The following is a 138,710-nucleotide window of genomic DNA, read 5'->3' on the forward strand; positions in this document are numbered from 1 at the left end:
ATTGTTGCAATTTATGCTGCCTTCTTGGCAAGACCTTTAAAAAACCCTACATTTTTAATGTCAATAAAAACTTTTTCGGTGGATAAATAAAGGATAAATAAAAGCAACTATGGCAAACACTAATTGCAGATTTTACTTTATGACAGGAATTATGTTTCTGTCTCAAAATGACTTGATATGCTCAAAAAGAGATAGGTTTGCCATATGTTTGTATGAGTTTATAGGCCAACAACTTATTCAGAGCTGTTTATATACGGGCAATCGTTTTTTGGAAAATACGGGAAATCACTTTTTTGTTTGTGTCGTTTACCCTACTACACAGAAGTTTCCGCTCACACGTTTCTGATTTATTTCCTGTAAGTGTTTAATAATTTAAAAACTTATAAACCAACAAGTAAGACAATTGGTACAACCCCCTTTTAAAAATTCCGCGTATATTTCCTCGCAGCAATAACGTGACCTTTCTTGTTACTGTTCTCTTCCTTCTAAGAAACCCTCTTTCGCTCAGGGCAATCATAAACACACTGCGCCCTTTAAAGGAGCCCTTCATCACGCCCAGCCGAGCGTGTTTCTACACGCCTTTGGTCGCTTCCGTGAAAAAAGTCGTACTGCTGTCAGCGTCAGACCACTCCCTCTCTGAATGTGAACGGAAGAGCAGTTTAGTCTTCTTTCCCTGTCACAGTGTTTCCCACAGACGTGTCTTCTGAGAAGTATGAGCGCAGTAAATGATGGCGGAGGCCAGCGCGCTTGAAGAGCTACAGTCGGAGCTCACCTGCCCGGTGTGTTTGGAACTCTTCCGTGATCCCGTGATCCTTGAGTGCGGGCACCACTTCTGCCAGGTGTGCATCATCCAGTGCTGGGAAGCTAAGGCGGACGAACTCTCGAGTTGCCCGAAGTGTAGAAAGTCGTGCGCCCGGAAACTGCGACCCAACTCGCTCCTGTGCAACGTGGTGGATAGTGTGCGCAGAGCCCGCGCCATGGACGCGGCCGCGGGGATGTGCGTGTGGGACCACGAAGGTACGCTGGAGATGCCCGATTACCGCGAGCGGGGTTCCAGCATGAGCAGCGTGGCCTCGTCCATCGGGCACTGGCCACGCCTGGGAATGGGTTTGGATATGTGCGAGGAGCACGAGGAGAAGCTGAAGCTCTACTGTGAGGATGACCAGCTTCCCATCTGCCTAGTGTGCGGGATGTCTCGAGACCACAAGAACCACAATGTCATCCCCATTACAGAGGCTTTTGAAAGCTACAGGGTACTGTTTTGTTATTGGCTCGTTTTTAAGGCTCCCGGTCTTCCAAAAACTTAAATCAGGCATACACAGACATGGTATTGAGATTTGACCAACATAATCACCAAATTTGATTTATTTTTCTACTGTATTTTTTTTCCTCTATAGTGTAACAGCTGGAGCTTCTAGATAAAACAAGCAATCAGAGTTTCAAGGAGTGCCATACTTTACAATGCTTATTGGACACTCCTCTTATTGTACTACATTACTGTAAGTTTCACAAGTATTCCTATAAGTCAAGTCAAAACTACTTTTTTACTACAAAACTCAACTGCTCTAATGTAGCAAGCAGGCTTTTCATATATGTAGCAGTTGTGCTTTAAAGAGCACACTCCCTGTCTGCCCCAGGAGCCTTTGGGTATTTTTGTGCATTACAGGAATTCAGCAGGCCTGTGTGAGCTTTACTACCTTTCAAACCTGGCAGCTGACCTTCATCATGTTGTTTGGAGACCCGCTCTGAGAGGCCTCTCTGTGTGTCTTAACATGTTTAAGCAGTGCTAAATTCCAGCTTTGTTAGATTTTTGGGGTCAGGGCGCTCAGTTGAGGATTGGCGGATGTATGACTCCCATTAAAGACGGGACGTTGTTCGGACTGACGCACAAATCAAATTAACTGTTGATTGAAGCGTAATCTGGTTTATATAACCTCTTCTCAACAAACGTTTTTATGTGATTATCTGTTTGTCCTGCAGGGTAAGCTGTCTGTGGTTCTGGAGAGGGTTCAGGTGCAGACACAGGAGGCCACACTCTTCCAAAAACAGACCAATGAAAAGATCCTCCTCATTAAGGTATCACGTCTCTGTGTGTGCTGGCTGTTTCTTTGTGAAGCACTGTGAAAGAAAAACACTCCAGTGTGTTTGTCCTCTAAATATAACCAGAAATTCTAGCGGCCAGGCAACATTCTGACGCATTCCTCCACCTTTACCTGTCAAGACAGAGGGATGACTGGTGGTACTAATGACTGGTGCTGACACACCATGTTCTTACTCATCTTTTATTTAGACGTGATGATTATCAGGAGCTCATCCTGGACTAAAAAGGGAGGTTCATGAACATTCATACACATCATTTTGTGTTTATCTTCGTCATGCGCTCTTCTTTCACAGGCTGTGCATGTGCCCTAACTGCTTCATGTCACACAGCTTGCGAGGGAACTCAGCTGATAGAGTTTCGACAGGCACAGGAAGAAGTTCACTGAAACGCTCGCTGTGTGTGTGTTAAACACACATATGAGGGTAGTGTTAGAGAATGCACTGGAGCATTTCTGCCGTGGCAGATAACTTCGTCTAGCTCTGCTCCAGGTTATCACAGACCGTTTCCTTTCCTATCTGTGTGTTTAAATGTGTCAGTGGGTGTATTTTCCTGTCTATCTGTTTGACCCAGTTTACATGCAGATTCACAGATTTTTTTTTCTTCACTTCTCCCTTTCTCTGTCAGTATGACAGGATGTGGTTGAGCAGAGGAAGTTTGTCAATTTTTCTTCTCTGTGTTAAAAATACAGACATCTAGCTAGCTATCTAGCTATCTAGCTATCTATCTAGCTATCTATCTAGCTATCTATCTATCTATCTATCTAGCTATCTAGCTATCTAGCTATCTATCTAGCTAGCTAGCTAGCTAGCTAGCAAAAACTTTTATATCTCAGTAAGATATAATAATTTGTGCCACATATGACATAAAATGTATCGTCTCCTCATAACAAATACTGATTTTTCCTATTTAATGAACCACTTCTGGTCTGAATGGTCACAGTTTAAAGTTGTTGATTTAATCTGTTGAACATAAGATTGTAGTCATATTTCCAGAGAAGAAAAAAAACCTGTATTTTTATTCAATAATAACAGTAAAATAGGACACTTCCGGTTTTAGTGTCACACCATTGCTGTCAATGAGAATTAAGTGTGTCCTCATTTTCACTGACACGCAACAGTTAAAAAAATAATAATATACTTGTTAAATAATAATAACTCTCTAATAATAAACCCTATTAAAACAACAGTATGTAACAGAAATTTCAATTGTGACAAAATAAAACTGAACCCCACCGTTTGTCACAGCATAGCTCGGTATTTTTCCACCCCAGGAAGAGCTTAAAAAGACTCAGAGATCGTTATCATACAAACTCTAAAGCAGTTAAGCATTTTGAAGACAGACTTGGTTTCTGTCAGCTTTAAGGGGCATTTTTGAGTCGTGCTATTGCTTTAACCTCCTAAGACCCGAACTCTTTCATGGCATGCATTTTTAATTTCTTTTTGCTATTTGGGGGACGCGATTAAAAAACAAAGAGTTATCTTTTTATCTGATTTTGGTCTACAAGGGCCAGAGATCCACATATGGGGACATTTGTTTTAAATTTCGATAAAACAGTGGCAGTATAATGTCCTCGTAAGAGACATCAGGCCCTTGTAGAGCAAAATGTAGTATTGTGGTCTAGACAACCCAAAATTGGATGTCCACATATGTGGACGCCAGGTTAGAGGAGGTTAAAAAAGAAAAAAAGTTGTACAAATCAGCTGTGCTTTACCTACTGACTGGCAAAGTTCTTGCTCTCTGTGACCAAATTCCTCGCTGCATTTCAGGAGCGAGCGGGAGATTTGGAGGAGCTGGTCTCTGCAGAGTTTGGCCGTATGAGGGAGTTCCTCGTTGAGGAGGAGGAGCGCATAAAGGAAAAACTGCAGAAGCAGAAGGAGGAGAAGCTTCAGCAGCTGGAGGAGGCGCTCACTCAGTCCACGGAGCAGATCAGCCAACTGGAGATTACAGCCGATAAACTTCGGCTCAAACTTAGAGAAGAAGAAAATCCTGAGCAACTCAAGGTGAGAGAAGAAGAGACGGGGCAGAGGAGAAGGATTTATGGACGAGCTACATATTTCTCATAATCTTTCAGTATACTTTGCTAATAACTGGAGCACATATAAAAGAATACTGAATAAAGAATGAATGGAAGTCCCATGTTTGTAATCACAGGCCTGTTTTTATCTGTTTCAGGGGATCAAAGATTTTATTGGAGGGTGAGTACTACTGTAATCTTATCCAAGAAGTTCTGTCAGAGCTAATCAAATATCTAGGCCATCTTCTCATTTATCTCATCATGACTTTTGTCCAAAAGTCACAAGGCAATCACGTCCGTTTTGAGTTGTTTTCGAACAGAATGAGAGGTTGTGATTGTTCCAGCTAGAAACACATTTTTTTCAGTTTCAAATTTCATTTCAAATGTGGAGAGTAAAGGTTTCGTTAGTTTCTTCTTAAATGAAGGTTACTTGTACTTACTTAAATACTTCGAATATGCTATAAAATACAAGTTCACAAGCATATAGTTTTGGATGTTTCATAATCTTTAAAACGACTTTCTTTCCCTCTCCCTCTCAGGGCAGAGAGCTTGTTTGAGCGCCCTGCAGAGATGGCTGTGGACCTGCAATCTGGAGACTTTCTGGGACCTCTCCAGTACAGGATTTGGAGGAAAATGAGCTCAATTCTTCAGCCAGGTATAAAGATAACACACATCATGCAAACCAAGGTCAAGAGAACAATAGTGCTCATTAGTCATTAACTGCCTAGTCTGGAAAAAACACTGACGCAGCGCTTGTAGCCTCTAGTATCCTTCAAAAACCAAAACCACAGGCCCCAATACAACAAATCCAACTTCAAAGCCCCCGCAGAGCAACAGAAGGCCTTATACAACTGATTTCACAGACTCACTAATGCTTTTTATGACAAACAGTGGTGTGACATCAAAATTTGTTGGAATACTCCTTTAAAAAGATTTGGCTGCGTCTAGAAAAGACATATTTGTGATTCAACTCATTGTTCAGTCTCGTTTCAGCCTGCTCTGACTGGCAGTGAGTTTCAAGCGTGACTCCATTTGTTCTCTGAATTTAACCTCTTTGTTAGTCGAGCGTACACATGCTTACTTTGGGTCTGTGATGACCTCAAACATCACTGCTGTAAAACCAGGCTGCTCTCCAGAAATTTATTTAATCTCTGGATACATCGGAGCCACATTATTTATATTTAATTTGCGTCCATGTAGCTGATGCTCGTCTTACACTAATTGCGCAGGCTGGCATTCAGTATCTTGCTGAAGGTCACTCCAGAGGAGTTTGGGTGGTGTCAGTTCTTGTAAACATGTTTCACCTTCATTGGTTTGTCTCTGTTTTTCATGTCCTCCCAGCTGTGACACCTGTGACCCTTGACCCAGACACAGCCTACCCTTGTCTGTGGGTTTCCCCGTGTCGCACCAGCGTCCAGGTAGGAAAACTACAAGCGAACCTGCCCAACAACCCCGAGCGCTTCACCCGCTACAACATTGTCCTGGGCTCTGAAGCCTTCTCTTCAGGCAGACACTACTGGGAGGTCGAGGTAGGCTCTAAGACGGCGTGGGGACTGGGTGTGGCCACAGCTTCCGTCAACAGGAAAGATGAGATCAGCCTTTGCCCGGATGATGGTTTCTGGACGCTGGTGCTGAGGGACAGCGGAAACGGCACCAGCGAGTATGAAGCTTGCACTGACATAGAGGAGAACTTATTATATCCCTCCAAACCTCCGAAGAGAGTGGGGATATACCTGGACTACGGTCGTGGCCTAGTGTCGTTTTATGATGCTGGAGACATGAGCCACCTCTTCACATTCAATGATGCAAAATTCAAAGAGCCTGTTTTCCCCTACTTCAATCCCTGGCCGATCATCAACGGACACAACCGGGAGCCGCTCACCATAGTAACGCCACACTGGGGATAGATGGCCTTTTTTTCATCAGAGAACCAACACTGCGCATCAAACGGATTCAGGATCAAACTGCAGACTCTGCTGCTAATCACTTTAAGGGACTTGTCTCATTAGCATTCACACATCTGTCTTATTACAAGGACTTTTTAGGGGTATGACGACGGTCTTGTAAGGCTGTCAAGCTGTGGATGAAACATCAGAAGGACAAGAAAGGCGACACTTCAATCAATCTAGCTGCAAAGAAAGTACATGAAAAGATAATCAATGAACTGTTTAGCTAAAACCTAATCTGTTTGATCCATTATTCCTCTGTGTGCCACCGAGCTCCGTTGCTGTTTGACAAATCACAGTCTTTTATTGTGGTGAGCACACACACTGGTTTTATTCTCAGTCAGTCGAATGCACATCTTCCTTCTGATGGATATATTCAGCAGTGCACCTAATGCATATTAATCTGCACCTAAACTAGTTCCAAACAGATGACTGTGTCTTCTTTTTGAGTAATTTTTGTTGAAACACAGACATTTAAAGAAAACATTTTTGACATTTTGTATTTTAATGTGAGTTTTTATAACTATGATATCAAAACATGGTTTGTTTTGGCTTTTTTAACTGGATTTTCTAGCAAAGTTTTTAATGCTTTTTGTATTTTTTTTTAAAGTACTTTACAGAAAGCATATCTACTGCTATCATTCGGCACATTGTTTGTGTTTCATCTAACAATGCAATACCATTTTTTTAAAGGTATTCAGTTGTTTTATCTCAGTGCCATTGAAAACATAATGGGTGTAGTATGTTATGACAGTATGAGTTCTGCAGTATGATTCGTCCACCACCTTCATATTTGTCTAACACTAATCTGAAATGTAGTTTACTAATCGTCTGTTTGTATCCTCGGAGTTTAATGTTGTAAAGCAAATGTAATGTGAAGTGATAGTCACCAATGTCTAGATCAGGGGTCGGCAACCTGCGGCTCCGGAGCCGCATGCGACTCTTTAGTCCTGCGGCTCCGCGTGGTTTTGGAAAATAAATTAGAAGTATTTAGCTGAAGTGTATTTTATTTATGTTAGTTCTTTTTTTAACTTGTAGTTCTAAATTGGAAGATTATTGTGATATTGAAATATAAAAATAAAATTATATTCTATTATTTTTTTCATCGCTCAAAATAAGCGTCACACTCGTGGAAGCCGGTATACCCGCCGAAACGCCGTGCATCTATCGAGACTTTCAACCCCAGGTAGGTCAATTATGGATCTTCGGATCCACATGATGTCAGCAGCTATTCTCCACCGTGTGCTATGTTAAAAACAAACGCCGCTCACGCCTCACAGATGACAGCTTACAGTCCTGCGTAAAGATGAAAGTGAATTCGTACAGCCCCGATTTGCAGACGCTGTGCGCAGAGGTTCAGGAGCAGAAGTCCAATTGTAAACATATCACGGCAGACCCGACGATGTTTGCATGAACATGCTTTTCAGCATGTCTTTATTGACCACTTTTCACACACGGTTGCTGACACATACAGCAGGCTGTAGCTTTTCAGCTCACAGCCTTACGCATACCAACACAACAGCACAGACGTAAAGGCGGCGAGGCGTGATTGCGGGTCCGCTCAGGTGCGTCCGCCTCCCCTGCAGCGGCGCTGCAGACCACACCCCGCTACACATATTAACCAGGTAAAATACATATTTAGGCAGAATTTTGCAAATATCTATTTTTCATTTTTTAGCAGCATAGTGCTTTTTTTCCAATTATTTTTTAAAAGTCAGGTCAAGGCTCCAAAAGCCCAAAGGCGATATAACAGTTTTTGTTTGCTACATGGATCATTTTAGTTCAGCTGGGTGTCTTTCCTTTTGTTATATTTCTTTAAGAGTTCAAAATGTGTTACTTACATAAATAAAATGTAATTTTCTCTGTAGCACTTCAAGGATTTCATAAGCAACACACCTCAGTTGTTCAAACAAGGCATAAAGGTAAAAAACAATATATACAGTGTTATCTTCATTTTAGATGTCAAAAAGTATTTGACATCTAAAATGTCAAATACCCAGTGTTTTCTTTTGCGTGGAAAACCAGGTCCAAATGGCTCTTTCGGTGTTAAAGGTTGCTGACCCCTGGTCTAGATAGCTGACATGAGAGTTTTAGGGTATAATTAACTTTGATTGCACATGTAGTACCAGCAGAGGGCAGCCAAAGCTAACTTCGAATGAAGCAACTTTAAAGCATTTTTGTGCAACATATGAATGCCACCCTCATGAAAATGCGACCCACTGGAAGCTGTTAGATGAAGATTTTAAAAATGATCAGCTCAGACAAATTAGAAATATGCTGCAAGTGGTAAAACATAAACTTAAATATCAAGAACTATCCACAGACTGTATAGGAAAGATGGTTGTCATCTGAAGGTGCCGGTATGAATGTGAGTCCGTTGCTTTTAAGAAGTGATGTGTTATAATGTGTAACTTTAAACACTGCCACTGAAATACAGTGCTGTGCAAAAGTCTTGAGCCACCCCTTGATTGTTTATATTTTTCTAGGAATTTGGGAATTTAATGAAGAAGAAGGAAAAACCAAGTTTATACAGTTCTAACAAGATTGAAAGTCAACTTATGTCATAAAAATCTTTATTTTCTAACACAGCCTGAACTGTAGTAGGCCAGCCTTGTTGTAATTTCTTAGTATTCAAAGTAGTATTCAGGAATAGTTCTCCAGGCTTCGTGAAGGACATTCAGAGGTCTTCTTCGGATGTTGACTGGATTTTTGTGTTGTTCTCTGTTGGGATGATCCCACACTGCTTCAGTTATATGCAGGTCAAGATGGGACTGCATGGTCGAACAAAATCTGACGTCTTCTGACTTTTCCATGTTTATCGTTCCATCAATTTTCACAAGATCTCTGAAACCTGAAACCCACGACAGAGCCAACGATGTGCTTTATGGGTGGCTGTAAACCAGAACGACAATTAATTTGACCAAGGGGCACCATGAGAAACTGGGACTGTTGTGGAGGGCTGCACCAGTGCAAAAGTACAGTTTCTCATGTGACCCACTTGGTAAAATGTTGCAGAAGTGTTCATGTCTGCTATAGATATTTACTGTTACCCTGCTCTCCTGATCTCCTCCGTACATATTGCTAACAATCATTTGAAGGTCCAGAAGCATCTCTCTGGTCCTGTGTCATCTGCATCTACAGTTCATCTGCTGTAGATGGTTTTTTGGCCCAATTTTCTCAATGTGTTTAAGGACAGTGATTCAAGCTTTTACACAGTGTTACATTCTTCAGTATTACATTATGATAAAAAAAACGAACACTGAAACTTCAAAACATTAAAGCAAGGATGAAAACTCACTGGAGAAGAAAGCTAAATGAAATAAAAGTGAATGAATAAAAAGACAGTCAATAGTTTCTGATATAAAAACCTTTGTGGACTTTATTGTGATTATTTCTTTGTTGCTGATGATGCGTCAGAGAGATTTCATTTAACATGTATCACAATATAACACAACAACCCTCAACCAGTGGAAACAAACGTCATTTTTGACACAAGCTCAACAAAAGCTGAACATTTGAGTCACAACATTGTGTTAATCAGTTGATTACCTGTATCCTACCCGTGGTTGAGTTTGGTGTTTACCTGTCACAGATACGCTCTGTGTTCTTCTTTCACTCTGCAGTTAAGCAAGGTTAATGAGTCCTCTCCTGCCAGTTGAGCAATTCGGTAATCTGTGACTACCATTACGACCAAATAAGTAATGAGAATTAGTCTGACCTGAATAAAACGTACCTGTTCTGCCTGTTTAATCTCTGTGTGTCATCTGCATACATTACTCACAGACTGCGGGACTGACCTGTCAGGGCTACGTACAGCCTTCAGTCGAACCCTTCTCTTCTCTAACTGTTCTGATCTGTAATTAGATATTATTACAGGCTGATCGACACGCAGTAACACAAGCCTTCACGTCTACATTATTGCTCAGCTGGCCCTCCCACTGCCATTCATCACATCTTTGAGTTTCTTTAAGGTCAGATAAGCCTGAGATGAAAGAAAATGAACAAACACACACACACACACACACACACACACACACACACACACACACACACACACACACATTTTTTTCCCTAACCTCTAATTTCTCTTTCCATCTCGTCCATTCATTCTTCATCTTTCCTCGATCAGATGACGGGTCTGTTCCCAAAATATGAGCCGCTATTTTTAACCCTCAGTCGTGTAACTTGGCTTTTCTGTAATGGATCTCTTTTCTGCCTCCACTCAAGAATTTGTCTCTCCATCTTATCAATAATCAATGAGGAGAGGGGCTAAAGAAAGACAGCCGAAAGACAGGGTTAAGATGATTAATGGAAACCTCATTAGGAACTGGAGAGAAGTGAAGCTATACATTATCAGCGCGTCTGGAGAACGCACACTATCGGAGGTTAACTGGAGATGCGAGGGGCAGAGCGGCGATGGAGGGAGCTTTCAGGGGAGGCAGTTAGGAACAAAATGAGGGGGGGGGGGGGGGGGGGGAGTGAGATGCATCATCAGCTCAAAGCTGCTAGTGAAATGGACGGGGTTGATTGATGGGTTTTATTTATAGAAAGATGATGCTTTTAGTGGAATTAGTTGCTTTAGAACACCAAAAGGCTATGGAGTTGTTTCTAGCGAGCTGAAAAGCACAACATTACATGCTTATGAGAACATTCGTGTCTAAAAATAGGGATCAGTGGTTACATGTTCACCTGTGCATGCACGTGTGTGGGCTCAGCCATGCTTGGTGGATGAGATTATGCATGCAGGTTTCCCTGAGGTGATGTGTTATTGCTCACTGAAAGCCTTTCATCATCGTATGGCTGCTGAGGTTGGTTTTTTTTGTTTGTTTTTTTGCAACTCTTCATCTCTTTCTATCTCTCACTGTTTCTAAATGAATAGCTGACCTGGGCACTGCAGAAAAACATCCAATTTGTTTTACAACAAAGGCTTCAAATGTGAGAAGGCGATTGAGGGCAGATAGATTGGGAGAAAGAGACGAGAAGAAGGAGAAGCACATGGAGCGACGAGGATTATTGTCAGGGGGAAATGATGGTGATAAGAAAGAGAAAAAGATGGGGGGAAGAAGGATTCTGGGAAAAAGATTGAGATAAGATGGGAAAAGATGAGTGTAAACGACCGGGAAAACACGAGAGAATAACGAGATTACGGGAATTATAGGGAAGGAAAGGCAGGTTTTTATAAAGCCTGTGTTTGAGGTAGAGAACCCGGCAGAGAGGAGGGAAGTTTACCTGTGATGAAGGGGAAAAGGTGGAAAAAGGGGAGGAAGAGAAGGAGAGAGAGAGGTACAGGTAGAAAACGCGAGGGAGCTAAAGTTCGGGAGGTATAGAGTGTCACCTAAATTATCTGGAGATAGCAAGTGGGGGCAGAGGTGCTGGAACTCAATCCCGGAGCCAAGACAGCAGCTGATGATAAAAACCTCCTCACCTGAGAGAGATGGACAGAAGCTTGATGAAACTCTGAGGAAAAGAACTGGAGGAAATACTTGGAAGGAAAGGAGGAAGCAGGAGAACATTTGAGCCGTAGCATTTTAACTCCTTTTGTGTTTCCCGGGACAAAGAGACAGCTGCAATCACTGCGTGAAGGGGACTGAATTTTTAACACATTTTTCAGAGTTTAAGAAAGGAAATCGGTCCAAGCTGACTTTTTTTTGTGGTGGGAGGGGGAGTTTTATTACACTTAAGACATAAAGAGCTAGAGCAGAGGAGAGCAGGGGAGAGGGAAGCGAGAGGGGGAGGGAGGGGGAGGGCGAGCGACGAAGAGAGAGAGTGTGTGTGTTAGCCCGTGACACCGAGATGTTCATGATCATTCGAGAGCCGGCACCCGGGGGAGCCGCTGGAGCGATGAGCGCGCCACCAGAGAGGAGCGCAAAACAGGTGAGTGGGTGCAGATAGATATATATATAATTGTGTCTGTGTATGTGTGTGTGTGTGTGCATCCTTACATGCTGTGTGCCTATATCACATTTTATATTGTGCATGCTGAAGTTTTGTTTTGCCGAAAGAATGATAAGAGTCATTGATACAAAAGATGAACTGTTGATTTCTTGTGGAAAACACATGTTACCCATATGTGACAACTTATTAAAGTTTTAAAACAAACTGGATTACTGTAAATGGGTTAAAGGATTTCTATGTAATAGGTTAAAAATGATCTTTTTAAAAAGATTTTTATAATGCATGCATTTCATAACATTTCGACTTCTGCAAGTTGTGTATTGTTCTTATTTTGGCATCTTCCTTACAAAGTATGTTCATGTCACATCTTCCTAGAGCAAATGTTATAAACTAAACATCTCACGTTTCAGGCAGTGAGCGCTGTGGCACTGTATTTCATCTACAGTCTCAGTAGTATCGGTCATGCTTTATATTGATATAAGTTTGAGTGCACTGTTCTACTCTCCTCCACCCCTGCCTTCCCACAGGTGCAGGCTGCTATCAAGAAGAAGGTGGAGAAGCAAAAGAAGCGAACCAACGACCAGGGCGGGGGTGGCGGAGACGCTCAAGCTGCTGCTCGCAATCAAAAATCCAAATTACCCCCGATGACGGCAGCAGAGGCGGGTGAGGACAGCGAAGCGCTGGAGGAACAGCTGGAGGAGTTGATGGAGGGACCGCGGAGGAGAGAGAAGGAGAAGGAAGAGGAGCCCGTCGACCTGCTGCCCATAGTGGACTCAGTGTTTGGACAGGTAGGAGTGTGTATGTGTGTGAAGCTCATCTGTTTCATACTCTGCAGTGGACGTGTATGTGTGCGTTCTTGTATGTATGTCTGACACTTTTGTTACCGTGTGTGTGTGTGTGTGTGTGTGTGTGTTAGAGTGTGTGTGAGTGAATAAATGTGTGTGCATGTGCATCAAGTTCTCTGGCTGATTGAATGTCTGGCTTCACAGAAACCCTAAGCCTAAGCCTTCACTTCAAATTTAAAGGGTGGCTGTGGTCCAGCTTTTGTAAAGTAGCGGTCTCTCTCGCAGCCCTGCTCTCTTTGATCTGGCAGTTCAGAAAGACACAAAGCTAAATTCACAACGGCAAGGTGAACATTAACCATTTTGCCTTGTAGTTTAACCCTCGTGGAAAAAGCCAGAGCTGCAAAGCGCAATGAGTAGAAGGATGATAGCGTGAGTTTGAGAGGATTTAAGCTCTACTTTGGGAAACATTACCAAAGTGTAATCCGTAATAGATACCAGTAAAGTCAGCCAGAGATCTGATGGACACCCTATCGCTGCAGCCATTCTATCAGCTCCATATCGCATCACATCCCATCAATCACATGCTAAGAGGTGACACATGACACGGCACGATAGGCCACACCATTACAGCGCTGTAACCCGAGGGCCAGACGCGTGGGCTCGCGGTGTGAGACAGCGGTTTGTGTGTGAAAATAAAATCAGAAGGGATTACACCGAAGTTAAATCCCTACCCGCTTCCTGCTGCTGATTTCAAGCATGGCTTGTGAGTCAGTCAGTATTTTCTTTTTTTCTTGACATGTAGAAAGAGTCATGTCCACCTGATCGCGTCAGCAAACTCTGAGGAGGGTGACGATGAGTGGGGCTGAGGTTAGAAACAGGAAAGCAATGTAAAAAAAAAAAAAAAAAGTGATGTCAGTGGTGATGCAAGTGATCCAAATTAAGAGAGAGCAGCAAGTGAGTGGGAGAAAGCAGCCAGCAAAGTCGGAGAGAAGAGAAGCTTGAGTACTCAAGTGCAACAATATGTAATATAGCCTCAGATCACACTTGCTTACATAAAATAACCTGAAATTTTAACACCAGTGTTGAAGGAGCAGCTTTAAGAGCTGTGAGTGAGTGCACCATCGGGCCCTTGGTCACATGAATGTGATCTTGGTCAGAAACTGAATTTCTAAATGAATTATGTGAACAAACCCCAAGTAAGAGTAATTTCCCCCTCACTAACCGAATAACAACTATCCATCAACACGACGATATGTTCAACATGAATTTGATAACAATACATGAAAGCATCTGCTTATAAAAGCATGCCTAAAATATGCAAATGGTTGCAGAAAGTTGCTCTGCATGCAGCGCAGCACAAATTGAACGTTAACTGACGTTTAACCTGCCGGCGTTCTAGTATGAAGTTTATGTGATGTAATCCAGCCCATGTGAGAACAAAGCAGGTGACAGTCCAATGATTTCATGTGAGCGAGTGAGGACCATGTGCACACGGTGCAGCATCCTCACTTTAAACCAAACATTTCCTGCACTATGAATGCGTCTGAAGCATGAATTGTATATAAAAGATGGTTACACCATAGTAATAGTTAGTGAAGTCACATTTTTGAAACTTTGACTTCATCATTATCATCCTGTCAGCTTTTTTTAAAGCTAGCCGCCACATGGGAAGGGTGAATCACAAACGAAGGGACACGGCATTCTGTGACAACGAGCACACACCGCTTTATTGACATTGATGTTTTGGCTCTAATAAGAAACATCATGCACTTGAACTTTCCAAGTGAGATGATAAACTCATCAGAAAGTTTTCACTGAGGGCACAGACCAAGCGAGCTGCAGGTTTTATCGTCTAAACTTACAATGCTGTTGACTTCATTTTGGAACCAAAGCAGTCTCCCTCTGCTGGCCATTAGAAATGAGGCAGGCTTAATAGACTTCTGCACTGGCCTCTATTTTAGACAGTCTTAAGTCTTAAGGGAGCTCTACAACTATACTTCCTTCCTTCCTTTTTTCATCCCTTCCTTCCTTCTATCCATTCTTCCTTCCCTCCTTTCTTCACTTTCTGTCTGTTCTGTCTCTTCTAGTGTTTCCCGGTGTCTCAACAGCTCTCATTTCTGGAAACCTGCTGATGTACACCTGACACCAGATCACACTCACATCAGAGATCAAGAGTATGTTGAGTCCAAAACAAAAGACAGAGTCACGTTACCTGAGTATGGCACATCTCTATCATACACACAGCACACACGCACATATGCACGGTGTGTTAAGTTAAAAGTGTGTGTGCATTCAAATTAACCACAGACTGCAAGCATGACAGTCGCTGAGCGCTGATGTCCTGAGAAGAGCAACTAAAGAGTATTCAGGACCCAGGAACAGTGTGTGTGTGTGTGTGTGTGTGTGTGTGTGTGTGTGTGTGTGTGTGTGTGTGTGTGTGTGTGTGTGTGTGTGTGTGTGTGTGTGTGTGCGCCCACTTCTCAAGACCATCTCATTTACGTGATTAATTATAACCATCAGTAAGAGAGACCCAACCTGGTAGTTAATCAGATTTAATGGTGTCTTCAGTTGCAATTACTGGTGTTAAGTTTTGTTTCAATGTGCAGCCAATAGAGTGAATCATGCTGGAGCTCACAGAAAGAAGTGATTAATCTGCTAATATTATGTGCTGAAAAGCTGATACTCATATTTATCTATTAAATGAATGTATGTAAGTTTGAAGGTTGAATTGTATATACTCTACTCAAGGTTTGTACTAATTTGTACTAATACTAATAGTCTGTACAAGGTTGGTACTTTCGGAAATATGTTTTCCATCTCAGACAGCTAAAAATGTAAAACTTAGAAATGACAGTTAATTATTAATTTATTGCAAATTAATTTTGATTTGTAGGTACAAATCAAAAATACAGAAAGTCTTGCACTGAAAGCTTTGCAAGAAAAATCACAGCACATCTGCACTATAAAGTGATGCTTGGGCTCCAGTTAGAGGAGTTGCAGCAGTGCTTGAAAGTTAGTGAACCCTTTAAAAGTTTGAATATTTCTGCATATTTATTTAATTAAAACTCAGTAGATCTTTGCACAGTTGAATGAGGTAAATGAAGAACATGATATGTGTTTATCAGACTTCTGATACCGACTGTCCACATGTCCTCACAGATGTGTAAAACTGGATCTTTCAATTAAAAAATAAATGACGTCTAATATTTTTGTCACATTTTATTATTTTGACTTATTAAGGAGCCAAATCACAACAACAACCACCTAAAGGTGCATTATATTATAAAGGAAAAGACCCTATAATCGATTAAAAAAAACAACAACAATCAGACGACCTCCTTTAAGCAAACACTTAGCTAAAGTGGGAAGAAAAACTCCCTTTTTTGTTGTTTTTTCCCTGTAGAACCCAGAACAACTGGTGTGTTTTTTTAAGATATATTATATATTATAAGAACCACTGCACAGAAACGTGTATAAAACACGCAACTGTGTTAAACAGTTTTCATGTGACCACCACTTTGATGAAAAGCTTTACATCCCAAACATCTCCTGTAGTGACTCCCTCATGTACCTTTGTAAAATAAAATAATCTGTTTCTATCAAATCACATGAAAGCTCTTTGAGAGAAGTGATCTATCTTCATGCCACAAAAGCGTTCTTAAGCTGCAAACTCGTTAATTCCAGTGTTGGCATTCCGTGTTTATCAATCACAATAAGAGTCTTATTGCAGAAAAAAAAGGAAAACTAGAAATCTAGATTTCCATTTATAATATATGACTGCTTAATCTGCCTAAAGTATCTCCTAAAAAATAAACAAACAAATAAAAAGTTGGTACTCTCCCAGACATCCACTGCTGCAGCTGGCAAGTGATACTGATGTTAGACCGGTCCTAAGGTGGCCTCTAGTGGTCACTGGAGCTTATTGCAATAGACAACGCATGCATGCAGAGTTGCCATTAGTTTTAGCTAATGAGTTTAAGAACTCTCTCTGCACACACTGATTGTGCTCTAGTGTTCTATGTTCATGTTTTCTTGTTGCTGACTGAGAGTAGTATTTCATTCAACTGTACGCTTGTAGATGTATCCACTGCTGTTTCTATAATTTTCTCCACCCCACACTGTATGTATCAATTAGGGCAACTAATAGCTAATAATAAACTGCTAACTGGGTGTATGATTTAGTACGGAAAAGTACAAGAGAGACAAATTTGGAGAATGAACAGCAAGAGCCAAAACTGGATGAGTTAAATCTACCTCCTGCAGTGTTTTACACACACACACACACACACACACACACACACACACACACACACACACACACACACACACACACACACACACACACCCTATGAATCTCTTTTTCCTGATCCTTAGTCGTCACCCTAAAATCTAAAATTAAAAGAGTCCCCACAATGTGACTAAACAGAAAGATGAGTGACACACACAGAAGCACACACACACGAGCCGTATGGATGCACTGTAGTAAGCAGCATGCCAAATCTGCTTTTGGAGAGATTTGCCGGCAGATGCTTTGTAAAAGCTCAGATGACCACTTAGCATTGCTCTCATAACCTCCACTTGAGATTTTAACTTTATGCCATTATAACTGACAGCTCAGCCAAAGTAGTCCATGGATGTAAGAGCTGAAGTTCAAATTGAAGTTCATTGTGCTTTTCAGTTCGACGTGAGCTGACGCACTTGAACGCCACCAGGGTCTCACTGTGAGTTGCATAAGCTGTCATTTTGTGAAGCATTACAGCTCACTTGTTGTATTTTTCCATTGGTTTCTAATTTAATTACCACATAATTGAAAAACACATCTAATACTTGTTGAAAATACTTCACAAATCACAGCTAAGTCAACTTCTTATATTTTTCAAAAACGCAAACACTCAGTTTTTCTTTTGTTACTTTAGCAGGTTTCATTTTTTCACTTTCACGTTTTACATTTGGTACACTTTGTACACTTTGTACCCATTTTTGTGATCTTTGGGGCCCATGAACTGAGTGTCACAGGGACCCTTAATAGCTTGGACATGTTTTAAACATACATGACAAAGCAATGAAAACGTACATGTTATGTTTTGCATTAGCCCTCATGCTACATGTACAAATGACCACTGATAGAAGGGGATCACACTCTAAAACATCATAAATAAATCATAAATATAAAATAATAATAAATAACAACAAATGTAATAAATAAAGATTCTTTTATTGTTGTAAATAAAATGCAGAGGACATGCAGAGGGTTGGTGAGATAGAGGAGGATGCTAGGGACAGAGTGAGATGGAGACAGATGATCCACTGTGGTGATGCCTAAAGGGAGAAGCCAAAAGAAGAACATCATATAGAAGCACCTTTTGCATTTATTGCATGTGTTGAATGCCACATGTTTGACATACATTGTTTTATCCGGTGACTGTGGAGGTCATTTAAGTATAGTGAACTCTGCCACATTCAAGAAATGACGAGTGGGTATTACATCAACAAGGCAATTTGCCCCAGAGCACTGAACTCGCTGGATATTTTCTCTTTGTTGGATCATTCTCTGTAAACTCTAGAAATGGTTGTGTGGGAAAATCCAAAAACCCCAATACGTCAGCACCAACAACCATACCACATTCCAAGTCACTAACATCACCTTTCTTCCTCATTCCAATGCTCAGTTTGAATTTCATCAGGTCGCCTCGACCATCTCTGCATGCCTAAACCTATTGAGTTGATGCCATGTGATTGGCTGATTAAATGTTGTGTTAATGAGAAGCTGAAACCGTGTGCCTAATAAAGAGGCCAGTGAGCGTACACTGTCCAGTTTGTCCCAGCCTGACGTTGATATTAGGTAACAGCTATAGCACTCCTACTGGCAACAAGAGGTCAACCTGATGTGACAAACATCATCATATTTACATTCATTTTACATCATGTGTTCTTTAATACCACATAGTGCACACATGCAGTGATATGTAATCCACAAAAAGTCCAAGCCTTAAGACATCTAAAGTAATAAAACCCTCTGGTGTTCTTCACCTCTGATATTCATCTTTAGCCAAGAATTTGTTTTATATCTTGTTTTTAATATTTATGGTTTCAAATAGTGCATGCTCTATTTCCAGGCCAAGTTAAAATATTTAGATTCTTGTTTATCCACATGAGAAAAGTATGTCTGTTTCCGTTTCTTCCTTTGAATGTCTTTAATGTATTCTCTTCCCTTTTTTCTCTCTCTATCACCCTTTCCTCTTTAATCTGAAAGGGCATGGATTAATCCCGCTCCGTTCGTGTCCTCTTAATTCTCCCTTTAAAACTCTTCACACTGTAGATGAAGTCATTTGAATGCTCGTGCAACATGTTGACATGAGACAGAGAGAGAGAAAGGGGGGAGGGAAGACCGAGTGACAGAGAGGAATGAGGGGGGGATTAAAAGCACCGCGTGAAGAGCCGAGAGTGATGCTGTTTCTGTGGAGTGACACATAAGCGAGCTGTGTTCAGTGCGCTCCACTTCTGCTCAGTCATCCAGTTTGTTTTTGTTTTGGGAAGATCATTTGGTAACGTGTTCAGTTTGGTTTGGGTCAGTGGAGATGACCATGAATGGATGAGGGCCGTTCCTCTTTTTCCATCTCTGTTTTATCCAATATGATGACTATTAACCAGAATGGGAAACTCAGAGGGATTTTTTAGCTTGTGAGCTTGAACTTGACTTTAGAAGTCCACAGAAGAAGAGCGCAGGGAAATAGGAACATAGAAAAGTGACAGGGGAGGTCTGGTAATGGGGAACAAACCATCTCTGAACGATAAAATGAAGAAGGTAAGTGTACTTTATCTCCTCTTTGTTAGATTCGAACTCACTGCAGCTTAATCCTCTTGCTTGCACTCGCTGACTGAAGCTTTTTGCCTCCGTGACAACCGCAGCTTTCTTTGGATGTTGTCTCACTGTATCATTTTAACGATTGCATGTAAATTAAGAAAACAGGAAAAAATATATTGTCGAAATTCTAACGCTTTCCTTTTTTTTTCCACCAGTGAAACTGTTTCCTTTTATGGTAGTTACAGGAAAGCTTAGTATACAGACTGCATCGCTTAAAGTGCTATTTAAGGACACACTGTTTGTGTGCAGAAAATCGAAACGTGCAAATTAAAGAGATCAAAATAATAGATTAAAGTAAGACTAGATTAAAATTTTAAAACATATAAATTAATTTTACAAAAATGTATATTCTTTGTATTTGGATCTGTATTTATTTGTCCTTTTTATTTACTGTCCACACTTGTTTTAGAAAATAAGTTTTTGTTCATTTATTCCTTATTTTTTAATTATCCTCCATTTAATAATTAAAATTAATTTGTCATACTTTTTTCAAGATTATTTATGCATTTTAAAGGATAAATAAATACAAAATCCATATATATATATATATATATATATATATATATATATATATATATATATATATATATATATATATATATATATATATATATATATGATGAGCTTATCAATGCTTGCATTTATTTTAATAGTGATTTTAGATCCATGATTGCCATATTTATTTATTTAGCTTTTTTTTACTGTTACTTGTAATGTTCACTGCTTCCTACTATTGTAGCCGTGTTACTTACTGACGTGTAGTTAAGCTGTCAGTCTTTACACTAGAGAATTAGCAAACTCACATCAGCTAGTTTCAGCAGCTTGAAGCTGCAGCAGCAGGATTGAGACTTATAGATTATTTTCAAATCAAACTGGTTTCTCACAGTGAGGACTGAGGCTGATGAGGGCCTCATGCAATAATGAGCAGCTGTATCTATCCTATAGTTCTGGCTTATTGCCTTTCCAACGTTTGACTGTAGAAAAGCAGGGGTCTTACTTTGCCTCTGAAAAGATATTGACTTGCTTGATCAGTCGCACATTTGGTGTGACGGACAGTAAGTTTGGTGGTTTAACACCCTGATCTGCTTCCAAAGCGGGTGATACACTGGCGCTTCCATCGTAAGGTGAGGGCAATGAGCCAGCAGCTGGAGGGAGATGAGGATTTGGATGTAGAGGATAAACCGTTCAAGGAGTCCCTCGGTGCGCTGGTGAAGAACTGCAACATGCTGCACAACATCGTGGGCCCGGCCTGCATCTTCCTTAAACAGGGCTTTGCTAGGACGCTCGTATGTAACAGGAAGTCACAGAAGTGTGCACACTGTGTCCTACCACAGCCAAAGTGCAACTTTTTCCACTTGTGTCGATTCATTTTCATCCCCACATCGTGGCTGACCCTCCTGCTCTTTACCAGCTGTGTCATCCCCCCCTGCATTAGTGGCTCGGGTCAGACAATTAAAATCCCCAGGCAACGGGCAAGCTTAAAGGGGTCAATCACTGAGAGATCATTGGAAAATCATTGACTGGCCTTGTGGAGCTTGTACGTGCCCTTGGTAAAGAAAGGATGCAGGCCTTTGTGTGAACTGTGAAACAATCACACTGATGACCTGTGGCCTTTGCTTCACTTCATATAGGTGAAGACAAAAATAAAATAAAATAATGGTCTAAACCTTTTTAGTGGATGTTTTTTTAATTGGATTAGGAGAAATAATAGACTGCCCAAACAGGGGCAACTGGAATAGAAAACTTCACATCAAAGTGGAAGTGCAACACTTCTGGGAACGCTTGGGGATTCTTGCTGGAAGGAATGCTAGCCACAACGTTGCTTTGCTCTACTTTTATTGTCAGGATTTCTTTTACTGTGTGAAAATGAGAATTTGATCAAAACAAATGCAATCAAATAATAATTCGGGTTACACACACAAGCTTGAGTAATGTATATATTTAGTGTACGGACACATACATCCGGACAGTGGACATATTCCTAAAACTAAACCTCTGACATGTCCTAGTCTCTAGATGTTTGCAGCCTGGCATCCTCCAAAAAGTAATCTGGGTACTCACTGTAATCTATGGTGCAGGAATCCCTGCATACAATAATCAGATATACGGTTTAATCCATGTAGATGCCCTGGAGCTTTCTATCTAATGCAGCTTAGGGATCATTTTCAGCATTTCATTGATGTGCAACACCCTGGAGTTAAAAGAACATAAATATCATTGTGATTCATAGTTCTCAAAAAATGAATCTTTGTCCAAAAACATTGGCCAGACGTCAAGACGCTAATTATACATAACAAAAAATATTTAACATTTCCTCTCATTATTCATCTTTTCTGTTTTGTTTCACTTGGTGCTTCTGTTTTTCATCTGTGCTCTGTCTAGCATCACGTGTTAAGTGACACAAGCTGTATGTCTGTGTGCTTAGATTGTGCTCCTCAATGCCTGCGTTTACTTTTTATTGTCTTATTGCCAAACAAACATTGTGAATATTTTCAGTATGAATGTTTGCAAGGTGAGGGGAAATCTATAACTGTGTGAAACATGAAGCTAATATGTGAAAACTTTCCCCACGGCAGGACAGAGAGCTGCGGCCAGAGGAGATCGAAGGTGAGGTGATTTATCCGCTTTTTTTAGCTGTACATGCATTTGATATGATACCCGCCTTACCAGTAATAACACATGTTTTGCGTGTGTGTGTGTGTGTGTGTGTGTGTGTGTGTGTGTGTGTGTGTGTGTGTGTGTGTGTGTGTGTGTGTGTGTGTGTGTGTCTTACCAGAGCTCCGTGAGGCATTTGTGGAGTTTGATAAGAATAAAGATGGCTACATCAGTCACAAAGACCTGGGCGAGTGTATGAGGACTATGGGATACATGCCCACAGAGATGGAGCTCATTGAACTGAGCCAGCAGATCTGTGAGTGCAGCAACAGCCTAAAATACACGAGACAGCAGAACAGAGTGGAAATAGATGGCAACCGTGTGTGTGTGTGTGTGTGTGTGTGTGTGTGTGTGTGTGTGTGTGTGTGTGTGTGTGTGTGTGTGTGTGTGTGTTTCAGGTGGCGGTAAAGTGGACTTTGAGGACTTTGTAGAGCTGATGGGACCCAAGATGCTGGCAGAGACAGCTGACATGATCGGAGTCAAAGAATTGCGAGACGCATTCAAAGAGGTCAAGAGACATGCTGTCATTTACAACATAAAGACCTAAACATAAATTTAATTGTAGTGACTTTATTAACAGCAGCATTGGATTGTAGCATGTGACTTTGCTGCTATGAAAATATCAGTTGTGGGGGAGGCCTGTAAATCAGAATCCATTGGGAACGATAAACAAATAAGACTAAGCATAACCCTTCAAATATAAAAGAAGAAATAGAAGCACGCAGGAGTTTCTGGAATGAAACTTGGATAAAAATAATCATTTATTACTGTGCAGTTTGTTTATGGAACAAGTCAAGCTCATTTCTCCTTTGCAGACCTTCATTATGGGTTCAAATAGACAGGCCGATCTTTGTAACCATAAGTGGGAGGTAGGCTTTTTTCACAGCAGATATTGTGACATTTCATAGCAGAAAAATCACAGGTATGCATAGTTTAATGATGGCTGGATTCACTCAGGTTAGACCGTTTCAGGATCCTGGCATTGTGCATGCTCACTCACTGGAATAGCAAACAGAGCCACTTCATTTTTACCTTTGAATAGTATACTGTATGTTAATGTGCATCAATTTACCAGATACATTAGATGTCAGCATGTCAGTTCATAGCAAAAATATTAAACGTCACCTTATGTCCCAGGGCAGGTCACATAAAACATAAAACAATAAGCAAAAACATACAGATACACAACACAAACCAACAAAAACAAACACATCTGTGTTTAATGACACCTTCATTTTTCCTGCTATAGAAGGCCAAACAGGTCCGAAATACTAAAATATATTCATACTGTATCCAGTTTGACTCTAATGGTGATGGCCAGATCAGTTTAACGGAGCTGCGTGAGGCCATGAAGAAGCTGATGGGAGAACAAGTGACTAACAGAGAGATCAACGAGATCCTCAAAGACGCTGACCTGAACGGAGATGGCCTGGTGGACTTTGAAGGTGTGGGAAGGCCTTGATGGGATCAGTTGACTGATCGTGTTTATCCTCCTCTGTTTCTCTCTCACTTCTTTTCTCGTCTCTTTCAGAGTTTGTGCGAATGATGTCCCGCTGACCAGTCCACGTGTCAGACAGACATTACGCAACTGCTGGCTAAGCATCACACTACTCTGTAGTGGACATCCTTCATTTGCTCTTAAGAGCATGCATCTCAAATTATATTTTTGTATTAAAAAGTAATGAAACAAAAAACTGTTGTAGCTAACAAAGACTGCACATGTACGAATTTAAAGGTGTAATATGTACAGTAGATAAATATGTCAAACATATCAGCAGCTTCACATTTACCATTTTCAGTTTTTTAGATGTATTTTTATATGAGTGTTTGTTCTTCGAGTGTAAAAGCTTGTTTGTAAAATCATAGACCTGTTTTTAATTAATAAAACATATATAAAATGGACAAATTGTTCAATTATTATGACCTGATACATAATTAAAGACCCAGACTAGTTTGATGGACAATGAAGTACTAGAAGGACCAACTGCTACACATAAGGAGGATGACATGGATATAATATATTTTTAAACTGATCAACTTTTCTATATTTGTATTCATTAGTAATCTACATAACCAATCTTTAAGGAAATTAAGGTAATAAACAAAGATACACTGAGCTCTAAAATCTGCCGTGCTGTAAAGCATTTGGATTGCGGCTGATGGCAGCTATTACATGTTGTTTATGCCAAATTCTGAACATTCAAATGTTTCAGTAGACTCATCACACAGCTGACAGGTGTGGCACCTGGTGTGGTCTTCTGTTGCTGATGGCTGATTGCCCAGATATGCTCTTTTGTTGTCCTCAGGTCAAAAATGACCCGTAGGCGAATGGCAAACAAGTATATGGGAATCCCGAGGACAACACAAGGGTTAAGCGAGTTACTGTTGTCTTTCCTTCTAACCTGAAGCACTCTGGTCAGCCTCCTCTGACCTCTGGCATCAACAAGAGATTTTTTTTCCCAATGAACTGCTGCTCCCTGGATCTTTCCTGTTCTTTGAAGCATTTTCTGTAAACCCTAGAGACGGTTGTGTGGGAAAATCCCAGCAGATCAGCAGTTTCTGAAACACTCAGATCAGCCCGTCTGGCACCAACAACCAACAACCGTGCCACATTCAAAGTCACTTAAATCAGCTTTCATCCTCATTCTGATGCTCGGTTTAAACTTCAGCACATCGTCCTGACCATGTCTACGGGCATAAATACATTAAGTTGCTGCCATGTGATTGGCTAGTTCAATATTTGAACTAAAAGCAGTTGAACATTATATTTTAATTTCAACATTTAAATTTTTTATTGAATTTTATGCTTGGCGAGGTTAGAATTAACTAAAAACTAAAACTAGATGTAGAAAAAAACATTTTTTTTAATTAAAATATGAATAAATATAAAAATTTGGGGAAAAATTAAAACTAACTAAAACACTTTTGTTAACTTGAAAAGCTAAAATTTAGTTAAAATAGAGAAACGATCCTTAGTTTCAGTATTTCTTAGTCACTGATGGACGCATTTATTGAGACTCCGGAGGGCTACTAAACTGCTTTCAAAAAGTTCTGCATTTTTATTGTAATACCTTTGGTCTTTTTCCTGAATCCTGCCTCTGACATATGCCCTGCAACTAAAAAGACTAAAATTAATGCTGAAAATACTAAATAAACAATTAAAAAAACAATTAAAACTAAGCATTTTCAATAAAAAATAAACCAAAACAAGAAAATCCACTCTAGAAACTGAGTTAAAAACAAAAACTCAAAACAAAATAAAATTAATAACTACGTAGAAAATACAAAACTAGAAAATAAAAAACTGTGATAACTCTGGTAGATTCATCGCTATTAAGATGTTTTGGTTTGGGGGGTTTTACAATATATAAAAGAAGTTTAAAGGAAATGAGTTTGTGTTTTATGTTCAATTCAAAACAGAAATTTCGATGGGACCTCTTGTTATGCAGAGCCTGTGCACAATGGAGCAGTCACATGATCAGAATCACATGTCTGAAACTGCTCTGCTGCCCAACTGACTCTTTTTCTATGCAACACAAAGCATTGTGCCACTGGGAGGTTTTTAAAGCTGAGTATGCAAAGGTTTAACAAACCCAAACCAGAAACAACATCAGTGTTTATTCAATGAATTTTTAACAACCATATGTTGACACTGAAAACTGTGATCGCACAGAAGAAACACTGGCTCGCATTATTAAAATAAAGAAAAAAAAATATTTTTAGTGTCCGGCTGTCCACATTTTTATCCATTTTTTAAATGATGTGTTATTGATTTATATTAATTTAAGTGATTTCTATGTAATAAGTAACAACAACGACGTCTTTGAAATCAAGATTTTCCTTTTTATTGAAAACTTGGCCAGGATTCTGTACAGCAGAGAGGGTGTGCAATGCACAGGGGCAGGAAGACGAGGGAGCAGGGGGCTCTAAGGACTCAGTTTCCCATGGTGCATCATACCCTGAGCTGAGAATCGTGTATGTAAAACAGTAAGAGACACTCCGTTCCCTCTACTGTGTCTCAGAGGTCTGTGGAGGGGAATGAAGCGAGGGACTAAAAATAAAAATAAAAGAAGAAAAGGGAGGAAAGCAAAGCTCAGCCCACAGGGGAGAAAGAGAAAAGTAGAAACAGAGAGGAATGGAGGGTGGTCTGATGGTTTTGTGGTCCAGCTGGCCCTTCCACTGAGGTGTTTTCTCCAGTCAGGGGCAGACATAGATCCTCACCCTTCCCCTCACTGCATTAGATCAAAGACCTTCTTAAGGCACTAAGGTAAAGGCCTCAGACGTCTCTCCCCCTTTCCCGCTTCCTCTGCCCCTCTCCCTCACCTCCGCTTTTTCTCTTTCTCTCCTTCCCTGAGCCTCACTTGCTGGCCATGGTGTAGCAGCCCTGTTGGTGCCACTGCATGTCACGGATACGCCTCACAGACTGGAACTGAGGATGGCGGGCGCCATATTCATTGAAGTGCCTGTATTCGCCCTTCTCCAGCAGGTACTGGCTGCCACGGTATCCAGGGAACTGGTATCCCACAAAGCTGGGAAAAAAAGATGAAACATGTCAATTTATTTGTTTTTATGGCCTTTAAATTTGGTATTTAAGCTCCACTGATGGTTGACACTCACGTTCCACAGCTGACAATGATGCTGCCCACTCTGTCGGTGAAGCCATAGGAGAACAGGCTGGGGACGTCATCGTCCATGATCTCCATCTTGCGGCCCTTGAACTCTCCAACCTCATACAGGCAGATCTTGTGCTTCTCGGGGTCCTGGCACATGGGAAAATAGAGGGAGACAGAGGTTTTATTTAGAGGGGAGTCTAAAGAGGAAAAAAAGTGACGTTTTAAAGAAATAGAAGATTTTTACCATTCTGACGGGCCTGAAGGACAGCAGGTAATCGTTCTTCTGGCAGTTGCTCCAGGAGTCCCAGCGGGGATACTCTCCCTTCTCCAGGATGTACATCTCACCGCAGAAGTTCATCTGCTCGAAGCCCACGAAGCTGCGGACGAGGAAGCGTCATGAAGCAACCAATCTAAATCTTAGATGCACAAACACAAGTGTATTTCATTTGACACTTACGGTCCACATTCAACACGCAGGGAGCGCACGCGGTCCATGCCCATCTCACACACATTCATGCACTCATTGCTGATTTCGATCATGCGACCCTGGAAGTTCTCCTGGTCGAACACGTACATCTGGAGGAAAGTAATACGTCAGAACAACATCAGTAAGGGTCTGTGATGTGAATTTTTTCAGCGTAGCCACTGTTATCTGTATCTGAAACAGGAGAGAACCACCCACCTTGTAGGACATCATTCCCATCTCAGACTTCTTGCTCTGGGCAGCCTTTCCGTCAGTCTGGGAGGAAGTCTTGGATTTATCTCCGCTGGACATGATTACTGAGTGGAAAGAGAAACGGAAGAAATAGGGAGAGATTGTTTATTCGTGTGATAAGTGCAGCCTTTCGTATTGCCACGAGATTGTTGAGGAACTCAAATGAATTAAAGGTAAAGGAAAGCTTAAACCTAATCTATGCCCTTTCCGCTTGCTGCTGGACCTCCTGCTGGCGTGTGAGCGTGTACCTTACCTGTGTGTGCGATGCCTGTGCCGAGCCTCACTCAGAGTGTGTGTGGCTCGGAGTGCGCCCCTCGCTTTTATACGCTGGCGCACATAGGAGAGGGATTATGGGAAGAGAAACAAACTCGCTGAGGTCAGAGACAAGAGACAAAAGAAACCCCGCATCATCAGAGAGGGACGGACCAAGGGTGATGGGGATGGGCAGAGACAGAGGAGGACAGACACCAGCTGGAGCACAGACTGGCCAATTAAAAAGTAGTCAGGTTTAGATTTCAGACAGTTTAGTCTTCTGTCTCCCCTTGAATGCGTGATTTAAAATAAAACCAAGTTCCCCAGACTGTAGGAACAGAATGTATGAAGAGTAAAAATGTGTAAGCTGTTTTATAACCCTGACTGAAAACTATAAAACCATAACCCTTTAAATAAAGTGTCAGATGTGTATTTATGCTTTTTAAAGGTTAATTACTGTATGATGTATACAACCTTTTCATGTCCCACAGACAACAACTGGCAACATAACAACAGGCTGCACAATCTAGCCTGACTTTGAATGAATAGGTGTTTAAACTGGGATGTAACTGGAAGGTACCAGTTACACTGTGTTTTACTTGTCTGTCTGACTGGTAATTTAGGTCAAACTTCCTGATCATTAGGGTTAAGCAGCTTCAATTAGATGCTACTAATTAAACAAGAGAAAACGTAAACCTTCCATTTCTGTACATTCGTTCACATCGACCCAGTTAAAACTTTATGCGTGGCTCTCTGCCGCGCCGTTAATCCCCACATTTTCCGCCCCGATTCCGACCCTTTGTGCGCGGGGCACGCGCTGGACTGCTGACCGGGGTCCGAACATACTGGAGAGGCTTTTGTTTCCGAGCCTCGGCAGCACTTTAGGATCTGCTGAGCTAGACGCTGGAGGGGGACAACAGCGTCCAGAGGCCACACAGCAGCTCCGGCGGCGCGCGCATGGTTACTGTGTCAAAACGGAGAGCTTGCATGGTCCGAAGCGTACGCGCGAACGCGCAGAAGTAGGCGCGCTCCCCGACCGTCGATATAAAACTGAAGCGCCAGGTTCTCTGAAAGCTCTACGCGAGGCAGGCGGTAGGCGCGTACCACTCCCGAGCTCTTCCAATAAAGTGCCATTCTAGGTAAGGCTGCATCTCTGCTTTCAGCTCAGCTCAGGGTCCGACAGACAGGTGGTGCTTTCACACAGAAACTGAAATCCAAAAGCACTTTGTGACACCTGTGAAACACTTCTGTTGCTGTCAGTCAGATTGTAAAAAAAATATATATATTTGCTTTAAAAGTGTGAATTAGCTGTTCATGGCCAGACCACCCTTCAAATGTCGTAGCTGTGCAGCATAAACGATGCAGAAGGTGGAGTTTGAGGTGGAGTTACTGTGAGCGCGAACACCAGCGTGTTTTTGTCCGGTTATTTTATCTAAATTATTATTTTTAATTATTACTATCTCTGACACTGTTTCACCAAAAACTTCCTGTTCTTTACTTTACATCCACACATCCAGGAGTAAAGATGTACAGAACTACAAGGTCCCCAATGATCCAGCCCCTGGTTACCTCAGGAATGGGCATGGCTCCTTTCTTCAAGGTAAACAAATGCTCGTGAGGAGGTGTATATGAAATGTTTTATTATAGCCTTTGGAGCAGCAGTATCTAAACTCCTCCCCACTTTGATCTGTCTCCACAGGTGACCGTGTTTGAGCAGGAGCACTTCCAGGGCAAGTGCCTGGAGTTCACCTCCGAGTGCTGCAACATCCAGGAGTGCGGACTGGACAACATCCGCTCCATCAGGGTGGAGAGCGGAGCGTAAGTCTCAAAACTCTCTTTGTTACTAATAACAAATAGATGAAAACAAAACCCAGTGGACCAGCACAGAGTTAAAGAAATATATATAGACTTAATCCTCTTTTGATCACATCTATTCCAAACACTAAAAAAACACTAAAAATTCTTGTAAAAAGAATACAAAGATGTGGGTTTTTTTTTTTTAATTGTAGCTCACCTGCAGTTGAAAAAAAGGTTGTTTCTTTACTGTAAATCTCACTTTGGAGACGAAAAGAAGAGCCGAGATTTTATCAGCGGTACAAAAACCTACATTACAGACCAACTCTTAAAGGGAGCATCATGTAAACCAGCCTCTCTGTGTCTCTTCTGTGAAGCTGGGTGGGTTTCGAGCACCACGACTTCCAGGGCCAGCAGTTCATCATGGAGAGAGGAGAGTACCCCCACTGGGACGCTTACAGCGGCTCCATCTCCTACCACGTGGAGCGCCTCATGTCTCTGCGCCCCATCTATTGCGCCGTGAGTACACCCCGACTCTCTCAGGGTCCAACCACATCCTCCTTTTGAACCCTGAAATCTCAAACCTAACTCTTGGATTTTTCTGTCCTGTTCAGTCCCACCAGAGCAGTCGCATGCTCATTTTTGAGAAGGAGAACTTCTTGGGTCGCAGCGTGGAGATCTGTGATGACTACCCTTCTCTGCAGGCCATGGGATGGATGATGCCTGAAGTCGGCTCCATGCACGTGCAGTGTGGCGCGTAAGTATCACCCTAAAAACGAAAATGGGGATGGTACCCCTAACCAAATATTCATCGCAGTCCCTATTTTGTGACCATTAAACATCATCTGCCTATAAAACTGTACTCTTAAAATAATTAAAATCCATCATCAGCACATATTATTCCCATTACTAAATCCTAATTCTGACAGCAGCTACTGAAAACTGACTCTGCTGCCCTCTCCATCTGTCCCACAGCTTTGTCTGCTACCAGTACCCTGGCTACAGAGGCCAGCAGTACATCATGGAGTGTGAGAGACACAGTGGAGACTACCAGCACTGGAGGAACTGGGGCTCCCACTGTCAGACCCCCCAGATCCAGTCCATCAGGCGCATCCAGCACTGAGAGGAGGACAGGCTGAGACTGAGGCCACGGCCCACGGACAGCAGCTCCCCTCAACTCCCGCCTCCTTTTACCCATACCCCCCTCCTCTCTATCTTCCTCTCTTCAATCCTTTCCTTCATCTTGACTTGAGCCGCGACAGCTGCCCCAACCCGACATCACCACTACTACTGATTTACAGCCAGAGTGTGATAAGAGACAATATCGCACTGTTAAAAGCACAGGGAAACACACGCTCCACACGAACACACACACCGACATAACTGACACACACACTGTGTCTTTTTACTTTGGTTTAGAGGTCGCTACACACCCGCACACAAGCACACACCTGCGCTGTACTCCCGCCTGAGCTCGGCGATGAGCGTAGGAGTTCAAACCGAGGGGAGACGAAGCTCCAACATGGTGCCATGTCCAGGAAAGTCTCCCACGCTGCAGTCCCTCACTGAGTGCAGCAGACTGTGATATGGTGCAGCTCAGATGTGTTTTGTTGCAGTTGTGTGTAGGAGGTTGGTCCACAGGTTGATAACTAATAAACTCATTTTCACTTCATGTATTCTTTTTTTTTTTCATTATTTCAAATTCTGTATGTGATTTAATTTGAGCCAAAAGAAAAAAATATGTGAATAAAGTGGGCTGCCCACTTCCCTTCCTTCTCTTCTAGTATGAAACACATCACCTGCAGGGCTGAAGTTTCTCTCAGCAGTAATCATGTTCAAATATGACATATACCTTGATAGGACACAAAAACATGCAACAGGAGTTCTTTTTTATGCTAGTCATGCTGCGCTGCATTTATAAGTGTTTCTGCCAGACTAATTAAAGGGACACACAGCAGAGGCAAGTGGAGAGAATGATGAATACCGAGGGTTTTTTAATCTGTGGAAGCTCTCAGTGACTGATAGTTAAACATAGTACATCTTAAGAAAATAAACAAACTAAATGAAAACAAAAAGATTATGTTTTCCAATCTTTTTTTTTTTTAAAGTTGGTAAACTATGTAAAATATAACTAAAACCAGAATGCTATTATTTGGAAATCACATAAACCTATATTTTATTCACAATAGAATATGGAAAACATATATTTTAACAACAACCTGTAAACATCTGGGAACTGAGGAGAGCAGTTGTTGGACTTCTGGGAGAGAAATGTTGTTCTTGTTATTCTAGCAGCTCGACAGTCCTTCGTCTTCTTCATCGTATGCCAAATGTGTTCAGATGGTGACTGCAGGCAGGACAGTTTACCTCCCAGACTCTTCTACTGTGAAGCCATGTTGTTTTAATATATGCAGTATGTGATTTAGCATTGATTTGCTCAAATATGCAGCTCTTTTTTTTTTTTTGGAAGATGTTCAGATGGGAGTATATGTTACTTTAAAACTTTTATATACCCTCCACCACTGATGGTGCCTTTCCAGATGTGCAAAGCTGCCAATTCCATAGGCACTGATGACACAGGCTCTTAAACTGAGTGCTGATAACAAGCTGTATGTTCCTTTTCCCTTTTTTGGATGAGGAATGTTTTAAAAAAATAGTTTTGAGTTGTCCGACCTTAGAACAGCTTTCATTATAAGAGCTTTAACCTCGGAAACATTTTATGTCTGTCAAACTGTGTTTTTTATGGATTAGCAATTTGTGGCATTTTTTTAATGGATTTAACTAAAGAAGTATCCAAAGAAAAACCCTGACCTTCAGAAAGACTGAAGAACTATTGCTCAAGAGCACGTAAAAAAAAATCACAAGAAGGTCTGGCTGATCGGAAGCTAAAAAAAATAGGATTGGACTTTTGAGGCTTTTGTTGTTGTTTGTTGTTTCAGATCCACTTGCGCAGTAATAAGGTCACAAGCATCACAGAAAAATCTTTATTACAGGAAACAGATCCTTGAACCAAAAGTGCCACGGGGAACATTAGCAAACGAAAACAAACATAAAAACAAGGAGTGCTGAAAGTTTTCTGGAAATTTTTGGCAGAACAGAAGCTGACATACATGTATATATATATGACCAATCATATTTACAACTAACTGAGTTACGCTTCAGCGGGAAATCTACGTCGTAACTTACAACGTAACCTGACGTGCAGCTCTGGAATAATGCAACTACAGGTCAGGTCGACTCTGATCGCCGTGGAAGATTAAGTTGTGATGTAGATTTTTAGCTGAAGCATGATTAAGGCGTAATGCACGGTTACTGTCATATGTACAACTAATAAAAACGCTTTCTTTACATACAAAAACCTGATTTTTTAAATGTATTTCCAATACTTCAGTTTAAAAAAAAAACCTTTGCTTAACAGTTACAAATGAGTAATATTAAACTTGTAACACATAAAATTCTTCAATTATGAACAATCCCAGCTGTCTCTATATACTCAGCTGAAGAGCTTAAAACTAAACATCTTCACACAAACACACGTCTTTTGTTCTGATTAAGCTCACAATGTTACGCATTAGGATGCAGGTCTTTCCTCACTGCTTGAAACAAATGACACATATTGCTCCATTTATCCTAAACCCCGGTGGAATAGCAACACAAACATCCTTGGTGTGATTGTCAGCATGTTTGCACGTGGATGTGAGCACAATACAGAGAGAAGACAAACATTCATGAACATCTACGTCGACCATTTGTCACCAGCCCTGAAATAGACGCAGTTAAATGAACCAATGTAAGAAATCACACGAACAGAAAAGAAGGGGGCATTAGAGGTGTTAATGAAAGCGCACCTCAGTCTGAACGTTTCCCTTGACAAGGTCTTTAATCACAGCGGTGAAAATCACTGATGAAGCGCTGTCTTTGTGTTCTCCGACTACATCAACGTCCAGCTCGCCTCCTTCTTCTTCCTCACCTTCTGAAGACTCTGTCCACGTGATGGTCACCGGTTCAGGGATGGGACTGGAGCCTCCAATCACATCGATGACCTCATCTTTGACAACGTCCCAGCTTCCATTTGCAGACTGTGAGGGTGAAACAGAAGGCTGCAGGTCAGCAAACACAGTCGGCGCTCTTCTGCTCTGAGTCTGAATCTCTTCTTTTATCTCAAAGTTTTCGTCGTCTCCATCCACATCGATGATCTCATCAGCGCTGCTCTGTACTTCCTCATCTGTCAGACTTCCCTCAGCTAGTCTGAGTTCACTCCACGGGAGATTTTCTTTTTCTTCTTGTAAACAGGCTCCGGTCGGAGAAACAGTCTCTACATCGATTGTCTCCTCAGGATCTGTGGCTCCTAGTTTAGAGGTAAAGTCTGCAGGTTCAGAGGTGGGTGGCTGTGTCGGTGTCTCAAAGCAAGCCCTCTTGGCCACGCTGGCGTTATCACTCGTATCCTCGTCTGACTCTGCTCCCCTCTTCTGTCCCCTCCTCGTAGCCCCCCCCACCTCTTCGTGTGACTGTACAGCCAACTCCTCCTCACGTCTCTCCTGGTTTTTCTCAAGTTGTTCATCCGCAACACAGAAATCTGCAGGCTGTGCCAGAATGGGTGGTTTTGAACACTCTCTGTTAGATGAGCTGAGAGGGTCATTTTTCCTGGGTCTGCCCCTACTTCTGCGCCCTGATTGAACTGCTGAGGGTAGGCGTTTGGCTGTAAGTGGCTCCTCGAGGAAGGGTAAAGCATCCTGTAAAACAGATTCACCTTAATGAACTATAAAAGTACAAAACAATAGTCTAAACATGGAAAATACTGAAAACAGTGCTACCCTTCAGCCTCCTATTACATGCAACCTATGGTATAAAGCTTTCCTTCTTAACTGACTGCATTCACAAGATTTTCAGAAAACTTGACCCATGACCTTGACTGTGAGGTCGAGGTTACGAAATCTGTACTCGTCCGAGACTTTTAGTAGATACACCACTGAGCCTTTTATGACTGAGTGGGGGAAAAATCCACGTGTGGTAACTTTAAATATCTGTCAGCATTCAAACGTTAGCAGTTGTCACAAACTGGCTCAAAGTAGCAGTATTTGGGATGCACCGTCTGGTAATCACAGAGTCTCACACGCTGTGGGGATTTTTACAGCGTTTTTAAGGTCTATGTCCTAATAGTATACAATTAAAGTTTAAACTTACTAGTTCATTATAAATGCAAACCTAGCTTCTGCTAAAGGTACTGTGTAAGCATGCAGTAGTATAGCCATTCTTAAACAAGCAAAGCATCATGCAGGAGTTGAGGCTTTGGGGTTAACTGGTTTGAATCTTCTATTAAATTTAGGATAGTTTTGATTTAACCGGAAAATAATCCTCTGCATCGGCAGCTTTGACATTTGGAGTTCCACAGGGATCTATCTAGGGGCCTATTTGTTTTCTTTATTACGCTCTGTCTAGGTCATATTACTCATCCGCACATTTCTTTTCATCGCTATGCAGATTTACCTTGGAATCAGGAAGATCGCTGACCCATAAGAAGGCTCAGTGAGTACATTTTGCACGTCCCACAGTTTCTTAGAGTTAAACAAATCCAAACCAGGGGAAATATTATTTGGCCATCCACTATAAACTGACAGTTTGAAGGATAATCTGGGCTCAACTTCTTTTATTAAAACACAGGTTAAAAACCTCCCAAATAATAATCATTGATTTATAATTTGGATAATCTCCCTGATATAGACAATGGAAATATTAATGCAACCTTTTTGGTTTTAAATGTGCTATAAAAATACAGTTTACTTACATATTTAATTACTGTTATTATTCACTTACTTAGCAGGTGACAGACGGCAAAATTAAACGATCTGCCAGTTAGCTATTTGAAATATTTCCCACCTTGCCTTTCAGATTCTGACAGATGTGTCGCGGCGTTGCCACTTTGACCGGCAGCAGTTCTCTCCTCTCCAGGTTCACCACAGGAATCTGCTTTAGCTGATTCTCTTTTCTGGCATGAGGGTTTCTGTTCACCGCATCGTCTGGCTTCCTCACCTTCACCTTCTTCTTCTCTAGTGAGAACAGATAAGGCTTTTGCCTTCTTTTGTTCTGTCGTTTTGAAGTCAGTCTAGTTTCCTCTATGTGTTTGGGGGAAACGGTGCGGCCAGCGTGGGCCTTGCGTGACTGTGAGCGGCTCTCTTGAGACTCGTTTTCATCAATGTGCAGCTCAGGTGTTTGAGAGCACTCAATTCTGTGGGTGCTCCTTTGTAGTTGAGGCATGTAGGGGTTTGTAGTGTGATCTTTGTTTTTTTTGTAAGTGTTCATGAGAGTGAGAGGTTGGCAGGACTCTGTGGAGCTCACACCACTCGTCTCCATCTCCTCTCTTGCACGACAGCTTTCAACATGCTGCTCAAACGACTGCAGGAAGTGGTCCAGCATGTCACCCAGCTCTCCCTCGCACGGCCGCTCTAGAACTGGCACCACACCATTTGTAGAACTGGAGCGACCAGCTGCTCCTGCAACAACTGCAACCTCAGTGGATTCATGGAGCTCAGAAGAAAGGCTCTGCGGTTTGTTTTGGGATGAGGTGATTTCAGAAGAGGCAGAGGCGCCAGTGTTGCTACCTGCTGGAAGGGGATGCTGAGCACGTGAAGCGCTGCCTTTGTTGTTTGGTAAAATATCGAGTCCCATCATCACTTCCTCCAGAAGACGATCGATCTGCTCAGGCTGCTCCTCATGAGGTGGTGGGGCTGGGACAGGAAGACAGGATGGTGGAGAGGAGGCTGCAGGCGATGGCAGGTGGGGAGATGGAGAAGCCTGGAAGGAGTGGCTGGAGGTAGATAGAGTATGTGCATTGGTAAACTGCATAGGTGTGGGAAAACAGGAAGCCGATGTTGCTGTTTTGGCTCTGGACCTTCGTGGCCTCCGCACAGGAAGACTGCCCTGCAAACAAGGACAGGTCACAATGTTTGAAAGAAGCAGCAAATGTAACATCCTGTTTTAAATCTGAATTCTCATTTTTGGGTGTAAAAACCCTCAAAGGTTTAGTTTTGAGCTCCCAGACCCTATAATTTTATTTAATTACAGCTTTTGACACTCTATAGATGCCACAAACAGGACACTCATTCGCTTACCTGTTCAAACTGTTGCCCCGTATTTTTCCTTCCACGCTGAGTGGTGCTTCCTCCGACCTCACCAGACTGCAGCACATCTCCAACTTGGCTTAATGCCCACGCTATGCCACGCCCTCTTTTCCTCTCACAGCGTGCACCCTTTTTCACAACCTCTCTGGTCTGCAGGCACAGCTTCCTCCCAGCAGCTCCGCCTCCCTGACCCGTCCTGGGCGTCCTCATGCCCCACCTGAGCAAGAACAACTTCTGCAACCTGCTCACCCCCACCTCCTGCACCATTTGAGTTAATCCTCCCCGACCACGCCCTCTCCCTCCTGCTCGTGGTCTCCCACGCTTCTCCTCGCCCGTCTCGGCTCTCCTGGCACCTCCAACCCCGGACCTTCGCCTGCGGCCTGCTCTCCCCCTGCGGGGCTCCTCCTCATTGTCAGGGTTCAGAAAGTAGCTGATGAATCCTGGGATGTTGCCTTGAAACTGTTTAAACTGCTCTTCCTCCCATTCTTCCGCCACTGTGACATCTTGGTCAGCCCATCCGCTCTGGGGGTCGGCATTACAGATGGTTGTCTGGCTCATAAAATGAGGGAGGGATGGGGGGGCAGATGTGTACGGCTGGGTCACAACAGCAACAGGTGTGCTTTCAGCTTCAGGTATAGAACCTAAGGGAGCAGAGGATATCTGAGGTGTTAGTTCATTTGGAGGGTAGAGGACAGACACAGGGCAAATCTGAGGGGGAACAAGTAGGGGGTCTGTGTGCTGTATACTCTGCAGAGCACTCATATCGATGGTCTCAAACGATACTGCTGGGTGAGCAGGTGGAGCTGTGTTTATCTGCAGCTCGTCTGTTTGAGTGCACACATCCTTCCCGCCATTTGACATCATCTCTTTCCACAGAAAAGTGCTCCCATCCCTCACCTCTCTCCTCCACCTGCTCGGTCTCTCCTCACTCTCAAACATCAGAGGCTCCGTCTGCACTCCTATTTCGGCGCACTGCCCGACCCCATCCCTGCTCTTACACTCCCTTTTCGTCACCTCCACCAACCCGTGGATGCCCAGGTTGGCCGCAGCAGAAATAGCCTGTTGCTTCTCCCTCTCACCCTCCCCAGCCATCTCTCCAGAGTATAGAAGCCTGACCAAGTGGAGCAAGGTGCAGGCACCCAGAGCCCGAAACTCCAAGAGGCGACTCTGCCCCGCAGCGGGAGTCGGTGTGGAGGACAGAGCGGAGGAGATGTGGGGGCTGATAGCTGACAGAATACAGCTGTGTGCGGGTATAGACACCCCTGCAAGACAGGGAGAAATGACAAAAACAAAACCTTTAAAAGCAAAACTAACACATGCAAAATTTTGTTTTGGGTTTTTTGTGTATGTGTGTCTCATACCTTCTGCCTTAAGCAGAGTGTCACAGAACTGGCTGCACTGTTGTTGTCTCTGCAGCTCAGTGAGGAGGAGGGTATCAAACCCTGGTTTTTGGTAGCACCACATTTCCCCATCCACTTCAGAAGGGGAGCAGAGAGGAGTGGAAACGGAAGGTGACATGTGTGTGGAGTGTGAAGCAAATATCCCTGCTCACCTGGACATTAGCACAATAAATGCTTCGATATTGTGGACAAAAACACACTTTTTGAGTTTGAAATTTTTGCACATTAAAACAGAGATTTTTGAGGTCGAGCTTTCTTTCTCCTTTATCAGCAGCTTTATAGTTTATTATTATGTATAGTGTGGATTAATGGGCAATCTTAAATATTTCTTGCAGCAATAAATAGTCTTTGAGCACATTTAAACTCGAGTCATGTGGGGCCAGCTCAAAGCCCGCGCGCTGGTTAGTATCAGAGGACTAGCTAGCAGTGAACTCCAAACAGACTACACAGAGAAAAGAGTTGTACTAGCTTAGTTAACATGTTACAGACCGCTAAACGTCTGTTCTAACATCACCTTCCAGCATATCTGGCCTGTTTTAACCACGCTCTCCCGGCTTGCTAATTAAAGCTGCTGTTAAAGTCGGCCATGTGACAGACACCTGGTTTACTCACCGTCTGCGGGCCTGAAAACTCTCTACAGATCCACTATCGAGGCACAAAATAAAACCGTTTCTTTTTTAAAAATAAATGTACTTCACAAAATATATTTAACGGACAGCATTTTATTGGGCTGTTTTTTGTCCGATTTTAGTGCGGTCAGCCGCAGGTCAACGTTGTCATCAGAGGAAACGGTGCAGTCTTCCGCTTCGCCGCTAGGGGGCGGCAGCGTCACCGCACAGACCCCACGGCCACCCCCCAAGGAAAAAAAAAAAACAGCCGGCCAAAGATACACAAACACATTACAAGGAGAGAGCATTCACTGCTGGCACCTCCGTCTTCGTCAAATGGCACCAGAAACTAGTGGGAGAGTAAGCGATAGATAGATAGATAGATAGATAGATAGATAGATAGATAGATAGATAGATAGATAGATAGATAGATAGATAGATAGATAGATAGATAGATAGATAGATAGATAGATAGATAGATAGATAGTATTTTCTTTTCATTTCACAGTTAAATTAGATTGTATTATAGTTTAATTCGTTGAGTTAACTGCTTTATTATTAGTATTATTATTATTATCATATTTATATGCGTTTTGTAATATTCTGTTTGTGTTTTTAGCACACTTTTTTGCAGTAATAATAATAATAATAATAATAATAATAATAACAACATAATTCAACCACAGCTGATTTCATTCTTTAACACATGGATTTGTTCAGTTGTTATTACATTACATGACATTTTAAAATGGCACAGACACATAACAGTTAAAAGTTACCACTCAACTTTTTCACCGTCTAATGTGAGATAAACAATTTTTATGAGGGACCTTGGCTAGTAAGCATATCAATATAAAATTATTTTTATCCACCAGTAGGTTTTGAAGTAGGATGTAATCCTACATCTCTTGCTCTCTAAGCATATATTTATATACAGTGATAGCAATGAGTAATGAGCACAAGAGATGCATTTATAGGGGAAACACTCACGGAGAGAATCGTGAATATTTTCTACTTATGAACAGAGGAGCTGGATTTTAGTGGTGAGAGGTAGAAAAGTACATTAACTCCACTGGAAGGTTAAAGGATAGATTCATATTTTTTCAAGTCTATAAAGCATTTTCAGCTGTGAAAGGCTGAAGGTGATGGGGGACAAAATTTACACCTTTTAATTTGTCTAAAAAAATAAACTCTGCCGTTAAGATGAGGTCAAAATGAGGCTTCAGAAGCCTGAGTTAGACAATTCAAGCTGGTTTTGTTCAAACGTTACATTCTTTAGAGTAATAAATTCCCTCTAAGTGCTTCCTGGACAGTGTTTGCGTAGAGCTGGGATAGTAACACAAATCAGGAAAAGGGAGACTACAGGACTGCGATGCTGGAACATCACTGTTTGACTTTTCCACCTCGGACGACTGACACTTTATTTAACGTACAGGAAAAGCACATTTGCTGTTCAGTGCAGAGAGAAAACCAGGCCAAGCATTTAAAATCATAAGTGCTTCACTCTACAAATCGCACAGACACATTTTCTGCTTTAAAAAAAATGTATAAAACTGGTAGTGATTTATACATTTTGAGCGCCATGCAAGAACCTTCAGTGCAAATAACAAAATCTTCCAAAAGTTGTAAAAAATAATTGTAGTTTCACTTTTATTTGTTTCATAAGAGAAACAAAAGCTGGAGCACACTGAATATTTAAATGGATTTTAAAGAAACCTGATTCAGCTGCTGAAATAAAAATTTCATCCATTATATTTTATTTTAAGAGGGACAGAGGACCGGCAGGGAAATGTCTCCCACTCAAATATTAGTATGTGCTCTTTTAATCCAAGAGCAGCGTGTGGTCCCCCTGGAGTCCTTCTTTTCTACATTCCAGTTCACGTTGTGCCGTTGTCTCTGTGCACGTCAACATGGACTTCCTCAAATGATGAGGGGGTGATCAGACCAAAAAGCTCGGTAGAGGACGTTGTGTCCACTCGGGGTGGAGTCGGTCGCGGCCAGCGCTCATTAAACTTGACAAAGAAGAGCGGGTCTTTGAAGGGCCCCCCGTAGATGATGGCTTGCATCAGGTAGACGAGAGCTACCACCATGGAACTGATGAGAAAGAAGGGGATGAAGGGCCTCAGGTGGTGCCACGCTACCCTGATCCCATATCCCAGGCCACCGAGCCCGCTCTGCCCACCAGTGTGGGTGGTGTGGCGGGAGGAATCTGGGTCTGGAGTATGTTCAGGGGACTCGTTATCCGAGTTCAAAGCGGATGGACCAGGGACGCTGAGTGTATCCATGAGCCAAATCAAAGCTGGTCCGTTGCTCTATCTGTTTGTATGGTCACGCATAGTCCTCCACAGATCACCTCTAGGGAGTATAAGGAAGGAAGCGTAAAGCCACACATAAAATCCCAGTGGTGTGGTGTCCCTGTGATGAATCCAGCTCTACATTCCTCTCTCGATCACATACAGTATTCCCTTGGTCCTCCCAGCGGGTTTTTTCCCCCCTCCGATATGGTGTGCAGGAGTTAAATGCTGGTGCTTCTATCTGAGCGTTAGTGAGGAAACGAGGAACAGCGGAGGAGCCCTAAATAGAAATGACACCGAATGATAGGACACCATGAAGGAGAGGGGGAGAATCTGCTGCGTTTGGTGGTCTCAGGTTTAAAGAGCGGTGTGTGTGTGTCTGCACCAGCTGCACAGGTTGCAAGATTACACACATGCAGTGAGTAACCCATACAGGCGCACATCTGAGTCAGATAGCTGCTTGCAACAGCTGTGCAGTTAATTCCAGCTCTAATATTAAAGCTGTAAGCAAGGAGTTCAGCTATAAATGTTGCTATAAGATTACCTTCATAAACTGGAAATTCTTTGAGATATTTACATGCCGGTTATATTGCCTTTCCTATCATGAATGAGGAGCCTGCTAATTTTGGCAAGGGAACTTCACAGGGCTCCGTGTCGAAAGGATAGATTTACTATTTCTTTTTCCCTCCTCAGTATGTCTTAAAGCAGCACTCACATGTCCACATATACATTTCAGGACTCATTTGTCACTGTGATTCTTTCCTTGTAGCTTTATAGCTGTGAACAAAGTCTAAAACCTTTGTAGCAGAAGATTTCTTTCATGATTTCTCCTTTGCAGCTGAGTGAGTAAATAAAAAGAATAAATCAATATGTATATATTAATTGAAGAGAAATTACTGTTGGTGCCCATCAATCTGGGAAGGCTCATCAGGTCATTTCCAAACAATTTAATAATTTATTCACAAGTGAGAAACACTAAAGAAAGCTGCCAATCCTCCCAGGAGCGGATGTCCCACGAGACTTAACTCAAGATCAGACCTTGCAGTGCTCTGAGAAACTGCAATAAAGCCCATCAAGAGCTACATCTTAAACTTCACAGGTCTCAGCATTTTAAATGTTAAAGCGATCCAAAGTATTCTAGAGTCAAATGTGAGTCTGCCTGTGCAGCAACTACAGGGAGTGCAGAATTATTAGGCAAGTTGTATTTTTGAGGAATAATTTTATTATTGAACAACAACCATGTTCTCAATGAACCCAAAAAACTCATTAATATCAAAGCTGAATGTTTTTGGAAGTAGTTTTTAGTTTGTTTTTAGTTTTAGCTATTTTAGGGGGATATCTGTGTGTGCAGGTGACTATTACTGTGCATAATTATTAGGAAACTTAACAAAAAACAAATATATACCCATTTCAATTATTTATTTTTACCAGTGACATCAATATAACATCTCCACATTCACAAACATACATTTCTGACAAAAACAAATCAGCGACCAATATAGCCACTTTTCTTTGCAAGGACACTCAAAAGCCTGCCATCCATGGATTCTGTCAGTGTTTTGATCTGTTCACCATCAGCATTGCGTGCAGCAGCAACCACAGCCTCCCAGACACTGTTCAGAGAGGTGTACTCTTTTCCTCCTTGTAAATCTCACATTTGATGATGGACCACAGGTTCTCAATGGGGTTCAGATCAGGTGAACAAGGTGGCCATGTCATTAGTTTTTCTTCTTTTATACCCTTTCTTGCCAGCCATGCTGTGGAGTACTTGGACGCGTGTGACGGAGCATTGTCCTGCATGAGAATCATGTTTTTCTTGAAGGATGCAGACTTCTTCCTGTACCACTGCTTGAAGAAGGTGTCTTCCAGAAACTGGCAGTAGGACTGGGAGTTGAGCTTGACTCCATCCTCAACCCGAAAAGGCCCCACAAGCTCATCTTTGATGATACCAGCCCAAACCAGTACTCCACCTCCACCTTGCTGGCGTCTGAGTCGGACAGGAGCTCTCTGCCCTTTACCAATCCAGCCACGGGCCCATCCATCTGGCCCATCAAGACTCTCATTTCATCAGTCCATAAAACCTTAGAAAAACCAGTCTTGAGATATTTCTTGGCCCAGTCTTGACGTTTCAGCTTGTGTGTCATGTTCAGTGATGGTCGTCTTTCAGCCTTTCTTACCTTGGCCATGTCTCTGAGTATTGCACACCTTGTGCTTTTGGGCACTCCAGTGATGTTGCAGCTCTGAAATATGGCCAAACTGGTGGCAAGTGGCATCTTGGCAGCTGCACGCTTGACTTTTCTCAGTTCATGGGCAGTTATTTTGCGCCTTGGTTTTTCCACACGCTTCTTGCGACCCTGTTGACTATTTTGAATGAAACGCTTGATTGTTCGATGATCACGCTTCAGAAGCTTTGCAATTTTGAGACTGCTGCATCCCTCTGCAAGATATCTCACTATTTTTGACTTTTCTGAGCCTGTCAAGTCCTTCTTTTGACCCATTTTGCAAAAGGAAAGGAAGTTGCCTAATAATTATGCACACCTGATATAGGGTGTTGATGTCATTAGACCACACCCCTTCTCATTACAGAGATGCACATCACCTAATATGCTTAATTGGTAGTAGGCTTTTGAGCCTATACAGCTTGGAGTAAGACAACATGCATGAAGAGAATGATGTGGACAAAATACTCATTTGCCTAATAATTCTGCACTCCCTGTATAGCTTGGCACAAGTTGACCAAGCACAGCAGCAAATCTACAACAGAATGGCTGAAAAGTAAAGAATCGAGTTGTTGCAACAGCCCAGTAAAAGTCCAAACCTCAGCCTGACTGAAATGCTGTGGTGGGACCTTAAAAGAGCCGTGCATAAACGAACGCCTGCAAACCTCAATGAACTGAAGCAATGCTGTAAAGAAGAGCGGGCCAAAATTCTGTTACAGTGACGTGAGAGACAGATGAAGTCATACAGAAAACTCTTTACTACTGCTAAGTTATTTTATTTTCAACTTTAATTTATATATTTTATCTTATTCTTCCCAGTTAAATTTACCCTTCATTCTAATTTGTGTTGTACAGTTATTTCATTTTTAACCATAATTTATATTTTATTCCTTCCTAGTTAAATTTACCCTTTTTAATTTTTCATATTTATTTCCTATCTTATTCATAGCCTTTTCCTTTTTTGTTTTCTTTAGGTCACGAGCAGTTGTCCAAGCATTTCACTACATATCGTACTGTGTATGACTGTGTACGTGACAAATAAAAATTTGAATTTGAATTTAAAGGTGGTTCTACGAGCTACTGAATCATGGAGCATGCTTAGGTTTTCACACACTGCTTCTGCAGTTTAGCTTCATTTTTGTTCAATTTCAGCAGTGATGGCTGTTTCTAGCTAATGTCAAGACCTGTTAAAGAAGATAAGTAGAAGTGAAAGAGGTTTTGCTTTATTTATTTTTTAACCAAAATTCTCAAATTGCATATCAATCTGTCTTATACATTTCAGGATAAGGGGGCATTGGAGTCTAGCTCAGGTGCCCTTGGCTAATAGGCAGGATGCACTCTGAACAGGTTGCCAGTCTATTGTGGGGCTTTATACCTTTTACACGCTTAAAAACTCAAATCAGGCCTACTTCTCAAAACTTAAAATACATGTAGGCATTTTTGGCACATCTCTCATAAATCATTAATCTGTAGCTTCCCTTGTAAACAGGACTCTGTGGCTTTTAAAAGTGAAAATGACTGCTTGAGATTGAGAGATGAAAGCAGGAGTATTATGTGTATGCTGGTGTGATTCAAACTGTTACAACTAAAAGTAAAGAGATTCAAGAATGAATAAATTGTTTAGTAGCTACTACAAAAAGCATGTGAACCTCCACACTATAGAATAAAACTCCCTCACAGTGCTAAAACACCACTAACATGCCCTCACTGGCTGTCTTCCTGCACCTTGTGTATTCAATTTAAGGTTAATTTTATATTCCAAGCAGACGCATGCACATCATACCTTAACTAATATCAAACTTTCACACTGACATCTTCTCATAGCCCTCGTGATCCAGCAGCTGCTTCTCAACCAGCCCACGATGCATTTCAGATGCGCTGCATACTTGAAACACCTAAACACTTTCATATCCACAGACAACCAACTGTATCTTTGACATGTTTGGAAGCAAACACACGCACACCTTCAGGACACTACCCTCCTGTCAACATGCTGCTCTGTGTGTAACCAGAGACAAACAGCAAAGCCGAGAACGTCAACGCTCGCCCGGCCTCCAGCTTTACTGTGGCACTTGAAGGTTAGCTGGCTTTAATAAGGCTTGAGCACAAGGCGTGAGCAGTTTGAGGTCTTAAGTTAGGAGATTAACGTGTTTGTCTCTTAAATAAAAAGCATTTCCCAACTGAAAGCACTACTAATTCGATCTAAAGATGTGAGGGAGTGAATATCAAACACACCAACTATTAGCATTTGCCTTTACAAGAGTGAGGGGATGAAATTACACAGATGCATTTCCCCTCTTTAATTAGATATGTTTATCCACACGATACAGGAGTCCTTCCTCACATCAGCACACAGCCACATCAAGCACACGTTACCAAAGCTTGTCTAGGAAAAGATCTTTATTTATAAAAAACAACCAGTTACATACGTCACTGAAAAAAGAAAAAACGAAAGCAACTTCTCAGAGCCAAGGCAGGTAATGAATGGTACATCATAATTTTACATGGATAGGCAACAGTACAAATATACTATGTGTGTGAAGAGTAAAAAACAAAAACAAAAAGATGATTGGTCTCTTTTGCCTTTAAAGCAACTCTGATGTAAAAGTGGAATTATAAAGTAGAACAAATTGCATAATGCTCTCATCCACCACTCCCATACATATAAACCTCCAGAAAATAAAAAGAAACAGACGCACAAAGAAATACAAAAAAAACAAACCCAAAAAACAAAATGTGCCTTCTGCCAGCCTCCCAGTTTAAATTACACCTGTCTCTCTCCCAACCTGTTAAAACTCGAGTCTCCTCTGAGTACAGAAGCCTCCCAAATGTTTTAATACAGACAAGCATGTATAAAAAACAGCTACAGAATTTTATATTTAAATTTCTTCCAAAAAGTCACTTCAGCTGGTCCAGAAGAAAAAAAAAAGAAAAGAAAAAGAAAAGATGAACAGGCAGGTGTACAGGAATGGTTAAGGGCCTTCTGAAGCTGTATGTCGAAATATTTTAGTGGCTTAGTAGTGTTTGTTCACAGCTTCATCTCAGTACCAGGTCTGAAGTGTTGGCTGGTTTAGTTGGCTAAACCAAAACAGGAAAATCCAAAATAAAGCAGCTGAAATTCTCCTAAATGTTCCATGTGGGGAGGGACATAAAGGGAACAAAACAAGAACAGCTTCATCACAGGAAGAGGAGCACACAATTTAAAAAAAAAAAAAAAGCATAACTGATGGAAAAACATGTGGTGTCATCTGGATCAACACACAATCATTCAAAAGGTCCATATTCATTTTCCACGTGCACACACACCCACAGGTTTACTGTATGATAAATATACACACACCTGCCCTTTCTTGTCATCCCAACTGAGAGAAAATAACTCTAGACAGGAAAATAACTCCTATATAAACATTCTCAATCTACAGGGCGGGCTGTCGGTGTGTCCCAACCTCCCATTAATTAAATTAATGAGCCAAAACTACTGCAGTCACCCCCCTTTTCTTTTTATATACAGTATATACCCTACTTAAATGTCTAAATACAAACTTATCAGGGCCAATGTCAGGTGGCTGTAACATGACAATAAAATTGCCAAGAGGAAAAAAAAGAAAAAAAAAAAAAAAGTTAACAGCATGAAAGAAAAAAAAAAAAAAAAAAGCAAGCCAGAGGACAACACCAGAATCAAATGATTGTCAACAAAGGTGATTGCCTTTACAGAATAATTATAAGTTATAAACGGAATACATTTCTGCTGCTACAACTGAATTTGCACGTGTGTGTTGCTTGAAAGTCTTTGCCTGCAACACAACCACTTTCTTTGGATGCCAACCCCCCCGCCCCCATGTTTTGATCCCATTTGTGTGGTGATAAGAGAGAGAAACGGGGAAAGGAAGGGGTGAGGAGAGGGAGAGTCTGGATCTTCTCTCCTCAGTAGCAGTGGTAGGGCAGGGACGGCCCAGTCTGGGTGATGCAAACTATCAGTTTTTCTGGAGGAAGAGACAAAAACACAATGATTAAAACAAAACAAAAAAACAAAAAAAAAAAAAACACAAGTACAAAAGATATGTGGCTGATTTAGACATCAAACAAGGAGGCAACACAAAGACTTGTGTGGTATAAGTATGGCAATCTACACACTAGTGTTGTCACAGTAAACGACCTTTCAACAGGAGGCTACTATAATCACATTACTGCTTTAGTTTAGTTAAATTAGATTCTAGTTCCTGGCCTGCTGCCCTGCACATAGAACTAATCCATAATAAACTGAAGTCTGTGCTGAAGTCAATCATCCATTAACGACTCTAAACAAGTGACCGGGCTGCTCTGTGTGTGATTTGTTACGTGTCTTAACTGCCAAACATGTTTATTTAAAACCCTCACCGTTCTGGTCATGCAGTCAGGAACATTTTACAAAGTAATCCAAACAAAGCTGTTAAGAAATAGCACTTTTTGCCACTACTTTCCTCACAAACTCAAAGAAATCAATGAAACCCATTTCTATTCTTGGGTGTCTGTTATTGTAGTAGCCGACACAACCACAAGAGTGTGCTCTCACACACAAATAACAACCCACAACAGTGGATCTCCGAAAAACCAGACAAATATTTCACAACATGACAAAAGCATTAACACTTCCCGACATTCTTAAATCCACTCCAGCAGCTGATTGTAAAGGACTTTGAGGGGGACTAAGATTAGAGTAGCTGTCACAGCAAAACTGCTTTGGGAAGCATCAATTTCATCAGAATCGTTTTGATTTTCATGTGCCATTTCTTGCCAAGAACAACAAATGTGACCAGTAACTTTTTTGTATGGCATTTAACAAAATAAATGCATGCATAAGGCACAAAATGGGCCTGAAGTTTCATGCCATTTGTACCAAACAGTCCCATGAGATCATGTACAGCAACCGGGTAGAAAACTGACACAGAACTTTGGTTTTGTATTAAAAGGACTGTAAGTAACTTTTAAAACTGTGGTATTGTGACAACACTAATGCATAAACAGTTATTATTCTGAGGATCTAAATGTTGTTATTTAATGATCAGCCCGGGGTTCGGATTTACAATGACAGAGGACAATGCACAAGGAACACCTAGCAGCATACTATACCAGCATGAATACACAACACATCAGGGTATCTCATATTTAAGCATCAGTACAACGACACCTCTGCCTGTTTTAGTTCACAATCAGACTTGGACCAGGTTTCACTCAGGTTTTCAGTTATTAGAGACAAAAAGGAGTTCATAAAGTTCATGCAGGAATAGAGGTCAGTTGGACATACCATGCTGTTACATGCAGATGGGGGTAGAGGGGATGGGGGAGGGCTAACCATCGTAGGAGTCCAATAGAGGCAGGGAGCCCTTTCTGCCCCCATACACCCCTCGCTGAGAGAGGAGCCGAGAAAGACAGAAAGAAGGCGGACAGGAAATGAGTGTGAGAAAAGATGTGTCAGTAATCGTGAGGTTTTAAAAGGTTACAATCAGGAAATATTCAGAGCTGTGCAGGAGGTTAGGGATTAGTGTCATTAATCCAACATGTTAATAGTGACTTTAAGTACCGGTAAAGTGTCTGTGGTCTCATCCAGAGTGTGTCTCCTTTCTTTCTGGTCCAGTGTAGAGTAGGCCTCTGAAGGAAGATGAAAACAGGTTAAAATTTGCTAAAGATTTAATCTTGAGGCAGAACAAAAACCCCCAAAAACAAAAGAAATCTAAAAGAAATCTACTAACCAGGGCCAATGTCATTCAGGGGAATCATGTCCCTCTTTTCCCCTGACACAAAGAAAAACAATTCATGAGTTAAGCTGTAAAACTCTTCATAAATAACCCCCCTGCAAAATTTAATGTAAATACTTTCTCTGCTCACCTCTGTCCAGGAGGGGTGTAGTGCTGTCTTCATAGGTGCCGTTAGCTCGAGTGCTCGGGCCGTTAGTGGTAGTGGTGCCTGGGTTAATGTTAACCATGAAGTCAGTTTTCTTCCAGCCGTCTTTCTCAAGAGGTCGGCGCAGTTCCTTGTGAGCCCAGACGAGCTGCAGGACCTGGCTCGCCCCCCGCACTTCGCGATCAGAGCGCTTGCTGAAAGATAACCAGAGATAAGGGTTTGAGCTGTTATCATCTCTGATGAGTTTTGTTATATAACACACACGGTTTACACCGGTTAGAAAACAGCTGCTTTTATACACAAAAAAAAAAAAAAAAAAAAAAAACCACATACGCAAAGCACCTTTTCTACACTCAGAGAACACTTACCCATCTTTGTTGATTAGCACCAGGCTCTCGATGCCTCGTTTCTCTCGAAGGACCTTTGCTGGCTCCAATCTGTTGCCTAGCACCTCACTGAGCGTGCTCAGTACAGACACAACTGTCTCCTCGGATAGATTACGCCCAGACTGATTCTGGGCTCCAGGCAGGTTGGCCACAAGGTGAGGCATTGCATGCAAACCTGCAAGAGAAACTCTTACTCTTAACCCAAGTGCAATGAATGTTTAGAAAAAAAAAAAATGACACAGATGCTAAGATAATAGATAACAGCTAAGAAGAAACAATCTTACCTAGCAGTTCACAGTTTCGGTTGTCAATGGCAAGATTCCTCAAAGCTCCAGACATTGCACGAACCACACGATCATTGCCATGAGCCAGCAGTTCTGCCATCATGGGGAGTCCCTGCTCATGACGCACCTTTGCCCTGATATACCGACCATACTGTATGAAAAGCACAAAGAACAGATCAACTTTAGTTGTCATCTAATAACATAAAAACAAAGACAGACCCAACTATTCAGGGTTCATGCACTTTTGCACTTAATGTTGGTTTAAAATGGAGCACTGTAACAAAAAATAATTTCCCCCAGGGATCAATAAAGTATTCTGATTCTGATTCTGATTTTAAAGTTCAAAATTAAACATTAGCCTTTTATAGCAGAGAGCCAGCTCTGAATCACTGATAAGAAATGATACTAACAGTCCACCGGCCAGCACACAGGTTCTGGATGGCGCCGGCAGCAGCCTCGAGCACTGATGGGTTCTGGCTCTCTTTGAGCAGTGACGTGTAAACACGAACCACTTCAGGCTGGAACAAAAGCTCATAACCTAAAGTTGGCAGAGAGAGAGTTGTATGCTTTTATATGAACACAAGCTCCCTGATCAACTATAAATCATCTGAAAGAGAAGCAGACACACAAACAGTACCTCTGGCAGGTGTCGTTCTCTTTGGAATATCAACCATATCTGCACTTCCATCATCTACATCCTTCTTTCCTGCAGAAAAAAAACAGAAACAGCAGATAAGACAGATATAGTGATGTTGGGAGGGGGGGGGGGGGGTATAACCATTTTCATATTCTCAGTCTTGTTATCTGGTCCAACATGCAACCAGTGGAACAAGCACCATCAGCATGCAATGCTATGTGTGATCATGCCTGTGGAATGCGTGTAAATTCAACGTTATTTCTCCAGGTGTTTCAATATGCATTAGTAAAATAATGTGATGAGAGGGATGGACAGCTTCGCAGGTTCGTGAGAACATCAAACGCAAACTCTTACCTTTGGAAAACCACTCATCTAAACAGAGCACAGAGAGGAAGAAGTGAAATAGGGTGGGAAGAAATAAGGAGGGAGAAAAGGAAAGGGGGGGGAAACAGTAGAGTGTGAAAAACAGGGAAAGGGTCTTCTGCCACCAAAAAGCTCAACCCCACCAGTAACTGCCACTCACTCAACCACAAATCTGACACAATGTAGCTGTAAAACACCAACCTTTGCCTTTTCTAGAGCCAAAGCAGCCGCCCTTACTGGCTGGAGCTGGGCCCTGGTTGACAGGTATGGCCTCTGCGTATTGTTCAGAGCCGGGGATTTCACGGTGAACCTGATAGGACAGATTCCTCAGAAGGCAGACGCAGTTCTCCACCAGCTACAGGAAGAAGGGGTGAATGGGGACAAAAGGCTCAAACTCCAATTTTTATTTATTCATTTATTTTTTTAAATCGCACAACTGTCTTGCAAAAAAAGGGACAGTTATAAGTGAATTTTTAACCTTATTGTCCACATCTTTGCAGTTGATCTGTGACTGGACCATGTACATAAGTGAATCCACCAGCCCCGTGCATTCCCTCAGCTTTCGCCTGGCCTCGCTGCGTTCTGAACTCACATTCCTGAAGTAAAGGGAGAGAAGTTAAGCACATAATTGCATGTTTTCTCCTTAAAATAAGCTTCCTTTTCTCCTTCTTCAACTTCCTCTGCTTTGCATCCATTGATCTCTTGCATACCTAAGGCAGCCAGCAGTGTTGGTCAAGGCGGTCTGCCACTCCATATGGCGTGGTTTGCAGCTTTCTTCTCCTCCTCCGCTGTTCCCTCTCTCCCAGCCTGAGTGTGGAACAATCACCTCGTCAACTAGGGCATGCAGGGCGTGGTCCACAATCTCCATCTTAACCGAATCGTGGGATGAAAGGTTCCACAAGGTGCCTGGGATAATTTAGAATGAATATTAGAATGAAATAAAGAGACAGTTGAGCCTTTAAAATAAGAAAATATAACCACCACACAAATCTTCCAAATAGTAGTAACATTTAAGAGCCACATATATCAAAAAACAAAAAACAAGTATTTTACATAACAGTGATACCTGTGATAGTGTCTGTGAGATCCTGGTTGTGCGTTTTCCTCAGTAATCTAACCAGAGCAGGTACGCCATCGCAGTTCTTGATGGCGATTTTGTTGTCTTGGTCTCGTCCATATGAAATATTCTTCAGAGCCCCGCAGGCTGAGTGATGCACATCCTTACTAGGATGGTCCAGCATAGACACCAAAGCTGGGATGCCCTTTAGGCGGCGCACCTCTGATTTAACCTACAAACATAATTAGATACTTCCTTTAAAAAAAAAAAAGAAATTTGCAGAAGAAACACTACAACTCAGCATACAAAGAGAGAACTACCAGAAACACAATTGCAGAGTTTGCTTTACCTTGTCATTTTTGAATGTGAGGTGCTGGAGGAAGGCAGCAGCGTTGGTCTTGACAGGGTCCAGGCGGTAATTCAACATGGCGATAACCTCCGGAAGCTCTGGCTGTCTCCACGAAGTAGGAGGTTTTCTCAATGTGCTGTCCAGAGAAGCCATGCTTCCTCTCTCCATTGTCATCGGGACGGGCCAGGCGTATGGCTCAACGCTGCCTATGTCACTGTCCAAAGTGTCCTCGCAGCTCCTGTAAAAGTGGATGGAAGCATTTATCAAGAGTGTTTATTTATCAAATAAACTATGTAATGTTGTGAATTGACTTAGTGCAGAACAGTACGTTTTTATTTTACCTCAGTCTTCGTCTATCAATACCCCCAGGCCCCGGTCCCAGGCGTGGCATGGTACCATAGCCTCCAGGGTGCATAGGTGGAGGCCCCATTCCATATTCATCATATCCCATGCTACGTTGATCATCCTCCAAACCATAGTGACCGTGCCCATACCGCATCTCCATCGCAGAGCCCATGGCCCTCATTCCCCGACCCACCTGGGGCTGTGCTGCGTACGGGTCGAGCTGCTGGCGGCTCGGAGCCCGGTAGCCAGAGTCCAGAGTCCTGTAGCCATCCATTGGCCTGAGTAAAGATGGCAGTTATGAAAGTGATGAGTCGGGTTAGCTTAATCCTTTCTTTTCCAAAGAAAAGACAGTGTTAGATTGACAGAGATAGCAGGATAGGTGCTGCTAATGTGGAAAAGATCGACACGTGTTATCTGATGTCACATCTCGGCTTCTGCCTGACACTTCATGGTCTGTGGACAAATGCGGAACAGATGTTTATAGACTGGCTATGTTACCATCATGTTATTATGGTGTTAAGTTCAAGGCCTGTCAACTATAAATTCTGCTCATGTCAGTTTCACACATGACTGAATGATTATTTAGAATATGCACTACAAAAAAAAGCATGCTTAAAAAAAAAAAAAAAAGGGGGAATTATATTTAGCTTTGAATTATTGAGTGTGGAAAAACATGTCTATTAGTATTAACAAGGGCTAAAAAGTTAAATAATTAATGAGGCAAAACAGGAAGTTATTCCCCTGTATGCAATGATGGAAACTTCCGTTACACTGTGGCTTGTAAAGACGTGTATGCTTGAATGTAGCGCAAAGCAGTCACCATTAAACGTCAAGACACTGTCTAGAAGCATCAATCACCTGTAGCGATCATCCATGTGTGAACCCCTGCTCAGACTAGCGTAGGCCTCTGATGGCAGACCTCCGCGATAGTCATCGTAACCACCCACAGGACCATAGTGGTAGTTTCTGGGTACTGTAGCAGTGGGGTAGTCCATTCCACCAGGCTGCCTGTAAGGACGGTCCAATGTGGCGCTGTAGACGCCCATACCAGGCACTGACAAGCCCCCATCGATGGACAATGACTCAGTAGGCAGGACTGTGCGCGATATCGGTTTCTTCATCTGTGGCATAGTGAGATCAGTCCAGTGTTTTAAAATGTTCATGGCTAAATTAAAATTTAATAACGTCTGATATCATCGGTGAAAATGAAGCATGCGCTAGATTAACATACCCCATTGTCCATCCGCCGCGTGGTTCCTTCTTCGGAAAAGACTGAATGCACTTCCTGAGATTCATCCTCTGGCGTGTAGCTCTCATCTAGAGCGCCATGTGCAGGGTCCACCATCCTGTACTGTAGCAAAGACACCACACGTGTAAATATTTAAGCATAGATAAAAGAACATTATTTTTTTTAAATGTGCTTAACTTTGTACAATCACATACCTGTGTGCCGTTTATATATGTGTCTGTCAGCTTCAGTCGTTCTATGTCTGCATCCCCTAAACGCCCGTTCTGGGATAAAAGAGGAAAACATGACTGTGAAATACACAGGAAAAAAAAAAAATTAAATATACTATTACACTGAAACAATATACAAGATTGAGGGTAAAGGCACAGTTCCCAGTAGTCTGTGCTGTCTACTTTTAACCACTCAGATGATATTACTGCTGCTGAAGCACATTCAGTGCTGACCAAACCGTCCCTGCATGTTTATGGTCTGTGAATCACTGCCAGACACGAAGGAGGACATTTTGGAATGCAGCCAGTCATCCTCACACCTCGTTTCCTCCTGCACTAAACTCTTATATAATCAAAGGCTGTCACAGTGTACGACTTGGGACACTTTCTTTCTAAACCACAGTAACACTCTAGCAATGCAACTACCTCGGTTAGTGGCAATCACATGCAAGCGCAGCACAACTGAGCTATTTTGGAAGCGTTTATCAGCAGCTGTTTAGCGTTTCGACACTCAGTTTCAGTATTACTGTTACTGCCGACCAGAAAAATATTTAAAGACCTTTTACAATTTCTTCCACTTTGTTGTAATGCTACTGCGGTTTATTGTGTGCCCACAAGGAAGCAGGGCTGTGTTTTTGTTTTTTTTTAAAAAAGGGATATGAAGATTGGAAGAGCAGACTGTGCATACACCGTAAAGGAAGCACAAACTTCCTCTAGAGCTGGTCCTTCCTTTAATACCATCTGATTTACAAACAACTCTGGTATGCATTTGAACCCATAATCACAGAACAGATACTGTGTGCCTTTATCATAAAGCATTGACAGCTATTACAAAGTTTTTGTAGCCTTCAGGCTTTCAAGGATTTTCATAAGACAAAACATGAGATCTAATCAATGTCAGCACGCCCTGAAAAAGGAAGGAAAACATTTAAGAACTGCTTACAAAAGTGTGCCAACATTTCTCCTCTACTGTAAAAGTGTGACTTGATCAAACAAACAAAAACAGGTCCATTATTTTCTAACTGCTCAAACTTGCTACTGTGATAGTTAAGCGCTATGGTAAAGAAAAATGGCACATGATAACAGTGGGACCACATAAATTATTAGTCTGGAAAACAAAACAAGTGGGAGTCACAGCTAAACCTCTAAAAAGCTTTAAATAAATGTAAGAAAATACCTACTTATAATAGTCCCTCTTTTTTTAATTTATTTGAAAAAGAAAATGTAACGTCTTATAACATCTGCACAAAATCCATTATTGTCATTTAGCAAATCTGCTAAATGACAACAAAATAAGTGCTCTCAGTTGTCAGATATAATGACATATTGACAGCATCAGAGCTAAAATGTGTCAGTTAATGGCCAAATGGTCAAAATGTATCCACTGTCATTTTGAAAAGCCATCCTAAGCCAACCTGTCAGCTTCCTGCCAAACCTGGAAGCTCTGTGGAGCAGCCATAACAATTTCTAACGTACAACACACAAATTTGCAAGTCTAATAGATACAACATGCAGCACCAACACACAGACAGTTAAGACTGATGCATACAGCAGAAATGAATATCGACTTTTAAACAGCCATTCATCTAGTAGAGTTTAAAACAAATGAACACTGAGGATGCGACATGATCACAAAAGAAAAGAATCTGATCTTAAAAAACAAAACAAAAACTTGGAGAAGAAAACTTGTTTAGAGGACTATGCAACACATGCACAATGCTGTGAAGGGATAAGAAAATTACTGAAATTCCACAGCAGGGGAGAATGAAAAATGAATGCGAGTCAGAGTGCGTCTGGTGAGTGACACTGTAGGCATGCTGATGGGTTTTGAAGGCATGTAATGATAAATTTGCAGATGAGAGTTAATGAGTCAGACATATGTTATCAGAGTCCATAAAGAAAGATCTAAAAAAAAAAAAAAAAAAAGTTACAAGAATGACGCACAGAAACGCCCTTGCTGAGCACTGGATGGGAGGAGGTGGGACCAAGGAGATAGGGGATGAGTGATGGACGGATGAATGTCAAGAGACAAACGATGCATGAACTCACGCCAAGGGTTGGATGGAGGGAATAATGATCCATACAATCAAAGACGTAGAGGTGTTGAAATGACTCAAGATGGGAATATTTGGGTTCTTTGGGGAGTTACCTGTGTGTGAGGGAGGGGACGACCCAAGGTTGAGGGGCTAGTGGCGGGGAGGCCCACTCTCCTCCTCTCCTCCTCCAGCGCCCTGGTCAGCTGTTCAAACTGCACCTCCTGCTCCCTGACCGACTCCAGCAGAGCCGCTGCGCTCTCGCACTGCTCCATACACACTACACAGCCCCAAGGGGAGAGAAGGGGGCGTTACACACATGCATACAGCCCTAAAACAGGCTACAGCAGTGGGAGAGGGTGTATAACAAAAACACACTCTCCAAACAGAGTACAGCGAGATCCAGCTGATGCATGATTTGAATGGGGAGGTGGTTATCCTCAGATCTTGCTTGGTAACTAAGACAGAGGTTTTTTAGAGAGCTACGGGATTTCACAAGAGTTCTCTTCATGATTTGGCTTCAGTGATGAAATTACAATGGTTAGCGTAAAGACACGCCTCCAACTGAACGTCAACCAGAGAACTTTCCCAATACACTAGAATTTTACAGGAAGAGACTTCCTGTCATGTCCATTTCATTCATCTCCCCCCCCCCCAAATGTCACAACTATGAGCAATATTTCCTACATATTCACACGTCATCAACACACACAGACAAAAAAATAAATAAATAAAATTAGGTGTTCCTCTTGCACTCTGTCACATTTCCGAGCACTTTGTGACAAATACAAGACAGAGCAGTTGATTCATTTTCCTTGTCAGTCACATCCTATGGGGCTCAACTGAATGAGAGACTGCTTAGAAAACCAGTACCAGCGACTGGTCAGCCTGCAGGCAGAAAACTTTGTAACAGAGAACTTTTGCAAAATACAAGGAAGGAAAAAAAAAAAAAAAAAAAAAAAAAGATGAATTGAGGAAAACTGATTTTAAAAAATAAATGTCTTTTTTGGCTAAAATAAATTTGCATGGCCAACCAATTTAAATTCTGCGTGGGAAAATTTACCGTGTTCAAAGGATTAAAACAAGAAAAAGAAAAAACCCTGAAATCCCAACTTCACTGGTAAACTGCAGCAGAGAGGAAGTGGTAGCAGAGGTTTATAGCACTTAACCATAAAAGTTTGTTAAATCATAAAACGTGGATATGTAGTATTTTATCACAACATTACGTCAATGACTGCATGCAGTTTAATACACCATCATTAAATAAACAAAGATATCCTCTAAATTTTGACACTGTCCGATACCACACAAGAAATAAGACGCCAAGAAAAGTTTTTAAAACATGTATTAGTATCTTTGTATCACAAGACATTTCATGGATAAAGTTTCAGATAAGAGCAGAGAAAAGCTAAATGCTGTCCTTGGATAAGTCACTCCCCCCCACATTCAAGTAGAATAATTTCTGGTGATAAATAGAAAATCCTTTATATAAACAACCTTTACCCTTAGAGAATGAAGCTTTTTTTTACTGAAACAGGAAGCTTAACACCACAACTTACAACCTTTAACCCAAAAGAGAACTGCACACTTCTCCTTATGGGTTGACCACTAAAAATGCACCATCTGCCTTTAAACTGGGTTCACAGAAAATCCAAAATACACACCTTAACCTGTGGGCAAGGTTTTGGTAGAAGAGGTGAGAGATCACACCAAGTTCAGAAGTGGCGCTTTAGTTGTTCATGTGTGGAAAGTGACCCAACCACCGAGCCCCAGAAGCAGGTAGAAATGGACTGCAGAGAAAGAAAGGAGAGGTGGAGGAAAGAGGGCGAGAAGTGTTTTAGAGAAGACGCATCGGCTTGAAAATCAGCAACACAGTGAGAATACCGTACAAGCGTGTCAACGGGGGTTGTTTGCTCGCTCTGTGAGGAGGAAGGCACAGCAGGGAGACAGATATACAGTAGTTTCAGCCTTTGGACACACCCTGTATTTACTCAACATTTGGCCAGAATATGGAGGCTAGCTGGGGAAGTTGAACAACCTGCACCTATTTCTAGGTTGGATAACATCGATTTTCAGCATAAAGAGCTTAAGCAAAAGCAGGTTTTAGAGATTCTAACATATGTTCTTCTTACTACCTCTTCTTTTTGCCCTTTTTTTAATCCAAGCTTTTCTCTCTAATCAGTTTTCACCCTACCTGTAGCTCCGAGCATTAATTCCCAAATCTCCTAACTGCCTTATATCCCCTCCCTCTATATCCTTTGTTATTGTACCTTAAAAAGAGACATTGTTATACCAGAGGCAAGCAACTGGATAGTGGAGACTCAGATCCTCTTATCTGGTGATACACCCTGTTCTGCAGCGGCCCAGCTCTTCATGAGGTGAATAAACCCGCTATTGCTACACACCTGCATGACCGGTTGGACGAGGTGGGGGGGTGACTAAATTTCAGTCACACTGTCTGGCGCACATGCACCAACGCAGCTGAAAGTTTGAACAAGAAACAGGGCCCTGCATTTACACTTCAGATAACAGGTGTAGAGCAAAGCACAAAGCAAGCATTGGGGCTCAAGATGTGATGATGAATGACTCGTCGTTTGACTTTCATGACCCAGCATGAGCTTATAAAGAAAATAATTAAAAACAAAACTATTACCACACAGTAAGATCATTTTCTCAGTTTCATTTTACCTAGTAAACTGACAGCTGCAGTGCCTGTCTGTTCCTGTACGAATTTCAAAATAATGACTAACAAAGCACATGACATTTAAAAAAAGAAAAACATAAAATAAAATCCCAGAATGGGGTGTGTTCAGTATGGGAAAAGAGGGAGGGAAAGTGGGATGACCTGATGAGGAAACCAGGCGTGGCTTAAGTGTTTCCTAAGACAAAGGAATCCACGAGAACCAAAACCAGCATTTGCATGTGGGATAAGGCTGGCTGCCAGGAAGTGATATGATGTCACCTCATTGACTCACAGAGAGTCATAACCTCCTACCTGAGCAAATCACAAACTGCTGTCGTGTTACCCACATGCCTTTATATGGTCACAGACCAGACAGGGTTGATTTCATCCTTTAGAGATTGAGATGAACAGACTTTTAAGAGCTGGAAACAAATAAAACAGATGGACTTGTAGGAAAGATGAGGGAATGAGAGGGTGAAGCTTGGGGGGGTTGGGGGCGATAAGGAAAGGAGTGCTGAATCAAAGATAAAAGCTAATCTTGCATTCCTAGCATTGTCTCCTGCCAATTCAGCACAGCAGCCCACCCACTCATCCAGTGTGGAACAGGCTAAGGAGGACACTAGCTAATAATCACTCAGAGATCAGAGTTTACTGTGCTTTTGTGGCACTTCAAGGCAGGTTTACTGGTCATTGTGACCCAAACACAGCAAAATAAACTAATCAAGTCTCTAAAGCTGCTCTGTTTACATAGCTTTGTGATAAACTCGCATAGTCTCAATTCTTGGCTTGTTAAAATCATTAATATTATCATTACCTGTCTGTAGGCCATCTTATTGAACTAATGAGCACTAATGCCATTTGCACAAGATTAATTATAAACCATGATGGCTATTTCTTGGCAGGCGAGAGTGTGTGTGTGTGTGTGTGTGTGTATATATATATATATATATATATACACACACACACACACACACACACACTGTGTGTGAGCAAGTGTGTTATTGTGGTTTAACCACAGCCAGGAGGGAATTTGCAGCTGTCAGCCTGGGAGGCTGGAGGAACAATGAGAAGTTTGTGCAACTGAGAGCACAGGCGCAAGTGTGAAAAGGGTTTGGGAGCAAGAAAACGATCATAGGACACATTTGACTGTGCACGCATCTGTGTTTATAATGTCACTCTTTACATGCGCATGGCTTCTGTCCTCCATCCGACTCTCTCTCACAGCTGTTAGTTTTGGCCTTGAAAGTCAGCGCAGAGTTTCGCTGAACAATGAAAACAATCAATGTCGTCCCACTGCCGCTCCCCTTTCCCCTCATAGCCACTTCCTGAGAAACAGGATGTTATGAATTCGACATCAGAGCTGAGGAGAGGTCCGCAATGGCGTCTTTGGCTCACTATAAATCCTCTACCCCAATAGAACCAGTTGTACACAAACCTTGAAAACCTACCTAAGGTACACTTTCATAAACCACCAGCTGATGGTTGTCTTCTTCCATCAACAGAGTGTTTTGCTGCGGCGAAAATCCCCCATGGTCAATATGTTGATCACACGACCACAAGGCACTTCCCACCCTGCCAATATTGTTCTCCATTTACTGGTTTCTGTTCTGCTTTTGTGAACTTTGGGAACCAATTTTTATGAACCTGCATAGCTAAGTCATCGCAATTTATTTTAAAATAAGAAGTTAGTAGAGCATTTTCTTTAATATAAAATCTGGGATAACATCAGAAAAACTCTGACACACTGACATTATCATGAGTTCCCTTTTCTAATGCTGTGAGAAAGAAAGTGAGAAACTCAGCATCACGGCTGCTCCAGCTACTGGAAATGATCTTATGAGTTAGGTGTCATTAGGTGTAAGGCCAGATCGTGCACAGGGCAGCAAACACGTGGCGTGTCCGCATATCGTAAACTTTGGACGGTTACATGCTCTGTTCTCACATGAGGTACATCAAACATTACTTTCACTCGAATCTCCTAGAGATTACAAGTACAAAGTCATTCACTTTAATCACAGTTATGCTTTTAAATAATACTAAAACAAGAAAATTATTGTTTTGCTTTTTAGCGCATTTTCCTTTATTTGGTCCCAAAAGTACGCCTGCAACTACCTGAAAACTCAAAGTTTCTGCTTTTTAAAAGTTTAATAAATCCACTAACCAAAATCTGAGTAAGCAGACGTTGTAACTTTATAACTGAGCACTTCAGACTGGTTAAAAGACTAGTTCATGTCTGATGCGACCAAATTAAATGTTTGCGGTGACTGTTTGCAGGCTCCATCTAAAATCAGTCTATTTTTGGGCTGTTGATTCAAGAAGCAGAGTGGTCTAACCACTGAATCAGATCACCATCTTCTCTTGGGTTTCAGACATTGTGGTCTGACATATATACACATACATACGTACATACACACATACACACACATATCTGTCAAAAACATATGCCCAGAAAGACCAACCTAAGACAAAACGTAAAGTGCCAGAGGAAACAAATGGAGCAACCCTACATGTGGACTTCAGGTACAGAGTCACAACATGGACTTATACACATTTTTAAAAAGTCTATGTAACTACAAAAACAAGTTTTCCTATTTTGTTCTTTAAAAGAGCCACACTGTTCCAAGTCGACCATGACAAGGAGAAGTAAAAGAGGTTCAACATGTCAAGTACCGTGCCTTGAGGTCAACTACAACATCTGATCGAACACTGACACACCACGAGTCAGACAGCTCCATCTGATTCTGCACCCATCAGTCAACGTGACTCACTCACTCCTGTCAGGGGATATCTGATCATACTCACATGTAAGCAACAATATAGCCTCTGTCCACTTAATTAAAATCTAGTCAGTAACAGAGGTACCTGCACCAGCTCCCACTGAAACAAGATATTCACTGCTGAAATGCACATCTGTTCACACATCTCAAAGTAACTAACTGCAATTTGCTCTCAAGTCAGTTTGATGCCACTGGTGGTAGTTTAAGCTGAGCATGGCTTGTAATGGGATTGAAGCTTTAGCCTCCAAATCCACTTACATCCTAACGCACACACACAGTTAACATGCACGAACGTAGATGGGGACACACACACACACACACACACACACACACACACACACACACACACACACACACGGCCCTTCGGGGATTAACCTGTACACCTCAAGAGAGCAGACACAATTGTAGTCTGTGTCGGCAGCACGCATCAACAATCAAACAAGGACTTGCAGACAGACTTATTAGTGGTGGCACCTGGAGCACATGAGTCAGCTACAGGTAAAGTGATAGGTACAGGAAGCCCGTGTAAAACACATTGTGTGCATTTGTGCCTTAATGAAACCAGTGTTTGTGAGTTCAGGCACACAAACAGGCTGACAGTTATCCCCACCCAGGCACTTTCCTAACAAAAACAAGTCCACACAGGACTCACACAACAGGTTCACAGGCTGACAAGCTAATAATCCCAGGATGTGTGGCAGGCTGCAAATGGAAGACCATTAACCTCAGAGAGTTCTGCAACATATACATACACGTCTAACCAAACAGGTTTCCAATTATGCTCCGGGACACGGGAGAGCTCCTAATCGTAATTACCGTCAAGCCTGTGCAATCTGCTCCCTTCTCCAGCTGAAAAATATGGATGCTACCCGCAGAAAGGAGGCATCAGCTGCAACGATAAGTAGGTCAAACCACAGTTAAGTGCAGACAGGCAAAAAAGAAAAAACGCTCGAGCATCACACTGCCATATCTGCTTGAACACCCCAAAACCTATCACCTGCAAGATCAGCTAACTGCTAGCACCCCTTCTGAAATCCCACGCAACGTCGGGAATTGATTTGCTAGCGTTAAGATAGCAGCGTGGGGCAGGAGCGACGCGGTGAGCTGGCACACAGAGACATAAATAAAAGGCGAACAAAGACCACGCATTTGACTTACTCTGTAGTTGCGCTAGCGCTACTACACAAATAAATGACAACGCCGGAGATCAAATCAGCCCAAGTTGGCGTGAATGCTCGCTCAGCACCCGCATGACCTCGTTTGGCTGTCTTGCAGCGTTAGCATCACAATAACCCACATAGCCGTCCCAGATCGCTGCCAAAAAATAGCCAGGCTAGCGTTAGGGTAGCAAAAACAGATTAGGCACGGGAATATTCGGTTAAAGCGTCCTTCACAGTCAGGTCTGACGGCTTTCTTTGTTTTATCTCCTGGCACCAAAGGCTTGTTTGAGTCCTGCACGGCGAGCAATAGAGGGTCTCGATTTGAACTTTACGTTAGCATCGTTAGCTAGCCGTGGAGAGTCGATGCTGTGACCACTCCTTGCCAGCGCTGCAGTGCACCCATAATTTGATGGAGGGGGGAAAAACGCGACCCCCAGCACACGCAGCCATATGGTAACATTTACGAATTTACTCACCTGCTCTTGAAAAGCCTGCCCCTTCCAGACGGTCGTTTTTTTTTGTTTTGTTTTTTTTTTTTTTACTGTTTTCTGCCCTCTTTTTTCCCCCTCCTTCTCCGGGTTCTGGGTCAAGCTCGTTAAAGACCGAGCGACATCACCGAGTTTTCTATCAAAAGAGAGGGCGGGATCAACGGCTACCGTAAAGACGCAGGCGCACACAAAATTCCTCCTCTCATACAGGTGTTTTTACGAGGTGGGCGCAGTCGCTCAGCAGTCTGCTATCACAAAAGGAACAAAATTTAAAGTATCCCCTCCCAGATGGAACGTACACTGGCTGGTATGAGAAAGACTATTACAACAAAACGGAAGTGAGGGATTTAAATTGTGTTGTGGAATATAGAAGCTACCTCCCACCGCCTCTTATCTCCTCCCATTCATTCCCCTCAGTGGCCACACACACACACTGATGTCATTTCATTGATTGCCCAAGAACAATAGTCTGGGAGGAAGCACCACTTTCATGGGGAAGTACAACAACAGCATTCCTCACCAAGTCGCCAAAACTACTGGTATTAAAAACCGCTATCAACGGCCATCGTGCACATGTTACGCATGCGCTTGGTCTGCTGGTAAACATGCTTCTTTACATGAATCATGCTTGACCACAGCTATTTAAAGGATTTAAGGCTTAGTGCATGACTATACCTCTAAGGGTTTGTTTTTTATTTTTACTATTTTGAATTTTAGTGTCTTTTTTAACACTTTGAGTCAAGTCTCTTTTTTAATACAGTCTGACTTTCCAGAGCTTTTGGTAAAATCAAAGAAAAAACAAACTACAAACTCTTAAGCAATACTTAAGTGTGGGTAGGGTGGAAAGAGGAACAATGTGAGGAATTTCCCCCAGTTTCCTTGAGAGTCCCCCCACCCACAGTGATTCAGTGTGACCAGGCCTTAAGACATTATAAGTGCTGGGGGGGGGCCACAACACTGCACTCTAGAGGTGCAAAATGAAACTCTTCAGGCATCGAGTAAAAAAGCAACTATATTTATTCAGAATATCCACACTGACTAGCATATTATTGCCCTATCTATCCAGGAAGTACAAAAAAGAGGAAAAAAGCTGCAAAAAATGACAACAGTAGAGGTAGTGCGTTTTTAAAGGAAATAATACACATGTAAAAGCAACTGTTATAAGTAATGATTCATGTTTTTCGTTCTCAATTTGTTTGAAGTTCAGACTGAATTAAATCTTATTATTTGAGGAAGCTCGGCAGTTACTTAAAAGTATCCCTATAGTATATAAAAGCAGCTTTACATCAGTGGATTTGAACTAAGCCCAGTAACTTCAGGGTTAACCTTTATTCACTTCTTGCAGTTTGGACATCGCCATGGTAACTCATGCTGCAGACCAGTGTGGGTTATATTTGAGATTAGAGATCAACAGGTATAAAATCACCACCTATCAGCTATCAGATCTTTAAACAGAATTGTGATATTGATGCATCTGTTAACTTACACCGTCTGCATTTTTGGCCAGCTTTCTTTCCTAGCTTCAACTTGCTATATTATTAAAAACAGTAGGTGTTTTCCAGTCTTACTAACAAAAACACTTGAAGCATACACGCAGTCCTACTGCTGCTTTGTCTGCAGAATCCGTTTTACTTTCAGTTTGTATTGTGTGTGTAACTGCTTCATAGTTTTCTAATACTACAGTTTGATCTTCTTGTGTAAAATCAGCCACTCTGCTGTCACTTATCCATCTTTGTAATTGGTCAGATTCTGCCAACGCCACCTCTTTGATATGAACACAGAGAGGAAACCCTAAGTTAGCCAGCTGATAGCCAGCTTCATGTGACTGCTTATCCTGATTACTAGTGTTAGAATAAGTGAATCCAGATAAAGGGAATAACCTGAGTATGCTGAACGTGCTTCCTAGAACAGTCTGGGGTCAGAAAACATTAATTTAATATATATCAGTTTGCTGCAGTGGGCAAATCATTGAGCTGGAATGCTTTATAACACTGTATTAAATGTGGTGCATAAATAAAATTCAGAAATGCTCAAATCTGGCCACAAACAGTCTTGTCGTGGTACTTTATCGATACAGAAGTCTGCTATAAAATAAACTTTAACCCCTTAATGCGTAGCGTATCATATTTGACAGCAATTTCTGAGATTTCTAGTGTAATCTTCCCCCTGACAAACCTAAATAAATTGCGCATGACATTTTTAAGGTACTAACGCAAAAAACGAGCAAATATGAAACAAAGTTAAACTCATATATGCAAATTAGTATTCAAATATTATTTTTAAAAACTTGTCCGAATGTTCAATAATTTCATTAAACATTTTCTGGCAATTATTTTGTGGTCCAAGCTTTAAATGATAATTGATATCCCATTTTGAAATAACATAGACCAAAACAGAAGTAATCCACAGTCACCCACTGCTAACTGTGACATGGTTCTTTATTTCAGTGTCTTCATTTGAGGATCTGTTGTGCACGCTCGAGAATAGAAAGCCGGTTTTCCTATAGTTAAAAAATCTGAACAGCGTTTGTGTCAGCGTATCTGGAATCTACAAGTGCGCGTGATCCAAAACAGTTTTACACTGTGGCACAAATGACAGTAAAAGTGCTTCTAAACTGCAAAGTCTATCAAGTCTTTCTAGTTCGTTGGGGTCAGAGCGCCCCGTTGGTGTGTGTGATCATGTGTCTGCGAAGGTTGCTGGGGTTGTTGAAACTGGCTGTGCACTGACTGCAGGTGTACGGCTTCTCTCCGGAGTGTGTCCGCAGGTGGATCTTCAGACTGCCGTTCTGCGTGAAGCGTTTTCCACATTGCGCACATGCGTACGGCTTCTCGCCCGTGTGAATGCGCATGTGGATGCTAAGTGTGGTCTTGTTGACAAACGACTTGCCGCACAGAGAGCAAGGGACCGGAGACTCCCCGGTGTGACTCGCGCGATGTACGATGAGGTCTTCGCGGCTGTGGAAGCGCTCGCCACAGAAGTTGCAGTCCAGGGATTTGTTGGCGGTGTGAGGGAAGACGTTCTGCTGCTGTGGGAACTGGCTCATGTGGCTGGGGTGCCCCACTTGACCCTCAGTTACTACTAGTGGCGATTTCAATCCAGGGTTCAATGCTGTCGGAGCCATTTGTGTGGAATTATTTCTTTCAAGTTGGTTGTTTCTCACCAGTCCGGCACTGTTATCCTGTGTGACTCTCATTGGAGCTCTGTCACTTGCGCCAGTGGTGAAATTCAGGAGGTTGTCGTGGCCGACGTTGTGGTCAGACAGAGAGCTAAAAGCCTGAAGCTCAGACGCAGAGAAGAGGGTGTCACTTTCATCCTGTAGAGGCCCTTCGCCTCGGCCGTGAACGCACACGATTCTCAGCTCCTCGTTATCACCTGTCGAGCAAGAGGAACCAGCTGGCTCCAAATTCTGAGCTCCTGTTGCAACACCGCCCTGCAGACTGTGGTTTCTAAAGTCACCCTGATCTGAAAAGACAGAGAATAGCATCTTTAAAGGCCACTATGAAACAGAAGCGCTTAGGCCAGTCTTACTCAGCACTCATCAATGAGGAACTGCTTGTGTGTAATTTAGAAAGAGAGACTTTCTATCAGATGCTTGACGTCTGATCTACTTTCTTCCTCCTGTTCTCGGCTTGCCTGGTATAATTGTTTTTCAGCCCTAAGATAGAAGATAGACAATCTAGGCTTTTAGAATCTGTGAGCTGTAGTGATGACAAGTAAAGACATAAAATACAAATAAAAATAATAATTAATCAGCCCTTTAAGCTCACTTAAAAATCCTACTCACCACCAACATCTGGCCCACATCCACCCACATCATCCTCATCTTTGATTAGAATGACATCTGGACTCTCCACATCTGCACACTAGCACATTAAGGACAGCTATGCATGAGCAAACTAGATTTCAAACAGAGCTACTGCTATTCATTTATGGACTGCATGTACCTGCACTTGAGCTGCTGAGGAAGTGGTCTTTTTCTCCGACTGCAGGACGATAGAAGCAGCTTCCCCACCCGCCTTTTGAGCCACTTGTGATTTGATGAGAACTGAAGAAGAAAAGGAAAATACATTTTTATTATTCATTAATCTTTATTTAACCAGGAAGTGAAACTCCTTAGATTAAGAATGTCTTTTGCGAGAGTGTCCTGTCCCCAGATAAGCACAGATTTGAACCCAGGACCCTACTACTTTGAGGGTAACTTAAATAACTGTGACCACAGATGGTGTTGATGTAGTCACAGAAGAGCAACAATCATACCTTTACTGTCCTCAAACCCACAACTGTTTTATTAGCTGTACTGTTGCACCACCCAGGAAAGACTTGTGGTGGTTAGTTTTATTTAAAGCAATGTTAACTGCAATGCTAGTGAATGTATAAATCACTGAACTACAGAGCCACACTGAATATGCACGCTTCAAAGCATTTTTATTCGCTGACACTTATAGAGTGTGACAGGCCTGGTGGTGCAGTGGTCAGCATTGTCATCTCACAGCAAGACGATCCTGCTTTGAATTCAGACTATGTGGAGTTTGTGTGTTCTTTCTGCGTGGGTTCTTTACAGGTACTCTAGTTTTCACCCACAGTCCAGAGATTAGATTCATTGTCACACCTACAGTCTAAATGTAAAAGTTTTCCCTGCAACCCTGAACTAGATAAGCAGAAGAAACTGTAAGCTTTTAAAGTCTTTAAAATACAGAACAATTTTGCAGCACTATGCAGGTTCCTCATATTGTGCAGCCCAGAGATATTACAGCTGATCATTTTTTAATATTTCTAATATTATTTCTTTTTTGAGTTTATACCCTCAGTTCAGTTTGGTTTGATTTCAGAAAATGGTTAGTTTTTATAACTAGTTTCTGTGTTACTTTTACCTCAAGATTGATCAAAACCTGAACTAAACACAGTACTTTTGAAGAGGTGAGTCACAGTCATTTAGACATCCTGGTCTCAACAAATATTTGCACCAAAGCCTTACTGCACAGTTTGTAATACCAAATATGGACAAGTCCTCCATATTTTTATTAAATATTTGATTTACTTTCAGTTAGCTATTTGTTCATCTGTTGGTATCAGTATTTATACGAGCTGAAAACGAAAGATTTTAAGAGTCAAGAATAGACGGGGGGGAGGCAACTTCCCTGTTGGTGTCACATGTGTTTGCTGAAACGAGCTGACAGGAATAAAATGAAGGAAGTTCAACACAGCCAGGTTTTCTTTGCATTAGCTGGCTCAATAACACCTAATACCCCCAGCGGAGATAACAAGCATCACAAAAGCAGGCTCTGTGTGCGCTCACAGAAAAACGAGTGTTTCACATGTCATATGATTCCTCTTTGCACAAAATGATCCCTATGAGTGTCGCCTACTCCAGTCAAAGGTCTTGTCAGAGGATGATGATAAAATAGTGATAAAAAAGACATTAATTAAGTGCCTTGAGCTCACAGTTGCTGTGATTTGGAGCTATGCACATAAGACTGAATTCAAAATTGAAGTGAATTGCATAAAAAATAAAACTGTAAACTAAGAAAAGGATTAATGCTGCAGAAAATTATTAATTAAGCAATTCAGACACTTTTGAGACACAGACAGCTCTGACTTTAAGCTTGATATAAAGTCGGTATGCTATTAATCAACCCTCAGATTCATGCAGAGAGTAAAAGAGTCAATTAATGAGAGATAACAAATGTTAGGGAAATCTGTTTATGTTCTGTGTCTGCAAAAAAAACAAGTTGACATGTCGACACCAAATATGATATGGAACTTAAAACTCAGGGAATTAATGGCATTTCTCTACGGTCTCTGTGGTTTACGCCACTCAATTACCTGACAGTGAACACAATAAAAGTGACAAAACATTACTTTTCCTTTAAAAAAAATGTCTATAAAGGAAATGTAATATGAAAGATCATGTAAGACATTCAATTCAATTCAATCTTTATTGGCAGACTACATGTCCATAAAAACAAGACAAGAAACACACACACACAACTCCCCCCCCCCCCCCCCCCCACACACACACACACACAACACAAGGTATACCATTAAATATATATATGTATATAAATAAGTATATAAAGCATTTGTAAAAATATAAAACCATAATATACATTGATTTTTAATTCATCGTATTAGTGATTTATGATAACATAGAATATGTCCATAAATAACCTGTGTACCTGAGTCTTTGATTCTTTATGGGTTGATTGTGGTGAAGACTAAATGTATTTAAAGGGACAGACACATGTTCTGAGTTGAGGTTGGACTTGTTATAATTCAGCATCACATACTTTAAGCGGAAATTCCACTTAACAATTATTTTAGACTGGGGCTTTGAATGAGCGTATCGAAATGTGTCTTTATTTATTTGTGTATTTGTTTATTTATTTATGTTTCGGTTTAGCTGACCATTATTAAGTTTAAGTAAGTGAGTGAATTCACATTTAATAAGCCGAATAAACTTTTATCACCACAATAAAAAACCCGCTGGTTCTGTTATCTGTGTCACATGACCAGGGCCAGCTGTGTCTGATGCGCGATACTACTCCGCACATCTGCATTTTCATAATCAACTCGTTAAACTAGCTAAAACAGCTGTTTTATACGTTATTAGTTTGAAGTAACTAGCGGTGGGTATTTAATAGTTAATTATATAAATGGCGGGGGCGGAATGTTATTTGTTACTCGAGTATGAAGTACTTTTAAAGTGAAAGTATCGTTACCTTGTGGCTTAGCTCGTGGTTTGGTTATGTTTCCTCTGATGGGAGAAAAGCGGCTCGCTGGTCGATTAGTTCTGGTTTGTAGCCTGAGGGAGAAGAGCTCACTCCTCATAACCTTCATCCTCGTCCTCAGGTTTTCGTTTTCCTTCAAGCTCTGGGTTAAATGCAGACGGAGAGACGCCGAGCTCTCCGAGAACAGCTGGCTGATTTCTGCCACCGCCGCTTTCACCAGCACGTCCATAATGGACAAAAGCTGTGACTCCAGATTCAGGCTCCCCGGTGGCATGTTTGTGGACATGTTTCACTTTGCTGCCACCGAGATTTGTGTTGAAAAAAGGGCGCAACACGGTCAGTAGGTTAGCTTAACAAAAGAGACAACACAATGGCCTTCCTGGTAGCATGATGCTGATTACCGTAATACCCAGAAAGCAGGGACACTGGGGGGTGATGCTTGGCTGGTGATGATGTTTGTTTGAAGAAACCAATTTCTGTAGTTTTGAAGGCAATTCTTGGTTGATATAGTTTTAGTTGCTCGATACAGCGAATTGTTTCAATGGGTTTACATTTTTAAAAGGCCTTCCAGGAAAGAACATGTCTCTCCACATATTTAAACATAATGATGACTTCACATGTGAGGGGGAGTTACCTCATCTATATAGATTAATGTTTCCCCAGTACCATCACAGGAGTAATGATAGCTGTTCGCTTTCCGCTTTAGTTTGGGGGATGTGGGGGATCTACGATTAACAAAATCAATATTAAATTTGAATTGGATAGACCTACACTTGGTCTCTGGCCCTCTTAAATAAGCTCTGGCCCAGAGAAACCTGCTTTGGGGTGTTGTTTACATTCAATTTAATGGAGGATAGTGTTATAAATTGCATTAGCAGACCAACTTTTCTTTTGGAAGCTTTTCACAGCTCTTGTAGCATCTTTTGTCTGCCTGAAAACCCTGAACATTTGCCCGCACAATCTTTCACAGTGTCATAACCCCCTCCCCACTGTTACCTTGTTCACAGTAACAATCTGGAACAACTCAAAATTTTAACATCTGACCAGAAATAGTTTAACCTTTTCATGTGTATTATGAAAAAAGTAAATACGGCACACACTCTCTCAAGGTTTTCTTATTGCACAAGCAGCTTTTTAATTCACAAGATCTTTGTTTCATTGTTATTTTTTCATAGATACACAGCAATTTCTTGCTTTTCGTGCTCAGAACAACATAAAAAACAGCATATCTGTAAATGGAAAAAACACACACAGAAGTACATTTTCAAACACGCTGTAACTACGAGACATCATCATCACAAGTATTTTAGTTTTGAGTGATTTTTTTGTTGTACCTCATTACTCCGACAGTAGTCAGTCCAACAATGCCAGACTAAGACTTGCTCCTTGTAGTACCATAAACAATCTTTTTGGTCTTTTCAGTCTTTGTGTTTGCCAGTGTCTGTCTAAGACTCTGCCTCGACTGATGAACTCTGACCTTCCTCCACCACACAGCTCTTTGATGGACTCCCTTCCTCATTAGTGCCCTCCATCTCTGTACCGTCTACTGGTTTATCCTCCTGACTGCTCATCGTCTCGTTCTCAGCAGACTCTTCCTCATCTTTCTCTGGCGACACCTCTCCTGCTGCATCATCTCCTTTGTCCTTCTCTTCCTCCTCGTTACCAGCCTTCTCTTTCTCCCCCTTCTCTTTGTCCTTCCTCTCTTTCTCTATTTTGGAGAGGCTGTGGCACAGGGACTGGACATATGTGAACACACACATTGGGTCTGGGTTGTTACCCATCATGAGCATGTCACTCACTTCCAGCAGAGGGCAGCAGTCAGCCAAGGACCTGTCAGGGATACACAAAGGAGGGGAAAGGATAAAGTTGAGGTGACAAGGTGGCAGTCATTCATAGTAATATGAATAAGAGATTTCTAACCAGGTGCATTTACATTAACAGTGTCATTCCATACATTGTTTTCCTGAAACTTTCTTTTTTGGACAGCCAACATGCAGAATTTTATTTTAGTTACATTCTTTTCACAGCAGTTCTCCTTTTGTATTATTCACCGTGACCTTGTTATATTATGTTCTGCATGTAAAGTTCCGACTCTTAAATATTGTAATTGTGTTATTCAGTCTTAGCTGAACTGAACTGAGAGAAGAAAGAATGAAGAAATCCATACTCTGCAGTTTTGAAGGCCAGAGTGAAGTTTTTCTCCCTCTCCTCTGGCTTCAGTGAGCTGTATTCAAAAGCATCTGGAAAGAAACGATGAATCAGAGCGCAGAATGCCATCCCATTGCACCAGGATGACGAGAAGTTTTCTATGTTGATGCCCTAAAAAATGCAAGAGACAGACACATGGGAAGAGCATCTTAAATTAGGTCTTCTTTTATCTCTGGATCTAGAATGCGGATGTGTCGCATTAGATAAAGATTTAACGCTGAGCTCACCTCGTAGTTCCGAGTCTTGTTGCGACACCACTGAAGTATCTTCTGTTTGATTGAAGCTCCTGTAGCCACAGCAGCAGATGACTTCTGAATCTTGAAGTTGCGAGGTATTGGTGTCCTAGCAGTGTTGCAACACAGTTTCTGATTTAACCTCTTGAGGAACATTTTTAACTGTCACACTCTAATTTGAGGTACTAAGCATCATGTAGTTACTCACTCTGGTGCGCCCTTCTGGAACTTGGCGATGATGTCGTTTTTAGCAGACGCTCTTATGGAGCGTGCAGAGGGTCTTGGTCGAGAGAGAGAAGAGGAGGGGGGACCACTCTTTCTTTTGGGCTTTGCCTGCTTTTCTGCTTCTTTTGTCTTTCCTTTGTCCTTTGGCTCTGCATCTTCCTCTGTCACTTGTTTTTTCTTCTCTGCCTCTTGTTCTTTCACATCTTTACCTATTTCCTTTTTCTCTTTCTCTTTGTCCTTCATGTCCTCTCCATCTTTTCCAGTCTCACTACTCTGGATCTCTGCCACTTGCCCTCCTTTCTCGGTTTCTTCTGCATCCTCCTCTTTATCTTTTCCTTCACGTTCAGAATCCTTCACCTCAGCACCAGTAGATGCTTTCTCCTTATCTTGTGCAGCTGCTTCAGTATCATCTTCACCAGACTGTGACACAGTCTGAGGTTTCTTTGTGTCTCCTGACGTCTCCTTTTCTGCCTCTTCTGATACAGTATCTTCCTCAGCCTTATCCTCAGTCTCCATTACCCTCTGACCTTCTGCTCCTTCCCCCAAGTCTTTATTCTCCACCTCTGGCTCGCCGGCCTGTGCAAAAATAAATATGTGACAAACACTCGTAATACATGTCTGTGACAATAGTTCTATCACTTCTAAATTCTAGCCTTATACCAAGGCATCAAGACAAAGTGGAGTTTAAGGTGGAGTATTCAGTATAAGTAACAGTGTAGGTTACACAGTAATTTTCTTTGCTATTTCCTTTCCCTGGGTTTGGGTGAAGAAGGGTATCCCATATAGAATTTTGCCAGATCAGAGATCCAGATTTACCCGCTGTGGTGACCCCTTGTGAAGAAGGGAGAAGCTTCTTCATAGTCATTTCTCTGTGGGGGCACTACATCACATGTTTTCTTTTCAGCATGACTCAGAGGATAGTCTTCCTCTTTTCTTTCAGTTATTTACATCTCTGATAACTATCTTCTTCTTTTCAGTCTTGTAAAGAGGATTTTTTCTGTTTCTTTCATGAAAAAATGTATGAAGAATGAACAAAAGTTTATTGTGTTTTTTATTTTATTTATTTCAGATTTGTAATGCGAGCCATTAGTTCATTTGCTGTGTGTTGTATTTTTTTTTAGGTATTTCTTTCATTAACTCTGATTTGTATTTTTAAAATTATTCTTTGTGATTTTTCTGTGTTCTTCAGTTCTTGGTCTTGCTATGTGAAACGTTTGAGCTGTTTACATGAAAGCTGCTGTATAAATAAAGTGGACTTTCCACAAGTTACTCGAGGGATAACACAGTCCTTGTAATGTGAGACCTGGAGCTCTGGGATTTGTTGAGTATTATAAATATACACCTCAGAGTTGGAACTTTCAAGGGGAAAATTGGCCTTTTACCGTTTTAAAACCAATGATCTCACATCATATGTTAAAAATCTTCATACAAAAAAAATGTAATGCATACATTATTATTTCCTCATGATTAAATAGGCCCATGTACCCTGTTTATTAATGACACACCAGGTCAGGCATCACAGCAGTGACTCATCAGTGGGAAAAGGAAACTCCAACGTTGTATGTGTGGCTTAGTGTGTGTCATGTGCACTACTTTGCATAACTTGTGTGAGTGTGTATTTACGTGTGTATGTGTCATTCTTCAGCCAGTAGTAAGAACAGGTGTAGCAAATGCAGCCAACAACCCCTTCTCCTGCTCTGCTGTCCCAACACAGCACCTGCTACAGCCACGAACACTCTCACTGCTTTTTCCCAGTACAGAACATGATGGACAGTCATTGTGGGTGAATGTGAAAATGTTAATGAACATGTTAAATAAATAAATAAATGATACAGACCTGGTTGCTGTTGTTGTTGGTGTCAGTGGGATTGGTTGATTCCGTGGAATCGAATGTGTCCTGTTTGGGTGATTCTCCATCCATGGTGTCCATAAATGTGTGTGTATCAGCTGGATTAGAGGTCAGATCAGACTTTGGTACACTAACGTTTTAATTCAGTCAAAGGTGAAAGCCCCTCTTAATGTCTCTGTGTCCCACTACTCCTGTCTGCCTTTCTCCCCTTCTCAGCAACACTGTCCTGAGTTTTAACACGTGTGTGTGTGTGTGTGTGTGTGTGTGTGTGTGTGTTGGTTTGTGAATATCCGCCTTCACCCGACACCCCCGCCCTCTGCTTTGTAAGGATTCCTGTGCTTCTTTATCTGACCTTTTGGACAACACAGGTTCCCGAAATAGAGTTACAGTGACATAGGCTCAGTCCTCCAGGCCGGACAGCTGCGTCTGCTGTGGAAACCATGGTTGTACACACACACATATACATAAGCACTGAAACCATTAAATATGCCTTCTCTCTTTTAGCAAAATATAGACACAATTTAGCTACCACCTGTCCCGTTTATAAGCTCTTACTGTAAAGTGTGGTGATTTAGAGTACTGTACTGTTGGGATGCTTAAATTAATAAAATTAAAAGCAACAGTTCAACATTTGGGAAACTTATACTTATAGCAAAAGGTCAAGAAAAGGAAACATGAAACACAAATCCGCATGAGTGGTCTATCTCAGCTCTGTTCAAAGCAATAAAATCCACCTAAATATTTTTTTAAGAAATTACACACACTTATTTTATTTTTTGGAAAAAAATAAATGTACTTGACAATAAAATTTTCAGCCCTGAAACCCAAATGTGACTTTTGAGGGCCTTTTCTTAGTGAATGTACATAATTTCCCTTAGAGTAGGCTTTCTTTCTTGAGTGGAATCAAATGGTCCATGTATCATTTCGCTCTAAACTCACTGCAGTTCTCCTGTCAACACCTTGTACATCACGACTCAAATCACAGCTCTTCATCTAATGTAACCTGGATGTTTGTGAAAGAAGGAGCCATGTGGCAAAGGGAGGGGGAGTTCAGCTATTTATAGTTACCCTCCTATAATCTAGTAGATTTCAGAATCTGTACATATGTGGAGGATTCAAATTATTGTCTGTAGCTTAGGTGAAAGGTTTCCAAGTGATTTCCTTGTACTGCTTGTGTGTCCACATTTTTTGCAATTCCCACCAGGGAAAGTAAACCCTTCCAGTATTTTTATGTTAAATACTTGAAAGCGTATATAGGTTACTGCCAGTGTGAGATCCACCTTAACATATAGATCTACAACTTACAAAACTGGATGCCCTTCTTGACAGCCTGAGCAGGGTAAACTTGCTTATACCAGGCCATAAGTGGGACTGTCCACTTATGGGTCACTACAGGTTGCCAACAGAAAACCCAAGTAGTTCCCTTAAGGTCATAAACCCCACATGGGCAGGTCTAAATTCAGGCGCGCATTCGGTCTTTTAACAGATCATAAATTGAGCCCAGTAGTTACATTACATGCAATTTCTACAACCTTAGTCGTTCCCGCACCACCACTAATAAGAAAAGTGACCAGGAGTATTTCATAAGACTTTATTGATTAAACTTGTGCTCATGCCTTTGAGATTCAGCTAGTATTTTATCTGGAAGGAAAGAGGGAAAGAGTTAGTACAGTTACAATATGCAGATTGTGACATGTAGGCATTTTAGGAAACATACCTGCGTAACACCTGTGTAGGAAGGAGCAGGTACTGTTTGTGCTCCAACCTGGTAATAACCTCCCACCACTGGACTGCTCACATACAAGCTGGGAGTCTGAAGGCTCTGAGCTGCTCCAACAGCCCCCACTGACTGTGCAAAGCCGGGGTAGGGGTGGTCTTTCAGGTAGTGAGTGCTGTGAGAGTAGTCTCGTCCCTGCTCGTAGTCCTGGCTGAAGTGACTGACTGTGCCCGCAGGGTACTGGCCAGTCAGGAACAAGAAGTCAAAGGATGGATACGGACTACCCCACAGCCCACCCATTCCAAACTGTCCTGTGGCAAAGCCTGGGGATGCCAGTCCACCCGCAGCAGCAAAAGAGTCCATCGTAGCTGGGACAGTCCTGCGACCTAGTTCTTCTGTCTCCAACTGGTAGTCCCCAGCCTCAGCAGCCTTCTCATAGTGGGACAACTCTCCTGGTTGGTACGCAGGTACTGGTGGTAGAAGCGCACCAGGCTCATCAGCTGTGCCAGAGGCAAGGCTTTGAGGGTTGGGTGATGATTCCTCACCGAGCTTGGGAGGTGGGATAGCCCAGTTGATTTCTAAGGAAAGCAAAATTTAAGCCAAGGTTACCAAGGATTCGGGTCAGGAGATCCTAATGATTGCATTTATACTGCATCATCACACTAGGTACCAGCTGCAGGTTGAGAAGTTGCTCCAGTTTGTGCAGAGCCAGCTGGGCTTCCTCCTGCCTGAGCAGGAGCGGAGTAACTGGAGCCGGTGTATGGTGCTGCCACACTTTGAGCAGCATGTGAGAAACCAGGCTGCTGCACTGCAACACCTCCATATGGAGCACTATAAGGCACAGCTACAGAGGAGGGGTATGGATAAGGTCCTCCCTGGCTTAGGGCAACATTAGCACCAGTATTTGCGCTGCTACCTCCAGTAGAAACACCAACATTTGAACCTTTTGAAAGAGAAAGCCACACAACACTTGCTGGTAATGTTCACAATAAATGTTTGTAGTGCATCATGAAAGATTCCATTATTTACCAGCTGCAGGTCGAGCAGCACCTCCACCCTGTGTGGAGCCAGTCGTGTATCCTCCAGCCTGGGCAGGACCAGAAGAACTGGAGCCAGTATATAATACTGGCACGCTCTGGGGAGCATATTGATAGACACCAGGCTGCTGCACTGCAACCCCTCCATACAGAGTATTGTAAGGTACAACCACAGAGGATGGGTATGCATAAGGTCCTCCCCGAGTCAAGGCAACATTACCTGCAGTGTTACTGCTACCGGGGGAAGCACCAACATTTAAATCTAGGAGAAAGCAGAATGCCTTTTTGTAATGAGAGCAATGCACATTTAAACTCATGAAATATTTCACTGGTTATAAGCTGCAGGCTGAACAGTACCCCCAGTTAATGTAGAGCCAGCTGTGTATCTACCAGCCTGAGTAGGTTGAGAAACACTGGAGCTGACATATGCTGGGACTAGAACCCCTCTGTATTGAGGGCTGTAGGGAACAAGTCCAGGAGTTAAATTGGCTAAAGTTCCTCTTGGGTTTGAGGCAAGATTATCTGCAGTGTTTACATTAGTTATCCTGTATTGAGTGCTGGGATTAGAGCCTGGGTGAGAAAGAACTGAAATTAATGAAGATTTATCACAAAGTTTTGTATGTTTAGGAATGTTTCACCTACCTTTCTCAAGAGGAAGGCTGCATATATCCACAACCAGCAAGACAAAAAGGGAACCCCTGAAACCATTTGAAAATATCAATCACGTGCCTACAAAAAGTAGTCAGTTGTGTAAAAAGAGAAAGCCAACTACACCTGCCACATACCCCAGTGAGCGGCTTGCAGTCATCATTCTGAAGGCAACCAGTAGAACAATTACCAAAGGTGAAGGGTTAAAAATGCTGCGAGAAAGCAGTCTTAACCAATCAGAGCTTAAAGAAGTAATGGAATACACCTGCTGGAAAGGTGACTCAAGCTTGAGTCAAAGATAAGGAGTATCATAAAGGTGGCTATCAACTGGGCTTCAACAATCAACAATTCCTATATGAAGACAATGAGTCCAATCAGAGACATTATCAGATGATGAAAATAAAATGATGGTAAAATCTAGAAATAGTATGAAAAATAAAGATTTAAAATGCAACACTGATGCAAATAATACAAGTGATTCATGTGGCAGAAATGTATAGTATAAAGTACAAGTATAAAAGCATTTATACATTTTGTGCATCACATGTCACATCCCAGTGATAATGTGATGTGCATTTGTGCTGCTGTAACTACAGCTGGGTTTTATTCATGGTGTTTATAAGGTACTAAAGGTACAGCTTAACAGTGTGCACATATAAAACATATTTAGCCAACAGTCTTTAGGGCACTTAAACATGCTGTAAATAAAGGAATCAGTGGAGACGTAACACTTTTAGATGGAAACTGTCTACATAACCTGGCTTAACCAGGTTAAGCGTTCAGTATAAGTTACCGCAGTGATTTCCCAGGTAAAAACAGAGCCACGTCTGTGACGTGTAAAGCTTTGAGATCGACCTGCTTGCAGACTCATTATTCTCACTTCATAGTTACACCTGTTAGGTGCGAGGAGCTGCTGACTCCCCTACAACAATCTCAGATGGTGTAGACGTCAAATTCTGAAAAATAACAAGGGTTCATTTGCATTTGTTATTTGGATAGATGATTCCATTTTTGTGGAAATCTAAGCAGTTTTATGCTAATCATCAGTGACAGTTCATCTCTCACTGTTCTGTTGACCTTTTCTGTGAGATGTGCGAACACTGAGCCAATACGACCCTTATTAGACTTCTAGCTTTTTGGACATTTCAGCAACATTATACATTTGTTAGGAAGAAATGTGCAATAAAAATGAAGTTTAATTAAAATTCACTTTAATGGGAAATAAAATAATTTGTCTCATGTAGGTCCTAAAACCATCTCTCATAAACAGAGCTTAAATCTCAATAATGTACAGCTGTTGGTCACAATAACAATAAACAATGAAACTGCTTAAAATGAATTACTATATATTTTTATAACATAGTGACCCTTATAAGAAACATCACATGCCACAAGTGCAGATAATAGTACCTCAGAACAGATTAAGACCAACTACAGTTACAAAGTACTTTCACATGAAAATATAGGTGAAATAGAATAAGGTTAACCGACCCCTGCTCTTGAGCAGCACATGGGGATGGGGAAAAGGGAAGATCTCTTATAATAATTTAGTTCAGTTAATATAGGAACAGCTCCAAAACCAGACCCTACATTTGCTGTTGGCTAGCTCTGAACAGCATACAGACAGAAGCAGCAGTTCACAACAAGTGACTCATGGTAGTCTTTGTAAGGTAAGCCCTACAATATGAGAGCAATAACCTCAGGGATCATATCATCCCATGTGGTAAAATACTTGGCAAAAATAGGGAGGACAAACATCCTTTTAACAGGAATACACATCCAAGAGAAATAGACGCCTGCTACGACTAGCTAGGATGCTACAGAACAGTGAGACGCAGCAATGAAGAGCAAAGAAAAACCCAGACAACACACGATACACAAAGAAGACTGGGGGTTGGACTGAGGTGAGAAACAAGTAAACAAACAAATAACAAACCCTACAAAAACCACAAATCAAAAACATATACCTCCAGAGCCCGAGATACCTGACAAGGCAAACAACTGCCTTGGTGGAGCTGAAAAGGTGATCTTTAACACAAATCTTAAAAATAAAGAGTCTGTCTATGTGCCAATAAAATAAATCATTCATTTACAGTTACAGTGGTGAATAATCATATTTAATATTTACAAAGTTTCAAATATTGAGGGCATTATGTGTGAAAGTCATCTCTATGAGCCAGTGCTCAAACTGTTTTTTGTTGTTGCTCATTTCCATATTATGTCAATGACAACTGATATCATTGATATGGCCATCTCATGGCACACGTCTATGGCTGTGAGTTCAGAAGAAGCCCCACCCAAACGCTGTTCAAAGCTTTTGCATGCTAGAGGCAGCCAGTCCAAAGGAAATTAATTTCAAGGGAGGGGGAAGGGAACTGAAATTTCTTGTTGCAGACAGGAAATGAACTTGAGAGGTGCACCAAGACCACTATAATAAAAATAAGGATTTTAAACTGCATCATGCAAAGCTACTCTAGTAATCCACAAATAAAGATGGAACTAGAAATTAGCAAAATAGTCTTCTTTGTTTTGGTCTTATATGGCCTGCAGTTACTTCATAAATGGTGGTTAATGTGAAAAGTGGAGCTGTAATGCATAGCTGTTAGTCTTTCACATGGAGCTGAGGACATAAAGTCAAGAGAGTAGAAAGGATTGTGGATTTGTAAATGCTGTTAACACCTGTGTGGGAGTGTCTGCAAATCATTGACGATAAACTGTTGCATGTTCATTTGACATGCTAGTTACAGAAATCACAGCATTCATCTGTACTACAAGTTTGTGTAGAGGAGCGTTATTAAAACTTGATTTATTGGCCACATGGGGGAAGCATAATATAAAGCAGCAGGCTTGTCCTATAGTGTTTATACTCAGATGCAGCAACATCATGCAATACAAATGTTCATGTTTTATGCCAACAGAATCTGAAATTTGCAAGCCAGTTACATGCCATAGATTTTTACATTTCCTCACTTTAAGACCTGAAAAGGAACTACTGTATGGCAAACTAGTAACGTGAATTCTGTGTAGTCTCACTCCCAACATGACAGATGTCTTAGTTATCTAAAGTGCTTTAATTTCTGTGGGAAATTAAATACCTAGAATTATTAGCTTGTCTTTATCATGCCAATTAGTTGATCAGGGTTTTAAAAAGTTGCCCAAATCTGCCCAAGTTTGGAAATCATTGGGGCCTTACACTAGGGTCTTGCTTTTTGTATCAGAGACCGAAGATATACTAGAAGCTATAGACTACTGAACCATTAAGTATCCAAGGCTGACTACAGCAATTGGCATTTATCCACAGACATATGAACAGGCACTAGAGCCTTGCCGGAGTAGCAAGGGAGGGTGGGTGTAAAGCTTCATTACCACTCACTACAGAGGAGACTGAAGTCACTGTTTCAAAACACTGAAAACCAAGTTTATTGTATCACATGGAGTCATTCACCAGTTCATTGTGTTGCCCAGTTCAGTAAGCCGATTGGATTCAGCTAGTATTTTATCTGAAAGACAAGAGGGAAGTGTAAGTACAATTACAACATGCAGTTGTGGTAAAATTTAGACATTAGGAAACATACCTGCGAAACACCTGTGTAGGAAGAAGCGGGTACTGTTTGTGCTCCAACCTGGTAATAACCTCCCACCACTGGACTGCTCACATACAAGCTGGGAGTCTGAAGGCTCTGAGCTGCTCCAACAGCCCCCACTGACTGTGCAAAGCCGGGGTAGGGGTGGTCTTTCAGGTAGTGAGTGCTGTGAGAGTAGTCTCGTCCCTGCTCGTAGTCCTGGCTGAAGTGACTGACTGTGCCCGCAGGGTACTGGCCAGTCAGGAACAAGAAGTCAAAGGATGGATACGGACTACCCCACAGCCCACCCATTCCAAACTGTCCTGTGGCAAAGCCTGGGGATGCCAGTCCACCCGCAGCAGCAAAAGAGTCCATCGTAGCTGGGACAGTCCTGCGACCTAGTTCTTCTGTCTCCGACTGGTAGTCCCCAGCCTCAGCAGCCTTCTCATAGTGGGACAACTCTCCTGGTTGGTACGCAGGTACTGGTGGTAGAAGCGCACCAGGCTCATCAGCTGTGCCAGAGGCAAGGCTTTGAGGGTTGGGTGATGATTCCTCACTGAGCTTGGGAGGTGGGACAGCCCAGTTGATTTCTGAGAACAGCAAAATTTAAGCCAAGGTTACCAAGGATTCGGGTCAGGAGATCCTAATGATTGCATTTATACTGCATCATCACACTAGGTACCAGCTGCAGGTTGAGAAGTTGCTCCAGTTTGTGCAGAGCCAGCTGTGCTTCCTCCTGCCTGAGCAGGAGCGGAGTAACTGGAGCCGGTGTATGGTGCTGCCACACTTTGAGCAGCATGTGAGAAACCAGGCTGCTGCACTGCAACACCTCCATATGGAGCACTATAAGGCACAGCTACAGAGGAGGGGTATGGATAAGGTCCTCCCTGGCTTAGGGCAACATTAGCACCAGTATTTGCGCTGCTTCCTCCAGTAGAAACACCAACATTTGAACCTTTTGAAAGAGAAAGCCACACAACACTTGCTGGTAATGTTCACAATAAATGTTTGTAGTGCATCATGAAATATTCCATTATTTACCAGCTGCAGGTCGAACAGCACCTCCACCCTGTGTGGAGCCAGTCGTGTATCCTCCAGCCTGGGCAGGACCAGAAGAACTGGAGCCAGTATATAATACTGGCACGCTCTGGGGAGCATATTGATAGACACCAGGCTGCTGCACTGCAACCCCTCCATACTGAGCATTATAAGGTACAACAACAAAGGATGGGTATGCATAAGGGCCACCCTGGCTTAAGGCAACATTATCTGCAGTGTTTGTGTTACCTCTCCGGTAAGGAGTGCCTGGATAATAGCCTGAGGGAGAAGGAAACATTAATAGAAGTTAAGCACTACAGTTTGTATATATGGAAAAGTTTCACCTACCTTTCTCAAGAGGAAGGCTGCATATATGCACAATCAGCAAGACAAGGACTGAACCCCTAAAACATTTGTAAAAGATCATTAACTATAATAGGCCAGAAGATCAGAAATTAAAATACACTTGCCACATACCCCAAGAAGTAGTCTGTTGTCATCATTCTGAAGGCTACCAGCAATAAAGTTGACTGAGGTGAAGGCTTATAAATGCTGCCAGAGAGCAGTCTTAACCAATCAGAGCCTAATGACTAAAAAAGAAACACCTGCCTGAAAAGTGAATCACGCTTCAGCGTAAACTGCTCAGGTGTTTGAATGAAGATAACACATTTTAATTTGTGTTTGTTCTTTTTCTTGTTGTTGTTGTTGATGATGATTATATTTTTTGTTGAAAGCAAATGCAACTTTAATCCAACCATTAATGCACCTTTTTCTCCTCTCACTGTTCTGTTGATCTTTGTTGTGAATTGAGGCACAGCATCACCTTTGATCAGATTTCTAGTCTGTTTGAAAATTTCAGCGTCAATATAAAAAATGTAAAACAAAACACAAATAATGTATCACAGTATCACACCAATGTAGTACTGGTGATGGAGGGAGTGGAAGAAATCCCTTTCAATAACTATTCACTGAGAGGACCAGAGAATTGGAATTAGAGTGAGAATGATAAAAGAAGTAAACAACTACACGCAAACAAAAAGATTCACCAGTAAAAACATTCAGCTATGGAGCCGGAAACAGCTGGAGAACGGGGAGGAAAAGGACACATAAACACCAAGAGGATGTTTCAGCATCACAGTACATTACAATGTATGTCAGTGGAAGAAGTACTCAGCTATAGTTAGAGATAGAGGGGAAATGATCAAATGTGGTTTCAGGCAATCATCCGACTTGTTTTCTTAAGAGAAAGTAGGTCGTTCAAGAAGAAGTAAACATGTCAGTATCAAAAACGCAAGAAATGATTTGTTATTTTTGTTTTTATTCTTAATTTATGTATTCATATATCCAGTTTTCCCACACTTTTGATGACTCTCATGCAAACCAGTGAGGCTTTATTCTTATTTACATGTAATCCTATATCCTATAATCCTGCGGAACACAATATTGTTACGTTTTATTCAGCGCATTTTTTTCCTATGGTCACACGGTGGCGCAAAAGGACCGTAGGCACACTTCACGAGCTAGCGTATATCAAACACATAGCTATTAGTTCATCATGAGACAGATGAATAGTACAAGGAGTCGAATTTAGTGAAGACGAGCAAATGCAAGTTTTAATGAGTATTTAAAGTTATTCTAATTAAAATATTTGATTCTTTTTAAGAAATTAATTTTTGTAGAGGATTAAACCTGAGCAAAGACCAGAGCTGGGAGCAGCAAACCAGCTAGTACTCATATACTAAGAGGGTGTGTGAGAGCGCAGAAGCCTCCCGAGTCCTTTCTCCAGGCTGCTTTCATGTTACAGGACTAACAATGTGTGGATTTAATGGACAATGGGATCGCTACAGGAGATCACAATATCACGTAAGTGTACATCCCCTCTTACAAAGACTTCAGACAAAGCTGCCGACTAAAAATAGACTCGAAGCTGTTTTCTAATGAGGGCAGGCCTGCCTGCAGTTTTGTGTGTGCACACAAACAGAGCATCAACATCATACGGGTCTGGCTGTGCAGACACTGCACCAAGCAAGATTACAGCTTAAAAAAAAACACACTGACGCCTCTTGTGTTTTTTAAGCGCATACAGCAAATAAAAAGAGTAAGAGCTGATTAGTAGAATCACATGCAACTACACTCATTGTTTTAAATGTAACGACTTTTAAAGTTGACCTAATCTAAAGATGTGGTCAGACTCATGTGATGTAAGTGCCTTTGGAGGTTGCGTGGTTGCTTGTGCCAGAGCACAAACAAACCATTAGCACTTTGTTCCCTCTCCCTCTCTTTATTTTTGAACGTTTATCTGAAGAATGTGGTTGTGGTCTTAAAAGGAATTTTAAAAAATGAAATTAGAAGATTCTTTACCGTCCTATAAACTTCAAGTAACTGCATTTTTATGCATCAACTACATCATCGATCATGTGTGTGGAAGGGTTTTCTTGGTGTTCAGATATGTCCACCGAGTTAAACGAAAAATGATTATCATTAATTATGCATATATGAATGCTTTGTTGTCAGTAAACAGATTGTTATTTAGAGAGAAACTCAAATCTTTCATCTTTAGTGATTTATACTGAAGTGTGAAAATTCATCATTAAGGGTGGGCGGGGAAAGTTGTCAGATGTCATCTTTACGGGGGAAAGAGTTAAAAACGCCTGTTCTTTAACTTTTAAACATTAACTAGGTCTGTGTTTGTCCGTTTGCCAAAGGTCACATGGTCATTGATTCATTCATACCAGTGAACCTTCACATTCAGTCATAGGTACTCTCATTCACTTCAATTTTGACTCCCTTCGTATGCAATAACAAAGATTTGGTCTCTTGGTGTGAAAAAGTGAAGCTGTTTCAACTGTGCAGGAGTCTATGACAACATTACCCTGCTGCTCACTTGATTTACGAACTCAGTAGATACTTTCCTGATTGGTTATGGCTTCAGTTGATAGTTTTAAGTCTTATTTACTACAACATGATCATCATTTTGTTTTAGGTTCGAGCTCACTTGTTATTGAGAAGTTGCCGCCACATCAACAGTCAGATCCACCCCCTAACTCGTGACTGATGGCTCTTAAAAACATCCTGGTGGCAGGCAAAATGCCAAACTTCAGGTTTCAGAAGTCACAAACAAACGTCACACCTGTTCAGTTGAGGAGCTTCCTCATCCAACCTGACAGCCGCGCACTGTGCAAGCCAAAACTCGCCAGCATTTTTGAACAGTACACATAAGTTAAAGAATAAAACTGTAAATCTTGTGACAAAATCCTATGTTTAGAATTTTTGTCACCAGCTAATCTCATAAGTCACATGTGGCACTAACTTTACCTAAACGTTTTCAGAAAGAGGAAGTAGTGAGTGTGATGTCCCGTGGTTTCTCTATTTGGGGATCGAATTTTAAAGAAATATAAATTCGATGACATGTGACAATTTCCTGTCCAACGGTTTGCTGATGTTGGCACTTATCAGACTGGCACGAATGAAGAGTGTGTCTGACTGCCCGTTATGCAATACAGCACACACACACAGATTTCCATCACTTCTGAGGATTGATCACAGTCATTTTCTGCAGAAGACTCGCACTAAAATACTGATTTATGCATGTATGTATGTTTATGTCCAATCACATGAATAATCATATAGATGCATGTGTTTTCATATCAGAACACTCATTTACTTTTTCTAAAGCCCATAACCCTAAAGGCAACCATAATGACACCTGCACCTGGTTCGATTCATAATCAGACAAATTTCTAAGCTTCCAGATACACCCAAAAAGCTCCAGCATCACTTTTATGAAGCACATTATTACCAAAGTCCTCTTTGGTGATCTGATCTTATAGTGAAATGCATCCCTGTCTTTTTTTTTTTTGCAGACTCAGATGAAAATCTAGCTTTGTTGTAGCCTAGCTTACAACAAAAACTGTAAGAAAATCCATTCATCAATACCTGTAAAGTTGTTGATTGGTGGGTGGTGGTCAAAGTTTGCAGTGACAGTAGGAGAGACCTTGACTCCCTATGAGGCCCCCACCTGACTCCAGTCACTCACGTTTTGCGATGTGCATGATCCTGTTTAAACAAACCAAAAGACAACAACAAAAACCAATGAGTGAAAAATTTGAGGATTTAAAGTTCTGTGAGTGAAAAAGAGGAAGAGGAGAAAAACGCTAGAGCAGACAGTGGTGAGTGGAGCAGATAATAATGAATAAATATAATGCAAAATAATTAAATGCTGCTGCCTTAACTTTTGGGGAGTGACACTTGAATAACATAACTTCTGGTCGCACAACATTGTTTCTTTTGTTTACTTTGCCAGTTAACATTAACTTAGCTGGCAGTCAGTCGACTCTTAACTCTTCCAGTCAGTCTGGAGAGAGGAGCTTCTCATCTTTAAAACTCAAAAAAACCTCCAAAATCTGCCTCAGGTCAACCATGTTTTTGGGTCTTGAGAAAATAACAGTGGGCAGGCCAAAGGCTGTAAGCAGCACTGGTCGAATCAGCGCTCATTGCATGTTGATGTGGGTTTAGTTCTTTAAGAGAACTTTTTAATGTTAAGATTACTATGTGTATTTTTTGATGCTAATTAATATTTTTATTGCCAATCGAGTGTCAGCCTGTTATACTGTCCTGTGAACTCTGGCTGTTTTTAAGAAGAGCGCAGTTTACCTGCATAGGCCAGCCCGCCCAGTGTCATCCTCAGCCATGCTAGTTACCACGACTGCTGCAGAAGCACTAAACTACTTTTAACTGAATAATTATAACTGAGCTCACTTTTGTCAGCAATATGGATGTTTACGTTTTTCATTACCAAATTGTATTAATTATTGTAACTTAGTGTTAATGCGTATCAGTAGACTTCAGCTGAAGGGCCACAGTGACTTTACTGGGTGAACTTAGACCCATCCATAACTAAATAATAAAATTTCATCACTCCTCAAGACCTTTTGCTGATTTTCAGTCCAGTTCTTGTGTAATTTGGCATACCTCATCCTTTTTTCGACATTTCCCTTTTTTTAAAAATGGCTCTGTGACAGCTGCTCCTCCACTGAGACCATTTCTGATTACTATTTTATGCGCATCAAACTGTGTTCCTTTTGGCATTCCTCATAGATTTGACTAAAGGAATGGGAACAAAATATCTGTTTTGCATCAGGCTGCTTGTAACAAAGTGCCTTAATATCTAATTTAAAATTGGTTCTTTACTAAAAGGTCTGTTATGTGTAGTTGCAACGATGTTTCATCACTTGAGTTAGGTGCATTTTTATATAGGCCCTAGTTGACTCATAGGTCAGTATTAAGTGGCTTAACAAAGATTTCATGGACTAGACTGGACTGAAAATGAGCGAAAAAGCAGCAAATGTTCAAAGAAGAACGTCCAGAAAGCCTTGGAAACTATTATTCAAGACTAATTTAAACAATTACGAGAAATTCTGGCTTAAATTATAAAGAAATGAGCGTTGGCTCAAGAACTTTGCACAGCACTATATTAGCTCATGTAGCATGTCTCAAAATGCTGGGATGGGTCAATAAAAGGCTGGACACTGGACACAGCATACCAGCTGTCAGCTGCTTTGAATTGTGATTGCAGTGAGCCAGCATATAATGGAGGGCCTAGGAGAAAAGGTACGCACCAAATACATTTAGTTTGTGTGTCATGGATATGACTGGGATTCATGCCAAACAATGGTAACTGTGGTGTTTGTACTCCCTTAATCATTTGTGAGGTAGAGGTAGAAACTTGATCTGTCTCTCATTGGTGAGGTTTGAGCCACAGCGGCAGAAGAGAAATGTGAAAGTCAACGGAAATGTGCCCTTGTTCTCGTTCTGCATCATCATCCTTCGAGCGAATAAAATGTACGCTGGCACATCATTCTTTACTTGTTACACTCACTTCCTCCGTATCATGTCACCTAGGGTCACCATTAGAGTTGGAGTCCACTTTGACTACCGGGACATTAAACAGTGACTCTGGACTGTGACCAGAAAGAGTTCATGTGCTTTAAGACCTTTGGTCATCTTTCCAGTGAGGCTATAGCTCCACTTGCATGCACATAGAAAGCTTTGGTTTCAGGAAGTGTGCTCAAGCTTGTTGTGTGTCAAGCCATGAGTGTGTGAGCTGTGTCTTGTGATGAGTAGTGATGATGATATATATGTGTTTTTATAGTAATACTTCCATTTACATCTCTGCCCTCTCATAACACCCTCTTTAACTTGTTGTAGCAGCAGAAACCCATTGATACAAAAACAATAAGGTAATAAGAATGACTTTAAACAGTTTGTTTTGTAACTGACATAGATCACACAACAATATGTGCTGCGTTTTCTCGTTTGCTTTAGCAACAGTGACATCCTGGCATCCCACACCCAAAAATGCAAATACAAACAAATCACATGTTGGTGAAATTAAATTACTTTATTTGTTTGTTGTAATGTCACTGTCGCCATTTTCCATCCTTCCCAACAACCTCAAACTAAAGAAAACTGACAGAAAATCAATCACCATCTGGTTATAATCAATAATCTCTGGAGTCTGAGTGCAGGCTGTCTCAGTGACTGTAGGGGACCAAGCAGGCAAAGCTGTGCTGTTGAAAAAGTGGGTTTCATTTCGATCAAAATTAAATAAAAGCATTAAAAATAATATTTAATGCAAGACATATAAATTTAGCAAATAAATAGGGCGAACTAAATAAACACTGCTCATAAATTACTGCTTACAAAACCTCACTTTAACAAAGAGAGCTAAAACACACGAGAGCACCATGAACCTAGAGTAGTGGAGCAAACCATTATGGATGCAAAGGGGAAAAATCACAGGGATAACAACTAAACTCACCACAAAGAAAATCCATGAACCCCACAGGTATCACAACAAATGGTTTGGTCCATTAGCCTCTGTATTTCAAACAACTCAGCCACCTGCTTTGAATAACCATGAAGACCTGGAGCAGTCGACGTTTAATGCCAGCAACAGAGAAAGAGTGATTAGTACAATTTCTATAAAACTCATTGTGTCGAAAAATGGTTGAATCAAAATAATCAGGTAAGCTAGTTATCTCTTATAACTGCACATTAGCTTTAAAGTCGTAACAAGGCTGTGAAACCTCAAACCTGTATGAGGGATTTAGGTGAGTGCAGAGAATGAATGGATGTTACTGAACTTGTTCCAGTGGTGTGTTTTTTGAACTTTGATCATGCAAACATTTTTGATAGAGGGACCTAAAGAATATTTGGATGCTAAAAACAAAGGCCTATCCTTGAAGCTATAATATGGAATTTTGTCTCATGTGTTAGAAACCAACCACATATTTTGAAGGTTCACCTTCACTGTAGAAGATGAATTATTTAATAGGTGAAGGATATCAATCGAGCCATTATGTTCAGCTTGTCTAATTCAGGGTTGCACGGTGAATGGAACATATCTCTAGCACAGGGCAAGAGTCGGGGTACACCGCTCTAATCACAGGGCTAAGGCTCATTTACCAATTTAGAACTACCAGCAATATAATTAAAAAAAAAAAAGCTAACGAGCAGCAGCTGGATCGAAATCCAGAACTGTCTTGCTGTGAGGCAATGGTGGTAACCACTGCTCCCCTGATACTAAGGATACTGTACAAAAACTGGGATGTGTAATGTGTGTTTTCTGGTGTTTTATGACTGCCTTTTGCAGTAAGACGGAATATCTGCAAAATGGCACACTGTTGGACGAAAGCACTTCTGATTTGAAAGGAGCGTGACACTTACTTTTTGACCGTGCAATGTGGTCCACTCGCATATGCGTTGTGCCAGAGTTCACACTGAGGAATCGAGCACTGTGGAATATTTGGATGTAATGAACAGAATTATGTGAGACAGAAAGAACTCCAACAAACCTGAACTTGGTCAGAATCTTTGAATAGTCCTTTACAGCAGCGGTCCCCAACCTTTTTTGCGCCACGGAACCGTTTATGCCCGACAATATTTTCACGGACTGGCCTTTAAAGTGTCGCGGATAAATACAACAAAATAAAACTAGTACCGGTACCGAAAAAAATATTTATTCATAACACACGTGAAAAGACCCAGGAAAACAGAGTTAATGACAAAAAACGATAACAAAATAACGCTGAAAACCGACAAAAACCCTGAAAACCATACATTTCACACTCGAGCCTCAACTCTCGCGGCCCGGTACCGAACGTTTCACGTGGTCCAGGGATTGGGGAACGCTGCTTTACAGGACTGGGCACGTCTTATTCAGGTGAGTGAGTGGGTCAGGCAAGTTTTACAGGTTTTTCCCATGTTGTCTTCCTAAAAGGGGAAAATCAAATCCGAGCAAGGGATACTAAATAAGCAAGTTTGTAATATTTATGGTTTCTCAAGGGATGAAGCAGTGTTGCTTACACATAACGGACAACTTGGCATGAACCAGCTTTAAATTGTAGCTTTAAGCACTTTGTTTTTGGAACTGGCTGTTAGTAACACAATGTATTTCAGTTTCTATCTTTATAATCTATAAAAAGTGCCAAAGAGAACAGGTTGATAGAAAAAAATAGTATTTTGACCTAACAGGATGTTTCCAAAGTGCTATTAGCCAAAACCCTGGAATATTTCAACGTGGTGTGCAATCTTTAGAAACTAGACAAGCTGAAGATGGGTTTTTAAGTCTGCCAATAGCCTTCCATCTGTCACTAGTATCAACTTCTATTTTATTTATATAGAAGAACAGTAGTTTCTACAAAACTACAGAGAAAACCTCAATAATCGGATGACCCAACGAGGATGCACTTGGCGACAGTAGGAAGGAAAAACTCCCTCTTAACAGGAAGAAACCTCCAGCAGAATCAGGCTAGTGGAGGGGAAGTCATCTGCCGCGACCAGTTGGGTGTAAGGGAGGAAGACTGGATAAAAGACAGGCTGTGGAAGAGAGCCAGAGATGAATGACTGGGAATTCATCTCTGAGTGAGTGGGAAAAGGAACTTTTTAAGCCTAATCTTAAAAGTAGAGGTGTCTGTACCCTGAATTCAAACTGAGGGCCATCTACGAACATAGCAGAGGCTTTTGGCCTGGAATCTTTCAGTGTGGTGTGCAGCTTTCTTTGACTCTTCGTTTAATGAGTAAGACAGAATCAAACACTGCAGGCACTTTACTCTTGACTCATTTCACTCCATTGTAACAAGTTATTAGAGTAGTGAAATCTTTCTGTTCTGACTATCTGTGCTTTTTTTTTTTTTTTTTTTTTTTTCTCTTCCCCCTCAGTGTCACCACTTGACTTTGCGTTCTTGTTGGATGACGTTTTTTGTGGGGGGGGGGGGGGAGTTGCATGCAAAGTTAACCCCTTATGTAGAAGCCTTATTCTAACCCTCTCCTTTTAATTTTAGTGAGGGGCTAATTATGCATTTTCTCATCAGCCTGGAGCACTGTGGAGAGTCATGAGTTACTGCAGCATCTTTTTTTACAGCCTGTCAAGGAGAGAAAACCTATCACACATCCTTTTTTTTTTTTTTCCACGTGCACCAGCTGTGACAAAGAGGGTTCCACACGGCACTCACGTTTTTTTTTGTTTTTTGTTTTTTTTCCCCCTCCCCTGTCTGAGTCACATGATCTTTTGGCTAAACTGTCTTAGCCTCCCAGCATCCACATCTGTCCTTTCTCCCACAGTGTATGTGGCTCTGCTATCTGGCCGGCTATACGTGCGCAAGTGTTTGTTTTCTTTAGCCACTAGCACCGCGAAGAATATTTTCTCTCCTATAGAGCAGAGAGGAGAAAAAACCGGAGGGAGGGAACTGAAGAGGAAGGAAGAACTGTTCTATATAAAGCAAGCGCAAGAGGCTCAAGCTTGTGGTTTAAGAGCATTTGTAGAGACGCTTGGAGGCTGAACTGTGAGTACAAGACGGTAATGAACTGGAAATCATTGTAACTGAACAGCAGAGCGTTTTATGTGGAATACTTCCTCTTTGTGGCAACACGAGGTTAATCTTAGTAAGAATAACTTCTTTTTGTGTAACCTATGAATTCATGCAATATGTGTCTCTGGAGGTGTGACCTAAACTTGAGCAGGGCATTTTATGTCCAGATGTTTTCAGTTACAGCTCTTACGCAGCTGAAAAGGTTTTGATTTAAGGCGTTCTGTTTTGGGTCTTTTCATTTTCTTGTAGTAGATTTCTTGTAGTCTTTCCCTTTCAATTTGGAAGGGATGGAGAAACAGGAAAGGTGGGTTAAGGAAGAGCTTGGCATGCAGCAACAGGCCTGAAATGGAAACAAACCACGACTGCTAGACAAAATAAATGACTGCTGTTATATGGTCACATCATTCTTATTTTTCTTTAAACATAAGAATAAAATGCAGTATTTTGGTTTGGTTCTTTTAGCAGGTGCTGTGAGTGTACTGTGTACAAGTTTGTGAAGTACTTGTGAGTGTGAGCTGAGCCTGTGCGACCATGCCAGGGTCTGGGAGCGGTTTATCGGTGCAGCGCTGCCTCACCTTCACCACAGGTCTGGTGGAGTGCCTGTGTTTCGCTGGAGCCGTGTTTGGTTGGGCTTCTCTTGTGTTTGTCCTCAAGGAAGAAGGCTACTTCAGCTCTCTGTGTGTCAACGGCACAGGAGTCAATGGAACACTCGTTTTAGGTCAGTGTGATGTTCTTACCTTCACAACTTTGAGCAACAATAAGCTTGAAAATGGCTGAAGGATGGAAATTAATCAATCACCTGTTCCTTCTGTCTTTTCTAACTTTTGTTTCTGCAGATTGCGCCGGACAGGATGAACAGTTCTCGCTTATTTTTACCATTGCGTCTTTTATGAACAACTTTCTGACGCTGCCGAATGGTTTCCTTTTTGATCGGTTTGGTACTACAGTGACTCGGCTCTACGGAATGTAAGTCCAGCACCTTAAATAGTCAATGAATAATTCTAATCAAGAACATTCATATGAAAAATGTACTCTTATGTGGCACTAAAAGCCCAACAATCATGTTAAGAGAAATGAAGTGGTAAACTATTAAAGAGCACCAATAAGATGTCATAACTTTTGAGCAACAACTGCACAGTGCAACTTTTAATTAGTTTTTCCTCGAGATGTGATGGTTTATTGAAATTCTGCAGGTAATTCTAATATATCCTGCCCACAAATAAAATGGACTTAAAAAAAACCCACAAAAAAAACCCCCTCCTAACTGCAAAGATTGTCTGTTTTTTAGATAAACAGGCATATTTTGACTAAAATGTTATCCCAGATTTTCCTGACAATTCCAGAGGAAGGATCCACTCTGTAATAGGACTTTTGCAAAACTTCTGGTCCTTACTGTCATGTTGAATTTCAAGAGTTAAAGTTGGTGGTTAGATGTTTTTATAGCATCTGTTTTTGAGAGTCCACTTTTAAATTCCATCATCTAGAAAACTACTTGAGAATTTTCTTTTAGGGAAGATATCAGGAATTATTGCGCGGCAAATGTGGAATTTCAGGCGCATAACTCGGATTACCACAGAATGATGGATGCATGACTTTCCTGAAATACTTGGATATCTGATCTGACAGCAGATTTGGAGGCTTGAGGAACCACAGTATTTCAGCTTCTCACAAGTTAGGGACGTAAATAAAACAGTCCAAATTAGGCGACTAGTGTCACAAATATTAATATCTGAATTTGACCCCATGACCTAAATCGAAATGAGCATTATTTTTCTATCTCTGTCTGATCTTTGAGTTTCCTCGTGATTTCTAACAAAAACTCACATTAATGTGCGATAGCCAAAGATTGTTTTGAAAGTAGAGTAAGGGGAAATATTTTCTTCTGCTGCCAGAGATGCCGTCTAAAGTTCAATCAAATGTCAGATTTAGCAGGGAAGGCAAGAAAATGGAAAGACGGTTAATCACAGAGTAATGTTTTCTTTTCTCCTCCAGATGCTCAGAATCCAACACTAAGCTGTCATCCCTCCTCAAAGTTAATCATGTAATGGAACACCAGACATACCTCTGCAGGGTTCTGCCCCAAATATCTAAATCCACAATAACAGACTGGCACTGAACAGATTCATATGTTTCCAGTTATACAGGGTGGGGTGAAAATAAATAGCCAAGGAATGCTAGTAGTTGTAGAAGAGGCACCTAGTGCAGATGAGGATGCTTAGGCCAAGAAAAGGAAATTAAAGCTCTCCAAACGGCACCAGAAGCACATTTACTTGGTTGTGAGTGATGGTGTGTTAATGTAACGCATCTCAAAACAACCAGTTTGCCAAAGTGCTGCACAGTTATTAGGACACTAATGATCAAGAATTCATCAAATTGTTTTAGCAAATTGTGTGGCACAAATAACAAATGATACTTTTCAATTGCAGATTTCTTTACACCATAGGTACAGTGATGGTGGCCTTTTCTACTTCAGGTGAGAGTTCTCAAATAAAGATCAGAGTAAATAAATATCAACATGAACACAAATGTTACAGCTGTTATGTTTTTTGTTTTTTCTTTCTCCTTTTTAGCTCTGGCCATCCTGCTCTTCCCAGCTCTCTCCCTCCTGGCTGTGGGTGGCATCTTATTTCTGATGACCAACATGCAGGTACTGGATCAGTTTAAGATTACTGCTGCGACATCAGGCAGTTTTAATAAATTTTATTATACATTTGACTATTTCTGTAAAAAAAACTCTTATATATTTTTCTAGAATGTCGGTTTGATCATTTTCCTGTTTGGGAAAGTAAAACTTTTTTTTTTTTTTTTTTTTTTATAAGACCTGTCACATTTTAAACCTTTAAACCTCTCGACTTCTGAAATGCGCTTTTGCTTGTGAGCTCTGTGTGTAGATCACCAGAAAGAGCTGGAAAGACACATGATTATAACTTGCTAACTGACTCATCTATGGCCCACTTTGTCAGTAAAGCACTGTGTGAAGAAAGAGGTTCGACTGTGTGACCTTTTGTGATCTGTGTTCTGTGAATGTAAGACGTTCCACTCTTTCCTCAGGCTATCAGCAAACTGCAACAAAGCCAAAACACAGAAACCATCTTCACCACACTTTTTTTTTTTTTTTTTTTTTTTGCACAAATCCCTCTTGGGGAGGCCACGATGATTTATGAATTTGAACCACATTCTACATTCCCCCTCGAGCAAGACCTACAGCCAAGTGTTTGGACAGTGACAGGTTTTGTAGTTTTGCCTCTGTACACTGGATTTTTAAATCAAACAACTTGGGTGTCATTTGAAGTGCAGACTTTCAGCTCCAAACCTAACTGACAAACATTAAGCTGTCTCAAGGTTCAGGAGATGGATCGGTGTTCATGCTGTAGCTCACTGCTGTAAGGCAGCTGCATTTTTCACATTTGGTTTGACTTTGACACGATTTTCACTAAAATTACGTCGGCTCGAGCTGTTATCTACCATAGCACAGAACTTAAAAATAATCTTCAGCTGTGCACACTTGACTCCTAACTGAAAAACTGAACCAAGTTTATCTATTCTCCCCTCCCTTCGTGGGGAAAATAGATAAACTTGGTACAAATATTGAATTTGCATTTGGTCGCTGTTCACAGGAACTCTCAGTACAAGAGACGTAATCGCCTTCAGTTGTATCTATCAGTGATAGCAAAAACTTTAGGTATGCCCAATGTGTGTTTTTTGTCCAGAAACTTACAATAGACAACAGAAAGATGAATGCAGAGGGGACCAATATCAACTAAGAATTTTAAAGAGCCCCCACAATAACATTTAATTCAATTTTCCTAAAGGTAGGAAACCTGTTTGGCTCACGTCGCTCCACCATCATCACTCTTTATAACGGGGCCTTTGATTCTTCCTCGGCACTCTTCCTCGTCATCAAGGTGAGAAACATTTACACACACAAAAGAATCAGCAGGATATATTGATGCTGTCTCGTGTAGCAATGATCACCACTACATCTCTTCTTCTCCTGCAGCTGTTGCATGAACGTGGCATCGCTCTTCGCTCCTCCTTCCTGTTTCTGTCCGCCTGCAGCGTCGTTCACCTGCTCAGGACTTTCTTCTTGCTGCCTCGGAAATTGATTCCATACCCGCTGCCGGATAACTACACATACGGGTATGAATCCACGGCAGACGTCTCAGACGAGTCTGCACTTAAAGTACAAAGTGTCCTTTTTCTAAAATGACAAAGGACCATAAGGAGAGGAGGGATGCGCAGTTTTAATCAGTGGGAATGCTGGATAGAAAGCACCTGGATGCAGAAAAAGTGTGACTGGGTGAATCAGAAATGTTATGTAGTGCATTTCTGCTTGAGCTTTATGCAAGGACCAGTCAGTTCACATTTACAATAGCACTAATGTGTTTGGAAAGTGCCAAATGTACCTTGCAGCGTGGTTGCTAAAATAAAAACTGCAGTGAAGATGCATGAAATGATCATGCATGAGTTTAATTTTACTTTGATTAGTTTGTCTTGTGTTTGTGTTGCTGCCAATGAACAAAACCTGGAGTGGACAAGGAGGGCAGAGTTAGTGCTAAAGGAGAGTGCCATAGCTAAATCAAAAAGAGGAATCAGTGTAGCACTGTGGTCAGAATAGTTTCCTCATAGAGAGTTCCTGTTTTCATAGGAAACAGATCAAACATGCATCCAGTGCTTACTGAGAAAGCTCTTACTCAGCTTACTGAGTAAGATCAAACATGCATCCAGTGCTTACTGAGAAAGCTCTTACTCGGTAAGCTGAGTAAGAGAGCTCTTTACAGCCAATGATGACAAAGGCCCAATGATGAGGACATCAGTTGTATTAAAATCAACAGAACAGTTAAACCTCAGTATGAGGACAGCCTTTTTTTTTTCTTTTTTTTTTTAAATGCACTAGAGTCCCCGCCAATATAAACACAAAGTCTAAAACTGATCATAAGAGCAGAAATTTTATAATTGTGCATAATTTTCCTCACCTGTAGCTCAAAAGGTAGAAACGTTTGTCTGCTTATTGACATGCAGACTAGAGGTGCCAGGAATCAAACCACCAAACTTCCAAAGTATCCTTGAGAAATATACTGAACCCCAAATTGATGCATGTGTCTGAGAGTGAATGCTATGTTAAAGGACTTAGAGATAGGAAAACTGACTTGTGTGTATTTGTGTTAGTGGCTGAATGAGGTTTGTAATAAGAAAGAGCATTCAAAGCTTTTTCTTATTACAACTTTTACCTCCCCCCCCCCCCCCCCCCCCCCCACATCTCCATGCAAACATCCTGCATAATTTAAAATTCCAATAAACTCAATTCATAAAGTAAATGTAAAACAACTCGCTCGGTCCATTCTGTGTGCCGTTAACCCCGCTGTGACTTTGACCTCAGGATAACCTGTGGTAAATCGGACAATCGTATTGGTGAGGTGGCGGAAAACGGAGATGCACAGAAGGTAGAGGAAGTGCCGCTCAACAAGGATGCATCTGCAAAGCAAGGTCTGTGCCCAACTTGGAAAGAAAAAGAATGAACCAATCATACACAGTACACTTATCCACTGTGATTTTTACCTATCCCTTTGCCTTCTTTCCTCATCTCTGTGATCTCCCGTCTCTCTCAGAGAAGAGTTTCCGTGACTGTTTGCTGTCCAGGTTCTTCATGTGGCATCTGCTTTGGCTGTCAGTGATGCAGCTCAGGCATTACCTGTTCATTGGCACCCTAAACCCCATGCTGCAGAGGCTCACAGCTGGAGAGTCCTCACTGGGTAATCGCACAAACACCACATCACTCAGTCTCAGCTCTAAGCACTTGAATGTAATTTTACTAAATCAACATGCGTTAGGTACTTTGAAAATGCATCAGTGTCTAAATTCTGCTTCATTAATAAACTGGCTTATCTTACACAGTAAGTGCAGTGATTTACAAACTAAAACTCCATGTTTTTGATGCCTTTTGAACCATCATGTCTCATATTTTGGTGGACTCTGCCTTTTATCCATTTTGTTTGTGTCCCTGCAGTGAGTCAGTACACCAATGCCTTTGCGATCACCCAGCTATGTGGCGTGCTGTGTGCTCCCTGGAACGGCCTCATTATGGACAGACACAAGGGCAAACCACGAGCTGAAGGTAACACCATAACTCTAATACTGATGTAGAATAAAAGACAACACCTCCCATCCCTGTGTGGATTGAATAATTTTCATGAATTCATTCAGTGATGGGTTTACATGAGATGCTGTCATGGTTTAGTTTTTGTGCATGCTATTTAAACTAGTCTTTTTATACCTTGTTGAAGTTTTGTTTAAGTTTTACTTTATTTCAGACTAATGATAGGGGAGAAGAAAGGAAACTTGCATACAGTATATAAAGATTTGTCCACTTTAATCTTCAATCTCATCTGAAGAGAGACCCTCAGGCTGGCTGCAGATTCATAAAGAGCGACATGCACACTTCAGTCATTATTGTGTTTGTAGGGGAGAGCGAGCAGGAGGTGGACCTGCGGGCGACGGTGCTTTCTCTCTTCCTGACGGCCCTGCAGTGCCTGTTGTTTTCCATTTGTGCCTCCACCCCATACCTGCCTCTTCAGTACCTCACCTTCATCCTGCAGGTGCTCAACCGCTCCTTCCTCTATGGCGGCAACGCGGCCTTCATCAGTGTGGCGTGAGTATCAAACATGCACGCTAATCAATGAATAGTTTACATTTCACAGCACTCTTTCAACACAACTGTAACTCCACGAAATATTTCTGATATTTAATGAAACACAAAAGATAAGAAATCTGTGGTTTAAAAAAGATAACACATAAAACACATATCTTAGTGATGACTCATCCATCAAAACAGTGAAAAAACAATAACAAAAGAGAAACTTATCAGAAAGAATTGTTTTTGATGAGGCATGTAATTTTTTTTTTTTTTTTTTTTTTTTTTAAATAAGCCAACCTCTATATACACATGTGCATAGAGGCAGGCAGGTTTACACACTGGTCTTTAAAAATGTTTAGAGGAGAGCATTACTCAGCATTTCCTCTTTAGATCACTAGATGGCAGTATATAACAGCTGTGTTTATAACATGAAGCATTTCATTCATCCAAATTTGGGATATGCTTTTGCTACAGCAGTTAAAATGAAGTCAAACACAGCAAATTAAAATAAATTATTTTAGTAAGTAGAGTAATGCCTAAAAGCGAAATCTTACAAAATAGCTAGTTTGTATTTTGGAAACTTCTGGGATTTTTTTTTTTTTTTTTTTTTTTTTTTTTTTTTTGGGCAATCTCGTCTCTGGTTTACAAAGGTTGGTCAAAGAAAGGGAAAACATCCATTGTGCTGCAGTTCTCTGGGTGAAAATTAATAAAAATTAGTAACCCCAGGTGTGTAAATAGATCTAGATCATAAGAGGAGAAAAGTAATTCAAATACCTCAAACCTCTTGCCACGGCCAAAGTACTCAGAAGAGCATCTCAGCAGCAGCAGAAGACCACGCAGTGGCCTCTCCTGTCAGCTAAGAACAGGAAGCTGAGGCTGCAGTTTACAATAGAAGAACACAAGACTGGAAAAACATTGAGTCTAAACTCTTGAAGTCAGAATTAGATGTAAACAACATGAAAGCATGGATCAGCAGTTCAGGCTGGTGGTGGATTTTCTTGGCAGACTTTGGGCCCATTAGTACCAGTTTAGCATCATTTAAATACCTTGTTAGTAGTATAAATCTAAATTTAAAAAAATGAATGTATTAAAAAAAAACAAATATATTAAATACTTAATCAACAAAAGTGAAGTCAGCAGAACAAATAATGCATTGTAGGAAGCTGCTGCATGAGTAATAAGTGCTCAGTCTGTACAGAGGGGGACCAGGATGGTCTATAAGTTTGTTCAGTGACATCATCTCTACCACAGCTTCATATTTTTAAATGCATCAAAGGGTCTTTAATGTTAGCTGCTGACAAGTAAATGTATACAAATGCTCTTAGACTGCATGTAAATATAGTATACTTGTAATAAGTAATTATTTCCACATTATTGCTGCCTGTCCTGGTTAAATAATTCTTGTGTGATCTCCTTCCTCCTTACTTTCTTGCTCTGTGTTTAGTTTCCCATCCTGCCACTTTGGGAAGCTGTATGGTCTGGTCATGGCTCTGTCTGCGGTGTTTTCGCTGCTGCAGTATCCCTGCTTTGCTCTGGTTAAAGTCTTGGATGGGGATCCGTTATATGTAAATACATTTTTATGATCTATCCTTGCTCCTTATCTCATCCTTTCTCTCCTCACATCTTCATTTTTTTTCTCCATTTTTTTTTCCAGGTGAACATTGGTCTGACACTGCTCAGCCTGCTGGCCTTCATCCACCCCCTCTCAGTCTACCTGCACTGTCGAAGTGTTTCCTCCCAGCGGGTCAAGAATAAAGCCATGACGCAGTCTTCTTAAAGTCTGTACAGTAACTCATTCTTATAAGTTTACTACCAGTGAGAATTACCTCTTCAACTTGTTTCATGTGGTTAAAGTGCTATTTCCACATTCCTGACAGGAAGTATTTGTTTGCTCTTTAGGCTCTGTACTGAAATAATGATAGAAGCTGATTTTTCTTAAAACTACAAATGGTCTTTTTCTTTGAGGATCACCAAAGTTTGCATCTTATATTAGTGAGATCTCCTCTTAATCAATGACTGTGCTTATATAATTATATGGGGCTTTACTTTCACCGCACCAATAATCTGCTTGTCTGCATTTTGGTGCTATTGCCTGTTTTTCCTTTGCAGACGTTCATTTTAATAATTTCCCCAGCTACTGATTTGCTCAAATTAATTGTGGTTTGTTTGTTTTTTTTCACACTCACATGATTCTCACTTTATATTAACACACACCTCCACAGCAGTGCAAATGTAGCTATAGACCAGCACTGAAACAGCAACCAAACCTTACACATACATCTGTCAAACACAGTTCTTTGAATATTCATAAAAATCATCTCAAATGTACTTAAAACAAAACTGCTGCTCGGCCCGTTTTATTAATATTTGCATCGTTTTGCTTTAGATTGAATCTACTGAAAGACAGAGCCTGAAGAACAACAAAGCATTCAGATACTAACTTTACTGGCTGTTCTTTTTTTCTTTTCTTTTTTTTTTTACGTACCATAAGTTGGCTGTAAATGAATTTCAGATTGTAAAGTGTGCATTCGCAAAGCTTTGTGTATGCCCAGTGCAAAAATGACTATCTGTCATAGAAAAGATTCTGCTCTGCAGCTTTTTAACTCCCTTTTGCAATTTCAGAGTTTAAGCAGGCTCTGAGCTGCTGTCTCTGAAGCATGTAAACAAACCGATGGTGCTAATGTGTCCTTTTCTCTAATCCTGCTTTACCGTCCGTTTCTGTAATCATGCTGGCTGCCCTAATAATATATGTGCAAAAACTATGACATGTCTTGATTCTTGTTTTAATGCACTTTTATTATTACATCCTTTTTTTTTTCTTTCAAACAATTGCTAGATTGTTGGCAAGATACTGAAGGTATGCATGGATTTGCATAAAAACTAAATGAAGTTACAAAGTTTTCTATGAAGTTACTATAAAAGTAAGGATTCCATGAAATTGGGGGAGATTATAATTTTGCAAGTACACATCAGATTGAAACAAGGTGAAATATAATTTTTATTTTCCTGAGCAAATATGAAAGTAACTTGGGTCCAGATGAAGTCTTGGATCCAGGGGCTCTGTTCACACATTGTATGGAGGGAATTCCAGCCTTGGCAGAGAAATGCTTTCAACAAATACACTGCTTTTGTTTTTTGTTTTTAAATATTGTGTCATTGCTCCAGTGTGAACATCTTCAACTTCTCTCTCTGTGTTGTGTTTTATGTGTTTTTACCTCTAATGAGTAAAGGACCAACAGTGTGGCTATAGTGAGAACATAAGGGACATTTGGGAACAAAAGCAATAATTGTAAGCTCGTTCTTGGCTTTGAGCTATTTATTTAAGGAATGTCTTGACAGTACGTCAAAAACATGGTTGATGAGGGAAGTGGAGAGTATAAAAACTACTTTGCCATCTGCTTGCTTCAGTGCACATGGTACAAACTGCACTGACATCATGACAATAATCAACAGTAAGGGATGCTTGTTTGCGTCCAGGATGTGAATTTTCAGGTGTTCAGTGTGGAGGAGCGTGGTTTCCTTTTTATTTTATTTTATTTTTTTTTAAATGTGTTGTACCTGGTAATGTTGACATGTGAAGGATGTTAAAGGGAATGTCTCCTATAGTGTTTGTTTCAGACTCTAAGTATTTTTCTGAAGTGCCAAGTGTTAAGAGGTAGTAATAATATTGAAATTTGCATGTAAACAGTACTGTGCAAAAGTGTTTACCCATCGCTCGTTTCTTTATATTTTGCAAGCTCTTCTTTCAATATCGGCTGCCTTTTGCTCCTTTCTCTGTCAAGATGATCCCACACTGCCTCATAGTGAGGTTCAGGCTCTGGGAAGGTCAGTGACTGACAGTGCTCAACTGTGCCTTTTTTGTTTTTTCACTTTATCAGGTATGCTTTTACTGCACTGCCAGTGTGCTTGGAATCTTTGTTTGGCTGAAAAACGAAGCTGTTGACAAGATGTTTTCCAGATGTATCGCACGTAGGAATAAAATAGATTTACATTTTTCTATGGTCAAAATTTCACAAATCATGACAACACTTCACCATGCCGAGATGTGCCAAGTTTTTACATAGTAACGCTAGGGTTTCCTTGTTGGTGCAAATTAATTTTATTTTTTTTTATAAATATACCTTATCAAACCATTATCTTGGGCATTTTATTTGTAGGTTAGACTGCTCAAAGCCACCTTTAAAATAAATAAATCTGAGCTCTTGGAAGCAATCTAAAGAAACTACTCCAGACTTTGCACTGTCTTAACCTACAAACTTCTTTTTTTCAGCAACAAAGTCTTTTGATATTATCTATAGTATAGTAAAGGGAATTCATATTAGCCTTGAATGCAGTTTCAGTTTTTAACTGTGGTGAAACTGTTATATCCTCATGTGCAGGTGCCAAAGAGATAGAAAGTGCAATTATGATGTAAAGAAACCTATGAGACATGTCCAGTATATGTATATTTTACATGCACATATCCAATACTATATTTCAATAAATGTGACAATTAGTGGCTTTTTGTCCTTGATTTATTGAATGTTTTGTCTGTTGCTTGAATACTTGACCAAATGATGTATTATTGCAGTGTGTGTGTGTGTGTGTGTGTGTGTGTGTGTGTGTGTGTGTGTGTGTGATATAATTATACATTATTTAGGATTTAAAGCAACAAATAAACCACTAGATATATTAAATGAATAATTGAAGACCATCACTGAAGATAATTGGCACCTGCTCAGCCAGGTTTGGTTTATTTATGGTGATGAAGACTGGGTCATTGTGTGACCTTAGTGTTTTTTTTTGTTTTTTTTTTTAAGTTTGAAAAACTAAACCTGCTGCCATCATTGTGGGTGCGTTGTATGGGAGAAAGGACCATCTACCAGGATAGGAGGCTTCTGTTCCACATATTTTTCTCTTTTAATTTGACAGATGTTGCGTGCTCCCCATCTCTATGGCACTGAAAGGCTAAGGAGGTGGAATTGCCATGTGTAAAAACATGAAGTATTGAGGCTTTTCACATGCGATGGCTCTGTGGTTGCCTGACAGCAAAAAGATCATTATGTGTTTTAGCTTCAAAGCATGCTACCTTAATTCGCTTGTCACTGCTGTGCACTTGAGGAAAGAGAGCTGCAAAGTTGCTGTTCTGTTTATAAAACTCATGATGCATTAAACAGCTTTATAAACTGAATATTAGATCTTCAGTTTGCTGCTGCAGAATTAAAGACTAACATTAGGAAATCAATCTCAAGACTACACACCTGGAAAGAATGCTGTTAGTCCAAACAGAAGACAAGTGAAGGGTTTTAACATGAAATGAGACAGATTCTTACAGTATATAGTAACCATTTGTACATAGTATAGGATTTTGGCTTTTTGTGCACAGTTTTCATTTATTTTTTCCATTTTTATTTTTAAATCTAATTCACTTTTTCTTCCTGTCCATGTGCTGCTGTATGTAACAAGTGAATTTCCCAGTTTGGGATTAAATAAAAGCTGCCTATTCTGCTAATTTAAAACATCAAAGCTAACAGGTGTGAACCAGTTTGTGTGTAAGAACTTTTATGAATCCTTGGTTTCAAACGGCCTCTGTTTGGATGAGATGCATCCAGAAATTTGGGACGTGCTCAAAATATGTGACCAGCACAATATATGACAGAACAGCATAAAATAGAATTACAAATAGTGAGCTCATCAGACCTGTAAGGGTAGACCGTGCATTACCTGCTGCCAGCACACATCCTGAAGCCCCGAGGATACTGTCAGAGGTCAAACGGCAGAGTGAGCAATGTAGTTGCCATCTTTAGAAGAAGGTGGTGCATGTTTGCATGAAACAAACCAGACAAGTCCTCAGATTCTATAAGCTGTATCATTTCATGTTCTTAAAACATTGTTGGATGTGAGTTTGTTAATGTCAGAGAAGTGTTGTGCTCAATCTGTTGAAAACAGATCTGATATCACTTCACACCTGCAGGATTCACGGCAGCCTTGGAGGACAGCATGACTTCTCCAGTCATACTCATACTGTTGGCAATCCGGGTGGCAGTTGCCATGTTTTTGTGGGAAGTGCTGAGATTTCAGATGGGGAAGAATACTTGGGGAAAATCTCTGGCACCTGAAATAACAGGGACACTCCCCCACACCTGCTGTGCCCTGAAATTAAAAATAAAACTTGATGCTACTGAACAAAGTCTTTCACATCAAGTGTGTGTGTGTGTGTATGTGTACGCAGTGTGTATGCACATGGTGACAGGTTCTTCCCTTGCATCCATGCATCTGCGTCATTGATGATCACAACCTCAGCATCTCGCCAAATTAAAAATACAGACTTGCATAAATGAGTGACAGAAATAGGAGCGAGAGCGGGAGGAGTGGAAGATAAAAATAAGGTTGTCTGTTAATGAGGTGAATTGTGTGCACTAATCAATATGAATATGTTCTCGAGACAGAGGATGTCTTATATGAACACACAGATTTAATAGGCGACCTCAAGCTGTGCCAACTAAATTGTGTCGCTCTCTGTGATTGGTCCAACAAGAGAAAAACATGTTAAGGCCTCACATTGTCAGCCTTTATCTGCTGTCTCCCATCTGCTATGGCAGCTAATAGGAAAACAGTTTATGCCTGAAACTGAATGAATAAGTGTCTCATCAGGCTCCATCATCTACTCTGAGCTTAGAGTTGCAGCACTAAACAAACTGTTCAAGGCTGTGAGGTCCCTGGTCTCTTAATGGGACATCAGACATGGCCAAAAAATGATGGATGCCTCTGTTTATATACTCTTTATGGATGGAAAGTACATTTATTTAAGTGCTGTACTAAAAGTATTGAGGCTCTTGTGGCCAGGGGCGGATCTACAGGGATAGCATGGGGTGGCAAGTGCCATCATATAATGATCTCATGCCACCCTAGTTTTGCTTATCACAATGCTGTTTACTAAAAATAAGCTAGCATTAACACTTTGAGCCTGGCTACAATTAACACTGAATATAAATTCTAAAAGTGAATATACTGAATGACTGATGTAGGATGACATAGGAACAAGCTGCAGCCAGGCTGAGTCTTTTATTTTGTTTTTTAATTTTATTGATAGACCACTAATATATATATATGATTAAAAAATCTATATACATGATGATCTTTTTTGAATACTGTTGACATGTTTAGTGCAGGAAGAAACAATAAAAAGGGCATTTTCAGTTGTTTTGTTTTGTGTGCCAGTGAGGGTACCAGTGAATGTCACAGTACCTGCCAAAAAGCCACCAAAGGCAACGTAAACACTGTCTCGAGGTGGAAACCAGGAGGAGTGATACACCTCCTGTTGTTTAGGCCTCCGGTGTGCACCTCTGTCTTGTAGTGGACAAACTAATTTTGTGTGTCATGTGTGGCATCTTATTGTGACAGACGATTGTTCTCTAATTTTAGTTTTACCTTGTGACTTACCTTGTTTCCTTTTTTACTTTCTCACACTCGTTGACTCTGGAGTTTGTCCCTTAATTGAACTCACTTGGAACACATTATATAAGGACTGCACTCACGTTCAGCTCACTCTTTTCACTCCCAGGGGCAGCAGCTGAGGTGTGTTTGGTTTGTTCTTCTGAGTTTAAACCTTAAGTGAGTGACTTGACCGTGGTGCAGGAGGTTGGGAAGCGCATCTGTAACTGGAAGGTTGCCGGTTTGATCCCTGGGCTCTCTTTCCTGGTTGTTGCGTCCTTGGGCAAGACACTTTACCCTACCGCCTACTGGTGTTAGCCAGAAGGGCCGATGGCGCGATATGGCAGCCTCACTTCTGTCAGTCTGCCCCAGAGCAGCTGTGGGTACAACTGTAGTGTATGAATGTGAGAGTAAATGAATAATGGAATTGCGCTTTGGGTGCCTTGAAAAGCGCTATATAAATCCAATCCATTATTATTATATTTTGACACACCAGTCCAATCTGACATTCCATTTGGTGCTCAATTGATCTGTCAAATGTATAAATACATGCGACTGTGAGATTTGTATAGAATATTTGTATATGCCACTTAGTTCAGAGGGTCAATGTGAGATTAGAAATTCTATCAAAAATGAAATTATTCAAAAATTGTCTGAAATTCAGCCAGTTCCATTGATTTTAATTATAATGATCAACACATTTGGTAAAATGATGACCTCAGAAAAAGAGATTCAACAATGAAGCAAGTAACAAACTACAATATTAACAAGTTGGACAAAAGTAAGCAAACCCATATGGGGCATAAATTATTTTTACCACATATGTTGATGACGACAGCACAGTTTTCACAGAAAAAGGAGATCCGAGCCTCACTTTCCCCTCATAGGTTGTCCTGTCTCTCTTGTGATGTCACTGACAGCAGATGTCCTTAATATGGTCATATCAGGCGTACAGCGCTGGCAGTGAGCACAACAGCCCCACCCACCTGCTGTTCAAATCTTTTGTTTGTGAGAGGCATTCAGTCTACAGAAAGATTGGCTTACAGGAAGAGGAGCTTAAAAAGACTTGTTTCAAGACAGTTGTTGAATTGAAGAGCTTCAAAAAGACTGAGCATGAGATCAATTAGTTTTGTTATGAGGTTTAAATCATGCTTACTGCCATCCAAGGATAAAAATGTTGAGATAGAAATGAGTATAATGGTTCTATTTAATGTATATTTAATCTGAAGTTGCTGATCACTTGAATTGTATGCGTTTTCATTACATGCATTATATATTGTGCAGAATATGTATTTCCATGAACAGTATGCCTCTGTACAAAACTACAAAGGCATTTAAATCAAACACTCGAGGTGTGATTTGAAAGTGTTTGACTTCAATTTTTAGTAGGTCGCAACTAGGAACAAGCAAAGGCTCAACTAATCTCAGTGACCCCAACAAAAAAAAAACCACACCCCAGTTTCAGTTTGCCACTAAGAATCATTTCTTGTTAGAAACTCTTGTTCCTTTTCCTGCAAAAAAGGAACAAAAAGATGGAAGGAGTCTGGGTCCAGCCACACCATGGGCCAAAGGATTTTGTCTCCCAAAATGAATGATGAACAAAAACTAAACTATCAAATAAAACTGCAAAAGATAAACAAAAACCAAGAGATATCAGTGCAAGTGAGGGAGGCAATCATTACAAACCTGCCAGAGACAGGAGTGGTCTACTCAACAATCTTGTTCAATAAATAAAGACAAGATCACTCGCTGGTCATCTCACTAAGATCCAAAGTTCTGAAAGGCCACAGAAGAGAACTAAAGTGCAGATGCACAAATGTATTTCCTTGCTTGAAAAAAATCAACTTCACAACATAGAGAGCAGTCTAGTAGAAGAAGGTGTATCATTATCAGAGTCTGCAATGAAGAGACTCCCACATGAATGTAAATACAGGTGGTCTACAAAAAGGTGCAAACCACTGGTTACACTCAAGAATAAGAGGGCCAGACTGGACTTGGCTAACAAATATCTCAAAAAGTGACTGCTGGTACATGTAGCAGGATGAATTGTGACGTATAAAGGGATGTACTCAGATTCAGCCAGTTGATGTAGAATTGATCTGACAGAGCTTTAGAGTGCAAAAGCATGTCTGAGTGCATATTACAAAAGCATTCCAAGAGCTTCTCAAGGTGAAGAAAGGTGATAGTTTTTGATAACCAAGTTATTCACCTGATCTCCTACAGAAGAGGCCTATTGCGTGCCACAGTTTGTGTCTGTCTTGTTTTAAACATAATCATTGTGGCCTAAACCTCATGCTTTTGGAACTAAAAGAGTGAGGGTGAGAAGTTATCACCTAACAGCTTTGTGAAGCTGAATGAAAACAAATTCCTTAAGATTTTCTGCAAAGGCTTAAACAGAGGTTTTTAAACCAGAGTAATAAAAGTAAAAGTAATTACTTATGTTTGTATGAGATGAAGTCATGATTTTGGCCTGTTCCATGTCCACATACTTTTAGTCCTAAAGAGGGCCACTTTCCACTTCAGTTATCAGTGACTAAAGCACACGTTACACAACTACACTTTAGATTTCTCTTATTTTGCATCTCCCAGTTTTGCAGTGAATTTGGTTTCAGATACATCACGTTAATTACACAACTAAACATGAACTTCTCCACTGACACTGAAACAAAATATCAAATGATTCATTGTCTTGTTAGCTAAGTCTTGTCAGACCTTTTCTGTCCCAAAAGACACCCACATTTTGTCTGATTCATACATTTCTTTCAAGTTCACAGTGCATTAAAAGGCAGAGATTTGAAAACGATTCTTGGACTAGCTGTGCTGACCAATTCAAATGACTTTTTGCAATACCTCACAGGGTTTAGGTCCTCAGATGCCTTTAATGATAAGCTTAACCTCCCCCATACCAAGAGGTCGAGAAATACAAGGAGCCTGACGTAAATGAGACAAACTTTGAGAGAGCGAAGCCATGAAAGCAAAGTTTCTGGAGTTTTCTCCTTGAATTTCCACCCTGTGGGCAGAGATCCGCACTCAGTCCTCACACAAGGTCTTCAGCTGTGTGTGTATGTTTGTATGTGTGAGTGGGGGTTATGGACAGAGTCACCAACACTTTTTTTAGGATCAGGACAGATCCTTTGAACATGCTGTGTTTACACCAGTTCAAATGCCAGCGTTCCAGTGATTCACTTTGACACAGCAGGCAAGTGAGAGAATGTATCTGGGAATGGAGATAGATGTGTGCCTGTGTGTATGTCCTTGCATACATTTATCCACTTTAATATTTTGTTCTGATTAGATGGGCCATAGCTTTGGCATCTCACACACACATACTCAGGTAAGTCTCAGGTAAGCGCCGATGTAAACACACACACAAGAATGAATCATAAATTGTCTCAGTCTGCATGGATACTAGATCATTATTGTAGAAGGGGCACCAAGAGCCGCCCACATGCAGGTGGGCAGACACACACTTGAAGGTGGACACTTGTTGGTGAGCTGGCTGCCTCCCCCACTCACCCTGAGGCCAAGAATACCCTGTGTGCATTACATGTGCACACACACACGCGACCTTATCTATTCCACAGACCCCCGCTGAGGCCACTAATGCCTCCTTGTTGAATTGCCTCCCCCAATCACTATACCGACGCCAAGAAATCGTGTGACTCCAGACGGTTTTTATTGCCTGCGCTTCGCTCACAGCTTGGAGTTACAAATGACCTTCAAGGAGCAGGTTTTGGTGAGCGTGTGTTCACTGGGGAACAGATGATGCGCATCATGCTGGACCTGGGCTTGACCCGTGCCACGAAGGAAGGACTCACTTGTGAGTAAACTCTGCCCACCCCTGCCCTGACACAGTTAATTTCACATGGAAAAAAACAAAACAAAGCTCCATGTCCCCTGTCATCCATCCCACGTCCCGCCCGTGCGCGCTGCTTCGCGCCTTTTCTAGCAAATCATTTGTTCTGCAGCCAAATTGGCTCAAGGATGCGACTTATGGGACCTATTCAGTCAAATGGGTACTCTGTGTCCCTGTGTCATTGTTAACTTACTGGTAGTCATCCCATCATCTTTATTCACATCCACAGCGCAAAGAAAATCCACATTTCATCAGTCCACTGGAGGATTAATAATGCATTGCTTTGGTAAATGTGACATTTGCAAAGAGGATTGGTGTGAATAAATGCAGCCTGATGTGCTGGTGTTGTACTACTACGATATGTCAGTGGTGTTATCTCTCCCTTTCACACACACTAATATAACCAGGTCATATGCTGTGGTAGATGATTTCGCTCCACCGCTGGGTTTCCCTTTCATGTTCATCTGTTATTCTGAACTGTAGGCGTCTATCGGCTTCTTTCTAGCCTGGCCTACACCGAAGAAGAGAAACGATAACTTGACTTTAAGGCCAGATGAGTTTTCCCACCTCCACCTCCCCAGAGTACATGTGCCACGAGGCTACACACAAATTCGTTTAATGTGCAGTAGTCATGCAGCAATAATTCTTACTTTTTTCCCAGTTATTAGTTTTTTGTCACCTCCATCCACCTCCAATCCTCCCACACTGCGAGTTGTCTTAAACGATGAACAAAGAAATTATTGCAATAGTTAAACTAAATACTGGATATTTGTATTAAACGTTGGGGAATGGTTAGAATATTTAATACATGCTCAGAAAGAAAATGTAACGAATTATAAAAACAAATTATAAAATTTCTAGTTTATGTTGTGTTTCATTATCACAGCATAATAAATGATTAATGTTGAATTATATTATTTTTCTTTTGACAGCCAGTGGAGGTCTGCCGCCAAGATGACAGTGGCAAGCTTTGCCATTGCCTTTCTAGTCGCTTCCTCCGGTAACTCCTCCTCCCAGGCTGACGTAGAGGATCCTCCGCTACCCACGGCAGTGGGCGAAGACCGGCCACGGGGATAAAAAGCTCCTCGGGACTCCGGTACGTCACTGCCTGAAGCAGCAGTGACTCGGTCACCAGAGCTGAATCTCAGCAGAGATAGCATCAAGCAGGCACTTCCACGCCGTGCAGGCTAACTCGCTTTCGGCTTTGGTTCGAGATGGAAACTCGTCGCACCGTGAGGGGCTCCAGCGCCCGCAACTACAAGGGTAAGTTCCTCACCATTTTGCATCTGCAGATTCTACAGGTGCATTCATGTGCTTATAGCTGACACCTTTTTACTTACCTTTGAACACGTTTCAGTTTTTTTAGTGTTTTCAGGGAATATTGTCGTGTCATTTTGGGTTTAAGCAGCCTTTGTTAGACAGAAAAACAAAGTGTAGACTTCGATTTACGCGCAGTCAGTCTGACTGTTTTCTAATCATTTTACTGTGAATATAAACTGTATATGTCAGCTACATATTATGAGAGTTAAAGAAACGTGTCAGGGATGCTCACTCTGGGGTACAGATTTTGTGATCTGCTTAAAAAGTTACTTGGTCAAAGCTTTTTCCTCTGCTCTCCATACTGTTTTACGCATGGAGAGATAAAAGCATGAGTTTTGCGCGCACAATTTGTTACTTTAACGTTAGTGTAAATATGAAAGACATATGCCCTATTTGACTCCAGAGCTCTGGTTCCAGCTGTCTCTCAGCGTCCAGCGCGGCTAATAGTCCAACTTGTTAAGAGGTCAGGGGTGAGACGCTGGAAAATCTTGCGCACAATAGATGAAAAGGAACCTCGTTAATATTTAACGCATGTACTTTTCCCGCCTTGCCCACTTTTTTGTGCACCGTAATCTGAGCGATGCCAAGAAGCTGCTAAATTAATCATAAGAACCGAAACTGATCCGGGTTTGGTTACTAGTTTTACGCGTGCCCTCCGCGTAGACAACCTTTCAGCGGAAACATCCTTTTGGTTGAAACAGCCTGAGAAGTAGAAAACGGGGTAAATGTAACAGGGAGGCAATATGCTTCTCGTTTCTGCCTCTTAAATATATTTTGATTCTTGATTTGTGGCTAATTTATAGTCTAAACTGCTGAAATCCACGGTTATGTAACCATGTCACAAAATCCACTGCTACTTAGGTAAAGTGATAAGGTGGATATGAATGGGTGATTGATTTTTGTAATGTAAGCTGCTGAATTATATATGAAACCTAAGGTTCTGAATCCATCAACAGGTCACGGGTAAGAGCACAGCGATGTTAAAAGGAATCACTAACAACAAAACAAAAGTTTTGACAGACAGACAAAAAGAAAAAGAAATGGTACCTAAAGCTGAATCCAATCTCTTTTTCTTTGCCAGTCACTCTTTCTCACACACAATGTGCACGTTTTTCCAAGCTGCTACTCCTGCAGCTTTCGCATGCTAACATTGCCTTTTTCTTCTCTTTCCAGGTGGACTAACCCTATGGCTGATTCTGTGGCTGGTGGTGGTGAAGCCGGGTGGGGTCACAGCATGCCCCAAGCTGTGTGTGTGTTACCCTACGCCCATGACGGTCAGCTGCCAGTCCCAGAACCTCACCATAGTGCCGGCCGGTGTGCCCTACAACTCACAACGTGTTTTCCTCCAGAACAACCGCATCACAGAGCTTCGCGCAGACTCTTTTGGCTTTGAGACACAAGTGAGCAGAGTGACAACACTATTTATAGAAATTATGTGCAGAAATGTATTTTTCCTCTCTCATGCCATTATTCTTATTTTTCTTTGCTGTCCTGTTGAATTCCTCTGCAGGTGCTTTGGCTATATGGCAACAACATCACATGGATTGAGGCCGGAGCCTTTAGTAACCTCAGGGTACTGGAAGAGCTGGATCTGGGTGACAACCCTTCACTGCGCCACTTGGAAGGTGGAGCCTTCAGGGGCTTGGAGAAGCTGCAGAGCCTGCATATGCATCGTTGCAAGCTGGCCACTCTCCCCCATGATCTCTTCCACAAGCTGTACAGCCTGCAATTTCTCTATCTGCAGGTAAAGACAACATTCACACACACACACCTAAAAGATGACCAGTACGTTCACAGTAAGATGTTGGATAGTAATACATGGGTATGATCAAGGGTATGCAAAATTACTACGTTTAGTTGTGTTGTAGAATTGATTTAAAGCTTGCACAGGCTGCACACCCACACGCACGTTGATGCTTTCATATTGCACGTGTTGAAGCGTGAGTTGCACACACCACAGGCATTTATATGCAAACAAAAATAAGTTGTAAAAATAAAAAGATGCAGAAATGTATATCTACAAAGAAAATTAGAACCATTGAGCAGTTAAAAAACACTGAAACTATCGTATAAGGATAGATTTACAATATGACAATAGATTTATTTAATTACTATAAACTCAATGCAGATAATGATCAATGTAAGCTAAGTGGGTAGTTGACAGATCTTCTAATAATATAAATTGTAAAAGAAAAAACAAAACACATGTCCACACATTTACTTTCAGCAAGTGTATCTACAAGTCAGAGGAAGTAATATCAATCCAAACTTAAAATACACATATAGATGGCAAGGATGGTGATACAATCACCACTTGTAGAAGGCAGGAAAATTACTACAACACTTCATATTCATCCTTAAGTTAATTTTATTTAAAATAAGTGAAAAAGAAAACCTAAAGTCATCTTTTTAAATCACTTCAAAACCAGTACAATAGATCCAAATAGTTGTTTTTTTTTAAAGTAGAGATATAATATAACAGGCAGTGATTTGATTTTAATGCATTGAAAATTAGCTTGCAGAGATGCCATGTGCATTATTTTTTTGGTTGCTGTCAGCTTTTGGCAGCTAACAGTGAGATCTCATCTGTTCCTGAATTTAAACTCTCTTCCAATCAGACAATAACTGCCTGCCAAGAAGCCTTCTGAGGGAATTAAAGAGAACACATCCCACATTCAGTGTGACTCAGACAATGCAGGTCACTTCTCAGTGTTATAAAGCTACTTTCAAACAGATCACTTCTCACGTGTGCATAAATTATAACTGCAATCAGAGGGAGGTGAGATATTCTTTTATTTATTTATTTTTACTGCTCATATTGATCGCTGACTCAAAGAGAAATGTTGGATGTTCAGTAATTCGTTAAAGGCGGCTTTTGTGTCACACATTGTGTGAGCTTCCAATCATTTCTAGATTTCAGGATTCAAAATCAGCTTTGACCTTTTGTTGTAAGACTTGAATCTGTTGTATGCAGTCTTTAACAAAAACCACCATACCCAGCTTCTTTAGTCTTTCTCATAGACTGTATATTAAAGATAGATGTAAACATTATGATGTTAATCATTAGTTTCAAGTTTTTTAAGACAGCAACTTGCAATCACGAAGTAGCCTTTTTATATATATATATACAATCCATCATCATTTATTTTAGTCTTAGTGGGATTATAATTTGTAATGTGAACATCATGGTTTGCATGGTAAGACATTAAACTAGTGACTGAAACCACAAACTCATCACAAAAGTGTCTAATGAGCTGAGAATTAAACCAGCAGTCGCCCCCTTCTGACAACTAAACAGATTGCAAGCTTAAGTCACTTCTGCATTGGAGACTATGTGTATCTTTTATATGCAGTCTATAGTTTTACTTTTCACTTTTTTCCCAGCACTAAATGTTGCATTTTGACTTTGCTGCAGGAAAATCAACTCCATTTTCTGCATGATGACCTTTTCTCTGATCTGGTCAACCTCACCCATCTGTTCCTGCATGGGAACCGTATCCGTACCCTCACTGAAAATGTGTTCAGGGGTCTGGTCAACCTGGACCGTCTCCTTCTGCATGACAATCGCATCAGGCAGGTCAACCGCAAGGCCTTTCGTGACCTTGGCCGTCTTACCATCCTCTACCTGTTCAACAACTCCCTGGCTGAGCTACCAGGACAGACCATGAAAGATGTCCAAGACATCCAGTTCCTCCGCCTCAATGGTAACCCCTGGTCCTGTGGCTGTGAGGCACGTCCCCTTTGGGAGTGGTTCCGCAAGGCCCGCATCTCCTCATCTGACCTTGTGTGCACTTCCCCATCTACACGTCGTGGTCAGGACCTCCGATTCCTCCGAGAAATGGATTTCGCTCTCTGCCCTCTTCCTGACCCCGGCTCTCTGGCTGGATCCACCACAACCACCTTCAGTACCAAGACCCGCTGGTGGTTCTCCAAGAACAAACCCGAATCCAAATCAAAGTCCTTGTACCAGAAGAGCTCAGAAACAGTGAAGTCATTCCCTTTCCCTGCGGTCAAGCCTCAGTTCCCCTCCAAGTATGAACTGTCAGCTGATGAGGCAGCCCTCCCCAAACTCGACCAAGAAGAATACTGGACCAACTATGGCAATGAAGATTCCTCTGTCCGCTGTGTTGAGCTGGACTGTGCTCCAAGCTATGACGACCAAGCCTTCCCCTCATTCTCCTCCCTAGCCATCACTCCACGCCCACTCCACCTCCTCACCCTCACCATACTCTTATTCTCCTTCCATTTCCTTTTCAGCTGAACTCCTTTCTCCTTTCTACCTGTTTCTTTCTCTGATTTCTCCCTCTCCTCTTTCTAATACTAACAAAAACCTGGATCTTGAGTCCTTTCAGTTGCCTCCTCAACATGCAAGGGGTGCTACACTGAAGCAGGAGACAGGCAAGGCAGCAGGGAGCTGCTTAAAAGTGCCAGGTCAGTTGAGCTGATGTAGAGCCAGACACAATTGATCGTGAAATACCTGATCTTTCATAGTACAGGCTTAGGATGACATCAGAGCTGAATGACAGTGACAACACAAAGGCAGAAAACTACGAAGTTAGCTGGTGGGGTCTCCAGATGTCTTTTTTTTTTCTATCACAGCTGTAAACAGCGCAGGCGTTGTAAAACTATCCAGCTGTTTTCTATATTAACTAGTACTCACCATCCAATTATCACTAACATTATTAAAGGAAGATTATTTGGCATTACCAGAAGTAGGATAAAGATGTGGATTAACAAGAGAGATCTAGGAGGAGAGAAGTAAAGCAGTTTGAGGTGTTCACTTCAATGCAACCAGGAGTGACTAACCTCCCTCCTTCAGATTCAAAACCTTGTGTGATCCCAGAGATGCCAGCAAACCATCTGTACATACCACACACCATCACTGTACATATGCATCCAGCACACTGTATCTTAGACTAGATGGATTTGTACTTTGATCGTAGTAAACAGCTGTTTGTGAAGATAGAAGAGATGCTTAGACTGTAAAAGGATGGCAAGCAAATTAAATATGCCCCTCTTGATTTCCACTATTATCACTTTGCCCTTTATAAATCTAAAAGTTTTCGATATCCCAGACATGGAGTTATAACTGATTTGTGTGTGGGTTTCAATTTTCTGTTGTGGTTGTGTGAGTGAAACTTAAGTGATGTAGATAAGAGAGTCTAGAAAAGTCTGGAAGAGACGGATCTTCATCTATCTTAGAAAAGTGAGTGCCTGTATGCATGTTGTGTGGAAGTCCAGAAGTCCTATTTTATTACACTTATACCTGATATTGTTTTTTATTATTTTACATGTCTGTATGTGCTTTTTTTCTAACCTGAAATCTGAAAAAAAAAATCCTTCATACACACAAAAAATGACCAAGAACTGTATTTTAAAACTGCATGCAGCATTTACACTCTGAACCATCTCTTCTCTTTATAAGCTGAACCTTTCTAACCCCAGTATGTGTTTATGGAAAAGTGTATGTGTGTTGTTTACGACCAATGAAGCCTAACTGTGACATACAGTCCACGTCGGCCCCACATGTTAAATCTGAAACCAAACCTCGATGATGACTGTGAGTTTCAGAACAGAACATGAGACATACTGTGACATTCATTAGAGTCTGTTTTTTTTTGATGAAAAATTAAAAAACTGTTATGGAAGTGCTTTGCTTTATTAAAAAAATAAAGAAATAATTACACAGAAGTGAGTGGGAGTTTTCTTTGTTCTTGTCTTTGCTCTAATCTCACTCTAAGTGCTCTCTAAGGATGATGCAAAAGAACAAAAAAATCAATAATGAATTTACACGAACACTTAATCAGATGAAAGCAGAGAGCAGAAACCTGAGTAGCAAAGCATAAGACATACAGTTATATAATGCAACAAGTCTTTCAGCAAGTCTGAAATTGATAACCTATTGAATAAGGGCTTTGCATGGAATATTCCATCCAGTAAAATGAGGGAGTCGTGCAAAAGTGAGGATATTTGTTTATAGAAGGGAGGGGATATTTATTATCTGTATAACTGTGTGTAGTAGACGCAGTGTGTGTTCAAGGTATCCAGCCTTGGCTATGTTAAGCCAGTCACTTTTCTCAACATGTGCAGAAGGCAGCTATATCAGGTCGCATTACATATACAGTGAGATGGATGAATAAGCTCTCGAGATGTGCGTGTGTGTGTGCGGGGGTTTGGAGGGAGGGGCTGAGGTATGATTCAGGGCAGAACGGGGAGCACACCAGGGATGAATATGTGATGTGTCCCGGAATCAGCACACCCCCTCAACAGATACTCTCACCATGCTAATGATAATGATGATGATGATGCACACACTCACGCATCTGTTTGCTAGTGCAAGGACACGTGCACGTACATAAACAGCAACATGTGCACACAAAAAGAAGTTTAGCTGAGTTGCCTCCAACTTCACACTTCGTGGTTGGCCTCCATGTAAATAATTATTCACAACTTTCACAGATTGCCTTGTTTTTATTTTAATATTAAAATATGTGATTGTTGCTTCTGGTTGTAGTTCAGATTCACTGAAAAGTGACAAAAATCAGTTTTTTAAGAATTGCATTTTACACAACAAATACTGTCTTTTTTTATAACAAAAAAGGTACCACAAAAAAAATACTGAATATCTGAAAAATCTGCACAAGTCAAGTTAGTCCTGTGATCCTCACACATAAAAATGTAAGCCAATAACTGACGTTTGATAACAAATAAATGAGTCATATGTTACAAATATGGTACAAATAATATAATATTAACATAAAACTATGCATCTTTCTAGAATGTGTTTATTGAGCCTAAAACAAACAAACTATGCTAGTTCCATCTTTCTGCTGGGAACACTGGATGTTTTCCACTTGTGAAGAATCTCTCTCATTGTTTCAAAATTGTTTAAAAGTAGCCTTAATACGTCTTTACTTTGTGATATTGACACCTGCTGACTCTAAAGGAAAACCATTTTATTATAATTGACTTTACCCACCAGGGACATAACCTATTCCCCGCGGTTCCCAGTGATCTGCGGGAATAGCTTCTCTGAACCTTAAAAGTACTGAGAAGTTTGTTTGAATCGTTTTCTCCACTAAATAAACAATTACTGACTACTTTACATGACACCTGGTGTTACCTGTCCTCCTTTCTCCACAGGTGTGCCAATGCTGGCTCATTTCCCATTGAGAACTTGCGCAAAAGCACGTACAAAAAAAGGAAGAATCTCCCCTTACTGGAATAAAAATTCTAAATATCAGCTGTGAAAAAGTTTGTTCTTGATCTGAAAGGAAGTTAGATGAGAACATTGACACTACTCCCAGATAGCTCTGTGAAATAGCTTAGCTCAAAGACTGAAAAGAGGGGGAAAGGTGTGTAATAATTTAAAAAGTTTGAGGAATAAAACCTGCACTTTTTAAGATCACTAGTAAGAACATCATATCTGGTATGTTTGATTCTTAGAAACACTGTATAAATGTGTGTTTACTGCTTTACAGAGCGATATATGTCAGAGTATTTTTTTGACTAGGCCCAGGCACTTCCTGGAGTCTACTTGTTGCCTGGCAACTGCTCAGAGGCGAAAACTCAGTAAAAACTCAATAAAAAATATCAACGAGCAATTTTCACATGCTTTTACATTTATTTAAAACAAATAATAGTATTAAATTATAGAGCTTCAGAGATGCTGGTAGGTGGATTTTGTTACTGGGTCATTCGTGGAAAAATCCTCAGAGTCAGCAAATTTGTTTCTTTACTAAAACTTTATAGATCAATGCGAAATTTTACTTCATACCATGAATATTTTCAAATAAATTTAGAGGCCTCCAAAGTGTTAATAGGTGAGTCAGACCTTTGGTTACTTTTCAATTAACATTTTTGTTTTCCCCAGACTTTTTAGCTAACAGAATCAAAACTTGTAGAAATTGCAAATGAACCTGTACTTTTAAGCACTTTTACTACACCCATCATTACAAACACTTTTTTCTATGTATTAGTCCCTTGTCTAACATTCAGACACTCACTCACAGATATACATCAAGAAACTTCAACATGTAGATTTGAGGAGCCAGGGATTGTTGTTCTGATATATAGATGTCCCTGTCTTCCTACACCTCCACAGCCATAAACCTTGAAAAATATTGGACTTACTTCTATGTAGCTTAAGAGCCTGTAACTAGGAACATTTTATACTGTTTAGGTAAGATTCTACGTGGCTTCATAAATTAAAGTTGTTGTAAAATATTGTAAATAAAAAATAAATCATTTGAGATTTATTACAAGGTTGTTGTTTTTAATTCAATAACCTACTAATAGGCAGAGGTAGGGTTGGGTATCGTCACTGATTTCTAGAATCGATTCGATTCCGATTCACAAGGTCCCGAATTTATTCGATTCGATTCGAATCGGGGAAGTTTTGCCTCAGACAGTCATAAATATTATAATTCTGATCACTTATCAGTACATTTCTATATTTTTATATCTATAAAAAGAAATCTGACACTTGTGAGACTTTATCAAAGGTGTAACCATCACAGCTGATTCCTTTGTGTCAAAGTAACTGAGGATAAAACACAGAAAAACACGAAGGCGGTTTGCTGGGTTTTTATAGCAGATGACCTTAAATACATTGTGCAGTCAAAAACGAAGTGAAGCAAAGCAAAGTTACAGAGGTTTGATTAGAGACACAGCTAAGCATTTTTGCAATTTTGCATAATTTTAAAAAGTTTAAATTTGTTCAGTATTGAACAGCAGAAATTAAGCTTTCTTGTCGGAAGTAAGTTAAAAAAAAAAACACACAAACAAACAAACAAACAGTGGCCGACACCATAGACTGGTGGGTAATAAGTAGGAGTGGGTGACGAAGTTTATGTGAAAAAAGTAGTTTGGATCATCTTTGGCTGCTGGTTCAGTCAATATTGTTTGGAGAGAGATAAAAACCTGCAGCTTCAGAATCTAGTGCAAAAAGGAGGTAAACAAAAAGCGCCCGCTGACGCTTCAAAATCAGTGAGCTGTCGGCTTTCAGCGCCCACGGCGTGTCTGCGTCTGTGTACAGGCCGTCGGGTGAGAAAGGCGACATCTCACTGATTTGGATGCCTTGGGTCCGCGTTTTGTGTTTACGTCTTTGTGCAGAATCCGTGTACCTGCTCTCACTGACTGTTTTAGCTGTTTGGTGGTTGTAGAAATTTCGTGAGGTTTAACCTGAGATTCTGGCATTTCGGGCAAAATAAATTTATATTTAAAAATCGATTTAGGATTTTAATGAATCGATATCACGTTATCCAAGCCAGAATCGATTTTAATCGATAAATAGATAATCAAAACCCACCCCTAGGCAGAGGCAATGTGGATATTTCACCTTGTTTTGGTTTCTTGTTTGTTTTTTAGGTTAGTTAGCTAGCTAGCTAGTTAAGCTAAGCTAATTCATTGCCAATGTGACATGGAAGAAAAACAGGAAAAAGTTACAGTAAATATTTGTGTCTTCTATTTGTAAATGTCTGTGTAAGACTTAAATGCCTCTTAATATAATCAATTCATGTAATCATCATCTTTCATATTTAATCATGCAGCATATATTTATAAGAATTAAGTATGAGTGAAAAAAACATTATGTGGTATAAGAAAATACAAAAGGCCCTGTTTTAATGAGTTAGTGAGTTATATGTATTCACCGGTGCCTTTTTTCAGGTATGCCTTTTCAACTGCTTGTCTAATCAGTCAATCACATGACAGCAGTTCAGTGTATTAATGCATGTAGAGCTCACAAATCTGCAGCAACTATGTGATGCTGTCGTGCGAATATGCACCAGAATTCATGTGTTTTCTTAATTACTTTCATTATTATAAGAAATGTCTCTGCTGTTATGTTCAAAGGAAATACATCTACAATATGTCTAGATGCAGTCAGTTACCAGGTCAGAAAGTATTTCACAGTATAACTGTGACAAAACTACTTTAAAGGCAGTTTTGAGCTTTGGTTATGTAAAAGGACTTTTTACTGTGTGTCACAGTTTCACGCTACTGTTAGAGGAGATGAGATAGCAGTATTAAATTACTCCCCTCAGCTTTTTCCTGCCACTGATAACCACCTGCAGAAAAACTTTCATCGTGACCAATGTAATTACCCTTCCCATATTCTCAAGTCCCAATTTCATGGCAGAACTGTGGGCGGTTGCCCTCCATGGCGGAAAGCAGCTGCCTGGGTGGTCATGGGACATATTTAGTGTTTTTCCGGTGCAGGAACCAAGCCATTAACAGCCAGAATTTCTCTGATCGTCAGACTTTGATGATGTGTGCCCACTCATTCTCCCCCAACTCTCTATCTAACTTCTGCTGCCTCTGCTTTTATTCCTCTTTTTTGTGTGTTTGCATCTTTTTAATTTGCTGTCACTCAGTCTTTGTCTGAAACCCATCGCTCCGGCACTTCTCTCTCCCTGACAGTATCCTCCACGTGGCTGTCTATGCTTGTCTTGAATAAGCCTGCGTGTTGGCCCGAATGAGTTGGCGTTTTAGTTTGCGTTTTGCCGTCGTGTTTGCTGACGTTCACCTTCACACGTGGTATTTGCAGAGGATGAACCGAGACTCACACCCTGACGTCAAAGGAGGCCGGAAGGAAATGAAATGTATGGGGGAAGAATTTCAGAAGGATGGAGCCGATTAATTTCCTCCCACTGCGTGCTGGATATTTACCCTGCAAAAGAATTCAGTCGAATGGTTGAGAGTGCAGGGCTGCAGTCAACAGGAAAGCAAACCTATCACATCCATAATTGACAAACATCATTTGCAGTGCTGCTACACAGCAGTGCCAGCTTCTATTAACCAGCACGTGAAAACCTGAGCCTGCTGGACAGCAAAGCCTTCCTCCTGAACAGAAAAGCAAGACTGAATGAATAAATCATTTTAAGTGGAAACAACGAAAGAGAGAGAGGCTGCCTATGAGTTCACACACTGAACATCAATGTTCCTACTGCCTGTGGGAGTTTCACTAGACGAAGAGCTGCCAAGCAGGAGGGAGTCAACTGGGAAACCTCCCAAACAATTACTAAATATCAAAAAAGAAAGCTTTCGATGAATTTTGAATTAAATATGTCTTCTTTTAACTTTTGCAGTTCTTTGAACAGTTGTCCATGTATTCGGGTTCCTGAGTCAAGTACCCAGTTCCAAGCTTTGGGCTTTTTAAAATAATGTTTCCTGATTGTGTTTCTTTGCATTTGGTTCTTCCCTCTAATTCTGTTCTTGGTTTTAGTTCATATTGTATTCCTTGCTTGGCTTATTTTCCCCTATCTGGTCAAATCCCATCTCTGTGTTTCATCTTATATCACTTTGTCAAGTTTAACTGCCCTCTCATTATCCCTGATTTATTCCTGCTGTGTCTCCCACTTATTTAACCCTCACCTCATTACCATGTGTGTAAACTGTTTACATCTTCCTCTGGTCCTTTGTCGCATCCTCGAACACTGCTGTGTGTTTCCTTGGTCCATGTTTCCTGAAGTTATGTGCTCCCTATCTATGTTACTGTACAAATAATATATTATTAACATAAAACTATGTTTCTAGAATATGTTTATTGGGGCTAAAACAAACAAACTATGCTTGTTCAGTCTTTTTTCTAAATTCTGCCTATAACTGATGCCTGTGGTGTCTCACATGTAACTATTGGGGGTTTTACAGTTTCTTTGGCTTTGGGGTGAGTTTGCTGGGACGTCCACTGCTGGATGTTTTCCACTTGTGAATAATCTCTCTCACTGTTTTAAAATTGTTTGAAAATAGCATTAATGTGTCTTTCCCCTCCGTGATTTACCCCAGATTTCTATTGTTTTGTATTCCTGACTCCAGTGCTTCCTTCAATTTGTATGTTTGAGATTTTGAAAAAGCTCCTGCATCAAAGCGGTTTTTGAGTTCACATTTTCCCCTCTCCTCCATACTGGGTCGAAAAGCTGCTGCACAGCACATGATTTTACTTTAAAAAAAGAAACAAACAAAACAAAAATACTACATAAGGTATAAAATCCACACTTTACTATAAATTCTTTCCCTTATCAAGTTCTGGATCATGGGTGCAAGAGGAGGAGTGCACCGCAAACAGGCTGCCAGTCCCATTAACACCAACAGAGAGAATGCACGAACTCCAACACAGAAATTTGAACCCAAGACCTTTTTGTTGATAACCTATACTAGCTTCTTGTGGATGTAAAATGTAAAGCATTGATAATTTTTTGTTAGACCCTGACCCTAACCCTTCAGAACTTGAGCACGATTACCTCAGCCAAGGACGTAATAGTTCTGTCCTTAAAACACGACAGCTCCAAAAGTTTTGAACGAATTCTCATAAAATTTGTTGGGGTGTGGAATAGGGTCATGGAAAACATTCTATTAAAATTTGGTTTACATCCACCAAAGTTTTTAAAGACAACTTAATGAGTTAATGGTCAGAAATTGACAGAAAGCCTTATATTTTAGAAACTAAGGCTTCTGTATATAGCAGTTTATCAAAATATTTCTTACTGCCTTTTTATTGACAACATATATTCTAAATATCATGTTATTATGATTTTAAATAAAGTCAAACATTCATAAAATGTCTTTTATATTTAAAACTTTACTTGAAATTCTGCTGCCTTTGACTGTATTGGAAACATTCAGGTATTGCATACTGGTATATGGGTACTCCAAACGTCCAAATGTCATTTTATATTTGACCTCTGATCTCAGTTTTACATTTCGCATTTGTCGTTGTTTCAGGTTGACCCCAAAACGTGTTATATCTTTAAAGGGAGTATTACCTAGTTAGTTAGAAATATACTACACTATATTATTATAGAACAAGCTCAGGTTATTCGTGCCCAGTTATTTACAAATAAATATCTATTATCCATTATCGACTCCTACATAATGTTTGTGTAATCAAAGTAAACATCTCTCATGCTACTCTTGTCTGAGTTTCTTAGCTGAGGTCATAATTACACATTACCAGTATAGTTAAACGCACTCGAGTGTTACGGTAGCTAATCAGTAGGCTGCCCAACTATTATTAAGTATTATTTATTTTTGGAAAACAAACTTGTTTTCACTTTATGTATTTTTATGTATGTTGCTAAACATCAAAATAATTTTTTACTAAACAATGTAATGCATGCTACATATGTAGTATATCCACATAAAAAAAAGGCGGTTTCATAAATAAATTTAATAACAGTCACCGCAGGCACATTTTGGGACCAGGCCTTATGTTTGGCACCCCTGCTCTTAGTTTTCATTAAACTTGAAACAAAGAAACTACAGAGAATTTTTGTCACAGTAAAGCCCTGTGTGCAAAGATAGAACTGATAAGTCATTTTCGTTTCTGACTGACTGTATCGATTTGTTGAATATCTTAGGTTCATCAAAGTTGTACTGTCTGCGTTTTGCAGTATAAAGAGACAGACACAGATTAGTTAAGTGCCATAATAGAGCTTTGACAGCTGAAGAGGTTAGAAGTCAGAACAATAAGATGCAGCCATAAATAAGAATTGGATTCATGAATGAAACGTCAACCTTCTGGCACTGCTCCTCTGCTTGTGTGTGCATGCACAGAAATATCCATGAACATGCATGAGAATTTATGCGATGAGGCTTGCTGCCCTGTGCGTCCGGCCTTGCGTCACTTAGAAGCAAAAAGAGGAGAGCGGGGTGACGACAGGGCACATCTGTCTGAAGATCTGTCCACTCTTCTGAACATTTACGCAGACAGCTAAAAATATACTGCGACAGGCTGCATAGAGAGCCTGCTGGGAGCCAAAGAAGCACTCGAGATTTGATGCCTGCTTCTTTTTTTCCCTCTGCCTTTCTGATTCAGAAAGAGTGAAAGATGTCATCGTATGACAAAGACAACAAGAGTAAAACCCAAGAAGTGTGAGCCTTGAGTTTGTTGTAAGTAGGAGAACAAAAGCACAGTGATTAGATGAGCAGTTGTCGTGAGTCAACCCAATCACTCTGCCTCCCACTGGGAGCCTGTATAGCCCATTTTTTTTGGCACAGACGCAACTTGTGACGTCCTTTTGACAATTGCTTTATATGTGCCCAAAAATATGACTTCCAGAGCCACTGTGAGAGACACTGCTATTCCGGTAACACCATATTTGCTCCTGACTTTGGAGTAGGCAAACACATCCGTCTGGTGCTCTGCAGGGTTTTTCTCTCACTTTTCTTCTTGTTTGTTTTGGATGCCGTCTCTCAGCCATCCCGCACGAGTCCACATTTGGGAATCGTACAAAACTATTAGAGAATATGGGACACGAGCCCCTGGGACCCGCATTCATCTGTCTCCCTGTTTACAGAGGATAACAGGAAGCGCTTTCTCTGGAAGAGCCAGAAAAGCGGATTTAATAAAAAACTTTGCAGGTTTTAGCAGAACGGGATGACGCAAATACAAGTCCAAAAAGTTAATCAACTTGGGTCCCAACACTTTATCTACGGCTCAGACAGCTCAGTAGGCTGAGCCAGAGATCTGTAGCCATAGATTAGTTATTTAAATTTGTTCATTGCATGAAACAATTTAAAAGCTTTTATTTAATTAAAAAAAACAGCAAATCTGTTACATGTCTTAAGCCTCTTTGTCTTATCCACTGAGCAACTAGGCCTGCTGAGCCGCTCATTGCACATTGTATGGATCATTGTACATAAACAATGCTCTAATAACCAGCCAACTGTAGAAGATGTACTATTTGAACAAAGTCCAAAAAACATCACACAACTGAATTCAACCAGATTGCAGAAGATGTTTCACAGCTATCTCAGCTGACTTCCATTTTCTACACTGACATTATACTATTTATAGAGTGAATGATCATCATCATCATCATCATCTTAATTGTTAATTAGTCTATTACAGCTGATGTAAACCAACACTGACCATGGGCACCACAGATACTGTGCAGCAGTTCATTGCAGTTCTTTACAATAAATCCACCACAGTACGACAAGCTGACCTCTTTATCCCATACAAACTACCCAGGATTTTATAGTGACACTTGAATAACACAAAGTTAGTATATCTTTGTTTGTTTTGCAGAAATATCCAGTCTGTGATTGAAGTGATGACATCACACGCAAGCTTTAAATTTGCAGTTTATAAAGTATCACTGAACAGTTCTTACCTTTAAACCTAGCCTAACACTTGCACTCCTTCCCAAGTATAAATGCTACAGAGGAACCTTTAAGCATTTGTTTAAAAAAAAAAAAAAAATGTAAGCAGTAGGAAGTTCAGATATTGTCACGTGGCCGGGTGGCCGGTACCGAACAGGACTCAGGTGCAGAAACCCAGAGCGGAGACAGCAGATGATGCAACAATTTATTAGGTTTAAGTGCAAGAGAAAAACGTGGCAAAGACAAAAAAACAGCGAGACGTGGAGTCTTGGTGCGGCGTGGCCTGGGGAACGTGGCTATGGCGAGGGAATGAGGCCTGAGATGCGGAACGGAGCTGAGTGGGGAACAGTCACACTGAAGGAAGAGGATATAGGAGTTAGGTAGGTAGTGAAGGCAGCTCTGCAGTGGCCAGTTGTAAGAGCAGCAATTCTTACTTGCAGTTAGGGACCTGGAGTGTTGAGAGGGGGGTGATGAAGATCCAGGGGAGGCTGAGTGGCATGGAAAAGCTGGCCTGAGATCCGGGGCTTCAGATGGAGTGTGATGGCAGGAGGGCAGGCAGGTGAGGCACAGAGAGATTTCCAGAATGATTACTAGGTATCCTGAGTCCAGAGGTGGAGTGTGAGCCAAGGTGGATACAGCAACTGTAGCACAAGAGAGTCGTGTTAACAGGATGAATCACAGCAAGAACTTAACGTATACGGTCTGTTACCAACATGTGTTGATGACGAACTGGCAGTGAATGAACATCAACGTGTGGTTTAAATCCCTCTGGCTTGATTGCCTGCAATAGGCTCCAGGTGTGCGGGAGCTGGAGTTGGCCCTGCCCAGGGGCGGATCCCAGGTCAGTTCAGGAGCCTTATGGAAATTCCAGCCACCCACCGCAGACCATGACAGATATTTTCTGTTATGGTGGCAAAGTGAGGACCTGCTGATTTACAATATGAGAAGCTATTACAGAGTGAGTAGAGATAAACAAAATAACACAATGACAGGCAACACAAAAGGGCTCAGACATTTTAGTGCACGTTTGAGGTTTGGATAATAATAATAATATTTAACACAATTTAGTGGGCTACACACTGAACTTAGAGGGTAAAACAAAGTATCGACCCTGTTGCACTAGTATCGAGCCGATGCCAGTACCAGCACTGGTATCAATAAGATCAAAATTTAGGTCGATCCACCCACCTCTAGCTAAAAGCTTTTGTAACAGCGATGGCGCCGAAAGCAGGTAGGTGTGTGAATCCTAAATGCTACACTGCACCACTGAGATAAGTTTGTTTCCAGATCTTACACACACACACTGCACGCTGTCTTATACAGTCTATAGCTACAGCAGCTGTCCGGTTTGGATTGGAATTTATCTGCGGAGTTAAAATCAGCAGGAGAAAGTTGGTCAAATGTTTACATTATGCGCTTTTTTTTACGTATTCACATGAAATGTCTGAGCATTTAATAATGTAGCAGGTTAAGTTCACTCCCCTGCCTTATCCAGCATTACATTCTGCAACACAATGCAAGCCCCTTTGTGTTATGAAACCATCACGTAACAGCACGTGCGCTGTTCAGGTCGTCGAGGGAGGAAGCGCAAAGCAGAGGCAGAGGAGCAGCAAACACCAGCAGGGAAGAAGAAGGAGCGAGCAGAGGAGGAAGGCAAAAGAGTGGTCATTGAACACTGGTGAATACACTAATCACATGATTATAAGCGGTGTAGTAAATACCCAGATCAACCACTGCTGTTGTCCACTCACTACTTATTATATGGTTTTATTCATTTTTAGTTTTTCCTTCTGAAATTTCAGTTTAAAAAAATCAGATGCTGTTGATTAGGTCATATAATCGTAAGACATTAATATAAATCCATTTTACAATATAAAAAACATCCATCCATTCTCTTCTGCTTATCCTTGTCAGGGTCGTGAGGTGTGTGGGTGCTTGATTGAAAAAGATTACTTTTAACAATGACAAATGCAACTGAGTATTTCATCTACAAAGTGGTACTTAAACAGTAAATTGTCTGTTTAGATTCTACAACAGTATTCTATGTTATGCAATTATTTTACGACTAATTCATAAATAAAGTAAAATCAAGTATAATTCTTTACTATAAAGAAAGAAAGTATTCTCTCTTTTGCATTCAAAGTTGTCCTTGGGCTTAGTACTTCCTTAAATGTACTTTTCTAATAAAAGCATCTTATCCGCCTGCACAGATGGCTACCTTATAGTTTACCTGTTGTTTCCTGCAGTAAAAGCTGACGAGTGTATAGGCATAATGCTGAGAAGGTGAAATCTGCCCTCCTGGCTGCCTGTCCTGCACTGCCTGTGATCCTCAACCCTGAGAAACCCCGCAAGAAGAGCTTCGAAATCACTCTTATGGATGGAGACAAAGGTTAGGAAGATGAAAAGGAAAATTCAAGATTAATCCACCCCTTTTAGTGTTGCACAGGGAAAATATTAATGTTTATAGTGGCGATTGTGGCTCAATAGTTGGGAGTTCGCCTTGTAATCGGAAGGTTGCCAGTTCGAGCCCCGGCTTGGACAGTAATGGTCGTTGTGTCCTTGGGCAAGACACTTCACCCGTTGCCTACTGGTGGTGGTCAGAGGGCCCGGTGGCGCCAGTGTCCGGCAGCCTCGCCTCTGTCAGTGCGCCCCAGGGTGGCTGTGGCTACAATGTAGCTTGCCATCACCAGTGTGTGAATGGGTGGATGACTGGATGTGTAAAGCGCTTTGGGGTCCTTAGGGACTAGTAAAGCGCTATATAAATACAGGCCATTTACCATATAGTAGCTATATCGACTGTACAGGAATTGTTAAGCATGTGATTTGGTTTTTCACTCACTCTGTATTATCACAGGACTTGCTTTGGATTGCCATGTTCACATCAAAAATATTTCCTACTTGCAGTCTTCTAAATGACATTGTTCCTCTTTTCTCTGATTGCAAAAGAAACATGCCTGTGGACTGGAATAAAGAAGGGTCCGCCTGCTAGGCTGAAGTTTCCTCAGCCTGATGTAGTAGTTGCTGCTCTACAGGTGGCTCTGAAAGTTGAGCGGATGCCAAAGTTTGTCAAAGCTGTTGCACAGAAAACATCAGCTACAGATTAAGTAAGAGATGTACGTTCCCCATAATTTAATCTGGCTGTCAGTTGAAACAGGTTGTAGATATTTCTTCTTTTATAATTATTTTATTTTGAGGCAAACATCCATCCATATTATTTGTGGAAAATCTCAGGCTACGCTGAGCTGTTGATGATGCTTTGCCTGTGTTTATCGGAAAGAACTGACTATTCCTGTCCAATGTTTATGTTTTAGCCCAGCGTTCAGGAGATGTGACCAGTGGAAGCACAAAATGATGAGGAGTGACCAAGGAGATGTTCTCAGTCCCTCCTCTGATGAGTCAAGTGCCAACTGTTGTCATCTTCTGGACACATGAGGTCATCTGGTGGAGCATAATGATGCTAATGATGTTTTTATATGTGTTTTGGTAAATTAGAGATTTTCTTTGTTACTTTTTAGATTTTTTACTTACTCTAGCCAAACACTTAATTGTTTTGTGCAAGTTAATTTTGCTGTGTTCAACTGGATGACTTGATACAACAATAAATCATGTTTTTTTTTTCTGTCCATCCACTTTCTTTATTATGGTCACAGGGGGTCTGAAGCCCATCCCAGTTGTCCTTGGTAGAGGCAGGGTACACCCTTCACAGATCGCCAATCTATTGCAGGGCTAAAATGGAGATACAATCAACCATTCATATTCACATTTATGCCTACAGCCAATTTAGAATCGCCAGTTAGTCTAATTAACTTAACCCAATGAATGTTTTTGGACTTTGGGAGGCTGGAGACTGCTCAATTCAAACACTGGACATTCTTTCTGCAAAGCAACAATGGTAACCATTACTGTGTTGCACTTTTGACCTTTTCCTAAATGTAAATCAGCAGGACCAAGATAAACACAAAAAATATGTTTAATTTACTCAGGCAGGAACACACATAACCCTTTAAATCAGGTAACACACGTTCACTGCTTTAACTTTATATGCTTAAGTGTGTTGTCACCATACAAACACCATGTATTCCTGTTCATGTATAGGTAGGGTTGCCAACCGTCCCTTAAAATACGGAATCGTCCCGTATTTCGAAACAAAAGTACACGTCCCGTATTGAGCTAATAAGGGACGCACTTTGTCCCGTAATACAGTGAGAATCAAAAGTAGTCTATAAATGTTTATGGAATTAACGCTTTGTTTGAAAACATAATTCCCAGCCCCTCTCCTGCTTTGTGACCAATGAGCTGACAGCACACTTATGACAATTCGAGTATGACAATTCAGATTACCGCTCATCTCATTGGTCGAGGAAAGGTCGCTTGCGGAGAAAATACCGGAAGACAACAGATGACCACAACAAGAAGCATGGCCAACAGGGAAACAAACGCCGACTCTGCGGTGCAAGTCTCGGATGACAGTACACCTAAAGCGGGGCAAACACTGTGCGATTTTTTTCAGTCACGTTATTCAGCTCCTGCTCAAACTGCACGATTGACTCGCAGGGGTTAGAAGTTCGTATGTCACGATGTACTCTCACACTATACCGCCCGATGCTCTGATGGGACCTGAGTGCTCACACTGTGCCTCCATAACATGAAGGTTATAACAGAAAATCTGTCGCTCGCTCTCTCTGTCTTTCACTCACACAGACACACCACTACCATCAACTTTGCTAAATTGCTAATGAAAAACATGATCAGGCAGCTGTGATTGAGCAGCAGTGTAAATCCAACTATTTTCACGGTTGTTGTGGTCGTGATAATTTTGTGATGCCACATCGAAAAGGCTCGGATGAGCTTTCCAAAGTTCTACAAGTTGTGCCTCCATCGCTTGTGTCCAGATCACACGCTGCACAGCCGTGCTGCGCCGTCTTTTTCACCAACGTTTACGTTTGCGCGCGAGCAGTGTGAGCGGCTGTGGTGAGAACCTCACGAGCGATTGATGATCGGGAGCTGGTCGTGAGGTGTTAATCACTTCTCGTTACCCCACGTATACTACACGACGCACGATGAAGGCCAAAATCGGTCCGATCACTCAAAAATCGGCTCAAAATGGGCCAAAAATCGCACAGTGTGAGCCCAGCATTAGAGCAGCAATGTTTGTTCCCCTCAGAGAAAGGGAAGAATGGGAAAAGGAAAACACCTGGCTGGAAAACGTTAATATGGGCATGTGCAGTGAATATCAGCGCTATGTGGCCAGAAGTGTGATAATATAATTTATTTTGTGTAATAAACAACTGCAAGGATAGATGATTACAACAAATAGATCACTAATACATAAAAGTAATACATAGATGAATAATGATGATGAGTTATGATGCGTAATCATGGGAACAAGCGGGTTTACAAACAGGAGCAGCTGATTAGCATTAGAAAAGCTGAAATAATACCTCAACTGAAGCCAATTGTACTAAATGCACTAAATGTGCACTGTTACAAGAATATTTTTCTTTCTATTGTTTTCTATTATTTTAAGTTAAGCAGGACAGAGTGCTTTTAAAGAAAGATTTACTTATATTCTCAAAAGTTAAGCATGACAGGCTTCTGTTTAAGAAAGAGACCTGTTTTACTGTGTTAATGTTGTCATTTTGAGCTAAAAATAAATGGCTAAATGATCATTTGTTTCACATGTGTTCATATCACAAAGAATAGAATATGCATCTACTTAAATCAACTTCAAGTCAAATGGTTAAAAAAATAATTTCACACACAAAAAAAGAGCTAGAAAATTCACCACACTGGGAAGGGTGAAGACAACTGGGTCGCCCGGCCCTGGCCACGAGGTGTCCCTTATTTATTTTTCAGGGAGTTGGCAACCCTACACTGTAAACCCGAATAAGTTACCAGAACTCAAAAAAATTGAGGCAATCGATTGCCTCAATTTTTTTGAGTTGATCAACTCAAAAGTCAAATTTTTCCAGAACATAAAAGTTTGGATTACATGGTACTTGTATCTTTTGAGAACGGTCAACTCAAATATTTGCAGTTAATATGACTTAAAGTTTCAAGTTTACAAATTCAAAGAAATAAGTTCACAGAACTTATAAAAAATAAGTACACAACTACAACATTTTTATGTTAACAAAACTCAAATGTTTATTAGTTTGTGTTGTCATTATTTTAAGTACACGTTAGTCAAATATGTTGACTACTTGATACTTAAAAACATGTGACCCAAAACTTAAAATTTTTGAGGCAATTGATTGCCTCAATTACACTGAGTATCGGTAACTTAATATGCAAAAGTCATAAACATCTGCCATTGAACAGTATCTTGACTGCTCCCTTTTAGCACTATGTTGAAATTAAATACATTTAAAAAAAAAAAATTTAAATAAATTAAAAATAATTAACAAAAACATTTATAAATTAAAATAAGTAGACCAAAAATTGTTTAGTCAGGAAAACTGTCAGAGTAATGAAACATAATGCCAAATAATAATATCAAAATGTGCTTTTGGCTCTCTGGCTAATATCTGAATAAGACAACAAGGCAGCAATTTGAGTGAATTACAATGCTATTTGTTTTACATTAACCAGTATCAAACAGTGAAATTTAGGTCATCTTGCGCAGCCCACAATGTTTTGGAAATAGTATTACGAAAAACATTAAAACATACAAAACATTAGTGTTGCTTTGCATTATGTTAATGAGAACAAAGGCACGTTGTATAGTTTGGACCTATTGGCTGAACACCTGTAGAGTAATGCAATAATGTTTTGAGGCATTATTTAGATGAAAGGAGAGAACTTTGAACCAGTCTTTTATAATGCTTCACCCTGCATCCTTCTTTCAGATGAGTTCCTACATAACCAAGTCATTCTTGAGGGTCTGTAACCTGGGTGACAGTTTACCACTTTCTAGACCAAATAAAATCTTTTGAGTAAATTCTAAAGTGTTGGTCAGGCCTTTGGGGTAGCTGAGGTGAAGTGCATAGATCAGTCCAAACATTACCAGGAAGTAGAGCTGGGCGATATGAGATTTTTTCATATCACGATATGTTTTTTTCATTTCAGGCGATAACGATATCTATCACGATATAAGCCAAATAACTATATTTGTAAGATTTAAATGTGCCGTTGCTCACAAGTAAAATGTGAAATAATCAGCAGCTTGTTTTTAAATATTTATTTCCCATAATAAGTTCAACAGGGTAGATGTACTTAAGGAACATGAGACTTTTTCAGATAAATAAAGGCAAATATTGCAAACTACACAAAAGGCAGCCGCTAAAGCGTTTAAGTTTCAAAATAGAACAAATGAAACAGACTAAATTGTCAATTCCACTTAGAAACAAAATATTAATTCTAAAAATAAATCTTAGTTTGTTTTACAGAAGAACAGACAAAACTGACTAACTTTTGTCAATATCAAATAAACTGAGAACTAAAAGGAAATTCTCAATCTCTCCTTGTTGTATAGCTGAGCTTTTCAAACAGTTTTAACAGTTACTTTAGTCTGACAAAAGCCGAATGACGAATTAGCGCTTCCAGTCAGAGACTGAGGCTACGTCCACACGTACACGGGTATTTTTGAAAACTGAGATTTTCCGTTTTCGTTTTAAAAAATAATCCCGTCCACACATAAAGGCAGAAATGAAGGAAAACGCTGCTATGAACATGCCAAAGCAGCAGGTGGCGCTAGATTCCTAACCGTGCAGAAATGTTGGCCAATCAGAAGTCTAGAAGCCTCGGTGGGAAAAAGTAAACAAAGCTGGGGCATAGAAGCAGAACCGAGTCGTATGTGTGGAGGGACAGTAACTGTGTGTATATGTAAGCATTTAAACACTGCAGAGAGTAGAATTAACAGTATTGTAGAAATTCATTTCACCGAAACAATAACGTGGCGCACAGTGTGACGCATGCACCAGTTTATTGTATTTCCAGACTTGCTTTCGGCACAATTTACAGTGCACGCTACTCTGTTTTTTGTCAGACTTGAAATAGCCGAAATACCTTCAAACTACGGAACTTCTATGGCTCTTCCGTTCGACAATCTCTCCGGCATTGGAACCATCATCTGTTTTCTCTTCGGTCACGCTCGGTTGATTTTTCTAGTCGGCACACTCATTTCCTCCATTACGCGCTGGCTCCATTACCCGCTGGCTGCTTCCCAAACAAACACACGTGCGGCTTGGCACTTGTGCTGTACGTAACAAGTCACGCGACGTGACGCTGCGGCTGTGATTGGTTCGGCTCTGCACTACTGAATTTGGATCGGCTGACCTTTTTTTTTTTTTTTTTTAAGAGAACAAGAGCGGCGAGGTCTATCGCGATAGCTTAATTTCTCTATCGAGTAAAAGTTATATCGCGATACATATCGTTATCGTTCTATCGCCCAGCTCTACCAGGAAGGCTTCACCAAATCTGGGGAGACTGAACACGGCATCACTTTCAATGACGACAGAGATTTTCACAGGTTGGTAGTGAACTGGACTTGTTGTGTCATGGTCACTGATGACAGTGAAGAGGGCCACTTCAACACCATCAAGCTCCAACTCATCAGATTCGTCCTGAATTAATGAAAAAGAGATACTAATCACAATCTAAACCAAGAAATACAACAGACGACATATAATTTCTCATTTTACCAACTCCCACTGAGATCCAATACCTCTTTTACAAGGGAGACCTGAGTCTCACTGTAAGAGGTGAAAAACAGAAGATCCATGTTCTGCACACATAAATCAGCTAATTCACCAGAGAATCAAGTGGTGTGAGATAGACTGAAACTAAGCTAAAGGAAATACACAGGAAAATGTTTTACTAAACATCTTATCACTTTCAACAAAACACCAATTCAGTTCATTCGTAGTGAGGAGACAGAAAAGACCATACATGGAAACCATATGGGTAGACTAAACAAAGGTAAGTCCAAACAGTGCATCAAAATACATGTTTGTACTTTGATGCACTGTTTATATACACAGTAGTATCTGTTAGATACTTAAGGACACTCACAGTGCAGGTTCTGAAAAATCCAGAGACATCCTCACGCAGATAGACAGGAAGGGCGTGGAGAACGGTAGTGCGCTTGGTGTGGATATCATGGATTTCCTATTTCCAGATAAAAACAGAATTGTATATACTGGTGAGTTTACTGAACAACAACAAAAACAACAGTCAAATCAGAACATATGTCCACAAATAACCTGTTCACATCTTTAATACAGTCAGACAAATAGCAAACACAAAGTGGAGTAATAGCAAAATTCAAAAAGCTCATTTAAATCATTGAACCTGTCCAATGTTCCACTGGTTCAACCTATGAAAATGTGTAACAATCTATTATTACCTGTTCATTGTGAATTCTTAGAATTTCAGCCAGGGCATCTGCTGTCTGCTGTTAAAAATTTAGAGAGATTAAAATACTTTGTTTCATACTAGGCGACCGGGCGCCACCTCTAGAACAAGTAGTATCTAACTTTTTAAACAGCCTGCGACCCTCATTACAACAACTTAATGCTAGCTCTGCAAGCGCAAAGTTTCCTTCGGGGAGAGCAGCAAAGCACATAAAAAACACGGACCGACATTTCTGCTATTCTTTTCGACACGCACCCAAAATACAACTAAATATTCGTATTTTAACAATAAACTAATATCAACATTGAAAACTTACTGTAAGTCCAGTGATGCTAGTTGCTGCCGTTAGGTCCAACTTTCTCCAGTCGTCCGTGTTGCCTCTTTGGTGCTGTTCCCGCCCATATACCTTTACTTCTTCTGTGTTTCGTATTAATGCTCATTAGCGCCGCCTTCCGCTTCGGAGGGTGAATCAGAGATTAACTCGGAATAAAAATTGATTCCTGCAGCTGCTCAACACTTACGGAAAAAATTAAAAATATATATGTAGGACACATTGATAAAACAATGAATATTAAATGTCTGTGAAGGTTCTCAGTCATCCAGGTCATCGTAGTCAAAGGAACTTAAAGAAGTCCAGACGCTTTTCTTTGCAAGCTCCTTTGACAATGAATATTAAAATAAATACATTTTGTCTTTCACTAATGCATTTAAGACAATTTGATTTTACTTATTTGGTGAAACACTTTGAGATTTTATTGTATTTTAGCATGTGCTACATAAATTAAATTTATTATTAAATCCTACTTGAAACAACAAAAATAACAGGACTTTACCATTCTTATATGTCCTAACTTAACTGTGTTACGTTGTGCTTAAGTTATGATTTTAAGTGATGCTTACTTAATATAGAAATAGTTAAATTCAATCAAATATTATTAGTTTCATTTACTCAAAAAGAAGAACATGTTATACGAACTTGACATATTTAAGTTAACAGAACTTTTTAAAGACTTTGAGTATACACTACTTAATCTGTTTAATTACTTTGAACATTCGGGTTTACAGTGTATGTAAACCAAAAGATAATAAAAGAACACTTATGCTAATGCTGTATGTGTTTAACAAACGGTTTGCATTTTTACTTTAAATGCAGTTTTAGTTAAATTACAGTAATTATATTAACACATTAGAAATAATAACGATAGATCTCATTTTCATTCATGCTCAGAAAACTTCCTACTAATGGTTTCGCCCAGCCAAACTGAAACCCCCTTCCCAAATATATTGGTACAGTCGACATGCGCGCGCCAAAGTTTTGTAACAGCAATGGCGTCCAAAGCAGGTGGGTGTGTGTTATAGGAATGTAAACAATACCGTATTTTTTTTCTACAACAAAAGCTGTAACGGAGTTTGTCTGAGGAGGAAGACGGTTGTACCATTTTGATCCAGCGGTTATCATCTCCATGACTGTTTCAGCCTGTCTTTGTAGGTCATTTAGCTGAATGGCTACATGAACCGGAGCAAAGTAGTAACTGCGAAGATATTTACATTATTCACTTTCTAAACTCGTTAAATGTAGCAGGAGTCGGCGCGCTGACCTTTCTGACCATGTTTATTATGCAACGACTCATTAAATGGGTCATTATTATTACTATTCTGTTGGGTTATGAAACTTCTGAGCTTGCACGTGCCCGAGTCGTCCTCTACTCACTCTCCTCCCACCAAGGGCATGACAGGAGGAGTTGGAGCATTAGGCATTTATAAAACAGACTTCTTTACTTCATTTTATAAGGTTATACATTAAATATGACATGTAGCACAGCTGCATCCGAAATTATTTTGTACTCGAGTTCTGTGACAAACTGGCGATCACAGTGTAAACCCCATGTCGCCCTATTTAAGCTGGGAGTCTTACAGCCCAACTGCAATCCTGAACTGAATAAACAGAAGAAGATGGTGGATGGATGATTGCTTTATTTTTGGGCTTTTGTAAGACTCTACTAAGGCCAAAGACACCTCAGGCTAAATAAGTAGGTGGGTGGGCATAGGACCAGCATTCACCAGGAAGGGGCCTATGGTTTTATTTAACCATGGCAAGGGAAGCAACATGTGCCAGCTACTTGCAAAGGATCAAGTAAATCGATGAACTGCATGTATTTTTTCTTTTGGGAAACTGACTTCTTTTGCCTACATACTTCACTTGCACATTGTGCATCACTGGCCTTTTGATTGTGAATTTGAATTTCACTTTTTGACAAGCAGCCACTAAAGATACACCCTTGAGTCCTCAATTGTAGCTTCTTGTGCAGGCCACTGTCTCCTCTGTCTTATTGATGTTTTTAGAAATTTTCCATTCAGTATTGTGCGGCCTGATTGAATTCTGGGTCATGGACAAAAGGACAGAGGATAAATGAGATATGGAGGCACAAATTCAAGAAACAGCCAAACACAAAACTGCGCATGTGTGTTTGTAGGTCGTGGTGGGAAGAAGCGCAAAGCAGAAGTTCAAGCAGAGGAGGAGAAACCCTCAGTGGAGGAAAAGAAGGGCAGAGGAGAGGATGAAAGCAGCCAGGAAGGCCTCAGGGTGGTCATTGAACACTGGTAAAGAAAAAAAAATGTAATCACGTTATAATCAGTGGTGAAGGAAATGCTAATTGTGTTTATTTAAAGTGAGTAAATATAGCCCCCATTTTAAAATACTTAATTAAAAATAAAAATCAAAGTGTTTAAGTATCA

General features: G+C 40.9%; 13 protein-coding genes, 1 long non-coding RNA gene and 1 pseudogene across 34 annotated transcripts in view; 7 read left to right on the forward strand and 8 right to left on the reverse strand.

The window, feature by feature from the left end:
• The first annotated feature begins 502 nt into the window (after positions 1-502).
• On the forward strand, positions 503-9,358 carry LOC147338068 (zinc-binding protein A33-like). The gene is made up of 6 exons (XM_086315070.1): positions 503-1,253; positions 1,981-2,076; positions 3,868-4,101; positions 4,274-4,296; positions 4,655-4,770; positions 5,457-9,358. The coding sequence occupies exons 1-6, from the start codon at positions 726-728 to the stop codon at positions 6,020-6,022; spliced, it is 1,563 nt and encodes a 520-aa protein (XP_086171196.1). The 5' UTR covers positions 503-725; the 3' UTR covers positions 6,023-9,358.
• Positions 9,359-11,823: 2,465 nt separating this feature from the next.
• Positions 11,824-24,153, forward strand: cabp2b (calcium binding protein 2b). Of its 4 annotated transcripts, XM_086315105.1 has the most exons (8): positions 11,824-11,935; positions 12,484-12,744; positions 20,701-20,892; positions 22,183-22,213; positions 22,383-22,517; positions 22,660-22,769; positions 23,559-23,706; positions 23,793-24,153. In XM_086315105.1, exons 1-8 carry the CDS (start codon positions 11,855-11,857, stop codon positions 23,816-23,818), a joined length of 984 nt encoding a protein of 327 aa, XP_086171231.1. In that variant the 5' UTR covers positions 11,824-11,854; the 3' UTR covers positions 23,819-24,153. The 4 variants fall into 4 exon arrangements, with proteins under 4 accessions (XP_086171231.1, XP_086171209.1, XP_086171216.1 ...); XM_086315083.1 differs by lacking the exon at positions 20,701-20,892; XM_086315090.1 differs by lacking the exons at positions 11,824-11,935; positions 12,484-12,744 and adding an exon at positions 12,778-19,546.
• A 1,930-nt stretch (positions 24,154-26,083) lies between these two features.
• Positions 26,084-27,957, reverse strand: crybb1l1 (crystallin, beta B1, like 1). The gene is made up of 6 exons (XM_086315119.1): positions 27,843-27,957; positions 27,557-27,654; positions 27,332-27,450; positions 27,119-27,251; positions 26,879-27,021; positions 26,084-26,790 (listed from the first exon to the last, which is right to left on the reverse strand). The coding sequence occupies exons 2-6, from the start codon at positions 27,647-27,649 to the stop codon at positions 26,619-26,621; spliced, it is 660 nt and encodes a 219-aa protein (XP_086171245.1). The 5' UTR covers positions 27,650-27,654; positions 27,843-27,957; the 3' UTR covers positions 26,084-26,618.
• A 904-nt stretch (positions 27,958-28,861) lies between these two features.
• On the forward strand, positions 28,862-31,307 carry cryba1l1 (crystallin, beta A1, like 1). The gene is made up of 6 exons (XM_086315132.1): positions 28,862-28,980; positions 29,359-29,441; positions 29,541-29,659; positions 30,013-30,154; positions 30,250-30,392; positions 30,611-31,307. Exons 2-6 carry the CDS (start codon positions 29,367-29,369, stop codon positions 30,756-30,758), a joined length of 627 nt encoding a protein of 208 aa, XP_086171258.1. The 5' UTR covers positions 28,862-28,980; positions 29,359-29,366; the 3' UTR covers positions 30,759-31,307.
• A 1,336-nt stretch (positions 31,308-32,643) lies between these two features.
• Positions 32,644-41,410, reverse strand: LOC147338072 (uncharacterized). 3 transcript variants are annotated; one of them, XM_086315152.1, is made up of 6 exons: positions 38,766-41,410; positions 38,115-38,305; positions 36,745-38,015; positions 35,513-36,553; positions 33,484-34,368; positions 32,644-33,396 (listed from the first exon to the last, which is right to left on the reverse strand). In XM_086315152.1, the coding sequence occupies exons 2-6, from the start codon at positions 38,269-38,271 to the stop codon at positions 33,388-33,390; spliced, it is 3,363 nt and encodes a 1,120-aa protein (XP_086171278.1). In that variant the 5' UTR covers positions 38,272-38,305; positions 38,766-41,410; the 3' UTR covers positions 32,644-33,387. The 3 variants fall into 3 exon arrangements, with proteins under 3 accessions (XP_086171278.1, XP_086171286.1, XP_086171270.1); XM_086315160.1 differs by having other exon boundaries at positions 32,644-34,368; positions 38,115-38,228; XM_086315144.1 differs by having other exon boundaries at positions 32,644-34,368.
• Positions 41,411-45,625: 4,215 nt separating this feature from the next.
• On the reverse strand, positions 45,626-63,501 carry LOC147338073 (catenin delta-1-like). Of its 8 annotated transcripts, XM_086315180.1 has the most exons (23): positions 63,163-63,501; positions 62,343-62,415; positions 57,731-57,856; positions 56,183-56,346; positions 54,019-54,087; positions 53,807-53,926; positions 53,434-53,696; positions 52,572-52,853; positions 52,231-52,468; positions 51,891-52,113; positions 51,535-51,730; positions 51,303-51,420; positions 51,026-51,179; positions 50,816-50,833; positions 50,462-50,530; positions 50,235-50,362; positions 49,825-49,975; positions 49,523-49,715; positions 49,140-49,348; positions 49,004-49,045; positions 48,835-48,902; positions 48,607-48,661; positions 45,626-47,257 (listed from the first exon to the last, which is right to left on the reverse strand). In XM_086315180.1, exons 4-23 carry the CDS (start codon positions 56,339-56,341, stop codon positions 47,199-47,201), a joined length of 2,814 nt encoding a protein of 937 aa, XP_086171306.1. In that variant the 5' UTR covers positions 56,342-56,346; positions 57,731-57,856; positions 62,343-62,415; positions 63,163-63,501; the 3' UTR covers positions 45,626-47,198. The 8 variants fall into 8 exon arrangements, with proteins under 8 accessions (XP_086171306.1, XP_086171297.1, XP_086171342.1 ...); XM_086315171.1 differs by lacking the exon at positions 62,343-62,415; XM_086315216.1 differs by lacking the exon at positions 62,343-62,415 and having other exon boundaries at positions 48,559-48,661.
• A 706-nt stretch (positions 63,502-64,207) lies between these two features.
• LOC147338074 (uncharacterized) lies at positions 64,208-70,278 on the reverse strand. The gene is made up of 4 exons (XM_086263959.1): positions 69,894-70,278; positions 67,119-67,219; positions 66,959-67,037; positions 64,208-66,636 (listed from the first exon to the last, which is right to left on the reverse strand). The coding sequence occupies exons 1-4, from the start codon at positions 70,186-70,188 to the stop codon at positions 65,825-65,827; spliced, it is 1,287 nt and encodes a 428-aa protein (XP_086120085.1). The 5' UTR covers positions 70,189-70,278; the 3' UTR covers positions 64,208-65,824.
• A 735-nt stretch (positions 70,279-71,013) lies between these two features.
• Positions 71,014-74,661, reverse strand: smtnl1 (smoothelin-like 1). Its single transcript, XM_086315247.1, has 5 exons — positions 74,406-74,661; positions 72,552-73,144; positions 72,338-72,452; positions 72,070-72,221; positions 71,014-71,732 (listed from the first exon to the last, which is right to left on the reverse strand). The coding sequence occupies exons 1-5, from the start codon at positions 74,496-74,498 to the stop codon at positions 71,348-71,350; spliced, it is 1,338 nt and encodes a 445-aa protein (XP_086171373.1). The 5' UTR covers positions 74,499-74,661; the 3' UTR covers positions 71,014-71,347.
• A 1,333-nt stretch (positions 74,662-75,994) lies between these two features.
• LOC147338076 (uncharacterized) lies at positions 75,995-78,008 on the reverse strand. 2 transcript variants are annotated; one of them, XM_086315261.1, is made up of 7 exons: positions 77,957-78,002; positions 77,814-77,869; positions 77,529-77,741; positions 77,164-77,433; positions 76,805-77,077; positions 76,135-76,712; positions 75,995-76,058 (listed from the first exon to the last, which is right to left on the reverse strand). In XM_086315261.1, the coding sequence occupies exons 1-7, from the start codon at positions 77,980-77,982 to the stop codon at positions 76,047-76,049; spliced, it is 1,428 nt and encodes a 475-aa protein (XP_086171387.1). In that variant the 5' UTR covers positions 77,983-78,002; the 3' UTR covers positions 75,995-76,046. The 2 variants fall into 2 exon arrangements, with proteins under 2 accessions (XP_086171387.1, XP_086171395.1); XM_086315269.1 differs by lacking the exon at positions 77,529-77,741 and having other exon boundaries at positions 77,957-78,008.
• A 3,207-nt stretch (positions 78,009-81,215) lies between these two features.
• Positions 81,216-82,945, reverse strand: LOC147338077 (uncharacterized). 2 transcript variants are annotated; one of them, XM_086315294.1, is made up of 7 exons: positions 82,898-82,945; positions 82,769-82,824; positions 82,652-82,699; positions 82,424-82,564; positions 82,065-82,337; positions 81,395-81,972; positions 81,216-81,319 (listed from the first exon to the last, which is right to left on the reverse strand). In XM_086315294.1, exons 1-7 carry the CDS (start codon positions 82,921-82,923, stop codon positions 81,308-81,310), a joined length of 1,134 nt encoding a protein of 377 aa, XP_086171420.1. In that variant the 5' UTR covers positions 82,924-82,945; the 3' UTR covers positions 81,216-81,307. The 2 variants fall into 2 exon arrangements, with proteins under 2 accessions (XP_086171420.1, XP_086171409.1); XM_086315283.1 differs by having other exon boundaries at positions 82,424-82,699.
• Positions 82,946-89,277: 6,332 nt separating this feature from the next.
• Positions 89,278-101,688, forward strand: slc43a3b (solute carrier family 43 member 3b). 4 transcript variants are annotated; one of them, XM_086315326.1, is made up of 13 exons: positions 89,278-89,447; positions 92,758-93,010; positions 93,129-93,258; positions 94,719-94,765; positions 94,863-94,939; positions 96,105-96,197; positions 96,293-96,432; positions 97,673-97,779; positions 97,902-98,045; positions 98,300-98,407; positions 98,755-98,941; positions 100,371-100,491; positions 100,581-101,688. In XM_086315326.1, the coding sequence occupies exons 2-13, from the start codon at positions 92,824-92,826 to the stop codon at positions 100,701-100,703; spliced, it is 1,464 nt and encodes a 487-aa protein (XP_086171452.1). In that variant the 5' UTR covers positions 89,278-89,447; positions 92,758-92,823; the 3' UTR covers positions 100,704-101,688. The 4 variants fall into 4 exon arrangements, with proteins under 4 accessions (XP_086171452.1, XP_086171436.1, XP_086171461.1 ...); XM_086315310.1 differs by having other exon boundaries at positions 89,280-89,447; positions 92,755-93,010; XM_086315335.1 differs by lacking the exon at positions 89,278-89,447 and adding an exon at positions 89,514-89,532 and having other exon boundaries at positions 92,755-93,010.
• A 9,588-nt stretch (positions 101,689-111,276) lies between these two features.
• On the forward strand, positions 111,277-117,200 carry rtn4rl2b (reticulon 4 receptor-like 2b). The gene is made up of 4 exons (XM_086315345.1): positions 111,277-111,458; positions 112,689-112,915; positions 113,026-113,259; positions 114,931-117,200. The coding sequence occupies exons 1-4, from the start codon at positions 111,410-111,412 to the stop codon at positions 115,774-115,776; spliced, it is 1,356 nt and encodes a 451-aa protein (XP_086171471.1). The 5' UTR covers positions 111,277-111,409; the 3' UTR covers positions 115,777-117,200.
• Positions 117,201-127,820: 10,620 nt separating this feature from the next.
• LOC147338080 (selenoprotein H-like) lies at positions 127,821-130,237 on the forward strand (annotated as a pseudogene). Its single transcript, XR_015125016.1, has 5 exons — positions 127,821-127,851; positions 128,190-128,298; positions 128,867-129,009; positions 129,567-129,733; positions 129,932-130,237. The product of XR_015125016.1 is annotated as a selenoprotein H-like (transcript).
• A 4,789-nt stretch (positions 130,238-135,026) lies between these two features.
• On the reverse strand, positions 135,027-136,722 carry LOC147338081 (uncharacterized). Of its 2 annotated transcripts, XR_015131900.1 has the most exons (4): positions 136,291-136,722; positions 135,967-136,014; positions 135,633-135,728; positions 135,027-135,184 (listed from the first exon to the last, which is right to left on the reverse strand). It is a non-coding gene; the product is annotated as an uncharacterized LOC147338081 (long non-coding RNA). The 2 variants fall into 2 exon arrangements; XR_015131898.1 differs by lacking the exon at positions 135,967-136,014.
• A 522-nt stretch (positions 136,723-137,244) lies between these two features.
• Positions 137,245-138,710, forward strand: part of LOC147338082 (selenoprotein H-like) — a 2,454-nt gene continuing 988 nt past the window's right edge. Inside the window, exons 1-2 of one of the 2 annotated variants that reach the window (XM_086315461.1) lie at positions 137,245-137,316; positions 138,449-138,575. In XM_086315461.1, coding sequence (XP_086171587.1) covers positions 137,301-137,316; positions 138,449-138,575 — 143 coding nt within the window. In that variant the 5' untranslated portion in view covers positions 137,245-137,300. The other variant, XM_086315470.1, reaches the window with a different exon arrangement.

Source organism: Aulonocara sp. 'chitande type north' Nkhata Bay, linkage group LG2 (genome assembly GCF_057382095.1).
Source record: "Aulonocara sp. 'chitande type north' Nkhata Bay isolate Kocher_YH1m ecotype deep benthic linkage group LG2, A_spYH_male_GT1.1, whole genome shotgun sequence".
NCBI lineage: Eukaryota > Metazoa > Chordata > Actinopteri > Cichliformes > Cichlidae > Aulonocara > Aulonocara sp. 'chitande type north' Nkhata Bay.

Excerpts from the sequence above, each read along its gene's own strand:
- cryba1l1 (XM_086315132.1), top strand. The coding sequence starts at position 29,367 with ATGTACAGAACTACAAGGTCCCCAATGATCCAGCCCCTGGTTACCTCA. Across the intron at positions 29,660-30,012 it reads ATCAGGGTGGAGAGCGGAGC|CTGGGTGGGTTTCGAGCACC; the intron begins GTAAGTCTCAAA and ends TCTTCTGTGAAG. Across the intron at positions 30,155-30,249 it reads TGCGCCCCATCTATTGCGCC|TCCCACCAGAGCAGTCGCAT; the intron begins GTGAGTACACCC and ends TGTCCTGTTCAG.
- LOC147338076 (XM_086315261.1), bottom strand. The coding sequence starts at position 77,982 with ATGATGACTGCAAGCCGCTCACTGGG. Across the intron at positions 77,434-77,528 it reads TGGCTCTACATTAACTGGGG|ATTTAAATGTTGGTGCTTCC; the intron begins GTACTGTTCAGC and ends GCTTTCTCCTAG. Across the intron at positions 76,713-76,804 it reads AACTTCTCAACCTGCAGCTG|AAATCAACTGGGCTATCCCA; the intron begins GTACCTAGTGTG and ends TGCTTTCCTTAG.
- slc43a3b (XM_086315326.1), top strand. The coding sequence starts at position 92,824 with ATGCCAGGGTCTGGGAGCGGTTTATCGGTGCAGCGCTGCCTCACCTTC. Across the intron at positions 98,046-98,299 it reads AGCTGGAGAGTCCTCACTGG|TGAGTCAGTACACCAATGCC; the intron begins GTAATCGCACAA and ends GTGTCCCTGCAG. Across the intron at positions 98,408-98,754 it reads GGGCAAACCACGAGCTGAAG|GGGAGAGCGAGCAGGAGGTG; the intron begins GTAACACCATAA and ends TTGTGTTTGTAG.
- cabp2b (XM_086315105.1), top strand. The coding sequence starts at position 11,855 with ATGTTCATGATCATTCGAGAGCCGGCACCCGGGGGAGCCGCTGGAGCG. Across the intron at positions 20,893-22,182 it reads AGGGCTTTGCTAGGACGCTC|GACAGAGAGCTGCGGCCAGA; the intron begins GTATGTAACAGG and ends TCCCCACGGCAG. Across the intron at positions 22,214-22,382 it reads GCGGCCAGAGGAGATCGAAG|AGCTCCGTGAGGCATTTGTG; the intron begins GTGAGGTGATTT and ends GTGTCTTACCAG.
- LOC147338073 (XM_086315191.1), bottom strand. The coding sequence starts at position 56,341 with ATGGAGCAGTGCGAGAGCGCAGCGGCTCTGCTGGAGTCGGTCAGGGAG. Across the intron at positions 54,088-56,182 it reads GTCCCCTCCCTCACACACAG|AACGGGCGTTTAGGGGATGC; the intron begins GTAACTCCCCAA and ends CTTTTATCCCAG. Across the intron at positions 50,363-50,461 it reads GAGAACGACACCTGCCAGAG|GTTATGAGCTTTTGTTCCAG; the intron begins GTACTGTTTGTG and ends TGCCAACTTTAG.
- LOC147338068 (XM_086315070.1), top strand. The coding sequence starts at position 726 with ATGATGGCGGAGGCCAGCGCGCTTGAAGAGCTACAGTCGGAGCTCACC. Across the intron at positions 4,297-4,654 it reads ATCAAAGATTTTATTGGAGG|GGCAGAGAGCTTGTTTGAGC; the intron begins GTGAGTACTACT and ends TCTCCCTCTCAG. Across the intron at positions 4,771-5,456 it reads GAGCTCAATTCTTCAGCCAG|CTGTGACACCTGTGACCCTT; the intron begins GTATAAAGATAA and ends ATGTCCTCCCAG.
- rtn4rl2b (XM_086315345.1), top strand. The coding sequence starts at position 111,410 with ATGGAAACTCGTCGCACCGTGAGGGGCTCCAGCGCCCGCAACTACAAG. Across the intron at positions 112,916-113,025 it reads CTTTTGGCTTTGAGACACAA|GTGCTTTGGCTATATGGCAA; the intron begins GTGAGCAGAGTG and ends ATTCCTCTGCAG. Across the intron at positions 113,260-114,930 it reads TGCAATTTCTCTATCTGCAG|GAAAATCAACTCCATTTTCT; the intron begins GTAAAGACAACA and ends ACTTTGCTGCAG.
- smtnl1 (XM_086315247.1), bottom strand. The coding sequence starts at position 74,498 with ATGGACACCATGGATGGAGAATCACCCAAACAGGACACATTCGATTCC. Across the intron at positions 72,453-72,551 it reads TTCCAGAAGGGCGCACCAGA|GACACCAATACCTCGCAACT; the intron begins GTGAGTAACTAC and ends CAACACTGCTAG. Across the intron at positions 71,733-72,069 it reads CTGGCCTTCAAAACTGCAGA|GTCCTTGGCTGACTGCTGCC; the intron begins GTATGGATTTCT and ends TATCCCTGACAG.
- LOC147338074 (XM_086263959.1), bottom strand. The coding sequence starts at position 70,188 with ATGTCCACAAACATGCCACCGGGGAGCCTGAATCTGGAGTCACAGCTT. Across the intron at positions 67,220-69,893 it reads ACCACGAGCTAAGCCACAAG|TTCTCATCAAATCACAAGTG; the intron begins GTAACGATACTT and ends TTTCTTCTTCAG. Across the intron at positions 67,038-67,118 it reads CCTCAGCAGCTCAAGTGCAG|TGTGCAGATGTGGAGAGTCC; the intron begins GTACATGCAGTC and ends TTAATGTGCTAG.
- LOC147338077 (XM_086315283.1), bottom strand. The coding sequence starts at position 82,923 with ATGATGACAACAGACTACTTCTTGGG. Across the intron at positions 82,700-82,768 it reads CAGCCTTCCTCTTGAGAAAG|GCTATTATCCAGGCACTCCT; the intron begins GTAGGTGAAACT and ends CTTCTCCCTCAG. Across the intron at positions 82,338-82,423 it reads TGCTGTTCGACCTGCAGCTG|GTTCAAATGTTGGTGTTTCT; the intron begins GTAAATAATGGA and ends CTCTTTCAAAAG.
- LOC147338072 (XM_086315144.1), bottom strand. The coding sequence starts at position 38,271 with ATGTCACCTTCCGTTTCCACTCCTCTCTGCTCCCCTTCTGAAGTGGAT. Across the intron at positions 38,016-38,114 it reads CACTCTGCTTAAGGCAGAAG|GGGTGTCTATACCCGCACAC; the intron begins GTATGAGACACA and ends CCTGTCTTGCAG. Across the intron at positions 34,369-35,512 it reads GTCAGAATCTGAAAGGCAAG|GATGCTTTACCCTTCCTCGA; the intron begins GTGGGAAATATT and ends TCTGTTTTACAG.
- crybb1l1 (XM_086315119.1), bottom strand. The coding sequence starts at position 27,649 with ATGTCCAGCGGAGATAAATCCAAGACTTCCTCCCAGACTGACGGAAAG. Across the intron at positions 27,252-27,331 it reads CTGCGTGTTGAATGTGGACC|CTTCGTGGGCTTCGAGCAGA; the intron begins GTAAGTGTCAAA and ends CCTCGTCCGCAG. Across the intron at positions 27,022-27,118 it reads CCTTCAGGCCCGTCAGAATG|GACCCCGAGAAGCACAAGAT; the intron begins GTAAAAATCTTC and ends CCCATGTGCCAG.